The 143,041-nt window shown below is 50.0% G+C and overlaps 1 protein-coding gene and 1 non-coding gene across 2 annotated transcripts; one reads left to right on the top strand and one right to left on the bottom strand.

Moving 5' to 3' along the window:
• Positions 1-65,741: 65,741 nt before the first annotated feature.
• Positions 65,742-68,044, bottom strand: LOC101054080 (uncharacterized protein TMEM132E-DT; the record flags this gene model as incomplete). Its single annotated transcript, XR_005581437.2, has 2 exons — positions 65,742-66,425; positions 67,664-68,044. It is a non-coding gene; the product is annotated as an uncharacterized protein TMEM132E-DT (transcript).
• Positions 68,045-68,263: 219 nt separating this feature from the next.
• Positions 68,264-134,011, top strand: TMEM132E (transmembrane protein 132E). Its single transcript, XM_010343630.3, has 9 exons — positions 68,264-69,915; positions 121,019-121,949; positions 123,419-123,565; positions 123,851-124,043; positions 124,839-124,982; positions 127,421-127,626; positions 129,515-129,803; positions 130,716-130,907; positions 131,856-134,011. Exons 1-9 carry the CDS (start codon positions 69,354-69,356, stop codon positions 132,909-132,911), a joined length of 3,720 nt encoding a protein of 1,239 aa, XP_010341932.1. The 5' UTR covers positions 68,264-69,353; the 3' UTR covers positions 132,912-134,011.
• The last annotated feature ends 9,030 nt before the right edge of the window (positions 134,012-143,041 follow it).

The raw sequence follows: 143,041 nt of genomic DNA, 5'->3' as shown, positions 1-143,041 counted from the left end.
CCTGGCTATTTTTTTTTAGTTTTAGTAGAAACAGGGTTTCACCATGTTGGCCGGGATGGTCTCGATCTCTTGACCCTGTGATCTGCTCGTCTTGGCCCCCCAAAGTGCTAGGATTACAGCTGTAAGTCACTGCACCTGGCTCCTGTCTCCTCACTTTCTTGCTATGTAATCTTGAGCAAATTGCTGGTTAAGGTAAGTTGTAGCTTTGCTTGGCTTTCTTCCTTGTAAAACTGGAAAAATAATCATACCGATTGAGATTATTATGTGAGTTAACAGCCATTCATTCATTCAACACATATTTATTGATTATCTATTATGCACCTGTCATTATCTTATGTGCTTTATATGCAGATAAACATTCCTATTTTCACAGAGTCAACATTGTAGGAAGCAAAGACAGATAATAACAAAGAAACAAGTATATAATATGGAAGGTGGAAGAAATATTATGAAGAAAAGAAACAAGAAATTAACAAGCTTGGGTTGGGGGGGGGGCGGTTCAAGTTTATCCGGAAAGATCAGGGACAGCTCACCAAGGAGATGAGATCTGAGCAGACTTGAAGGAAGTGAGAGAATGGGGTGAGGAGGGGAGCAGTCCACACAGAGGGGAGAGCCTAGGCAGACTCTGAGGCAGGATCATGCTTGATGGAGCTGACAAATAGCCAAGAGGCCAGTGTGGCTAAAGAGGGAGCTACTCTTCTTTATAGGATGGAAATGAGACCAGAGAAAGAGTGAGAGATCCGATGATGAGAGGCTTGGAGATGTCTGTTGTCTGTGCATTATCTATTATTCAGAGTAAGATAAGAAATCATTGAAAGCCTTTGAGGAGTGGCGTGATCTGACTTGTGTTCTAAAAGAATCTCTTTGGGCAGTTTGTGAAGAATAGACAGTACGGCAACAAGGGCAAAGTCAGGGAGCCCAGTTAGGAAGTTATTGTGTGATCCAGAGGAGAGATGACGGTGGCTTGAACAAACAGAAACACATACATAACACTTAGAACAGGGCCTGGCACATACAGAGAGCTCAGTCAGTGTTATCTATAATTATTATTGCTAGCATCATCAAATTCATCATCGTCTAGGGTAGGAGGTCAGGAAAAGCCTTCACCAGACTATGTTCCCAGCAGGAACAAATCCCAGGCCCTGCTGAACCCCACATTGGTCTGCGTGAACCTGGGGACCCATTTCGGAAACTCACAGGCTCTGAGTTAAGGTTTCACACTGCTTCCTCTCTCCCACCTCAGTTCCCTGAGAGAAGTGGCAGGGATTTTTGACACACACAGTACTTTAGTTTGGGGGAAGAAGCAGATGGAAAAAGCCTGGGTATAGTAGAGTTCCTAAGCAAGAATGAGAAACGCAAAGAAAATACCCTGGGCGGGTGTGGAGGCTCATGCCTATAATCTCAGCACTTTGGGAAGCCGAAGAGAGTGGATTGCCTGAGCTCAGGCATTTGAGACCAGCGTGGGCAACATGGTGAGACCCTGTCGCTATTAAAAAAACATTAGCCAGGCAAGGTGGCCTGCACCTGTAGTCGCAGCTACTCAAGAGGCAGAGGTGGAAGGATTGTTTGAGTCCAGGAGGTTGAGGCTGCAGTGAGCTGTGATGGCACTACTACACTCCCACCTGGGTGACAGAGTGAGACTGTGTCAAGAAAAAAATAGAAAGGAAGAAAGGAAAGGAAAGCAAAGGAAGGAAGGAAGGAAGGGAAAGAAGAAAGAAAGAAGGAAGGAAAGAAAGAAAGAAAGAAAGAAAGAAGAAAGAAAAAGAAAGAAAGAAAAGAGAAAATAGCCCAAGTTGAGCGTAAGTTGTTGCTGTCTCCTGTGCTCATCTCATTTCGTCCTCAGAATACATTCTGAAGTAGTTATCTCCATTCCTCATAAAAAAAAGAGAGCCTGAGAAAAGTGAACTGCCCAGGCATTAGTAGGAGACCCAGGATTCTGACTTGGCAGTGGTGGAACTCCCAAGCACCTCTGTTCCCCAGCAGGCAGCTCAGCCTCCCCAGGTCGATGAACTTAGCGCTAAGGGCCACAAACAGGACTGAGACCGAAAGCCACATTTCTGAGTGCCTCCCCATGTCTGGACCTCCAGCACATAGAATCAAGCAGTTCTGGAATCATGCTTTCCTTTGCTCCTTTGTTTACACATGTAAAATGTCTTCTTCATTATAGAAAACATTGGTTCTTCACAAACTACTATCTCTACTGGCCATTGCTTTTTTACAAACACAAGAATGATATGCTCTCACCTGATAGAATTTTCCAAATTAATTTCAGAGAAAACCACCTATCTGTGCCAAGCAACTTGACCTCCAAGATTCCTGGAAAATATTTGGCCTTTCCTTTATAAGAAAAAAGCCTATCAAGGCTTTTTCTATCATAGTTAACCTATGAAACATCATGTATAACTATGTCAAAAGAAACCAAATATCCTTGGGAGAAAGGCTAATTCTAAAACCATGAGAGGAAAAAGTACAAAATAAATTAGAAACAAGGAAACTACCAAACATTATCAAAGATTATTGTGTTTCTGTCAAAATGTTAAGGGAGCCGAAATAATTAGGCTCCCATTGGTCAAAGATGGTATAATTTAAGCATTGATAAGAACAATAACTATGCTGTATTAAAATACAGCAAAATGTTTAAATTAATTAGTTTATTATGATATTCATTATTTTGAAAAGTGGCAAATAAAGGGAAAAAAATCAAACATTTATCTTGCCTTTCCTATACAAATGATACCACTGGAAGCCAGATACTTTATAAGAAGAAATTTATATAGAAGTATCACAATACTAATAAATGATAAATAAATGATAAATGAAGAATGAATAACTGCTGTATCATTTTGTAACAACTAATGGATTAGTAGATCTCGGAAATACAACTAGACATTGATTCCTCTCAATAGAAGAACACAGGACCAGCTGTGTAGAGACCTTGGTGAAAATAAATCAAGCCTTAATCTGACCAAGCTTCCAGATATATGTAGCTCCCCACCTACAGGAAATTTAGCGATAGAAGAATTCACCATAGTATTCAGTAAAGTCGGATTATGGGAAAATCTACAGGACAAAGGACCCAGAGAAAAAGAGAAAAATATTGGAATTGGAAGTGAACACTGTAGATTAAAGGAAACTTAAAAGATATGTCAATCAATCAAAATAAATATGTCTTATTGGATTCTAATTATAGCAAGTACTTAAGAAAAAAGTCTATGAGACAGTGAAGGTAATGTCAACACTGATTAGGCATTTGATGAAATTAAGGAATTACTGTTGATTTTTTTGGTGTATGCATCAACTAGCTGTTGCTGAATAACAAACCATCCCAAAATGCAGCAGCTTAAATATGCAACTATTTTGTCTACACATGATTCTGCCAGTTGACAATATGGTGTTACCTAGGATGGCTCATATCTATCCATATGATGTGGTTGGGATCACTCATACATATGGAGCCTCAACAGAAATGGCTGTTCTCTCTCTCTCTCTCTCTCTCTCTCTCTCTCTCTCTCTCTCTAGCTCTCACTCTTGCTCTCTCTCACCCTCTTCCTCTTTGTGGTCTTGTGGTCTCTCATTCTCAAGGAGGCTAGCCTGGGCTTCTTTATATCTTCATACAGTGGCAGAAGCATTCAGAGTAAGCGGCGAAAGAGGAAAGTCCCCAGTGGGCAGGTGCTTTCTGAGCCTCTGTCTTGCACTATATTTGTTCTTGTCTCATTGACAAAAGAGAGACACATGGTCCAGCTCAGAGTCATTGCAGTGGGGGACTTCACAAACACTGACAGTCATGGCTCATCAAAGGTCATTACTATCGTGACCTACCACACAGTGATAGTGGTACAATCATTATGGTTTTAAAAAGAGCTTTTATCCCCTAGAAATAAATTAAAATATTTCCATGTAAAACAATAAGCTTGAAAGTAATTGGAAGTGGGAAGGGGAGAGTAGGTGGCTATAAGGATGAAATAAGATTGGTCATGAATTTACTGAGGCTAATTGATGACTACACAGTGGATCATTATATTATTGTCTGTATTTTATATGTGTTCACAACTTTTATGGTTAAAAAATTCTTTTCAATGGCTAGTCAGTGTCCAATGCTAGGAGAACCCAAGGGGGACTAGAGCCTTCTCCCATTGTTGCTGCTTCAAGATATTATGTCCTACTTCCCGAGGTAATGAGGAGTGACGCAATAACAGGGGGCCTTTTCCAGGCACTCAGCTCCCTTCCCTCTCTGGAGAGTCATGTGGAACCCAGCAGTTTCTATAAGCAACACAGTGGGCTGAAATCCATTCCCTTTGCATGCTCAACACCTATGATTTTATTTATTAGTATTCACTTTTTTTCTCAGGTATTTGTGAGACTTAGGACATGGACCTATTCTAGATGATAAATTACACTTCATTGCAATTATTAACTGGAAGAAGGATGAAAGAATGAGAATTCAGGAGCCATAAAGGGGGTGGTATGAGAGGTGGTGGCCTCCTTAACAGGGAGTTAATAGAGAGGAAGAAAAAGAGAAGAAATAAATCGCAGCCATCTGGGATCAATCAACACTCATTGCATGAGTAATGTATACTGAACATTTATTTATAGAGAAAAAGGAAAAAAAATTAAAGTGCGTTAGACATTGTTCATCTCTTGCAGCGCTTACAGTTATTCCTTCAAAATATTTATTGAATACCTACTGTATGTCAGACCCTGTTAGATGCTAGATGAGAATAAAAAGAGGATTTAAGACACTTTTCCGATGTGTATTAATGAAGTCTATTCTAGTTGTAATAATAAATTACAACTTAAATCAGTTTAAGCAGGAAAGATAACTTACTGGCTTGTGTAGCTGGAAAGTCTGGGGGTAGCTTCAGGCACATCTGGATCTAGGTGCTCCAACAATGTTGTCAAGAATCTGTCTCTTTTTCATCTCTTAATCAGCTTCCTTCTGTGCGGGCATCATTCCCAGACAGACTCTCCTACAAGCAACAACAGGCTGACATCCCACTGCACTGGCAGCAAGTGTGCCAGACTGAGTGTCCCTGGAACAGCTTGGCCCAGTGCCCATTCCCAGCCAGGGAGAAGGAGTATTCTGATGGGCCAGGCCTAGGTTGTGGGCTTGGCTCTGTGACTGTGAAGAGGTCAGACCCATTCAGCAGCATAGACTGAGAGATGAAAAGGGCGGTTCCCCCAAAGAATAATCACAGTGTTGCCACTAGAAGGAGGAAGGACGGATATGGACCTGGCAGAGTCACGGAAGTCCTCTCGGTACTCACAGCCATTCATTCATTCACTCAATGCATGTCACGTACCAGGCTGCATTGTAGGTGCTGGGGATACAGTAGTGAACAAGACAGACAAATTTACTGGACCTTGTATTCTAGAGGTAGAGACAGAAAACAAATGTGTCAACAATCCATTTTTATGTAAATTACAGATCATGATTTTCCTTGAAGCAAATAAATGGGGTATTGTAAGAGAGAATAACAGAGAGAATCTTGCTGAAATGGGTGGGCAGGGAGGACTCACTGAGGCAAGGACATTAAAGCGGAGATGCAGAGGGTGAGAAGGAGCCTTGAGCATCCCGAGTATGGATTGGGAACTGAGGGTGCGGAGATGAATACGGCATCCTCCCTGCCCTTGAGGAGCTCATGGCTGAGTGGGAGAGAAGATGAGTAGATAGAAACCCTGCCATACAGTACAGCAAGTGCTATCTATAATATAGACAGGATCCTTCCCTGGGGACATCAAAAAGGAAGTAACTAAATCAGATGATAGGACTTGGTAGTGGCAGGGGGAGTTAGAAGGCTTTACAGAGACATTCGAGCTGAACCTTAAAGGATAAGCAGATACGAATTAGAGCTCAAACGAGAGAAAAGAAATTGCAGACAAGTGTGATGGTCATGAGGCAAAGATCAGGCATGGGTGGGGAGCAGTGATGCTCAGTCTGCTGGGTATTCTGAGGCCACAGCAGGGGGGAAGTCTGGGCTCATCCGTGAAGGTGGTTAATAAGGTCTTGGCTGCTCCAACCACACAGGACAAGCTTGAGGGAAACAGGTCATATCAAGGCTTGAGTTCACTATGTAGCCAAACAGAAAAGAAGGACTCAGCTCCCTTGGAAGCACCCTAAACGGCTTCAGGTAGGAGGGGCTTTGAGCTGTGCTTTCAATAAATTCACCTCTTCTTTATCCCCCAATAATTAGCATGGCTTTATTAAGCCAGATGGAGGGCTAGGAGAAGTACGAAGCATGAGACATGATTTCCGACCTCAGTTTGTTCTTGCGGAGTCAACTCACAGACCACAAGTTAGACTGGCACTGGAAAGAGCCTTAAATACAGTCTAGCAGGTTCTGAGATTCAGAGAGGGCAAGTGACTTGCACGAAGTCACACAGAAACCCTAAGATTAGAATCTTAATTCTTCCCCCTGCTTTTGAGCAAACGAGGCCTTTGCACCCTGGTACCTTCCACCCATCAGTCTTATTTCTGTCCCCTGAGGCCTCTGGAGCAAGTCCAAGTTCTTTCTAATATGTCAAAAAAGTCCAGAAAATCCCCAGCCTTTTCTTCCCCAAATCAAGTTCCTCCAGCTTTGCTCCAAATGGCTCCAAGTTCAGACTCTGCAGCACCCACTTCCAATTTGTTGAAGTCCGTCTCCAAGTGTGGCACCTAGGAATGGATACCAGTGTCCCACAGAGTGGGTTATCACTTCTTTGCTCTGAGCACCATACCATCTTTGGGTTCATCAATCCCAAGGCGTCGTTCAGAGCAGCAGGAGCTGAACTGAGCTCCCCCAGAGTCACTGCATGAGCTCCCACCTGCAGCCTCCAAACCTGTGCACTCTCAGTTTGAAATTAATTTAGCAGCAGCCAAAGGTTCCACCAGGGTACACCCTAGAGAGTGTGTTTCTCAACTACGCAGGGATTATGGCAGGGAGCAGACATGAGTGGGAAGAGGGAGGAAAGATGTGAGGGCAAAAATGTGAGCCTGGGTCTGTCCCAAGTGGAGCTTCCTTCCCACTCCTCAGCCTTGACCACTGGACCCATCCCTGCCCTTTCCCAGCTGAAATGCAGCAACTAAGCTGGCTGCTGGAAAAAGTGCATGGGATGAGAAGAGCACTGTACAAGGAGTCAGGAGGCCTCAGCCCAGGCCTGCTTTGCCAGGAGAACACTGAGGGACCTTAGGCCAGTCAGTCTGCCTCTCTGAGCCTCACTTCCACCATCTCTAAGTAGAATGCCTCTGTGTTTTACACGCATAACTTTCTTAGTGATGGCAACAATCACTGATTGCTGGGGGTTACCCCGAAGCTTCCTAAAGGCTATTGGTTATCATGGGTCTCCACCAGGAGGTGAGGGCCACTGTTCTTGTGTATAAATGGTTGGGGACAGCCCCCCTGTTTAGGACTGTGCCCTCTCAGACAGGGAGACACCCTAGGACCCTTCCAGAGGCAGGAGGAAGGAGCGGTCAAGACTAGACTTGCCAGATAAAGTGCAGAACACCCAGTCAATCTGAATTTTGGATAAACAACTAATTTTAGTGTGAGTATATCCCAAGTCTTGCATGGGATATACTTACATGAAAATGTATTTGTTGTTTATCAGTTTAAATGTCTGTCCTGTATTCGTATTTGCTTAATCTAAGCCAGACCCAGGTGAGGTTGGAGGTGCTTGCGGGAAAGACACCGAGTTCCAAACACCTAGCTGCACCCCTGCATCCCCCCGCTACTTGCCTCCTGCCTCTGTATGGTCCTCACTGCCATGAAGCTGAGCATACAGAAGGAGAAGCAGGAAGCCCCAAAGCAATGGCAGGGGTGGGAATGTGTGAGAAAATGAAGGAGACAGAGAGAGAGAGAGAGAGAGAGAGAGAGAGAGAGAGAGGGAGAGAGAGAGAGAGACAGTGCCTTTCTGGAGGTCACCTGTCCCTGCAGAAGTGGGACAGTCAGGGTGGGCAGAGGTGCCACAGAGCACCAAGTTAAAGTGGCGGGCACCTGTTCAGAACCGTAGCATCATAAAGCCTCTTAGAGGGAAATCATCTCCCTGCAAGGCAGCCTGGACCCCAGCAGAGAGAGCGTCAAGCAGGAGCCGATTACTGCTGACAAGCTGCGTTTTTTTTTTGTTTGTTTGTTTAAGCCTCTCTCATTCCTACTCTCTTAAGATCCATTCCTGCCACCAGTTGGTGTGGTCTCCAAGGGGATGCTCAGAATTCCCAAACACCCATAATAATCACCTTGTTTTTATTTCATCTGGGGATAAGCACTGTGGCTGAGAGGAAAGCAGATTCTGATTTGAGCCCTGGACCTAGAGAGACGGAGCAGAGAAGAAAAGCCTCCTCGTTTCCCCAGACCCAGAGATCTCATTCCTCATCCCCTTTCAGGATCCCAGCATCACCCTCCACACACACCCTCCCTGGCCTCTCTCCTACATCTGCATTAACCAAGTCCTCAGTGACCCAGGCCTCCAACAAGCAGCTGTGCCAAGCCTGGAGAGTGTTTTAATTCTGCACCACTCTGGTGCCGTCCCTAAAAACAAGCCCTGTTGGCTTCCCAGGGGACTTCCCTGCACAGAATTTTGCATGACTATTATTCACAATTGGTAGGGACATGAATTGTCAGCATGCACCCCAGGCGGGGTCCCCTAGTGCATGGCCCAGCCTGCAGGGAGCAATCAGCTCCTGGGAAGTGTGACAAGGGTGTGGGCCCATCCAACTCCTGCAGCCAGGAAAGGGCATCACTGGAAAACAGAGAGGAATGAGAAGAACAGGGAGCCAAGGGGACAATAGTCTCAGTGTGCCTGGAGTGGGAGACAATGGGGGTCAAGGATTTTCACAGCAGAAATTTACCAGTCCTTCCCCTGTTGCAATAAAATTTTCCATTGGTACCTTCCACCCATCAGTTCTGTTTCTGTCCCCTGCAGCCTCTGGAGGAAGTCTAAGTTCTTTCTATTATGTCAAAACAGTGCAGAAACTCCCCAGCCTTTTGTTCTCCATGTCCTGTTCCTTCAACTTTGTCCTAGATGGCTCAAAGTTCAGACTTTTCATCGCCCACCTCCAGCGTGTCAGAGTCCATGTCAAAGCGCAGTGCCTAGGACTGAACCCTGGTGTCCTGCACAGAGTGGGTTATCACCTCCCTTGTTCTGAGCACCATACCTCTCTAAATGCTGCCAAAGATGTTTCTAATTTCTATCCAAAGGCTAGACTGACCCCAGTCACTGACCCAGTAACAGTAGAAAGAAAACTCCCAAGAAGTCAGATACTCAAGAAACTCTAAAGCACAAAAAACACCCCAAAGCTCTGAAGTTGGCTTTGGCAAATACAGCCAAATTCTGCTTTCTGTGACCCAGACCACCCAGGCTCACCCCCACCTTTTCCAGCCTTCCTTTTTCTTTCAGCTTCTCTTTTTCCACTTCTCCTCATCCACATCAAATAACTGCGTGACCTTGGGAGAGTCACTTTGCCTCTCCGAAGCTCTCGTTCTTCATCCGAAATGACAGTAATAATCCCTGGGCTGCTTATGTCACAGGCCTGCATGAGATTCAACTGAAATAATTAATGGATGAGAAAGCACTGTGAAAACTGTTCAACACTGCACAAATGAAAGGCATTCTTTATTTCTGCATTTATTTATTAATCTTGCACATGACCCTGCACTGTGAATTCCACAAAAAGAGAGAACTAAGCAGAGCTCATGACTGCCCAGAGCTTAAATTCTGGAATGTCAGAGGCAGAGGGACCTTAGAGAGCAGCAGGCATAACCTCTTTATTGTACAAGTGGGAAAACTGAGGCCCAAAGAATAGTAATAGTCAGTGTATGTTAAGCTATTTCTAAGTACTTTGGGGTATTAACTTCTTTAATCTTCTACAGTCTTAAGCAGGTACTGTTATTCCCCCGTTTAAAAGATGAGGAAACTGAGGCTCAGAGAAGTGAAGTAACCAGGTGATGCTGCTGGTGCTGACACACTGGAGGAATGTGCGTTTCAAATGCCTCATCAGATGCTTTGCAAACAGCGCTAGCTCCCTGGGGTTGCAGGAATGGAAAGGTGCGGCAGCCAGGTGGATACAGGGCTCAGGATATCCCTGAGGGCTCTGAGGCTGCTGAGGCTCCCTTCCACCCAGCCTAGCAGTTTTGAAGTGTGCTAGTACCTTACTAGGGGATCTAATCCCACAACCCCAGCCTTTTAATACAGATAAAGTTACTGAGAACCTCAAAGGGACCTCCCTCCCAATAAATGTGAGCTTCAAGAACAAAGGTGGCAGGACAGGGGTTCCCAAAAGAACAACCTGAATAAAGGTGGAGTGGGATAGAAGGGTGGGCTCCCTGACTCTGCCTTGGCACTAGGGAAGGTGAGTTGGGGACATTATAGACCTGACAGTCAGCTCTGAGAACTGGCCCTTGGGCCTCTGCTTACTCTTAGAGATGAGGCAACCCTAAACTTGGGCTGAGCCTGCTCCCCATTTGCAGATCCTGCCAGCAGCCATGGGCACTCTGGATCTCAGATGGATCCCGGAATCAATCCTGCCTCTGAGAGTCAGCCACCAATCCCCAGCATGACCTGGGCCCAGGCACCGCCCCTCTGGGGTCCCAGGCTCCTCGCTGTAGCATTTGAGGTGGATTCCGTGGTTTCTGAGCTTCTTCCCTGGGGCTATAATCCTTCAGTGGAGGCTGGAGGGAAGGAGGAGGGCATGCAGGGATAAAGCGAGAGCGTGGGGCGTGGAGAACCAAAACACCCAAAATGAAAAATTCTACTTGTAAACTATTAAATATAGAATTACTCTGTCGGGAAACAGGGCACACAGCACCATAAAAATTAAAGTAATTTACTATGAAACACCATCCTGTTTTATTTTGTGTTATTCCCAAGCCAAAACACCCGAGCTGACCTAAGTCAAGAATATCAACAGCACAGGCAGAAGCAGGGGAGGAAAGGAGAGCGCGTTCTCCCCCAGCACCAACTTGGGGCGACTCAACCCCATCTGTCTCCATGGAAACCAAGCAGAACCTGGTGGGCCAGGCCTTGGCCAGAGAACCAGGACCCTAGCGCCCTCTGTTGGGTGAAGCTGGACACAGCTTAGCCCGGGAGACAGCCCAGAGATGGGGGTCCCCAACCAGACCAGGGCAGGGTGCGGTTCCGCCTCTCCAAAGGTTCTAAGCTGAGTCCGCTGCCCATCCCACGCCCTGCACGCACAGCCAGGCTGGTCTCAGGTGCCACTGGTGGAGTCGAAAAGGACTAAAGAGACCCAGGGTGGCAAACCTGCCCTCCCTCTCACCAACTGGGAAAAAGGGCAACTGGGAAAGTCGATGCAACTTTCTGGACCTTGGTTTTTTTAATTTCATGTGTGAAATAGGGATAGTTCCACTCAACTTACGGAGTTGTTGGGAGGAATAAATAAGAGCATCTACGTCAGGTGTCTGACCCTCCTGGGAGTTTAGCACCCATAAGAAGTCCAGGCCTCCAAAACGGAGCCAGACGCTCTGGGAGGTGGCTGCCTGCCTCATGCACACTCTCCCCCACCTCCCCGCACACTCACGCCGCACCTCCTCGTCTGCTTTGCCTGGAACATGAAGCCCCAACGACAGTGATGAGAACGGTAAACGTTACCCAATTCTTCCGAGGTACACCTCTCACTTAGGTCGCACAACTGTCCTGATCCACGTGCACCGGTGAGGAAAGAGAGAGGCTGACACCCTGCAGGTCACACAGCAGCAAGCCAGGGGCTGGGCCTGCATGTGAGCCTGGGTCTGTCTGCTCCTAAAGCTTGTGTATTTAACTACTACCCCAGACTTCCTCTGCTGTCATGGAAAGAGTCCTGCCCACAAAACCAGGGCTCCAAATCCTAATCTCAGCTCTGCCACCGGGAAACCACGTGACTTGGGCAAATAACCCACCCCTGGCCTCGGTTTCCCCATCCATTTCCAGAGGGGTGAATGAGGTGATCACTAGATGCTCTTCTGTCTCTGATGTTCTGATTGCAGTGAGCCGATGGGGTAATGAGGAGTAAAGGGGAGGTTTGGTTCTCCCCCCAAAAAGTGATGACTAGGGCAGAGCAGAGACAGCCAAGCCACAGAAGACCCCCCCCCCCACCCAGTGGCCTCATGACTTCTCCTAATGACAGGCTTACACGTTGCCGCTGCTGTCTGCATCTTTGTCGGTCACTGCTGCCTGACAGGGACCTGTCCCCGCATAACCGTGGGGAACGCGAATCTCTGATCCGGCTTTGGATCTAAAACTCTCACGCGCATGTTCTCGCTCTCTTACTTCCCCGCTTGCTCCAGCTCCCCTGGGTTCCTGTGATCAAAGCGCCTTTCCGTAAGTCTCCCAGGGCGCTGGCACAGTCTGCTAGGAGGGAAGTAGACGGTGTGACAGACTCCAACTGAGCAGAGAGAAATCACAGGGAGGCCGCTGAGACATTCCTGCCGGCTGAGGCCAGAAGACAACACCTCCTCATCCCCGCTGGCCTGAGGAAGGCCGGAGGTACAGAGTCTTGGCAGGAGGAAGCACCAGCAGGAGGCAACAAGGATAGGTGGGGAAAGGGGTGCAGAGCTCCTGGTCTCGAAAAATGAAGGTTGCCACCCCCTCCTGCCAGCAGATGTTGAACAGTGTGGTCCTGAAGAAGCATCCCAGCTGGCCTGGTTGTGAGATGCAGAAAGAGGATGGTTCTCCCCTGCACCGCTGTTACCAAACCCCTCTGAGCCCTCATTTTTCATTAATCAAATGAGAATACAAGTATCTACCTACCTTCTAGACTCGCTGTGACAATAAGACACACATAAAGAATGTAACAGGGCCAAGCACGGTGGCTCACGCCTGTAATCCCAGCACTTTGGGAGGCTGAGGCAGGTGGATCACGAGGTCAAGAGATCAAGACCATCCTGGTCAACATGGTGAAACCCCATCTCTACTAAAAATACAAAAAATCAGCTGGGCATGGTGGCGCATGCCTGTAATCCCAGCTACTCAGGAGGCTGAGGCAGGAGAATTGCCTGAACCCAGGAAGCGGAGGTTGCGGTGAGTGCGCCATTGCACTCCAGCCTGGGTAACAAGAGCAAAACTCCGTCTCAAAAAAAAAAAGAATGTAACAGTGTCTGGCATGAAAGTCTCTACAAATAGCTGCTCCCATCCTTTCTGTCCACACATGGAGGCTCAAGCTCCTAATCTCTAAGAGGCAGTAACAACGTCTACCTCTCAGGGTTGACAGAAAAATTAACTAGCGACCCATGCTCATAGCACTCAAGCAAAGCCCCCTCCTTCCCCTCTCGAGCCTCAGTTTCTGGGTCTATAAACGAGAGCTGACAGTGCTCACTTCTCAAGGGTGCTGCGGGCACTGAGAGAGGTCGGCAGGCAGCATGTGGCAAGTGCCTGGCACTTGGAAGGGGCCATCAATACATGTGAGTCCTCCCCGCTCCCAGCCCCGCTTGCTTGCTCAGGGCAGGACCTTGTCTGTTCATTGCCAGATACCACACTCAGAACAAGACCTAACACGTATCTATTTGTTGAATAAATAAATGCATGGAGACCCATTGCACAGATGGGGAGATCAAGGGGTTCTGGAGTTCCACATGTGGTCTATCATCGGATTTGCCGTTGAGAGTGGACAGCACCACAGGGGTAACGGATGCTTGGTAACGTGCAGCCACTCACACCACTGATCAGTGACCAGCTGTCCTCCCAGGAACTCGGTGGGAGAGAGCTGGGTAGTGCCATCCTTCAGATGCCAAGCGTTATTATTGCACAGGGACCAAGAGGGTCGGGGTCTTTCTCTCCAGGCTAAGTGGTTGTGGGCTGGATGGGCAGGAGGGTAGAGGGCCAGGAGAGAGGGCTGTAGATCTCCCACCTCCTGCGTGGTGGCTGCTACAGTCACCGCACAGATTCATTGGGAGGCCCCCTCCTGGCAGATAAGCAGGCCTGTATATCTCCGTCAGAGACTCCCGCTCAAGGGCAGCACCATAAATCTCAGGGTGGGAGCGAGCAAGCCAGCAGGCCAACCCCTCCTTGACGAGCATCTTTCCTCCTGGGGCCTGGCCGCTGTGCACGAGGTGGGCACGGAAGCCTGTGCATAATCTGCAGTTCTGTGTCTGATCCATCAATGACACCAGAAAAAGAGCCTTCCTCTTGCTCTAAGCAGGCGGAGACAACTGCCTGTTTCTCACCACCCCCTGAAGCCAGGAGTTTAATGCTCCCCCAGGACCAGGGTCTCTCTCACCTCCTGCAAGGTGAGAGAGAAGCTCCAGAAGCTCCTGCTTCTGCAGCCGCTTGCCTGCGTTCCCCAGCTCAGCCCACCCTTCCCAGCCCAGGCTGCTGGGGAGAGGAAGGAGTACTCTGGCATCACACAGGAGAGAGGGGTGGGTGGAAGACGAAGGAGGGAAGCCCCAGCAGGGAAGAGGTGGGTGGGGCTGAAGGCCTAGAATCACAGACTCCTCAGCCAGCAGGCTACTTGTGCCTAGATGTCCCCATCTGTACAATGGGTCTCCATGCATGCATTCACTCATTCCACAGATATTCATGGGTCAGGATCTTGTTCTGAATGCTGTATCTAACAGTAGATAGCAAGATCCTTCCCTGAGCAAGCTTGCATTCCAGTAAAGAAGACCAGCAGTGTCAAGGTAAACATGTAGAGAAACTAGATTATTTCTGATAATAACAGCTATGAAGAAAATTGGAGGAGTGTTGGAAGAGATGGTGGCTGGGGTGAAGACACCACATAAGCTAGGAGTTCAGGGAAAGTCTGAATAAGTGGCATTTGAGCTGTGATCTCAGTGATAAAGAAGAGCCAAGCAAGGAGATGAAGGAAGTGTGTCCCTGGCAGAGGGAACAGCAACGCTGAGTCCTGAAGCAGAAAGGAGCTTAGCATGCTCAGGCAGAATGGAAGCCAGTGTCACTGGAATGTGGGAGGTGAGTGTCCAGGAAATGAGGTGAGCGAGGAATGCAGAGGACACATAATGCAGGCCCTCGTAAACCACAGGCTGCGAAAGGGCTGTGGATCTCACTTACAATGGAAACGCACTGGAGGGTTTTGAGGCAGGGACGTACTCTGATTTAAATCTGATGCGGCTTCCTGGAGCTGCGTTGTAGAGGGTGATTTGAAGAGGGCAGGAGGGGAAGCCCTAGGTAAGGAAGGAGTCCCCGTAATAGTTACAAATATTTGACCTAAACGAGCTTAGAAAGGAGGCAGTTAAAATGCAGCATTAAAAGGGCAGATTCGATAAAGATAAGCCAAAGAGCCAATGCCATACCAACCCTGATAGGCTAACCTTCTCATGTTTAGTTGACAACTCAGCAAACATTTATCTAGCACCTTCTGTATGCCAAGCAGTGGGGACTCAGACATAAGGAAGATGTCCTCAAGGAGGTCTCAGACTAGTGGGGAAGACAGGCAAGGAGACAAATGAATTCAGGCAGAGGCTGCAAGTGGCCACCTTAACCAGGGAGATCAGGGAGGGCTTCCTGGAGGAGGTGACTTCTAGCAGTTTTCAGGAAGAGAGGTTAGAACAAATCTGACATATAGTAGGGTAATCTCAGACACAGATTCCAGGACGGGCTGGTGGGCCAAGGCCTGGACTGCAGCCCATGTGGAGAGGAACTGAGGCCCCTGTGGGAAGCCAGCATCAACATCCAGACAGATTCCAGCCCCCTGGTCCTTGAGTGGTTCATCTGAGACCCCAAATATCATAGAGTAGAGGAAAGTCCTCCCCACTGGGCCCTGACCCAAATCCTGACCCATAGACTCTGGGAGCATAATGAATGGTTGTTTTACACCACTCCGTTTTGGGGTGATCTGTGACACAGGCAAAGTAACTAGCACAGCTCCCGATTGCCTGCCTTATTAAGTCCAAGCTCATCAAACTTGCTGGGCGCTCCAGGACCCCGCCCTGTCTGCCGCCCGGGCTCCTCTCTCCTCTCCTCCCTCCCACAGCCTTTGCTTCTGCAGATGAAATGCCTTGAATTCTGGATCACAGCAGCCTCCACATTTGAGATGAGCTCTCCCTGTTGCCCAGAACACGCCTTCCTCTTCAATGGCCCTGGCTAACTGCACCCCAAGTCTCAGCAGAGATCCCACCTTCCTCGGGCAACAAGTGCCCTTCTCATGTGCGCTGGGGATACCCTCTGACTCCAAACACAGCAGTTATCACCCACACCGGGGCCACTGCCTGTCCTCACATCCATCTGCCTCCCTTGACCAGGGCCTCTGTAAGGGCAACCACGTTGTTATCCCTTTCACTGTTTAGTCCCCAACACGACGTCTGGTACAAATGTGTTGAACAAATGCACGATTGACTATAAGAGTGAATTATTCCTCACCTGGAGCAACTAAGGGCACACCAGGTATTTCTTGGACCCCTTCTATGTGCGGAGCACTGCTGGGTGCACAGTAAGGCTGGCAAGCGCTGTCAACGAGGGAAGAAACAGCTCTAGGGCAATCAGAAGGACAGCTCTCATCCAGGAAGACTTCCCAGAGGAGGTGGCATTGGGGCTGGGCCTGGGACAGCTGGGCCTGTCCAAGGATGGACAAGATTTTGACAGGCAGGCAAGGAGGGGAAAAGCACAGTCAAGGGAAACAAAATGAACTGCCTGGATGAAGTCTAAAGCAGCACAGCCCAACAGGCCAATCCACAGACCACACTTTGAGTAGCGCTGGTCTCTGTTGAGAGACCAGGACCCAGAGATGGCTCAGTGCTAGGGCATCTTGACAGAGGAGAAGTTGACTCCATAAGGGAGAAGGCAACCTGGGTGCCAGCATCCAGTCCCTGAGGGAATGCAGAAGGAAGGTGTTTGGAGCTGGGGATGGGAGCATATTAGGGCAGGGCCAGAGTCTCCAAGAAATGGTAGCCAGACAGAGATGCCCTACTCAGAGGCAACAGGCCCCAGACAAGATACAGTTGCCCTCCGTGTGCACCATGTACAAGCACCAGTTCCTCGGAGACTCCCATCATTCACAGGCTGGCACAGTGGCTCCTAAGCATTCTGTGACAACAGGCCACTTAGAAACTCTGTTAGCACTTGGACCTTCCCTTTGAAATATTTCCACATATCCATGCACTGACATGCTGACCCACAATTTCAAAAGTTCATGGACTTTCATCATCCCACAACCTGCAGTTAAGAACCCTGGTCTAATGTACCAGGAAGCTTCTTGGACGATGTGTGGGAGCCCCTGATTCCAGGATCACTAGAGTCAAGTGGGATAGATGGCAAGGCACCTAAAGAAAGCTCTGAAGGCATGTGTAGCTGGAAAAACGGGAAGGGGAGCTGATTGAAACTCTGCCTAAAGGCAGGGCAGAGGCTGGGAGAAGCAGCCAGATGGGAAGTGAGATGGGAGCGAGGAATTAGGCATCTGTGGGCTGGGGGATTAACGCGGTGGACAGGGGATGCAGCTGGTGGGGCCGAGCCAACCCCAGAGCAGGCTGGCTGATATTTGGTCACCGGGCAAGGGGAGGTCTAGGGAGAGCGATCTGGGCACCAGGTGTCTCAGTCAGTTTCCCCATTTGTAAAATGGGAAAATACTCCTCTTGCCTCCTTCCTCCCCAGTGGATTCCAGTGAGGAGGGCTTCAGTAAAGCCCATTGGGCACCCTGGGTCCCTCGGAGAGGACCCCTGGATTACTGTGAGGATTATGCTTATTACGAGGAGTCTGCCGCACTGCACGGGAAGCAGGATTCACGCGAAGCATCCAGCCTTCCAGGGAGAGAGATAACGGCCAGAGCGATAATGCCGGCAGAGCAGGATGGAGAGCATCCGGAGGGTTTCTAAGGAGAGAGGAGGGGAGAAGGCAGTCGACTATGCAGAGGGGCAGGAAGCCGAGGAGATAGTTGGAGTATTCCGCCTCTCACACTGGCTCCTGCCCCTCTGAGGATCTTGGAAGTTGGGGAGGCAGCCCCCCAGCCCACACTCCGACTCTGCCTCTTGCTTACCCCATGGCCCCCAGCCAGCCCCTTAGCCTCCAAGAGTCTCAAAGAAAAGGTGGTACTTGGTGGCACTAAGGACAGGTGGGCACTCACCTATGCCAAGGGCATGTGGCTCCCTGCCTCTTGCCGGCAGGGACCACAGACCTAGTACCTTTTGTCACTCTATCCGGTCTACAGATGAAGAAACAGAGGCACAGAGACATCAAAGGGAGTGTCTGTTTTGAGAACTCGCTCTCACTGTGTTATTCTGAGGTCTGGGGTAGGTGGCTGAGGCTGGAAGAGAGAAACTGGAACATTCTGCCCTAAGGGGAGGGCCCTTCTCATGGGGAGAGGGGGCTTGGTGCTCATGGAGTGGGCAGCCCTCTGAAGGAGGAGTGGGGCTGGAGGTGGGAGCAGCCAGTGTGGGGGTCGGGGCATTGAAAGCAGCAGGCGGCCATGCCTGAACTAGGCTGAGTAGACAAGAGGTTATTCATAATTTCTAACAACTGTAATATATTGAGGACCTACTATGTTCCAGACAATTGACTTATAGATGGTGTCCCACTGAATCTACACAACAGCTGTATGAAAAGGACTCATTAGCTCTTTTTGACAGGCACTCAGAGAGGTTAAGTGACTTGCCTCTGGTCACCCAGCCAGGAAGTAGAAGCCAGGATTTGAACGAAGGTGTCTCTACTGCTTTTCTCACCGTCTACACTGCCTCTCAGAGCATCTATTTACCTTCCCACCCACATCTAGGGTGAATGGGATTTAGGTACTCAGCAATCGGCGACCACAGGAGGGTCCAATTCCCACCGTGGGGAAGAGAGCAGGTGTAGGTGCCTCTGAGGTCCACGGCCCATGCGCCTCAGGAAGGCCCCCCCAAGCAGGAGCTGGAGAGCAGGGCATCCCCCTGCCTCGGCCCTGGAAAACCACCTGCTTTGTCCCTCAGTCAGTCATCAAACACCACCGCGTCTCTGGCCTCTCCATGCCCCCAAATGCCCGGCAGCTCTGGCTTTGCTTCACATGTTAATTTTTTGATCTGATAAAAGATGTTTGTTTCCCAGCCGATTCTCTTCTTCTGTACTGAAAAGAGGCATATCCTGAATTCTGACCCTCAGGGAGACAAATGCTGTTAAAAAAAATCATCAGCCTTCAAACAAGGCTCAGCGACACAGGGTCGGAGCCTGTCGCCCAGCTCTGAGCTGCATGTCAGGTTCCCGAGTACAGCCCCCAGCTCCACGTGGGTGGCTGACATTTCTCGGGTCCCTCTTCACTCTCCCTGCTGCCTGGCCGAGTGGTCCCCGAGCTCTGCCTGTTCTCACCCTGGTCCACTGCCCCTTCTAGGGAACTTGGCATCTCTTGGCTGCACACTGGCCACCCTGCCCCTATGACTGGCCCCACCACAACAGCTTCCTGCGTTCATGCATTGGTTGCTTGGTTCATTCAACTTCTACTACGTGCCAGGACCTACTATGTGCTGACATCACTGCTAATCCTTGCCTACTGGAGTGAAAAACAGAGTTCCTGCTTTCCAGGAGCTCACAGGGTAGCAGAGGGGTAGAATGGTGGGCTTCGGAGAGGCGTAGACGGGGACCATGAGATTCCATGAACTTGGGAATGGACCCTTTCAGAAAGGGGTGGTGATGCTTACGGTGAGGTAGGCCCGATGCTGTAGGAGAAAAAGGGCGGGGCAGCTGCTGCAACAGAAGGGGTCCCAGCACAGGGGAGGCACGAGTTCAGTCTTAAGGGACGAATAGGAGTCAGCCACCTGGGCTTTTCCCCTCCCTGTTTTCCATCTGTTAAAATTCTAACTAAAAGGCCCAGCTTAAAAACCCTTTCCCCACCACACATGCTTCCACTCTCAGGAGAACTCAGTAAATGATGCAGACAAAGTCCTTCCCTAGGGCCATGCTGACTGCGCAGGGTCTGCTCAGGGTCTCCTGAACCAGGCTGGTAAGAACAGTGCCCCCTGAAGTTCTGCAGTGCACGACCTAAACAGCTGTACAGGATGACCCGAAGACCATCAGTGATTTTCTTCCTCAGCATCAGCCCTGCCTGCGTTCACACAGCAGAATGTCGAATTATTCCTCACCTTTCTCCACTCTGCTGCCCACCCACCCCTCTGTCCATCTCCACCTGCCTCCTAGGCCCCTCTCCTTCCTTGCAACCTTACTTCTGCTTTCAATGGTTTCTGCTGACATGGCAAACCACATTTAAAGTGATCACTGCCATAGTCCCGCCCCATCTGTGTTCTCAGAATCCTCCTCTGAGCATGATTTTAAGAAATGTATCGATTCACGGAATTAGGGAGTGTCAGCACGTGTGCATGGACTACAAATGGGAAAGGGGAAGTCACGTCATCGATCACCTGCCTGCCAGCCACCATGCTAGCTGCTTCACTTATCTAGACAGAGACTATTTTAAGTGAAAAGAAGAAAATTATCTCAGCCTCTCAGGATCGAATGGAAGGGAGCCAAGACTGGAGGCGTTTGCTGAATGCATACATTGAATACATGTATGACAAAACGGTTCATTCTCCATTTTCTCCCTTCCTGAAACTCCTTCTGCACATATAATGCCCTTTGGTTTGTCACGATAGCATAGAGGAGTGTGAACTAAGACAGACAAATGAGGACTTGAGCCTGTCTTCCTAAGATTGAGACTTGAGCCCATCATTTCAGCTCTCTAGGCCTCAACGTCTTCATCGTGCTGTAAGGGTCACACTAGAAGCACCTTGTGGGCTCACCAGGATCTACCGGGCAACCCCACACCTAGTGTTTCATGTGCTGCGTGTCACGTATTAAGCAGTACATAGGAGCTACTCTTACTGTTGCCGTCATTGTTTAGATGCCCGCTTCATTCCTTGTTGGAGCTTCCATGCCTGCTCAGTGTACATTCAAGTGACGAGGATGAGGAGGGCAGGAGCTGCACTGGCCCTATGCCCATGCCCGTCTCCGTGGGCCCAAGCAACCTGACAAGTGGGAGTCAGGGGCAGCCCTGTGAGAGATATCATTGAAGACACTAGCTGGGACACCGTTTCTGCCAAGTCCACTTTCCTGGGAGCCACGGTCACCACACCAGGGTAGGAGAAATAAACCAGCGAGTGTGCATACAGCTCCCCCAGGGTGCCAAGAAGCTAAGATTGATGTTTTCCAAGTGGTTTGAGATCATCAAGTAAAATCCCCAATGTAAATACGATTCCCTAATGGATTCATGGCAGCAAGGGAGATGTCGTTCAACTGACTACTTAACAAAGCTGTTTAAAGAGGGAGACAGTGGAGATCATGTTTTATGTATTAGATGTGAAAAAAGTCTCCTTAACGTTTGTCTCAGTCATCTGGAGTCCGATAAAGGCCCAAGCTTTATGATATGTATTTTACAAGGATGCACACTTTCTCTGGCCTTCTCTGCCATTATCCCACCCTCCACTTCCTTCCCTGATCAGATCCTCAAGAGATACATTTAATCTTCCCCATTCTCAAAATGTTCTAAGGCAAATATGCAATATCATTTTTCATGTGTGCATTAATAATGCAAGCTTCACACTAAGTTTTTAAACTGGATTGGCATCCTGGGCTGATGCAGAAACGTCTGGGTCAAATAGACTTTAAAGAAAATTTTCTTTAATTAGTTTCTTTTGAATGCTACACAAAGGCCTTGCTTGATAGCGAGGCAATTTATTGTCATCTTGACATTGCCTCCATGTTTATCAGTTAAATGATTCTATTGCATTGGAAATAGGACATCTCAGTTCCGAAGGACCTTGCAGGCTTGTGTACTTGCGATTCCTCCCCTTCTCTGCTTTCGAGAAGGCTCTGGGTGTTGTTCTCTCTGGTTTGAAGGTGAAAGGGTGGTCAGCCTGGCCTGGAAATCAAAGTTGTTTGGCCAAGGTCATAGAACAAGGAAGCCAGAATTAGATGCAGAACTCACATCTCCCTGTATGATCCTGGCAAGTTGCTCTATCACTACAGGCTGAGTTTTCTCATCTCTCAAATGGGTATAATGATGATATCTCCTTGATAAGGTTGTTGTGAGGATTAAATGAGATAATGAATGTTGAGTGCCTATCACATAGTAAATGCTCAATAAACTTTAGCAATTATGATGATAATAATCAGTATTAGTCTCCTTTCAAGATGTTTCCTCTCTCCGTTCCTGAGGTCCTGGTATTAAAACCCTCTCCAATGCCTTCCTTATAATGTGCAGGAAACCTGACTATCCTCTTAGAGGAATAGGCAAGGTTCCAACAGCGTGTCATGTAGCCCAGCACTCCTCAACCATTAATGTGCACATAAATCTGAAAATCTTGATACATGAGAATTCTGATTCAGTAAGTATGAGTAGGGCCGGGGACTCTGCATTTCCAGTAGACTCCCAGGAGATGCTAATCCTACTAGGCCATGGCCCACACTCTGAGTGGCTAGGGACTGGCCCACGGGGTAAACATTTGTTCCTGGGAAATGTACAGAGCTGGTGGGAGGAAAGGTTGTAGGGGAAAAGGGGGAGATATTGTTTTTTTCTCTTCCTCTTTCCCTCCTTTCTTCCTTCCTCCCTTCCTTCCTTCCTTCCTCCTTCTTCCCTCTTTCCCTTCTTCCTCCCTCCCTCATCCTTCCCTCCCTCCTTCCTCCCTTCCTTCCTTCCTTCCTTCCTTCCTTCCAGGCTCCTTTGCTTTCACAGGCTGGCCCTCCACTGTCCAAAGCATGGAGTGCTAAGGAATGACCCAAGCCAGGACAATTCAGTCATTCAATCAAGCCCTGCTTCTTTCTTCTTTCAACAAGCAGGAAATGCATTGCTATTATGTGCCAGACACTGCACACAGAAAGAAGGCCAAAGAAACAAAATTCCTTCCCATAACGAAAAGCCAGTGAGAGAGCCCTTGATGGCTACAGGACTCTGGGTCAGATCTCTACACTGACATCTTTTAGAAACTTGAGACCAATAAGGAGAGCAAAGCCACTACAGAGGTCAGAGCAGATATTGTTTCTATAGCCACTGATCAAGAGGTCAAGGGATTGCAGGCTGTTTCCAGGAATCATGAGGGGCCAGGGGAGGGGAGGAGTCATAACAACATTGAGCCAGACAGCACTGTCTGGAAGGAAAAGGGCACATCCCAGACAGGCAGGCCACGGGCCCAATCCCAGCTCCCCACGTCCTCACTGGGAGACTGGAGCTCCCTAACCTGCTGAGTAAGAGCACCTCCATCCTGGAGATGCGGGAGGATGAGTGTGATCCTGTGTGTGCAGTGCAGTGCCAAGCACATCCTTCTCTCCGTGTCTGGGAGCTCCCTTCTCCATCCATCGGAGGGAGCTGGGGATTTAGTCTCCAAGTGACAGATTGAGCAGCACTGAATCATAAGGCGTTGGTTCTTTTGTTTGTTTATTTCCCATTGCAAGCCTGTCTACTCAATAATTCAATTCAGCAAGCCCTACTTAAGCCCTACCTCATTCTAAGGGCTGTACAGGGCACTGGAGGGGAAAGAAAAATAAAGATAAATAAGACTCCATTCCTGCTCTCAAGGAACTTCCTGTCCTGGCAATGAGGAAGACAGACACCCATAGAGAGCCCTACTCCCCAGAGGGGAACCGGGGTAGCGGTCATCAACAGCAAACAACTGTCACAAGTGCATGGAATCAGCCGTGGGTATCGTAAGACTGAAATTTGATTCTATTTGCTCTGCAACAGGGTTAAAATTTCTCAAAATTGTATTAAAGAAGAAAACAAAAATACAGATTCTGGGTAGTGTCTGATGAAAAGGTCAAGGCATCAAAGATACCTGAGCATGCCCTCTGAAATACACCTACTATCATTCTTTTATTCCTCACTCCATCCATACACATGCATACATCTGATGTCAGGTAAATTGAGATCAATGCTGTAATTCAGGTGCCCAAATAGCCCGGACTTTTGGTGGCCATCGCAATTTCCCATATTCCATTCTGTTGCCTCCCTAGGTACATGAGTGCTTGCGGGTCAGATGTCCTGATGTGGGGCTGGGAAAATGTGGTCACTGTAAGGCTAATGGACAGTTAACCACAAAGGCCGCCTTATTTTGGAACACCTGGCAGAGTGCAGCATAATCAACTGCTTTGCTGTCTCTCCAGCACTAGGCCGGGTTCTCCAGAAAGGCAGGGACTGTGTCTTTTATCACTGGAAATTCTGTGTGTCCAGGGACTGGTATGTAGATTGCTTCTAAAACAGCTAAATAACAGAAGGCCTCCCATTGCATCTTGCACTGGCAAATGGCTGAATTAAAGGAGAAAGGTAAAAAAAGGAAGGAAAGGAAGGAGGAAGGAAGAAAAGAGAATGGAAGAGGAATAGATCCCTTCCACCTGGGAGCAATTGCTCCTTTGAGGAGGTGGGAGTTGCATCCATTTATTATGATGCTAATGAAGTCTGACTTACTCTGGCAGGTTCCCAAACCTCTGCCTTTCTCCTCTGCCCCCAGTGCTCCCTCCAGTTAAAGATTAACGTGATCCTGATAGTGATGCTGTTTTGTGAGTCCAGGGCAGTCCGCACTGCTGAAAAGAAGAGACCATTTAGAGACACCTAGGGCTCTCAAATCACACTCAAAGCCTAGGGTGGTTAGAGATTCATGGCAAGGGAGACTAGCCCCAGAGCTAGGGCCCCCATTGCAAACCCAGCACTGCACCTTCCAAGACTCTAAGCAAGTCACAGCTCACTTCTCCTTTCTGAGTCTTAGTTTTCCCATTTGTAAAATGAGCATTTGAGATGTGATCAGCGTAGTTCAACCCCTGTTCCCTGCAGTTGTAAGGAATCTACCCAAGTGGATGAAAAGGCCGAAGGGGAAGATGGGAGAGGCCCATCCCCGCCTACCACTGTCAGAAGAGCTCAGGTTTTATCTATATATAGACTGGGCCTCTGCATAAAGTTTTCCTTTGAAGAAAGGGTTTTGAGGTTAAACATAACAATTACTGGATTGTATGTCCTCTGAGGTTTCTTTCAGCTTTGACATTCTACTTCCCGTCCTTGAATCTCTATATCTTGAGCGCCTACTACAAGGCAGGCACCTCATTGGCCGATAGAGAAGGATTGGCGATCAAACCCTTATCTTACCCACGGGTCCTCACGGTCTCAAGGTGGAGACAATGCAGCCATTCAGAGTGCCACCCTTAAAAGCAGCAGCTGGTAAGTACTTAGTGGCAGGAGTCAGCTCCTGAGGGACCACCCTCAACCCCAGGCAAGATGGTACCAAAACCATTTCTAGGAAATGATTCACAGGAGCTCCTTCTTCAAAGTGAGTTTAGACACATAAAGAGGACAAGCTTAGGGATTCAAATGTGGAAATGCCCTTATCGGTGTCTCTTATCCCCAGGATCTCACACAGGCATAAGGACATAAAGACATTGGATGCTCGCCCCCACACCTGTGTATTAAATCTTCATGCTCTTGCAATCTCAGCATTCTTATACCCCTTGTACAGATGAGAAAATAGAGGTCCAAATGGCAAAGCAACTTGCTCTCCACCCCTCCTTTCTACCCCGAGAGGCAAGACTCACCACACCCTTTACTAAAGATTATCATCTGGTCTCTTCTTGGCCCTGCTATGGGGTATAAAGAGAAGAACCATTTGTCCATGGTGGGGCCGGAGTGCCAACGAGGGGCCAGCATCCCCCTGAGGCCAGTAGCAGAAAATGGAATGGGAATCTTTGAGAAGAGGTGGAGCTGAGATCCTTGTCTACGGCTCTTCTGCCAGCCCCTCCTTTCTACACTAACTTGGAAGCATGGATTCTTGCATCTAGACCTGTGGCATTTCTCACAGTGTGTGGGTAGGTGAGGGGGTGCATGGATGGGTGAGGGGGTGCCTGCCACTCCACAGATCACTAGGGCTAATTGAACTGGCTTGGCTGGCTAGATGAGGTCAACTTCATTTGTTCATGGCCCATGCATAATCCCCCAAAGAGGATGATTTTCCAGAGGATCCTTCTTATGCCAGCCCCTAGAAATGGTTAAACATTAGGAATCAAAATGACCTAAGTTCCAATTCTGGCTCCTCTGCTTATTAGCAGCTTGACCTTGAGTAAATTATTTAGCTCTCTCTGAATCTTGGCTTCTTCCTCTATAAAACAGAAACAGTAATACATTGCAGGGCTGTCCCTCTTTTTATTTTTTTTCTTTTTTTTCAAAATTACTGTGTGATTTCTAATTTGATTTTTGTTTTCTTCTATGTTATACATGCTCATTGTTTAAAGGTTGAATCACTATTCCATGTTTTTGAAAAACAGCTGCCAGCTCTCATTCTCTAAGACACTCTCGATTTTAGTAGTTTTATTGAGATATAATCCACAAACCATACAATTCACCCACTTAATATGTATGAATCAATGGCTTTTAACATATTCACAGAGTTTGCATTTATCGCCACCACCAATTTTAAATATTTTCATTATCCCCCTAAAAAGTTGTACCTCCCTTTATCATCAATTTCCAGTTTCCCCATCCCCTCCCTAACCCCAGCCCCTGTCAACTACTAAGCTACTTCCTGTCTCTATAGATTTGCCTTCTCTGGACTTTCCTATAAAGGGTATCATATAATATGTGGTCTTTTATATATACATATATATACTTTAATTTCGGGGATACACTTGCAGAACATGCAGGTTTGTTTCATAGGTATACACATGCCATGGTGGTTTGCTGCACCCATCAACCTATCATCTGCATTAGATATTTGTCCTCATGCTATCCCTCCCCTAGCCCCCTACTCCTGACAGGCCCCTGTGTGTAATGCCCTCCTCCCTGTGTCCATGTGTTCTCATTGTTCAGCTCTCACTTATGAGTGAGAACATGTGGTGTTTGGTTTGGTACCATGTTTTATTCATCCACTCATCAGTCAATGAACATTTGAGTTGCTTCCACCTTTTGCCTATCATGAATAATGCTGCATGAACATTTGTACATGAACTCATCCTTTTTTATGACTGCATAGTATTCCATGGTGTATATGTGCCACATTTTCTTTAATCTCTCACTGATGGGAATTTGGGTTGGTTCTAAGTCTTTGCTATTGACAGCAGTGCCACAATAAACATACATGTGCATGTGTCTTTATAGAAGAATGATTTATAATACTTTGGGTATATCCCCAGTAATGGGATCGCTGGATCAAGTGGTATTTCTGGTTCTAGATCCCTGAGGAATCATCACACTGTCTTCCACAATGGTTGAACTAATTTACACTCCCACCAACAGTGTAAAAGTGTTCCTATTTCTCCGCCTCCAAACAGATATATAGACCAATGGAACAGAACAGAGGCCTCAGAAATAACATCACACATCTACAACCAACTGATCTTTGACAAACCTGACAAAAACAAGCAATGAGGAAAGGATTTCCTATTTAATAAGTGGTGTTGGGAAAACTGACTAGCCATATGCATAAAACTGAAACTGGACCTCTTCCTTACCCCTTATACAAAAATTAACAAGATGGATTAAAGACTTAAATATAACACCTAAAACCATAAAAACCCCAGAAGAAAACCTAGGCAATACCATTCAGGACATAAGCATGGGCAAAGACTTCATGACTAAAACAACAAAAGCCAAAATTGACAAATGGGATCTAATTAAAGAGTTTCTGCACAGTAAAAGAAACTGTCATCAGAGTAAATAGGAAACCTACAGAATGGGAGAAAAGTTTTGCAATCTATCCATCTAAGAAAGGGCTAATATCCAGAATCTACCAGGAACTTGAACACATTTACAAGAAAAAAAACAACTCCATCAAAAAGTGGGCAAAGGATATGAACAGATATTTCTCAAAAGAAGACATTTATACAGCCAACAAAAATATGTGCTCTTTTTTGTAACTGGGTTCTTTCACTTAGAGTAAGGTTTTCAGAGTTCAGTCATGTTGCAGCATAGAGAGGTACTTCATTTGTATTTTTGTCGGGGGTGTGTTGCCATTTTATAGATAGATAGTACCACGTTTTATTCATGTGCTCATCAGTCTATGGGCATTTGGGTTGCATCCACCTTTCGGCTATTATGAATAATGCTGCATGAACATTTGTACACAAGTCTCTGTGTGGACATGCATCTTCATTTCTCTTGGTCATGAACCTGGGAGTGGAATTGCTAGGTCATATGTTTAACCAGCTAAGAAACTGCCAGGCTGTTTTCAGAAGCATCTTAGCCATTTTACATTCCCATCAGCAGTGTATGAGGCACAGGGTTGTTCTTAGGAGGTTTCACTGAGATTATGCTTATAAAGTACCTAGCATGGCATCTGACATGTAGTCAGAGAAATAATAGTTCCCTCTTTCCCTTGCTTTATGATTATAATATATCAGCGTTCTAAACACTGTTAACTCTTCTCAACACATAACCTAAAACTAACTGCTCACCTAATTCTAAATCCAGGGCAGTGTTCCTTTTCCCGATTTATACCACAGTTGCATAAAGAAGGTTTCTTTAATGGAATTAGCCCCATGCACAAAATGGGGCATGCTAGGAGCCCCTAACAGGACGTCACTTGCTCATCCCCCAAACATAATTGGGAGGGCCAACTCTTGGCTTAGCCACACTTCATCACTATTGCTCATTCTGCTGGCATCTTGCACAACTGCACTATCCCAGAGGCACTTGGGAACTCACATCTGAATCAAGAATATGCGTCTTCTTGGTATTAGGGTTACAACTCAGATCATGTACATCCTGCTCAGCACCCAGTGTCTATAGATAAGGCCCACTGAGCAAAGCTAGAACAAAATTCTAGGTCTAGAATTCCAGCCCTGACTATCTAAGGCTCCCTCGAGCACAACGGGAGGCTGTAAAGTACGCTAAGATAAAAGGACATGAAAGATGCAAGAAATCAATACAAGCAAGAGAACCATGGCAGGGGAAATTCACTCTAAGACAGCCTTTCCTGACTTTCGACTCCAACACCTTTAGCAGGATGCCCTCTATAGTTAACCCCAAGTCTCTTAGAATACCTCCTTTGTAGTAGCTGGGTTTGTTAGGGTTGAAAGTTATTCAAAAATCAACTTGAGAGAGCTGAAGCTAAAATAGGACTCACTTGGCTCATTTAATAAAGAAGTCTGGGTCGGGGGAGGGGGAAGCATCTGAAATGAGATCACCACTTAAGTGCCCTCTTCCTTGTGTAAATGTCTGTGACTCTTTCCTGCTGGAGACAGGCTTCTCTACGGGGTTGTATAGGTCAGACAGAAGGGCAGGGGTAGGTGTTATGCCCTAGATATTTCTAGGCTTAAATAAATCCAGTTTAGTAATCTCAAGCAACAAGGAAAAGGTTTTATGCCCAAGTGTCTGATATAAAATTCCAGGTTGTGCTTGGGCCATATGCCCACCCTGGGTTTGAAGTGGGGCCATAATGCTGAGATTGGAAGTTCCACCAATACTGCATGGAATGGGAGAGAAAAGTTCCCCAAAGATAAGGAGCTGTTTTCCCCAAGACAGGGGATCTTGAAAAGACAAACACAACGATGCTCCTATGTGTGGATTTTCCATCTTCTCACAAGCACCACAGAGACTCCTGGCATCTGGCTCTATAACCACACCTTTTACCTACTGAATGCCCAGGATCTGCCAGGCACCACCCATGGGATTTCCCTAATCCTCCCAACAGGGTTCCAAGTTAGGTGTTAGCACCCCATTCTACAGATAAAGAACCTGAGGCTCAAGGACGTCAAGTAAGTTGCCCAAAGTCACAAAGCTAGAAAGTGGCTGAGCTGAAATTCAGACTCTGAATCCAAATCCCGTGTTCTTTTCTCTCATTCCCTCTCCTTAGTGACAACCCCACAGCCAGCTGGCATCTGCACACTAGCCAGCAGCACAGGTGTGTTCTCTTAAACTTTCTGACAATGACTGAAGGGTTTTGAAGGAGGTTCCTCTGCCTTTCTCCATTCCCCATCATCCTTGGGCAGGCTGGCTCCCACCAGAGGAGGCTGGGATATTCATTACAAGGCTAACAAGCTTGTGCATCTGTCATTCAGTCACAGCACCTGAATAAGCTTTGAAGACTCGCACAGAAGGGCTGTCTCTCGCCAAGCAGGGATGGCAGGAGATGTTCCAACAGGGGTGAGCATTGCCTGGGTGCAGCAGCAGCCACACTCTAGGGGAGGGGTCTATCCTGGGTGTTCTGGCAGCCAGTGACCATGTCCTTTGGCTCCTTGCTGACAAAATGACAGCCTAGCAGGCAGCCAACTTTATTTCCAAGGCTTAATGGGCAACATAGCATGCGGGGTCTGGAGCCAGACTATCTGGGTCTGAATCCTAACTCTCTCACTAGCTCTATAACTCTCTCTGTGCCTCAGTTTCCTCATCTGTAATATTACCATCAAGGTATTGTCATGAGGGAATAGAATAATACTCATAAAATGTTTTAAACCATGCCTGCCCCATAAATGCCATCCATTCCTATTCCGTTGACTCTGTACTCTTGACCAAAGGGAAGAGCAGGGAAGGGAGGATATCAGCTCCTTATGCTCCAGGGTAGAATGGCTAGATCTACCTCCTCCCAGGGGCAGCTATGACATCTTAGCTATCACCCAGATCTGGCTCCCAAGTTGTCCTATGGCCCTGGATGCTTCACTTAACCCTGAAGAGCTTTAGTTATCTTATCTGCAAAACAATGTTGATAACACCTGCCCTTTCATGCAGTGACAGCAACATGATGATTCACATTCACTAAGATGTCCTGGTAGGGGGGAGGATGTAGGGGAGGGGCATCGGGAGGCAGGGAGGTTGCGGAGGGATAACATGGGGAGAAATGCTAGATATAGGTGACGGTGGGGATGGAGGGAGCAAACCACTTTGCCATGTATGTACCTATGCAGCCATCCTGCATGATCTGCACATGTACCCAGAACCTAAAGTACACACATACCCAGAACCTAAAGTAATTTTTTTAAAAAAATTACTACAGTAATTGCAAACCTACAGGTAGAAGCCTTAACAATAGATTAGACCAAAGAGAAGAAAGAATTTAAGAGCTCAAAAGCTGGTACTTTGTATTAACTGAGTCAGATAAAAATAAAGAAAAAATTATTTTTTCAAATAAACAAGGTCTTTAAAACATATGAAACTATGTAAAGTGACCAAACCTACAACTTTTTGACATTCCTGATAGAGAAGGAAAAAAAAAAAAAGATGTCCTGGTAGGATTACTGGGAAAGTGGATGCAAAATGAAGGTAAGCAGGACCTTTGGGGGCCCTAAGGAGATGCAAAAGTTATGACCAGGCTCTGGGTATAGAAATGTTTTGGGGTTAAAATTATCGTCATTCTCATCACCATCTCCGTCTCCATCATCATCATCATCATCATCAGAATACCAAATGTCATTACTAAATGCTTGATTGCATTTGGTAATTGATGGGACTATTTGAAAATAATTACCTGGTCTCTACCCTTGCCTGCGATAAGTCATTCTCTACATCTATGGTTCTCAACTGGAGTTAATTTTGCCCCCCAAGGGACATTTGGCAATGTGTAGAGACACTTTTTGGTTGTCACAACCTGGGAGGTTGTTGCAACCAGCGAGTAGAGGCCAAGGATGCTGTCAAACACTCTAAAATCACAGGAGAACCCCATAGCAAAGAATTACCCAGCTCAAAACATCAGTAGTGCTGAGATTGAGAAGCCTGCTTTACACTCTTGATATTTAAAGTGTGACTGAGGTTCAGCCTCACTTGGGAGCTTGTTTCTCAGGCCTATTGAATCAGAATCTGTATACATATTACGGTTGAAAAAGCATGGTTAAACATAGTGAGACCCCATCTCTACAAAAACTAAAATAAAAAAATGAACCAGGTATGGTGGTACACAACTGTAGTTCCAGCTACTTGGGAGCTGAGGCTGGAGGATTGCTTGAGCCCAGGGGTTCAAGACTAGCCTGGGCAATATAGCAAGGCCTCATCTTTACAAAAACAAAAATTTTTTAATTAGCCATGTGCAATGGCACATGCCTGTGGTCCTAGCTACTCAGGAGGCTGAGACAGGAGAATCACTTGAGCTCAAGACTTCAAGGCTACAGTGACCTATCATCATGCCACTGCACAATCTGTCATTCTAGCCTAGGTAACAGAACAACGACAACAAAAAATTCTCAAACTTTTTTTATTCTGTTACCTTGTCTCAAAAAAAATTAATAAAAAATAAGGCCAGGCGCCGTGGCTCATGCCTATAATCCCAGCACTTTGGGAGGCCAAGGCAGGCAGATCATCTGAGGTCAGAAGTTCAAGAACAGCCTGGTCAACATGGTGAAACCGCCTCTCTACTAAAAATACAAAAATTAGCTGGGCATGGTGGCCCACGCCTGTAGTCCCAGCTACTGGGGAAACGGAGGCAGGGGAATCATTTGAACCTGGGAGGCGGAGGTTGTAGTAAGCTGAAAATACACCACTGCACTCCAGCCTGGGTGACAGAGCAAGACCCTGTCTCAAAATAAATAAATAAATAAAAATTTTAAAAAATAAAGAGCATTGCCCAAAAAATCCCAGATGCATAGAGAATACACAGACAGCAAAATTATTGAACTATTAAGCATGTAGGCCATCTGAAGGGCATTTGGGCACAGGGAAAACAGCAGACAGACTAACAGTGGATGATGGGGGATAGATGGATTGGTAGAATTAAGATTTGTTGAACACCTAACATATGCTAAGCATCATGTGAGGTACTTTACATAGGTTATCTCGTTTATCTCTGGCATAACCCTAGGCAGGAGGTATTACTTCCCATGTTACTAATGCTTACATGCCTGAAGTCTAGAAAGACTGTGTCAACCATGACTCCCCATCTAGACATATGTAAAATTTTCCAGAACCTGCCTACTGCCATCTAAACCAGATTATGTGGAGAACAGAGTTTCATAATATGCTTGCATGTAAAACCTTATTTACAGTTGACATTTGATATTAACTCCTAGTTTCTTACTCAAGTAGAGGCATTTTTTTTTACATGCACAAAGAATACAATTTTCTTCTTTGTTTTCTCTTAAAAGATCAATAGACATCTTGTTTGTCTTAAAAATGCTGTGTGAATTCTCTATAATAAGCACTTATTTCCTTTTATTAAGAGGATATTTCTACAGTTGACAATAAGGTTTAGTAACATGGGGTCTTTATGATCCAAAAACTCAATAACTGCATAACAGGGATATAATAACAATAATATGTACTGTTTATTAAACCCATCCTGCTTATGATCTGCTTTATATCAGCCCCTCTAACCCACCACATGAGCACTGTTTATTATTCCTTATTCCCATTTTTCAGAAGAGAAACTAAGGCATAGCTCACTGCCTGCGCTCACACTGCCTTTTACTCAGAGTGATCCTTGGCACTCCCTGGAATGTCAGCAAGATCCAGTGCTCAAGGTTCCCATTCTACCAGACTGCTCTCATTCCATGTCAGAGACCTGTTTCTCCAGCTCTCCTGCCCCCTTCCATCAGCGGGGCCCACCTTCCCTCCAGCCCCAACTTATCCCTGGGCTTGGAAGATGTGGTACAAGAACTTCAATGCTAAAGATAGATGGTTGTTGACCTGGCTCAGGGTCAGTAGACTTCTTCTGTAAAGCGTAAGATAGCAATTATGTTAGGCTTTGTAAGATATACAGTCTGCATCACACTTACTCAAATCTGCGATTATAGCACAAAGGCAGTCAGAGACAAATGTGTTTAAAAAATGGATGTAACTGGGTTGGGCATGGTGACTCACACCTGCAATCCCAGCACTTTGGGAGGCTGAGGTCGGGAGTTCGAGACCAGCCTGACCAACATGAAGAAACCTGGTCTCTGCTAAAAATACAAAATTAGCTGGGCATGGTAACAGGCCCCTGTAATCTCAGCTACTCAGGAGGCTTAGGCAGGAGAATTGCTTGAACCTAAGAGACAGAGGTTGTGGGGAGCTGAGATTACACCATTGTGCTCCAGCCTGGGCAACAACAGCAAAACTCCATCTCAAAAAAAGAGGGGGTGGGGGATTTGGCTGTGTTCCAATAAAACTTTATTGACAAAAACAGGTGGCAAGCCAGATTTGAACCCCAGGCTTTATTTTGCCAACCCATCACCCATATGATCTCCAGCGTTTCTTAACACTCTGGTGTTCTATGGCTTATGTGTGAGAGAAAGGCCTAGACTAGAGATTGAAAAATGGTGATCTAAGCCCACATCCAGCCTGCTAACAGGTTTCATCCAATCCAGAGTGTTTATTTTTGTGATAATTTTTAAAAACATATTCAAAAGCAGAGACAAGTATAATTAACCTGCATATGCTCAGCATCCAGCTTCCCTATCACCATTTTGTCAGTCTCATCTCATCTATCCCTGACACATCTTTTCGTTTCTGCAATATTTTAAAGCAAATCCAGACATCGTACTTCCTCACCCATAAATACTTCAGTATGTCTCTCTAGCAGATAAAGACTTTTTCAAACCATAACCACCAAACAATTATCACTCTAACAAAATGAAGAACAATTTCTTATTAGTGTCTAGTCATTGTGTGTATTTAAATTTTCCTAATTGTCTCAGAAATGTATTTTTACAGGTGGTTTGTTTGAATCAGGATCCAAACAAGGTCTATTTATTGTATTCACACAGAGCTTTTAAATTTTTGAATTAGTTGTCAACATGCGAAAATCTGGATTTCACATAAACATCGAGTTTTCGGCTTGTCTTGAAAAAAACCTGGAAGACCTGGCAACTTTGCCTTCTTCCCTGGTGGCAGGAGAGCACTGGCACACAATTCAGACAATGGCCTGCCTTCTCCTGCCCCCACCATGGCCCCCACATTGTCACCCCGTCAATGGGATCCCTGACGGTGTCAGAATTTGCCATTTCTATTTTTGCTGACCCACTTGCTCCCTCCCACCTCCCATACAAAGTCACTCGGGCTGTTCCCTGGCCCACTTTGCCCTTCGCTCACCCAAAGCTGCCCCTTTATCATTCTTTTTCCTCCTTCAAAGCAAACTTTCAGAGTCTACCTGATTCCAGGAGGGTAGGCAGAGAAGAAGGATTTGCCCAGCATGACCAGCCAGCCCTCTATCCCCTTGGGGTGGTCACCTTCAGGGCATTCAAGAAAGCTCCCTAGACCCCCCACACCCCCTACACAGGCTCAGTTTGTGCCTATAGCTCATAGAGCACAGAGCCCTTGCTCTCAGGTGAAAAAAAACCAAGCCTGCCATGAATTTGCTGTGTGACCTTGAAGAAATCACTCTACCTTTCTGGGCCTCAGTTGTTCCTTTTATATAATAAACGAGTTCATAAGGGGAAAGGTTGGGGAAGAGGATGGCCCAAATCGAGTTGCCAGGTAAGACATGAGAATTCTGGAGCTGACAGTCTTGTGATCCTGGGATTCTACTGGCCGTACGTGGCCTCTTCATCACATCACTAGGATGGCCAGGGGTGAGGGAGGAGGGAGGGGGGAGGGAATATGAAATGGATCAAGAGCAAAGCCAGGAGAGATGCCACCTTCAGGTCTGAGCAGGAGCAGAAAATAACACGCACCCCTACTTTCTGCTCCACCTTCTCAGGTCATCATCTTCTGCCTGTGGGTGCACATTGGTTCACGGTTCTCTTTCCCTTTGGGTATTGACTGGTCCCGTCTGGCCATGCCTCAAAACATGGTACATATAGAATATCCACCAGGATGGGAAAGACACTAAGACTGGCTGTGTGTGAGCCTGTGTGCCCATGCAGGGTATGTCCATGCAGGGAAGGACTGGGATGGCTGTAATAGGTTCAGGGTCTGAAACATGTGATTCAGATAATGGCCCTTCCTAGGTGTTCAGCCATGTCAAGGAGTCCAGCTTCAGGAAACCAGGTGGCAGTCTCATCCCAGCGAGGGAGTTAAACACATAAATATGCAAGTACAACAAAATGTGGTAAATGCTAGAGTAAAAGCATGCATTGGGCACCTTGGGAACACAGAGGAAACGATCTGTTTATCCAGTTATATGTACCCCACCATGTTCCAAAAATCATTTCAAGAGGCCAGCAAAGCTCCATACAGAAAACAAAGTGAAAATTAAGTAAACAAGGAAAGGGAAATGATGCAGGAAAAACGAGATGAAATCACGGGTAAAGTTAATATCCAAAGCATCTGCCAAGAGTTTCTACATTTTGCTAGAATTAAGCCACAAACTTGATGCTGAGCTTCCTAGCAGTTGATGCAAAGAGAGAAAGGCTTGGAGTTGGCAGATGTACAGTGTTCCTAAAAATAAAGCATGAAAATAGTTCTGGAGATTCACAAGCAATCATGAGGCTGAGACCAGACAGAGAATTTCCTCTCCAGATTGTTCTAAGGAAGAGACCCTAAAACCAGGGGAGCAGTATGCAGAAACTCTCTGTACCATATTTGCAACTTTTCTGTAAATCTCAAATTATTCAAAAATTAGATTTTTTTTTTTTTAATCCACAGGTAGAGCCCAATTGCAGCTCCAAATGCCCCTCCACATTGCCAGAACCAAACATAAATTGGTGCTATTCCCATTTGTAACTCCAGGGGGCTCCATTCACACAAGCACAGTGTCTGACACATAGTAGGTTACACTGTAAATATCAACTGTATATATAGCAAATATACTGTAAATATAACACTTGAGTGATCAAAATGGACTTGGGGGGGCGCTCCTTGAAAGGACTGTCTATCATATATGAAGGATATGGACCCTGAACTGAAGGAGTACTTACTAGATAATCCCAGGTGTTTAGGGGCATTTTAAGCTACCTCGATAGGCATCAATAATTTGACATTTTTGTCTATGTCTTTTGGTTTCTGTAAATGTCATGTCCTTGGGCAGTAACAAAGTCACAGAATAGAATTTAGACTAGGATTTGCAGAACCATGACAAGATTTGGAGAGCCATTTTGAATAAGCAATTGGACTTTAACTGGCTCTTTTTTTCCCCCTTTTTCAAAACTATTAACTTTAAAGTGACATGATAATTTTCTTTCAGTAAAAATATAGCTGTTCCTCACCAGAACATTATCTGGGATATCTGTCCTTAAGGCTGCAAGGAAAACAAGATGATGGGAAGGAAATGAAAGGCATGAGAAAGATGTTATACTGAATTCAGAATGTTGCCACATATGGCCTGCCTTATTTGGTCACATTTCAAATCCCTAGTTGATCTCTAGACCAATACAGCAAACCACAGCCTAAATCTGTGACTGGGCCTCACAAGAAATGATGGAATTCTTAACCAGAACATGATTCTTAGTATGAAAATATACTCCTTTAGTAAACATGCTGTGGTGTAGTTTTTAGTTATTGCAGTATGGATAAATCTACCTGAGATTCCCATTTTCAGCCACCCCTTCTTCCACACACACACACAAAAGACCCAGGATAATGGGATGAATGAGCAATGATCTCTAATGGTGCAGTTGGTACAACAGTAAGCTTCCTAGGGCAGGAACATCAGGGAAGCCTTCCCAGAGGTGGCGACTTTGGGCTAAGTCCTCAAGGATAACTGGGAGAATGCCAGTTCAATGATGGAGAAACAGGGGAATGAAAGGACCTCTTAGCATATGGGAAAGCAGAGATTCCTTCCATTTGCCCGTTGGAAGGGGCGCCCTACCCTGGGACACCCAGTTTCCAAAGGGGGTGCTGAAGATGTGGGTACCTCCCTGCTGCAGCCAGCATCGACTTCCTGCCTGAACTTTGAGAGGGGGAATTGGGGCGGGGGGGCATCCAGAGATGGAAATAACGGTGCGCTTTAATTAGGAGAGACGGACGGGGGGTTCCAGGGCACAAGCACTCCCTGCTTTCTGTGTGGAAGATGATGCCAGAAGCCTTTTCAAGGTGAGTTACAAACAAAGAGCCCCAACCAGCCTGCTCACCAACCCTCCTAATTATGCCAGCCTTGAGCCAAAAATTCTATCCTAACCCACCAAGAGGGTGGAGGTCAGAGGGATACAGCTGTCTGCCCAAGTTCCAATCACAGGTGTGAATAGACCATTTCTTATATCAGGCATTTCCCCCAGAAAGGGCTGGAATGATTTTCCAACACAGGAGAGGTCAGAATAGGACGAGTCACAAAGACAGAGCCCGTGGTCTCAGAGAAGCTACCAGGAGCCCCCCGGGTTCCGCTCCTCTGGCCGCACATCCTCCCAAACTTTCCAGATACTGTCAGGAATGGTGGGCCATGGAAAGATTCACAGACCAGGACAGTGGTGCTCAGACTTTGGTAAACAACAGAATTCAGGGAGCATGTTGACAATAAAAACATCAGGATGGTTTAGGGCCTCTGTGTGGTTAGCAAACTCCCTGTGTGGTTCTGAGGCATGCCAGTTTGAGCTTACTGCACAAGGAAAATCCTCAGATGGAAGAAGGGACAGACATCTCTACTTGGTAAGCATTTATTATTGTCACTACTACTATGAATACTGTTAGAAGATTGGCCTGTAATCCCAGCACTTTGGGAGGCTGGTTCCCTGCTGGGGGCCTCCTTTCCTCTCCACTTGGGCTGGAGTCCAGGCCTTGACCCATCAGCCTGGCCTGGAATCTGTGTCTGAGACTTCCCTACTACATGTCATGTTTGTCCTAACCTCTTTTCCTGAAATGCTAGAAGTGCCAGGGTTAAAAATATAAAGATAAAGGTGAATATAAAACTGGGCTCCGTGTTTCCTGCACTATGATCCTGCAGATACGTCATGAAGCACATGCAGAATCTCACCTTAGATCTGAAGACTTGGAGGGCAGAAACCCAGATGCCCGATTTAGGGACCACTCTTCAGATTCTGATATAAAACATATTGTTTTTAAGGCCATTACCCAGCATCTCTCAGTTTATGGGTCTCTTTTATATTTACAAGTCCTATGAATGTGAAATTGAAATAGACCAAAAAATGTGTCTCTAGAATCTTACGTGCTTAGAAATCAAAGCAGGACACACTGGTGAAGGGAGAAGTTGTTCCAAAAGCTGAAGTCTAAATTATGGGAATCAAGCTGAAATCTCAGTTCTCAGAATAAAGTTCAAAATACCCAAAGAACCAGGCAGGATAACAGGTATCACTGCCAAGAGAAGGGAATGGAATTTCAGCAGGAAAAACAAACCCAAGAGCTAGTTCTCAGATGCTAAAGACCCAGGGTGTCCACGCCACCTCCCCGCTGGGGGCAATCACATGGCACCCCCTGGCTCCACAATGTGCCATTCCCATGTGCTGTTTGATGAGACCAATGGTGTCTCCTTAAGTTGTGCAGTATGCCCGCCCTCTCTGTCTCCACATTAGGAGGATTCTAAGGAGATCAAACACGGTGGGAAGTCAAAGAGGATGGTAAAATAAGATGTGGGAAATGTCCTTTCTTAGAACTTGGAGACTAAATTTTAAAAGGTAAAAGCAACATATCCAACATGTGTGCAGCACCCAGCCTGTGTCTCCTCCCTAGGTCTCCACTGATTGTCTCATTTTATTCTCGGCATCTCCCATTTTAATAGTAAGAAGCTCAGAGAGGTTCAGTAACTTGGCCACAGTCACGCAGCTAGTTTTGGTAGAACCCCAGTTGGAATCCAGATCACTGACTGCACACCAGTCCCTCTCCATCCAGTCACCAGCTGAGAGGACTGCAAACCAGTCTGGACATGGATTTAACCAGGCCAAACTGGGCTGGAAGAGTCATTGAGGGCTCATGGAAGAAGGACATTAAGCCACAGAATGGTCACCTGAAGTGCTTGGGGCATAAACAGAGGGAGGAGACCCCGTTCCTCTAAACTCTAAGGACCAGGGGGATGAGAATTGAGGGTTAGTGTGGGTTAGCATCCATGAAAACCAGCACCAGGAGTGGGGAGCGCCACTTGTCTCCCATCTTCCCCAAGTCTCTGTCGTTCCAGGTTTTACTGAGGGATGACCAGTCTGTCCCTGGGTTCTGGACATCCTGGAGATGGCTCTATTGGGGCACTGGAGGGTAGGGGGCACTGAAATACAAAGCTCTGACTTTGGGTCAGGAAGCATATTTCAGGCACTTGGCTGCAGAGGTGGGCTGTGAATTCGGCACTGAATGGGAGAAAGAGGCACTAAGGTCTTGGCCTTTCTTGGCTCTTTTGTGCTTGACTTTGGGTGTGTCACCCCCCCTCCATGTTACCAGTTCCTTACTTCAATATACTACAAGGAGGTTAGATTTAGATGATATTTCTAAGTGTTTTTCCATACCTAACATCCTTCATTTCTGGAATTTGCCTCTGCTCCAATAGGAAAGGCTAGGGTGAAGCCTTCTCCAGGGTGGTGGCCTTGTTTCGCAAGCTCATTTGGTCTGGGTGGCTCAGATGTGTCTCACCCTTCTCTTACCCACATGCTCCAGGGCTCAGGCTTCATGAGGAGAAGGGCGGGAGGGGAGCAGCAGCATCGCCTCCCTGGTTCCCAGCACCTCCCTACCTTGCTGAATTTTTAAAAGTGCCTTTACTCAGAATTCATCAAAGATTCATCAGGCTTGGGGCTGGCCCAAGTGTTTGCCTGAGGAGCCAAGTCGAGGTGGAACAAGCAGGGAGCCAGGAGGCCAGCAGGCGGTGCAGACCTCTGGGACTGCACTAAGGGCATGGTGCGGGCCTGTCTGCCGAACCCTGTACCACCCAGTGGAGAGAGGCCAGAGACCGGGGCAGCGGCCTGCCTGGGGAAGCTTGATCCCACCTCTGGAGACCTGCCTTCATCAGCCTGGGCCTTACCTTCTGCAAAGTGGAAGTCAGAGCCTGCCCGTCATTTTCAAGGAGGTCGGGAGGATGAATGAGGCAATGGGCAGGCCTCACTTTCTCTAAAGTGAAGGCTTTAAAATATGGAAAGGGAATGTCAGTACAACTGACTTTAAAGGAAAGTATTTGAGGGCTCCTGGGAGAGCCCCTTGTTTCCAGCCTGGGCAGATGTAAGGGGCAGAAGGGAGATTGCTGGCCCGAGCGCTCTGCTCTGGGTTTCCAGCAGCTCCTTCCCTCATCTGCCTTGTCTCTTTAGCTGCTATAGAAGATTCTGTTTTGGGGGGAATAAGATGCTGTTACCTTTTTAAAGTTTGCAAATCATTGAACAGTCCACACCTTCTTTTAGAGAAAAGGAAACGGAGACTGTGCATCGAGAAGTGACTTGCCCAAGGCCATTCAGCCAGTCAGTAGCAGAGCTGGGGCTGGAGCCCAAGGGTTCTAGCTCCCAGGCCAGGAGCCTGCCTGCTTCTGCATCAATTTCACTTTGCCATTGCCTTTGTCTGGATGTGTCCAGGGCCACCCAAACTAGAGGTCAGCTTACCTGACCACAGAAAGACATTCTCCAAGTCAGCATAACCAGGTTGAGGAGGTGAGTGGATCTTCAGTGGACAGCCACGATGGGATGTTCTGATTTGGGTCTGCCTTGTAGGTGCCCCTGGCTGGAGTCTTTCTGTAGAGCAAAGTAAAGACCCTCCAGTCTCCAACAGATACTTGGGTTTCTGTCCTCAGAGCACTGGGTTATCTGGTCCAACTGTCTGTTTTTCAGATGTAGAAATCGAAGCTCAAAGAAATTGCAAGTCAAGGGCAGGCATGGTGGCTCACACCTATAATCTCAGCACTTTGGAAGGGAGAGGCAAAAGGATTGCTTCAGGACAGGGGTTTGAGACCATCCTGAGCAACAGAGTCAGACCCCATCTTTATAAAAAATAATAATAATTAGCCAGGCATGGTGGCAGGCACCTGTAGTCCCAACTACTCTGGAGGCTGAGGTGGGAAGATTGCCTGAGCCCAGGAGGATGAGGCTGCAGTGAGTCATGATCACATCACTGCACTCCAGCCTGGGCAAAAGAGCAATACCCTGACTCTAAAACGAAGAAGGAGGAGAAGAGTTGTGAGTCTAATTGACTCTAGGCCTCCCAGGTGCCCAGTTAGTGCTCCTGCCACAACACCACGCCTCCACTGGTTCTCTTTCCTCCTAGAAGTCCCCTTGGCCCCTCCTCCCCCAGGGAGGTGTCACAAGGCTGGGGAGGTACAGGAATCCACTCTGGGGGTCTTCACTCCTTGCACTGTGTCAGAGAGGCTTGGCCAGCTCTCAGAACCAGAAAACCCACTGAGGACCAAGCAGGACAATAAATCATAATAATCCTGTTTTTAATAATCGCCTAGAGTTTGTTTAACATACAATCACAACCAGCAATAAATCCAAATTAAAAGCCCAACTGGGAGGCTTAAGTTAAGGTGCTTGCTTAGAAATAGAACAGCTGAGGGAGAGGAAGGGAGAGGAGGAAGAGGAAGGGTAAAACCAGGAGAAGGGGAGCAGTCTTCTTAGGAGGTGACACCCTCAGGAGGGCCAGGGAGGTGGCTCCAAGCAGGTTAGCAGGGTCCTGCCTGGCTCCAGCACCAGCCCCAACCCTAGCACAGGTCTTGCTATCTTCACCCAAAAGGATTTCTCAATGGTTCTGGCAGAGAAAATACCTAAGTTTATATAAGTTCCAAAACCTCAGAGCTGCAAAAGAGAAAGATATTCATTCCTCTGCCTGTGGGCACGCAAGCTCCATAAGAGCAAAGACCTTGTCATGTTCAGTTCTGTGCTGCCCCCAGCTCCTGGCATCTACTAGGTAATCAGCAAACATCTGTTGAATAAACACATGAATGAATGAATGAGTAAATATGAATGAATGCTTTCCCACCCATTTATTCATTGATTTGTGATTTTTTTCCCTTTCAAATATGTATTGAGCAACTATAGTACCTGCAGATATTGAAACGAACAAGATTCCTGCCATCTAGAAGCTCAGTGCCAAGGGACAAATAACAAAGGTGACTCCAGCCCCTGAGATATGTGCTACCCAAGGGGGCCTGGCCAGACCAGTAGGGAAGGGTGGGAAGAGCAAAGGGTTCCAGGAGGAGTTTGCTTAAAGCTCAGTTCTGAAGGGCAATTAAGTGTTAAGCAGACTGGCAGAAGCCGAGATCTGGGTGTGGAGAGTGATACTCATCAGAGAATAGTGTTCTAGACCAAGAAGCAGCTTGTTCAGAGCAAAAGAGCAAGAGAGGATGTGGCATTGCCCGAGAACTGCAGAGAGTCCAGTGGTGCCGGAAACTGAGAGCTGGAAGTGGAGGAGGAAGGAGGGAGGGCGGTGGACGGTCAGCAGGGACCAGCCGTGGACAGCTGTGTGAGCCATGCTAAAGAGTTTGGACTTTATCCTGAAGGCAAAAGGGAACTTATGCAAGTGTTTTAAGCAGGAGGAAGACATGACCAGAATGGCAGTTTGGAAACATCGCTCTGGCTGCAGTGTGGAGAACGGATTAGAGGTGAGGGCGCCTGGGGCCGGGCAGAGCTGTTAGGAGGTAGCTGCAGCAATCCACTGAGAAAAGCCAGGGCTAGGACCAGTGAGGGACGTGGACACAGCCACCAAGGAGGGTCCACCCGAGGGGATGGAGAGGGAGCAAAGGGCCACAGTGGCTGAGTGTTGGAGTGAGGCAGAGGGTGTCTGGTGCCTCCCAGTATCTCGGGTGAGTGGGCAATGGCAGTGCCGCTGAGCAGAGAAGTGGAGCACACTGGCAGAAATACTGGGTCCCCTGAAAAAGCCTCTTTGGGAAGATGTGGCCACTTGCCACCTGCCAGGGAGGACAGACACACTTCCCTAGGTCTGCCTTCAGTCTAGCCTACTGCAGGCTTGCCCGGGTGCCTCCCTTGCATGGCACGCTTTCAAATCCTACAGCGTCCACGCTGGAATGGACCTTAGAGAAACATCTAGATCAACCCCCTCATTTGACAATTTTGGAAACCGAGGCCCAGAGAGGGTAGAGACTCACCCAAGGTCACTTGGCAAGTTGGTGGCAGAGCTGGGAACAGAGCCTAGGTCACCTGACTGGGAGCAGAAGCACGATAGTGATGGCATTGTCCAGATTTCCCAGGGCAACTCCAAGTCCAGACATACCATCTGCCTGTTCTCTTTACCTCACTTGAGCTTGTCAAGCCTGTGTTCCCACTGTGGTGTCAGAAGACACCATCTCTGTCACTGCGCTAAAGTGCAGAGCTTAAAGGCTATGCCATCCTTTATAGTCTAACCACGGAGGAGAAAGAAAAGAAAACAAGTCATCGGGACATCTGGTGTGAGCCCTGCCTTTTCTGCTTGCTCATGCTGGGCAACTTCCTGACCCTCTCTGAGCCTCAGTCTCCTCGTCTGTAAACAGGGAATCAAATGGACTCAAGGTATGGATTGCATGAGGACACACACATGAAAGATGAACTGTAAAGCATCACAGACAGAATGACGGTTTCTTTTCATATCAACTCCTTTAACAAATATTTGGCCCTAATGCCTGCTCCATTCTAGACATGCCTGGAAGCACCACGGAGAATGCGGAGATGACTAAGACAGAGGCTGCCAGTGGGAACCGTCCACTGGTCCACTAGCTCTGGAATCTGAGTGAATCTATACAGAAGTTGGGGGCTGGCTCACATCAGCAGGTGATCCTTCCTGCCAGGGCCTCCCACCCCTTGCACTGCCCCAGGTCTCACTCACACTCTCCTCAACCTTGAATTCCCACCTGGGACTACCATCCCAGGCCATCCAATATTCGCTCAACACACTGTTATTGTATGCCAGGCACGGTGATAAGTGCTGGGGTCCCTTCCCTCTGTGAACTTACAATCTGACAGACCTGCAGGCATGTGGGTCCAATCTGCAAACAGCTCGTGGCACACTTGCTGCTCAAAACCCTCCATTGCACTTAGGATCAAAATCACACACCTGCCCTTGTCTCAGGGCCGTGTCCAACACACTGACCTTGTATCACAGCACTGCCCCTCACTTGTGCCACTCCAGAGACAAGTTCTTCAAACACACCAAGAACAGACCCACTGCAAGGGCTGTGCACAGGCCATACCCTCTGCCTGGAATATTCCTCCCCAAATACCTATGTGACTGCTCCTTCACTTCATTAAAGCTTGCACAAATGTCCCCTCCTCCAAGAGGCTTCCCTGATCACCCTTGCTAAAAGAACGACCCCAATCTCATTCCACCCTCCAACCTCATGTATTTCTTCAAAGCACTTACTATGATCTTTCTTTTAGATTATTTAGATTCAATTGTATTTTTCTTTGTTTATTTGTTTGCTATCTGTTTCTCCCAATGCAATATGAGCTGCATGAGGTTAGAGATTTGATTTCATTAACTGCTCCCCCTCAGTGACTGCAACAGAGGTCAATAAAGATTGATTGAATGATTGATTGATTGATTGATTGGCTGAGTGAATGCCTGAGTCAATACTTGTGGCCTCTGTGCCATGAGGGAAGCACTGACTGCTTCTCTCTGACTCCAAAATGCACTTTTCAAAAACACTTGCTCATTTCTGAGACATAGGTACATACATTTAGAGCAGGGTTTCTTTTCCCCCAAAAAGCTATTATTAAATCGATGGCGCATCTCACAATCGATGGTATCTCACAATTGAGGGAATGCACAAGAACCCAGAGAGGGCAGGGAGGCCTTCTCCCCAAGGAGACTTGGTAGAAACTTCTCCAGACCGATAATATTTCATGGAGCTTTAGGGAATGAGTGAGCATTTTCTGCAATGAGGTGGTAGAAAAAGCATTTCAGGCAGAGGAAACAGCACATATAAAGGCACAGAGGTCTGGAATAGCAACTGTTTTTGTTGCAAGAAGAGACCCACAGTCCGGAGCAGCTGGAGTGGAAGACGTTGGGGGTAGTGACTAGAGATGAGATGACAGGCCATTTAGAAAGGGCCTTGACTGCCCCTCCATGGAACATGGGCTTTGTTCTGGTGGCAGACGGTAGCCATGGAGGGGTGTGAGTTCCTCATTCTCCTCTCTCACATTGATCCCATATCAGACCACACAGAAAAAAAGCACCCTTCTGGATTTAGTAGGAGAAGTTAAGTTCTACATCCAAACATCAAGACCCAAAATGGACTTTTTTTCTCTTTTCTCTCCATTATGCAGGTGATTTGCTGCTAGACCCTGTTTCCACTTGGCCTTCAAAATCTGAGCGTGTGGGGCATGGCACTCCCTTTGGCATCCCCTAGGAGGCCTGAGGAAGGGCAGTAGCCTGGTCCTCTGCCTGCCCAGGATGGCCTTCCTCCCTCAGGGAGATTGATTTCCCTCCTGTTTTGGAAAGGACAGAAAGGAGAAAGCAGAGGCCCAAGCTCCCTCCTGACACTACCAGGTACCAGGCATTGTGCTGAGCACACCATGTCTTCTCTCCTTGAGAGGTGGGTAACATTATCATTCCCATTTCGCAGATGAGGAAACTGAGGCTGCCATTCCAGCACCTGCCATTGTCTGGCCCATAGTGGACACTTTATAAACATTTCATTTTCCCATAACATTAATTGGGCATCCACTCTATGCAAGGCCTTCCACCAGGACATATTCCTAAATGCTCATGCTAGTCTTTCTGCATGGAGTCCCCTGTGCCCCTTCACCACCTGGAAAACTCCACGGATGCTTCAAATTGCTGCTCAGATGCCATCTCTTCTGTAAGGCTTTGCCTGATCTTTCCCAGCAGGACCCAGTACACTGTTCTCTGCTTCCCTCCCACAGCACAGCTGAGACTCCCCTTCTTCTAGGGCAGAGACTGAGCCTAGCACACAATCGGGCCCACAGTGAGTCTTCAAAACATACACATTAAATGTGTGAATGAATGAATGAATGAACAACCAAGCAATCCACAAAAAGATGTTCCCTAGTGGAGAACAGAGTCAAAAGCGGGGATGGATATACACCAAGCTGAAGTAGGAGTCAGGGAAGGCTGGCTTCCCTTCAACCAAGCTTAGGATGTCGGAGCCAGGAGGAAGGTGTTCTGGGATTCTTCCAACCAGGGGTGAAGGAAGGATGAGGGAGGTTTTCACAGAGGAGGTAGCTTTGAACAGGCCTTGAAAGGGGGCACAACGGACTTCCATGGGAAGAGAAAGAAGAGTAGGAAAAGCTGGGCCAGCTTGTTCTGGCAGCAGCCACCCCTGGGGAAGCAAAGGGTGGGGGTGGGGCCCATTTAGCAAATGGAGCTCAGCATTCAACAGCCCTTCACCAAGCCCAGTAGAACAGAAGTAATCCTTGGGTTTGCAGTTAATTTGTTCTTTTAATGGACCTGTATTGTTGTCAGCGATTAAAATGGGCTTCCCCCATTAGCTGCTGGAGTCCAGGCAGGCAGCTGGTTTCCCAGTCTCTCTGCCTTATTAAGAAGTGAATGGGCGGGTACATATGTGTTCAGGGCTGGGGGTGGGGGCCGGGCAAACACACACCAGCTCAGGGGAGGAGCATGTGTACCCCTGTGGATGCGCACAGTGAAACCTAAACACAGGATATTTTGAACATGAAGACTCAAGTCCAGTACATTTAAATGTGAATCATACCAATGTCTGCACATGTAGATGGAAAAGATTCAGTGGTTCCTGTATTCATGAAAAGGCTGAGTTGAAAGAAATCCCCAGAGAACATTGAATCCAAGTCCTTTTTTTTTTTTTTTTTTTTTTTTTACAAATAAAAGGGAAATCCCAGAAAAGATAATCAACTTTCCGGAGGCTACACAGCACCTTGATGCCAGAGGCAGGTCTGGAACCTAGACCTCCTCCCCTGGTCCATCTCAGGGACCCCCTAAAATATGAACATCAACAGCAAGGCCAGGCGCTGCAGAGCCTGAGTTTCCAACTGTCCCCCAGGGTCTGCCTTCTTGTTCATTTTCTGTTCCACCAACCTGTCTCCTAAACATAAACCCAGTTATGGCATCACAGTTCGGCTCACAATAGTTCTACTTCCCGACATGTGTGTAGCACTTTACAGTTTACAAACTGCTGTACCTCATTAACTCTCAGTCTCAAAGGTAGGCAGAGATGGTATTATTTTAATCCCCACTTTTCAGATAAGGAAGTCAAGGTTCAGAGACAATAAGAGATTTGCCCAAGCTCACAGCTTGAAAAGATAAGGCCAAAATTCAAAGCCAGGCCTCCAAAATCCAAATCCCAGTTCCCCCCAAAAGCTGCTCTGTGGTTGCTAGGTGCAGAGAGCAAGATTCGTTCTTCTAAAATTGCATTCAGAAACACAACCATCCAGAAGCACATACACACACACCTTTCACCCCAACACATGTGCCCAAACAAATGAACAAGGCTGGGATTTGTCCATCAGCCTCCCCCTGTTCATGCACTCCCTTCCCAACCTAGCCAAGGTTGGTCCAAATCTGCCGACACTCCAGGCACTTAATAAACAAAAACATCAAGCCACTCAATCAATAAGCTCAGCTGTCAACAACAAGCGAGGGCTGAGCACTCCTAAGAGCTAATAATGCTTTGAGCTATAAACATGGCCATTAGCTGGGCTCCCGCCCTGCCAGGCAGTGTCTGCCAACTGTGGGCAGGGGCACCTGCAGAGGCCACAGCATTTCATGGTTGGTTGAACCCACCAGCTTGCCTGGGCTAGGTTCTTGCTGCCACCTCCCTCCCCTGACATCTTTGGGTACCCCTGTCCAGGACACAAGGAGGAGCTGCCAGGCTAACAAGGCCCCAGCTGGATCCTCCCAGAAAATGTGGAAACCCCAAGGGTCACCACCAGGGATTCTAACTTGGAATCCTGTGCTGCTTCCACAACTACACAGTGCCACCCTTGAGAGCTGCCAGTAGTTGATGCTCCACACCCAGCCCTGGAGGAGTCCCATTCAGAGAGGATGCCAGGGTATCTGCATTTGAATCTGGCTCGGCAACTTAGTAGCTCTGGGGCCCTGGGCAAGTTACTTAACTTGTCTGTTCCTCAGCTGCCTTATCTGTAAAGTGTAAATAACAACCACCTCCCAAGGTGACTGTGAAGCTCATGAGGTAGCTGTTGTGACTTCTGTGCCTAGCAGAATGCCCAGCAGATAAATGATGCCTGAGAAATGACACAAGAGGAAAGTAATCCATGGAGCTACCTATGTGGATGGGAGAAGCCAGCAGGGCTGAAAGCGGTAAGAAACCTGAGCTAAGAGGACAATGTCCCCACCCTCCTGTCTCACATACCTTAATGTCAAGCATGCTCAGGCAGAAAGCAGAGTCTGCCTTTTCCAGCTGTTTCACCCAGAGTATCTCTGACCTTAAAAATTTTGTTCAGCCTGGGCAGGTGGGGAGGTGAGAGATTAGCAGCCCTGGATAGTACTGGAAGACAAAAGGCAGTGGTTTGCCAGGATGCCAGCCCTGGATTAGGGTGGGCACTGGGGCCCCATCCTGGATCCTAAATCCAGGCACGGGATTACACTACTAGACTCTTCTTTTAGGTGAGTCTCAACCCTGGCAGGGAATTCCACCAACTGAGTTGTTGTTCCAGCATATAGAATCAAGGGTGTTATACTCCTCCAACTTCCCACAGGAAAACAAGATGCCTTCTTTGTGGTAGGATTATTTGAAAATGGCATCAAAACAACCGTAGTTTTTTTCTCTCTTAAGTCTCTCAGCACTTCTGACGTTCAGTGGCTTCTCCTATCTGTCTCCCTGCCTGCCTGTCACTCTGTCTCTGTCTCTCTCTATCTCTCTTTATGGCTCTGTGTCATTCTGTCTCTCTCTGTTCCTTTTTGTCTCTCTTTATCTTTTTGCCTCTATTTTATCTCTCAGAGACAGTCTGAGCAGACACATACATGCATGCAATCTTGTTTCACCTACAACTGACTCTTCACCCAGTTCAGAATTCCTGGAAACTTGGATAAGAGTTACCACCAACATCTGGAGGTTAAGGGGGAAAGTGTCTGCCAGGTATGACGGTTCAGAACCATGGACAGAGTTACATGGCTGGGACCTCCTGGCCCTTAAGGAAGCACCCCAGATTGGGTGGAGGTGTAGGGGAAGAAGCTTCTGGAACTGGCAAGGGAAGAAAAGGAGGACCCTGGAGAGGTGTGAAGGGCTGGACCTGTGAAAGGAGGTGGGAGTGAGTGTCAAGTGGTGAGGCTGAGCTCCAGTTTACCTGCATGTAAAACTGAAGTAAGTGAAACGTAAATGCCACAACTGTGTAAGGGAGTTGAGTGGGTGTGAAGGCAGGCATGAAGGCCATGCTAAGGAATGCAACCCAGGGTTAGAGCTGTGTTGACTTTAGCCTTCCTAGGGTTTCCCTCCTCGCTGACTCCTGGGAGACCAGAGTGAGTCCCAGGGGCAGCGGAGGCCTGCCAAGCCAAGCCTCGGAGCAGCAAGAGAGCTGAGTGCCTGTGGAGGGAGGGCAGGGAAGAGAAGCGGGCCATTCCACCAGGCTGACGGGTAAATATTTAAAGGGCTGTTTCCATGTGTATAAAAACTCAGTGCATCTGCTCGGCAGTGTTTGCAGAGGCTGGGAGGGGAGAGCTGGACCCAGGCCAGCCAAGAAGCCTGTTTAAACCCTTTGACTCACAGCTCCCTCAGCCCACTCTATACCAGACTTCTGGTTCTCAGAGATACAGGGCACTCTGCTTACTGACACACATGCTTGCATACAACAATACTCTGTGTACAGAGACATACATACATGCACGCACACATGCACAGCTCACTGGTTCCTACAGAGATGCACAAGTGAACACATACTCACAGCACCAAGATACACACCACATACAGATTCACAGCCAGACTTGCATGCCAGCTCTCTCTCTCTCTCTTTCTCTCTCTCTCTCTCTCTCTCTCTCTCACACACACACACACACACCAGCCACACTGTATCGCATACCCAACCAGACCACATAGCTCACACATCATTACAGATACATCCACAGTGGCCCATAGATCTCACATGGTAACTTACACACTTGGTTCACATGACATCACACCCACAAATGTGCATGTGACTTACACTGAAACACACAGAGACCAGTAATCACAGATTAAACAATATTACAGGTGAGCCAGTACAGACATAGAAAGCCTGCCAGATCTCAAACAGGAATCAAATACAGTCATCCTCCGCATAGTGATGTTTCAATCAACCATAGCCTGCATATTTGAGGGTGGTCCCATAAGATTATAGTGGAGCTGAAAACTTCCTGTCGCCTAGAGATGTAATGTTGTAGCACAGCGCATTACTCACATGTTTATAGTGATGCTTGTGTAAACAAACTTACTGCACTACCAATTGTATAAAAGTCCAGCACATACGATTATGTAGAGCACATAATATTTGATAATGATGATAAAGGACTGTGTTGATGGCCTACCTATTTACTATACCACACTTTTTATTGTTAGAGTCTACTCCTTCTACTTATTAAAAACAAGGTTTCCTGTAAAATAGTACGTTGAACCACTCCAGCAGCTACCTCATATATCTCGTGCTTACTGCACTTCTTGATTGCATTGTTTTCTCTTGTGCTTGATTCAACCTCACAATGTTTTGTTTATCATAGCCCCAAAGTGTACAAAATCCACTGTTAATGTTGCCAGTAAGAGGCCACATCAAGCGATTGTCCTGGAGAACAAAAATTAAAAGTGATTAAGGACTATGAAGGTGGAAAATCAGTGATGGTTATTGCTCGCCAGTCAGGCATGTCCCATTCCACCATAGCTATGATCTTGAAGAACAAGAGCAAAGTGACCGAAGCTGTTAGAGGATCTGCTTCATTGAAGGCAATGAGACTGACAAAAGTTCTAAAAGGGCCCATATCTGATAGGTGGAAATTTCTAATGACTTGATTTGAAGATTAAACACAGAAGCCTATCCCACCCAGCACCATGGTGATCATGGCCAAAGCAAAAATTTTGTGACGTTGAAAGAAAATGCTGGACCCAACTATGATGTTGAATTTACTGCTAGCCCTGGGTGGATTAAATGATTCAAGAATCATTATTTAGTACATTCTGTGAAAGTGAGTGATGAGTTTGCAAGTGTTGATGTGATGGCAGCTGAAGAATTTTTGAAAACTCTAGCAAGCTGATAGTGGAGGAAAATTACTTACCAGAGCAAATCTTCAATATGGATGAAATCTCCCTATTCTGGAAATGGATGCCTGAAAGGACTTTCATCCATAAGAAGGTCAAGTCAATGCCAGATTTCAAGACTTTTAAGGACAGGATGACAGGCTTGCTTGGAGACAATGTTGCAGGCCACAAATGGAAACCCTTAGTGATCTGGGACAGTGAGGACCCCAGGGCCTCGAGCATATCAACAAGCACACTCGGCCAGTGTACTGCAGGAACAATACAAAGTCATGGATGACCCAGCTCCTCTTCCAAGATGCTCCCTTGAGTTGCTATGCCAGCAAAATGGAGAAGTGCTGTTTGGAAATAACACACCTTTCGAGAGTTTGCTTATTGTTGATAATGCTCCCACACAGTCCTCCTTTATTGGTGATCTTCATTTCAATATCAATGTGGTCTTCCTGTCTCCAAACACCACCTCTTTGATTCAACCAATGGAGAAAGGAGTTACAGCAGTTTGTAAGACTTACTGCTCAGGGAAGATCTTTGTTCAGGCTATTGCTACAGCTAGGGAGGGCATTGAGAAGACACCGGTGCAATTCTGGAAAAACTACATCTCTGACTGCACCATGAACCTTGCTTGTACGTAAGTGATGTCATTAATGAGTGTATGAACGGTATCTGGAAGAAGACACTCAAGAGGTTTATCCAAGCTTCAAAGGTTTTTCCAAGGATGAGGAGATCGAAAAAATCAACAAGGCTGTAGTTGAGATGGCAGATAATTTAAACCCAGGTGTGGATGAAGATGACATCGAGGAGCCCTTGGAGGGGGTTCATAAGAAATTGACTAAGGAGGAGTTGTTGGAACTGGAACAGGATCATATAGCTGAAGAAGAGGCAAAGAAAGGGAAACCGCAGGAGAAGAAAAAGAAGAACCCTGAAGAAAATTCACAGTGAGTTTAGCAGAAGCTTTTGCACACCGCAACAAACTCTGAAATGTTTGAAAATGTAGACCTCAACACCAAAGGGTTTGCATTAATAGAGAGGAATGTTCATGGTGCATTATCTGCTTACAATCAAATCTGTGATGAAAAAAGAAAACAACCAAGCAAAGCACCATGGACATGTTTCTGAAAAGAGTGACACTACCTCGGGAAGAGCCTCAGGCAGGTCCTTCAGGAGGAATTCCAGAAGAAAGCGTCATTATCACAGGAGGTGACAGCTCTATGCGTGTTCTTTCCTCTGAAGACTTTCCAGCGCAACAAGCTGTGGAGGTGGAAGACAGTGATATTGATGATCCTGACCCTGTGTAGGCCCAGAGTAATGTGTGTGTTTGTGTCTTCGTTTTTAACAAAAAAAACTTTACAAAGTAAAAAAGAAATAAAAAATTTAAAATAGAAAAACTCTTATAGGATAGCAATATAAAGAAGGAAGATATTTTGTACAGCTGTACAACATTTGTGTTTTACGCTGTTATTACAAGAGTCTGAAAGTTAAAAAAAACTGGAAAGAGTTCACAAACTAAATAAGTTACAGTAAGCTGAGGTTAGTTTATTGTTGAAGGAGGAAAAATACTTTAAAGAATTTAACATAGCTTAAATGTACCGTGTTGATACAGCCTGCAGCAGCGTGCAGTCCCATCCCAGGTCTTCCCTCCATTCACCACTCACTGATTGACTTGCCCAGATCGGCCTCCAGTCCTGCACACTCCATCCATGGTAAGTGTTCCATACAGGTGTGCCCTTCTCTATCTTCTATACTGTATGCTTACTGTACCTTTTTTCTACGTTTGACTATGTTTAGATACACAAATACCATTACGTTAAAATTCCCTACAGTATGCAGCACAATAATATGCTGTGAAGGTTTGTAGCCTAGGAGTAAGAGGTCATTCCGTGTAGCCTAGGTGTGAAGTAGGCTATACCATCTGGGTTTCTATAAGCACACTCCATGATGTGTGCACACAACAATAAAATTACTTAACGATGCATGTTTCAGAATGTATCTTCATCACTAAGCAACACATGACTGCATATACTTTAAATAGTATGTCACATTCACACCTAAGTGCGCACACACAGACATTTAACATTCATGAACTAACATAGCTCACACATTAGTTTACTTTTTCAGAGGCCCCAGAAACATCTTGCAGCATCACATGCTACCTTGCAGATACCACTTATCACCACCGAGGAGGCTTGACACTACTGTAAGTATAAAGTTTATATGGCAGTAGTTAAGAAATTTACTCTGGAGTCAGATGGCCTGGGTTAGGATCCCAGTTCTGCTATTTATAATCTGATTTTGAAGGCATTCATGAGAATTAAATGAGATAATGAATAATGAACTTAAAATGGTATCAAGCATGTGATATGCACTCAATAAACTCTATAATTATTACACAGTTTACAAATATTTACTGTTCCCATTTCACAGGTGAGGAAATTGAGGCCAAGAGATTGCAAGCAATATGTCTAGAATTATCATCATCATCATAAAGATGGCGGTGGTGGGGATAATGGTGGTGATGATGATAATGATGGTGGTGATGGTGATAATGATGATATTGATGGTGATGATGATGATGGTAGTAATGGTGGTGATGGTGATGGTGGTGGTGATGGTGGTAGCCATAGTGATGACCACGATGATGATGATGGTGATATTGATAGTGACGATGGCAGTGATTATGTTGATGATGATGATGGTGATGGCGATGATATATAACAGCAGATACTTATTTAGCACTTACAAGAGTCTAGCATTGTTTTCAATGCTTTCATGTACACTATCACGTTTAATATATGTAACACTCATATGAGATAGACATTACAATTATCTCCACTTTACAGTTGAGAAAACTGAGAAACATAAATGCTAAGTCACTTGCCCCAAGTTGCATAGGGAGTGATCCAAAGAACCACATAGCTCTAGCCAAGGAGCCTTAACTCCTCTAACTTTCCTTCTGCTTGTCTGTGAAATGGGAACAACTGTGTCTCCCCCAGAGGGGTTGTTTCTAGAACTGGGCATCTTTGTAAGCATAAATGGTCTTTGTAAACTATGAAACTACCTGCAGATATTGACAGCAGTACCCTGGATCTAGGAACCACAGAGATCCAGAAGCATCTGGATCTCTGTCTGGCTTTCTTGGGAACATTCACAAACGCCAGAGTTCTTTGAAGAAAGTGCTCAGAGAGAGATGGTCCTGGGGCCAGCAAGGGTGGAGCCTTGGGAGCAAACTGACCTACACTACTTTTTCCAGCAGTGAGAAAAGTTACATCGCAGTTCAGGATAGGCTATGTTACACTGCAGTAACAACCCCCAAATCATCTTGTTATCATTAAATCTCCCTCACCATTTAGCAGGAGGCTTTGCTCAGGGTCGTCACTGGGCCCCAGACTGATGGAGTGGCTAACATCTTGCATGTTGCCAGTCACTCTACCAGAAGGAGAAGTTTACTCTGGAGGGTCTCACTTTGACAATTAAGTGCTTGGCCTGGAAGTGACACATGCCAATTTTGCTCACAAAGTGAGGAGTCAGAACTAACACAGAACCCCACTCAAGGGGGCCAGGCAGAGCAATCCTACCATGTAGATGGGGACAGGTGGGGACAGCTGAAAATAGCTGTATAGCAGCACTAATAATGGCCACAAGGAGGGAAAAAGCAGCACCTATGGCCCAACGCAAGGGGAGAGCTGTGCTCTGCAGCCAGAACTGCTGGGGTGGATCTGTGTGCTGTGGCAGGCACACCTGGTTAGAAAAACCTCCCAGAAAAGGCAACTTGAAAGGTGAACATCCTGGAAACAGGTGGGAGGTGCATTCCAGGTGAAGGGAACAGCAAGCGCAGAGCAGCTGACACAGCACAGCACGTCAGGAGAGCACAGCCATCTGTGGCTAAAGCACCAGGTGCAGAACTGGAGGAAAGGAGTGAGGGGGGGTAACTAAGTGCAAACGTCAGCAGGAGACAAGTATTTTGGTGTCACTTCACTATGTTCTGAGAATAGATCATAGATTCCCTCTACTAATGGGGGGAGTACTGACAGGACAAGTGTGTGTCTCACCAGGGAGTCAGGGATCTCTAGGATCACTGGGGACTCCCTTAGCAGAGTCCAGGTTCAACAAAACCTGCCAAAAATGGGAGGTCCTTTCCTTTAGCCCTGTAGCTCCTGCTCTTAGCTTGTGCTGGCCGTGGCATCTTAAGGCCCTGACGGTCTCTTTATTTTCCCGGACCCTTCCATGAACTCTAGTTGGAGCTTTGGGCTGCCTGCTCTTAATTTAAGCCAGCTGAAACCCAGGGAGGCCCGTGGCTCCCTTCACTAGGGAATTTGCACAGATGAGATTGATAGGGGAAAGGGAGGAGTTTGAGTAGCCCGGCCATCTCCAGGTCTAGCACTACCGCAGGTCCACGGGGCCTTCGAGGAAGCACTGGGACTTTATTCTGAGGGCCATAGGAATACATAGATGGGTTGCAAAGAGGAAAGTGATAAAGCTAGATTTGTGAATTGAACAGATGATGGGAAGAGGCTCCAAGTGCTTGGCAGTGTGGGCCAGAACATTCACAGGGGAGGTAACCCTGACCCTTCTGCCCGTAAATCAGAGGCTCTGGAGTACAAAGTGCACTAAAGGGAGCTAGTCACTAAAGAAAGTTTATTTCCCAGACTCATGGAAGGCAGAGCTCACCCATTCTCACTTGTTCATGTAGATAAGGAGCAAGAGTCTTGCTCAAGGTCATTGCATGAGTGTCCAAGCTGAGCTTGAGCCCAATTTCTAATCCACTGTTGCACAGCTTCTGTGCCCCAGAGCCTCCTCACCTTACAGAAGGGAAGAAGCCATTTCTAACTCCCTATAAACAGTTAGGAGCCCCCACCACAGCTCCTTTATGAATGCAGCCTAAACCTGTCACGCCACTTCCTCCACATCCTATTTTTCTGGACTAACGTGTCAAGGCCACAGGCAGCCAAATCAGCAAGCCTGCTGCTGTGAGAGCTGGGTGATATGGAGGTAGAAATACATGATAGGAAGCCCCAACATCATTTCTGGTACCTGAAAAAAAAAAAAAAAGCATTCTGAAGTCCACAATTTAAACACGCAGACAAGCACACACAGAAGTTCAGCCAGAACCTTTCATATATACCTCCAGGCGGCACTGGAGATATATCTGAAAGGTTTTAGCCAGTTCTCCCTCAAAAACTCTGGGTGGGGATCCTGAGCAGAGACCACCACACCAATCAGTTGTCCCTTGGTCCTGCTCAAAGACTTACTTTTCTTCCCTGGGCTTTTTGCCTCTTAAATCTCCTCTCTGACGTCCACTCTGTCTCTTGGCTGCTTTTCGTCTCTATTGCTCTCTGGATCTTCCTGAATCTTAATGAGTCTTCCGTCTAGGTCTTCCTAGGTTTCTCTGGGTCTCTGCCTTGGTCTGTGTGCATCTGTGTCTCTGTCGCACTGTCTATTTTTTTCTGTTTATATGACTCATTTTCTGTTGGACCATTATAGACTAGCAGAGTAGAGACACCTTTGGACGTCATCAGGCCCAAGCCTGTGCTTGTGCCAATGAAGAAATTGGAGCCCAACATGAGGAAGGGACTTACCCATGAGCACACATCCAGTTTTGTACTATTATGACTAAAGCCTCCTAGTTTTATCAAAACTAGAGTTTTTCATGCCAGTTTGTACTAGTGTCAAGTACAAAGAGGAGAAACAGGATTAGGAAGGCAATGGAGATTCTACAGCAGCTACATGCAATAGGAAGAGCCTTGAACCAGGAGATAAGAATTCAGGTCTAATAAGAGTAAGTGAACCTGCTGCTTAACCTCAGGCATGTCACATACCATCCTCAGTTTCCTCTTCTATGAAATGGCAATAACTAGACCAATCCTGCCTGTTTCAAAGGTCTCTGATTAATTTCTTATTAAAGTATGTGGAAGCATTTTGGAATACGTTGTACAGCATCAAGCAGGAATGGAGGGCAGGACAAGGACAATGACTGATGACTGACAATGATGGCAGTGATGGCAATGATAGTGGTGATGACGATGATGATGGTAATGAGAATGATGATACTGGCGACGATAGTTGTGATGATGGTGGTGACGGTTATGATAATGTTGATGATAAGGTTGATGATGGTGGTGATGGTGGTGATGACAGTAATGAGGATGAGGAGAGGTATTATGAGAGGATAATGATAATGTTATTGATGATGGTAGTGATAATGGCGATGCTGGTAATAAAAGTTACAGTGATGGTGACAGTGATGATGTTCATGATGATGGTGGTGAGAGCTGTAAGGATGGGGGTGATGATGGTAATAAGAGACATGATGATGTTAACTTTGGTGATGACAGTGGTGATCATGGTGTTGTTTGTGACGGTGGTGCTGATGATGGTAATGAGGGTTATGATGACGGTAATGTTAGTGATGACGGTGGTGATCATGGTGATGTTTGTGATGATGGTGGAGATAACAGTAATAAGAGTTATGATGATGGTAATGTTGGTGATGATGGTGATGATCATGGTGATGTTTGTGATGGTGGTGCTGATGATGGTAATGTTGGTGATGATCATGGTGATGTTTGTGATGATGATAATGATGGTAATGAGAGTTATGATGATGGTAATGTTGGTAATAACGGTGGTGAACATGGTGATGTTTGTGATGGTGATAATGATGGTAATGAGAGTTATGATGATGGTGATGTTTGCGATGGTGGGGGCGATGATGGTAATGAGAGTTATAATGATGGTAATGTTGGTAATAACGGTGGTGATCATGGTGATGTTTGTGATGGTGGTGATGATGATGATGATGATGATGATGCTGGTAATAATGATTACAATGGTGATGGTGGTGATGAGAGTTGAGATGAGGAAGACAATAGTGATGATGGCGATCGTATTCACAATAACAAAATGTAATGCCCTGTAATGCCCTGGATCCAGCCTTCTGAGACTGACATATAAAACAGTTAGCATGCTTTGGAGACATCAGTACTCCTTCCACCTCATACCCAAGAACTTCTCCCCATCCCATACCAACCCAGGCCTCCAATCATACCTTCTCTTCCATGTCACGCCAAACCCCTGATCCAGGCTCCAGAGTCCTCAGCCTTCCCATCTCCTCCAGCCCCTTCCCTGCAGGTGCCACTCTACGCTGAGCCCATGTGTGTTACCTCTGTCTCTGAAGCCTCAGCTGCTTTCCCCTGGCCATGTCCACAGCCTGTTCTTTCCCTGGACTCACTCCTACACCCAGGAAAGGAGAGCACACACAGTCCCCATAGCTATTTATACCTGGAAAACTTCATGTATGCCTGCCTCGGCCTCCTTCCATTCAGCACCGCCCTGCAGCCAGCTTTCTAATACAGGACAGCCAGAGCTCTTCCTGCTGCCCACACTCAGCTCTTCCTCGACTTCTTCAGCAAGACCACTGTGGGATGTACGAGGGTTGCTCACAAGGTGGCACTAAGCTCAATCCCCAGCCTCAGTTTCCCCAACATGGGAGTGACCCCTTAGTCTCTGGAGACTATGAGAAGAATTTCCTGCCATGCATAGATGGAGGGTCAGTGGCTTTCAACCTCTGATGTCACCCTTCCAGTCCACGGAAGGCTGGAGCTAAAGGAGGGCAGCTGTAGGATGGGTGGTGTTCTCTGTGTCACGGGGCAACCACTGCTTCTTCCCATAGCCCTCTCTTTAGCACAGAGAAAGGATCAGGGCCAGTCACGGGATTCAAAGGGATTAAGAGCAGGAGGAAAACAGCTGTCAGACAGAACTGAAGGCTGCAGTTCAGAGCTCCAGTGTCCTCATCTTTGTAATGCCTCCCATCTGTTGTGCCTCGGTCTCCCTTTTATAGAAGGCATAGCCTCTGACAGATGCAGAAGCCTACTGGGTGACTTCCGTGCAGAGGGAGACAGGGGCTGGCAGCCTCCGACTGCCTTGGTCTCCCCTGCGCCGCCTCCCCACACCATGGCTGCATCTTTGACAAGCACCGCTTGGGAATCAATCACTCAACAGAGCCAGGCCCCGGCCCCTGACATTCCAATTAAATGCTTCACGCTGACCTTGGTTGCATCATCTCAGCTTGGAATAACGTCATCTATCTTCCCTAGATGGACAGAGTCTATAGGCCAGGCAGGAGAAACTAGCAGCCACCAGTCCCCAGAGCTGCCTCATCACCACAGGGACACAGTTCAATCAAAAGGAACTGCAGCGGCAGCATCTCAGGTAGAAAAGCCATCAGCTTTCCCAGGGACATGCATTCATCTCTGCTGGAGGAAAGAAACAGCCTTGGTCCCCACTAAGGGGAGCCCCATGTTTATCCTGCTGCCCTTCCCATTAGTCGGCTGTCAGCATCCAGCCAGGAACTCTGGAGTCCCAGGTGGTGATCCGTGGGAAAAGGGCAACCAAGGACAGGGCTGATGGAACCTGGTTAGAGCTGGGAGGCAGCCCCCCACAGGGAGTGCCCTTGCCTCATGGGGGACATCCAGCCCTTCCTTGAGGCAGAGGGAAGGTGATGCCTCTACCAGACTGATGGGAAGAAGTCCCAGGCTGAGCAGGGAGTCCTGCCCTTGGGACCCTCCTTTCTGATGCGGTGACACAGCCCTTCCTGGGGAGAGCCCAGTCTGAGAGACTCATAGAAGACATGGCCCCTCCCTGGCTGCAGAGACACAGCACTTGCCTTATGATACTCCATCTGAAGGGGAAACATGGCCTGTGACACATCGTGGGTATCCCCCCGTACTCCTCCATGGAGGGCCTGGAGAAGCCGAAACCCTCAGTGAAGGGCTTCCTAGAGGAACGTTTGTCATCTTTGACATCAGACAGGCCTGACCTGGGTTCCAATTCTAACTGTATGCTTTCCTCCCTGTGTGTCCTTGAACCAGTGACTCAACCTCTCTGAGCCTGCCCTCTTTACCAGGAAAATGGGAACCACCTTGAGAAGGAAGCGAGCTCATGCATATGAAACAGAACGTCTGACACACTGACAGCCTCAGTGGAAGACAGTGGACTCTGGGTGAGACCAACTCACAGGACAGGAAAAGGGGGCAACCCAGGTCTCACATGGTAAGAACCGAGTCAGCATCAGGGACCAGGAGTGGGGACCCAACTGCCACACTCCTTTTTGTACCACCAGAAGGTGGCACAGAGGCCAGATGCCCAGGAAGCATACTGAAGACAACCTGAAGACCTAAATTGTAGGGGCAGGAGCCAGGACTCATCCCCAAGGCAACTCCAGATTTAAAAATTAGAATCTATTATCCCAGAAGCAACAGAAGAGTTTCCTTGAACGCCCCCACCTCCAAAGAACTGCTTCAGAGCTGGCACTGTTTCCTATGGGGTTATTTTTAGTTTGTTTTCCCAGTAATGATTCTTTTGGGTGGATTTCAGGGTTGTAGCTGGGTGCTCTCTAAGAGATGGGAGCGGTATCCATACAAAAAAAAAAAAAAAAAAAAAAAGAGGGTTGTTATTCATAGTAATTCAACTGGATTTGTAAAGTTATTATTAAGCATTTGTCACCACAAAAGTCACTTTGATTTGGCTTTCCTTGGAGCTGTTCTTTCTGCCCAATTTGGCTTCCTTGTCTTACAAGGGAGGCCTAGAGTATTTCAGAGGCCTACCCAGAACACACAGAAAGAAACAGAGATGACTCTTCGCAGGAAGAGAAAACAAACCCTTTGAGGCTTGCATCTCAGAGGAAGAACATGATGTGGATAACAACGATGGCAAACGTGCACAGAGCACTTACCATGAGGCTGTCACTGCTCCAAAGTGCTTTGCAACATTACGAGGTGAGTGCTATTAATATCTCAATTTTACAGCTGAGGAATAGGCACAGAGAGGTTAAGTAAGTTGTCCAAGGTCACATAGTTAGTAGATAGCCAAGCTAGGATTTGAACTCAGGCAACCTGGCTGTAGGACTTGGGTTCAGAACCACCCAATGACAGCCCCGGGTGACCACCTGAGAGTATCGGAGAGACAGATGGTGAGATGGAAAGGAGGACAGGGTTCCCGTGAGACCAGCGTTGATTTTTGTGTTCTGTTCTGCAAGCCTAGAACATTACTTCACTTGGCCTGGGGGAAGGAAGGAGGATTTCCAAGTGAGGAAAGCACTCTGCAGGTACCTCCAGAATCCCCTTGAGGATCCCCTGCTGATGGATGTTGATGTGGACACGAGAAGTCCCAGGAAGATCAGCCTCAGAGGGCATCTATAATCAGATGTGCTGTGAGCCAGTGAATTGAACACAGGCTTTAAAAACAAAAAAAAAACTTGTGATCAAATCCCAGCTCTGCCAGTTTCTAGCTACATAACCTTGAACAAGTGACTTTCCCTGTCGGAGCCTCGGCTTCCTCCTCTCTAAATGTAGATAATATTTACATACCACTCAAGATGATAGTGAAGCTTCAAAGAGGTGTTGGATAGAAAGTACCTGAGAGCGCAGGACCGTGGTGTCTGAACTACTGCCTCTTTTGCCATACATTCATTTGCTCAGCAAATGGCGAGGAACATTTACTACATGGGTACAACTGTGTTCATGTTCCATGTTATGGAAGGTTTAAAGATGAACAAAATGTAATCTGTGTCCCCACATTAACCAATTGTTGCATTGCTACAAAGAAGTACCTGAGGCTGGGTAATTTATAAAGAAAAGAGGTTTAATTGGCTTCTGGTTTTGCAGGCTACACAGGAAGCCTGGCATTGGCATCTGCTTCTGGTGAGGGCCTCAGAAAGCTTCTAATCATGGAGGAAGGCAACAAGGGGACAGGCATGGTGAAAGTAGGAATGAGAGGGACCACATTGTTTTACACAATCAGACCGCGTGTAACTCAGATCTCACAAGAACTCAGTCATGATCTCAGACAGCAGCAAGCTATTCATGACAGATCTGCCCCTGTGACCTCCCCCCACACCAGGCCCCACCTCCAACACTGGGGATTACATTTCAACATGAGATTTGAAGGGACAAACGTCCAAACCACATTAGTCTCTAAAGATTTTATATGTGAATGAGACGAGGGCTAAACGAAGATCAGGTGGATTCAAACTACGAGGCAGACAGTGATTGATTCCACGTGGTGCGGATGTAAAAGACTTTACAGAAAGGCTCCAGGAAGAGATGGGAAAGGAGGAACAGGCATTCCAGCAGAGCAAAAGGGCACCACAGTAGAGAAAGGCACAGCTTATTAGGGAAGAAGGGCTAAAAGTGGGGAGGTATGTGTCAAATCCTAAATGCAAATTTGGAGAAATTGGGATTAATCCTGTGGACAGTGTGGAGCAATATATGGGTTTTTGGCAAGAGGAAGCGGTAAGGAAGCTGAGAATCAGATTTCGGGGGTGGGGTAGAACTTGAAGCAAGATTCTCATCTTAAAGGATCTGGAAAGGGAACCTGGATTTTGATCCCGACTCTGAAATCAGGCAAAATACCCACTGCTCTTGGCCTCATATTTCCCCTGCAGTACTCACGGGTTACCAGGATGGCCTCTGACGGTCATCCGAGTCTAGGATGTGAAGGTTTCCCCTCTTCAGATCAGACCCGCTTCCTCTGCAGTCCTCAGCGTGACTGGCTCCTTCTCTCACCCTCCCAGCAGGCCCAATTGGCCCTCCTGCCCAGTTCAGGAATCTTGGGCACTGCCAACTCCAGGAGCTAGGCAGAGCTGGCTCAACAACTCTGTGAGGTTATGGGCAGCTGATCAGGGTGTCATGGGGAGAAGCTGGGCCCCTGGTTCTTCCTCTCCCACTTGCACCTGGCAGCCAAGTTGGCCAAAAAACAAGCAGCTGAGGAGTTGTGGCCACATCAGAGTTTGCTGCCATTTAGCTGCTGGGCTGTGGCAAAAAAAAAAAAAAAAAAAAAAAAAGTCTTCTTGCTCTCTTCATCTATATGTTTCTGTCTCTGGTTCTCTGGCTTACATCAGGCCAGTGCTTTGCCCTGGAATTAAATGAAGCTGTATGGGGGTGGGGAGGAAAAGAGGGGAAAGGGACAACAGAGCCCAGCCTGCATGGCTCAAGTCCAAATCCTCCCTTGGCTGGGTGCCCAGGGTGGTCCTAGCTTACTGTCCACGTGAGCCAGAGCGAGGATGGGAAAGGGCACACACAGCTAGAGTCAGGGCTGGCCACGGAGTGGGGGTTGGAGGAAGTGTGCTGCCTGAAGAGGAACTCAAGGTGGAGATTCTAGGGAAATGCTCCCATAAAAAGATCTGTAAGCAGACAGTACAGAGGGAAACCCATTTTGCAGACAGTTGAGTTGCCCATCTAATGTTGGGTATTAGTGTGGGGTTGGGGTTAGGGCCTGTGCACAAACACACCAAAAGCATGCTTTATAAGCATCCCAGTTTCTTTGGCCGCATATGTGTGCATCCGATTTGGAAGCTGTATATACAAATATATACATATCTATTTGTATGACTATCGTAACCATGTGCTTGCACATCACCACAGGCAGGTATCTTTGGGCACAAGGGAAATGGACCTACTGGCCTCTCCAGCCCCTTTCCCAGCTTCACCACAGCTCTCAAATGACCCAGCCATGCAGAAACAGTCTCCTCATCATACCATGTCCTCCCTGGATCAGGCTCTAAAATGTTTTCTGTTCTCGAATCAGTCTCCTCTCCTCCCTTTTCTTCTCCCCACTTCCCCAGACCAGTTTGTCCTTCCCTCAGTGCAGCTCAAAAGTCGCCTTCTTCAAGAAGCTCTCCCATATCCTGCAGCACCCATGTCCCAGGCTGAACTGGATGCCCCTTGTTCCAGCCCCAGGGCTCCTGTGCTTCCCTCTGCTTGGGAAAGCCACGTGCTGACCACTGTGCCATGCTGCCCTTCACTGCTGACGTTCTTTGCCCCACAAATCACTATTGGTCCTGGAATCTGAGCTGGGAGCTCAACTTGCAGTGGAAGGCAAAGCAGCAAGCTGCAGGGTGCAGGCTGGACAATTGCCACAATAGCCATGTGTATGCATAACTGTGTACTAAATGCGGTGAATGTCTAACAGCATGCAGGTGTGAATCGGGGAGCTAGAGGCTGAGCTGCTCAGGACAGTGCTGCAGAAAGAGCACCACCTTCTCATCAGAGATGCCTATGTTCCCAGAGCCCCTGTGCTGGTCTCCTTCACACACTGCCCTCCCCATGTTGAATGGCATGTTTATGCCTGGTACCCCACTGCCCATAAACACGTCCACCAGAAATGATAGCTTTGCCACATATGAAATCCTGGGCCCTTGCATATCACAGTGAAAGTGGCTAAATGGGTTACATACCTACGCTTTGGAATCACATACATGGGGTTTTGAGTTGTGACTCTTCTACTTCCTAGCTGTATAACCCTAGGCAAGAAACTTACCTTCACTGAGCCTCAGTTTTCTTATCTGGAAAATGGTAATAACAGTATTTACTTAACAGGGTTGTAGTGAGGACTCAGATAATGCATGCAAAATGCCCAGCACAGTGACTGGCACATAGAAAGCACGCATTCATTAACATTAGCCGTTAGTATTACTAGGTTCTCTGTATGGGTTTGCAGAAGCTCTTGAACTTCTGCCATCTGGGCCTTATCTGTCTTGTTCAACCTATGCATTCCAGTACATAGCATAATGCTTCACACATAATTAGAGCTTAATAAAATTTCAAAGGATTCCATAAAATGACTGAATTAACAGGCCTCCATTTTTGCAGCTGTAAAATGAGAGGGCTAGCTTAGGATATCTCTGAACCCCCCTGAGCCAAGACAGTAGGATTCCAGGATGATCTCAGGAACGTATCTTTGTGATGCTCCACATTAGCCAGTCTTATTGTTTGCTGTGGTCGGTATCCGAAAAACAGGGCATGCTGAAGGACAGATGCCACCTGGCCCACCATGAGGGCAGGTCAGGCAGAGGAGGAAGTGGGTGCCAGTTTATATATGGGTCCTTGATAAGCATCCATGCAGGGCACTAGGGCTTGGGACAGAACCCTACTTGCTGTCTGGCTGTTCCAGGCATCAGCTCGGAACTGGTGACTGAGATAACCTCCAACTATTGCCAATCCTTGGTCCAGAAAGACGCAAACAGAATGGGAACAGCAGAGACACTACCACCTTAAGTTGATAAGGTGCTCATCTGGGACGAAAACATACACACATGCCAGGTCCTCTCTCCAGCCTGATCTCCAGTTGGGGTCCTTTCTCTGACTTTCCCTTTTCTAGGCTCTGGCGGCATTGCTGTTTGGGAATCCATAACTAGGACTCACAGGTGAGGCCGAGGGCAGTCTGCTGGGGTGGCGGGAAAGGCAGAGAGAAAATGTATGAACCCTTTTCCAGACAAATTACATGCAGGGTTGGAATCGCTGAAGCAACTGGCTGTCTACTTTGTGCCAACTGCTTTCTCTCTGAACCGTAGGATTTACACTGCTGAGAATGGTCTATGGAGCACCAGAGGTTGGAATCATATTTTGTTCCCCAGATGGGCTATCGGCTGCCCTTCACTTTCCTCAGGCAAGGAGGAGGAAAATCTGGCATTTGGAGAGTCAGAGGGTGATTAGGCATGTGGACTTGCCAGGAGGCTCCAGTCCATGAAGGGTAGATCCATATTGGAGGTATAGGAAGAACCTGGGGCTGAAATTGTATTCCCTAAAGATAGCAGGATGAGCCCTCCCCCTTATCAACCACAGGCCTCAGTCTTCTCCGTAAGATGAGCAAAGTGAAGGATGCCAAATCACACCACAACTGCAAGCGATTAGAAGCTTAGTGTCTGCCTTCCCTTCTAGAACGTAAGTTCCATGAGGACAAGGGCTAGTTTTCTCTCGCTCTCTGTTGTACCTACAATGCCTGTGATGCTGGAGATAGAAATTTACTGTACTGTTGTGAAAGGGAGGAAGGGGGAGAAACTGAATTGGCAAAGGGAGGTCTATTTTCCCATCACATAAGAGCTATGAGATGGGTGAGATGGGGGTGCAGAGAAAAGAACCCGGTATCTGAGTCTGTGCTCACCCTCACCAGAACACTGCTAATTCCACAGACGGCTGGGAGAGGGATGATATTGCTGCCCCTCCGACCCCAGCGTCAATTGGGAACATTTGTGGAGAAAGGAAACTTGATTCGTGTCATAGGGGAAGGCGTGTCTTGGGCTCAGAAAAGCACCTCATCTCTTCCCTCTGGCCATGCTCAGGGTCCATGTCCCTTCCGATGGGGTGCTGGGCCGGGATGGAGGACCCTCCCTGCTTCCTTCCTCCTCTTCCTGAAGCCCTCCCCTGCCTCAGGTGGTGGTCCTTTCCCCCATTTTCCGACACGCGCCACGCAGAACCTGATTGCTAGCTTGCTTCTCAGTGGGTTGGTGAATAAGCCCTTAGGTGACGTTAATTGCCATCAGGCATTAGGGGCCTAATGAGAATCATCTTCTTTGATGACTCCAGCACCTTCTATCCCCAGGGCCTCCAAGAGCTGGCCAGCTCTTCCCTGGCTGCACCTCCCAGCTCCAGACAGATGTGGGGGTGGGGGAAGGGACAGAGCAACCCTCTGCAGGCCCCAGTACCAAGAAAGGCAGCAAGAGCCAGCAGTCAGGGAGGGGGAAGGCTTCCAGGAAAAATGCAAGCACATTTTCCAAAAGCAAAATGTCACTGTCCTGGATGAAAGGAAACTCTCAGGGTCAAGAGGGCTAGAATGGAGTCAGGCAGATGGAAGGCAGGGTTTGGGCACCCCCGCTGGCCTTGCTCTGACCTGGCCCCACACTCTCACTCTAGTTGAGTGCAGAGGTATGGAGGGGTGACCCTCAAGATCCATATCCCCCCTAGTAGGGACATGTCTATGGGGTTGAAGACCCTGTCCCTACAGGGTAAGGTGGGATTAAAATTCACCCTCTGGGGATTGGAGCTGATACTCACTGAAGCTATAAAATCATTGCCCTGGAGCCAATGCCTGGGTGACAGATGACGGGTGAAGGTCTGATCCAGGCTGCACTCTAATGGAAAGGGCCTCATAGTGGGAATGAATATCACTCCAGCCACCCCTCCCCCTTGTCAGCAGGTGCCTGGGTGAGTGTGGAAGAGGGGCAGTTTCCCACCCCCATCTCATGCCTCTTTAAAGGCTTGCTAAACAACCTGTAGGAAAGCACGTTCCCTCCTCTTCTCCGTCTTCCTTCCCCAGCAGCAGAATAAATAGATCTCCCACAGCTGCGCCCCGGACCCATCCCGCACGAAGCTGAGCCCGAGAGACGCCGCGGCCCGAGAAGAACTGGGCCCGGCAGCGAGGCTGATTCCCAGCCAGTGCCCAGCGGAATCTGGGGATGGGGGTAGGCTGCCCCCTACCCGCGCCTCTGGCAGAGCGGCTGCAAAACACCTCCGGCGCCCGGTGGGGAGCGTGCATCCTTTGAAAAGGGGCATCAGTGACTGCGGTGGCGTCTACCCGGGAGAAACGCAGGCGATGCAGCTAGCCGGCCCTACTCGGGCCCCAGCGCCAGCCGGCGATGGGAAGGAAAAAAATCAAACCTAAAACAGCGGCGAGCGGAATCGCGAGGTAGGCCCTTGCCCGTGTCTCATTAAGGAGCCGCGCGCGCCCCCAGGCTGATAATGCGGAATGGACACGTGGACAGAGGAGGGGGAGCTAGGAGTGGGGGGAGTCTCCGTGGCGCGCGAGCCGTTGGCCGCGCGCTCCGGAGCCACGTGACCACGAGGAATCTGGGAGGGGAGGGGAGCGAGCGCGCCAAGCTCCGCGCCCGCTTCTGTCCGGGTGGGCGCTGAATCCCGGACGGAGGAGGAGGGCGGGCGAGCGCGAGTGTGTGTCTCTCTCGAGTCATTTACGGCGGAGCAGCCGGCGCGAGCGCCGAGGAGGCGGCGACAGCGGCGGCGGCTGCTTCGTGCAACTGTGGCTCCCCCCACCTCCTCTTCCTTTTTGCTCCTCGATTCTTCTCCCCCTACACACGTCCATGGGGAGCCGGCTCCCCTGCCGGCACCTCCTCTCCTGTTGGCCCCGTAGGCACCAGCTGCAGCTTTTCTGGCCGCAGGCTGCGCGGGTGCCGGCTCCCCTGGCCCCTGGCGCCGCGCCCGCGTCTCACCTCCCTCAGCCCGGACTGGCGCGGCGATCCGCTTGCCCAAACTGACTCGGAGAGAGCGGGAGCCGATGCCCGGCCGCACCGAGACAGCGGGCGAGCTGGCGTCCGGGGGCAGGGCGGGGGCGGCGGGGAGAAGGAGGCGTCGGAGACTCTGAACCCCAGAAAAGTTCAAGGTTTGTGCAGGTCCCCCCAGGGAAGACGAGGAGCGAGGTGGGGTAGCGCGCCCCTCTGCTGAGACAGCGAGACCGGAGCGGAGAGAAGGGTGGCCCGGAGCTGCCGCGAGCTTGCAGAACCCCTCTGCATCCTACGGCGTTTGTGGTCATCCAGCTGGAGTCGACGCCCTGGGCAGGAAGGGCTTGAGTCGGGGCACATTAGCCAGCTTTCTCTCTCCCTCGCTTTTCCAAGCCCCGTTTCCATGGGGCAGCCCGTTCCGGCCGCGCCACCCTTGCCCCAGCCGCCGAGCTGCTGCCCCGGCAGGCAGCGCTGAGCCGGCCTGTGTGGAGCCCGGGCCCTGACTGGAGAAAGCGCGCTGGAGCCGAGGAGCGAGCCCTGCGAGGGGACAAACATCTGGCCGCCCGTCTCGGGCATCTGGTCTGGGCGTCGCCTACGGTGGTGGCGACCTGCGTCGCTGGTCTCAGCACCGCACGGAAACTTTTCCTTCTCCAGATGGATTAAAGTTGCCTGGATTTTCTCTTTCTTTGAGAAAGACAGCATTCATTTGCACCTGACCTGGGATTTTTATGCTGGGCTGCTGCAGGGGCTTGGAGGAAGAAAGCGGCGCTATCCATGTGGGGTTACTACCGGAGCCGAGGAAACCCGGGCTTGCTTTGGAAGTCTGCACCCTCGAACGCGTTCGGACTCGAGCTGGGCCGTGGGGCCCGGGGATTCAGCACTGGGCTCTAGGCAGCCCCCGGGACACACGCAGCCGCCGGGCTCGGGACCGCACGTGCGGCTCCCCCCGCGCCTCGCAGATCCTGCAGGGGGCACCAGCCGGGGGAGGTGGAGGCTCCTCCCGCCCGGAGCTGCGCCCCCACCGGCTCCGAGGGTGTAGCCGCCAGCGCCTGGGACGCCCCCTCCGCGCAAAGTGTCCCCGAATTGCACTCTCTGGCCCCGGAGCTGCATCTGAGACAGCCGGGCACAACGGCCGCCCCGAGTTGGATGTGACCAAGCCCAGCCTGGGGCCAAGTCGTCGTCGACTGTTGCCCTCTCGGACCCCTCCCGCCCCCGCCTCGGCTATGGCCCCGGGGATGTCGGGCCGCGGCGGCGCCGCCCTGCTCTGCCTCTCAGCGCTGCTAGCCCACGGTAAGTGTCGCGGCGCTGACTCGGGGTGAGGATGCGGCAGGCGCCGCTGGAGGGGCACGGGGAAGACGGGGGAGAGGAGCACCCACACCCCCTGGACTCGCGGCCGCCACTCAGGGCTTGGCGTCTCGGGCTGCAGCTCGAGTTCCCGCCAGCCCCCGAGCCCTCCGGCGAGCCCTGCCGAGGGGACCGAGCCCGGCGCCAGAAAAGGGTGGGGGGAGGGCGTCGCTCCAGTCCTCTCCGGGTTATAAAGAAAGGTTCCAACCCGAGGGTCTGGGGGCGTGTCCGCCCACGGAAATCTAGAGGGATCCGAGGGATCCTCAGGATCGCGTCCCGGCCCCGTCTCTCCCTGCGGCCGGCCGGGCTGGGGGCTGTTGGGATCCGCCGGGATCGCGTCTTTCCCCGCCCGGGGCGCGCAGGCCGGTGCGGGGCCGCGCCGCCCGCCGCCTTGCTTCCTGCGGCGGTCCTTGGGAAAGGAAGTGGAGTGACTTGGGGCCCGCGAGCCGCCGCGGCTCGCCCGCCCGCGGTCCTGTGAGCTGCATCTAAATGGCCGGCTTAGGCGAGCCCGGAGGGCGGGGGTCTGGGCACCGGCACAGGCCGGGGCCGCTGGCGGCGCGCGGAGGTAGCGGGCTCCGCGCTCTCGCGTTCTGCAATCTGTTGCGTCTGCTCCCCAGGCTCGCCCCGGGCTCCGCGGTAAAGGGGGTGGGAGAGGGAGAGACAGGGGTTGGCGCGCTTTGGCTGTGGGACAGCGGGCATACGGGTGGGGGGCAGCGGGTCTTTGAACAGCCCCCCAGAATGGGAACTCAAACCAGACGGAAAGAGGCTGCAGCGGGCCTTCCGCAAGCTGGAGACGCTCCAGGAGGCGAGGGGCGCAGATCGAGGTGGGAGGGAGAGAGCTCCGAGAGGAGGATGGAGAAGCGGGGCCCTCTGTCCCCTCCCAGCGTGAAACCAACAGACCTGGGATACATTTTCCCAACCAGCAAAGCGTGGCGGGGTTGGTTGGTGGTGTTTCGATGCCCCACGCTGAGGGATGAGTCTCGGGCAGGATGGAGGGCGCTTAGATGGAGAGGGCAGTGGACTCCCTGCATTGGTGGAGCGCCCTCGATCGCAGGGCTCAGCTCTTGCTTAGATCTGCCCAGTCCCTAAGAGCCTGCCCAAGCTCACCACGAGTTTGGTTAGGCCCAGGGTCTCTAACCAGCGGCCTGTCTCACCCTGACCAAAGCTCATTCTCAAGGTTGAAGGAATAAGAAAAGGAATGGGCTCTCGGAATCGTAGGGTCCTGGGACTAGGAGCGGGGAGGGGAGCAGGTCGACCTCGGTCTACGGGTGGATTGGTTATTCCCGGCTGCGGGTGACTTCAGTGGCGTTGTTTTGCGTTCAGTTCTCCAGAGACGGCTAACCTCAATTCTTTATGGGAGGAATGGGCAGACCAGCGTGCCAGCAGCGGGGCGAGGGTGAGGTGGGGGAAGGTGGAAGTGCAGCGGGGGAACCAGAAATCTCTAGGCTCTGTGTGCCACCCTAAGAATTGGGGTGACAGACGGAGGTGGGCACGGAGGTGGGCTGCCTGTCTGCTCACTGGAACTGCATGGGCTTCACTTGTGACCTAGCACTGGCCGGTGGGGACTTTCCCTGCCCAGTAAGAGGAAGCCCAGAAACCAAGGCCTGGGTCTAGGTGGGTTCTTCCCCTCTACTTATAGCTTGCTCTCTCTCAGACTTCCCTTCCCCAAACCCAGCCATGGCCTCACCTCAAACGCTAGTGATAAGCAGCTTAAACTCTCATTAAGTTAAACTCATTAGGGCCCCTCTGCCCACCTTCCTGATCCTGAGCCTGGAATTAAGGATCCCTTTCCCTTCCCCACCTGCCAGAATCCTGCCTGTTCCTAAGATGCACTTCAGCTGGGCCTTTTCATCCTGGCTGCCTTCCCCTGGTCTTGGCCTTGGCCTGCTTTTTCCCTTAGGCACCAGTGCCCTCTCTGTGCTCCATTAGTCCTGGATTGGTGGAGGCAGAGCCTTGGGCTATTTCCTGTCTCTCCACACAGCCAGGGCCTAACAGTGACAGCACACCTAAGGACAGAGGGCTTGGCTGCCTGAGCAGAAAGAAGGCATTTAAGGACCCTATGGTCCCCCTACTGAGCAGACATTTCCCCTCCTGACTCTCTGGCTCCCTTTCCAAGCTCCTTCCCTGAGTCCTGAACTCCCTTCTCCATCCCATGTCTCAGGCTCCTCTATTTCAGAGATGGGTGCCAGCACATACTTAAAGGATCCCCCAGATAAGTAAGGCCAGCATGATAGAAATCCACCCACAATAAAACCCCATCTGCCTTGGGCCTTCCTCCTCCAGGGCTGCCTGATGCCCACCTAGCCACCCCTTCCCTCTGTTAAGAACAGGGTACAGGGACTTAATCTCCCTTCAAGCTCACTCTTGATTGGGGTTTCTGGGCTTTTCTAAAATGCTGGGAGATAGAGGGACAGTTGCAGTTTTCTGTACCTGGCAGGCAACTGAGGCCACAGGGTTCTGACCACACAGCCAGACTGGGAGCCAAATAGCTTGGGTTTGTTTCTGTCTGATTCTGGCGCCACCAGGCAGGGTGACCTTGGACCGCCTCCCTCACATTCCCTGTCTTCTACAGCCAGTGTGGTCTCTGGCCTGTCTCTCCCCTTCCCAGTTTGCTGCAGGACTCCTGGACAGAGGCCGTGTGTGAATGAAGCCCCATCACCTTTACAGGGCCCAGTTCAGTCCATGAGGTAGGCAGAGTGGTGTGTCTGGGCACTTCCGCGCTGTTCCCAGTCTCCAGCTGTCTTCCAGGCAACATCTGTGAAGGCCACTTTCTTGTATGTCATCTTTGGGGAGACTTCCGGCCCCATTGTTAGTTCGAATAGGAGTTTGGGGGACAGGGTGGTGGATAAATCTGTTAAGAGAGCTGATTGTCAGCTCCCTACTCAGGAACCCTTACTGGCTCCTCACTACCTTATAGGATCAAGGGTATGATCATTGCCCTGGCATCCAAAGCCCTTTATGATCTTGGCCCAGTCCACATCTTCACTTCCATGACACTATGCCCCTTAAGGTATTGCTTTTCTCATCTTCCTGCCTTTCTGCTTTTGCATCCACCAGCCCCTCCATCTAGAATACTCTACCTCTAGAAATCCTTAACCTTCAAAGCTGAGTTCAAATGTCACCTCCTCCAGGAAACCTCCCTAGTTTACCCCCTAGCTTTTCACCGGCAGCCCCCATACCCCAGTAGAAATAAATGAACTTTTTCCAGGACTTCTTTGGCACTTCATGCTACTTTTCTAGCACTCCTTCCTCATCGGCTGCTGTGTGAAGCCTATACATGGGCATGCTTACTTGTGTAAGCCTCCTGATCCCCACACTCTTGCATTTAGGGCAGGAGCCATGTCTTCTCTGTGTTTGCATGACTCTCCAGTGTTTGGCATATAACAGGTGCTCAAAAGAAATGGATGGAGTGGGAGGACAGCTCTGTATCAAGGGACCCTCTCAGCATTAGTTGAAAAGGGAGCTCTGCGGTAGAGGGCAGAAGAGGGGCAGAGGAGGAGACAGGCAGAGATACCACGTAAGTGAGCAAGAGGATGGAGCAGGCCCACGCCATGCCCCTTACAAGATCCACATGTCTCAGGTGACATGTTATGACATGGTCTCACAGGATACAAGTGTAGTGTCCAGGGTGATTCTGAATACATGATTTCAAAACATGTCCTCACCTCTGTGATCCCCAGCCCAGCAACCTCAAGTTTCTTCTATGGGTTGTGTCCACACACGCCACCCCCAGCCCCCGATCACCCAAGCCCTCAGCCCTTTTGGAGATGCAGGAGGAATACAGCAGGACGGGGTAGCACCAGCCTTCGGGAAGCCCCCTTACTGCTAGGCGTGAGGGACGATGCTTGCCTCTCCTCTCCCACACCCATCTTCCTTCTGGCCACACGCAGTCATATTCCACAACACAGCCTTGTTAATGTTTAAGACCAGTAGGTGGGGATGTGTTATAAACTTGGTGGCAGAAAATGAGCTTTATTGGAATCCATTCTAAAGACGGCTGGTGCTTCGCAGTGGGAGATAAGGCCACTGTGGAATACCAGGGCTGGACTTGGGTGTCTCTTAGGCCCTTGCCTGGGGCCTGTCTGGAGCTGGTAGACCCTGGACCTCAGATTAGTAGTGGGTGCCGGCGATGCTGCAGAAACTGAAACCCTGAGAGGCACCAGCTCCCACCACTGGGGTCTGGCCCACCTACCTGGGGCAGGAGAGTGTGCATTGGGGGCAGGGTCTCACCTTGTTGCCCTGCACATAGTGAGGTCCACACACTGAAAGAGGAACCACCAAATCTAACCTCATGTGGATGAGGAAATGGACACACAGGCAAGGGACGGGCCAAGGTCACTCTGCAAGTTTGTTCTGGAATCAGAACAAGCACCAGAGCCCAAATGGGGCTCCTGGCTTCGCTGTCTACCCTAGATGACTCAACAGATTCCACCACCTCTACTGTCCCCTCTCTCTGCAGCTTCTTACAATGATGGGCTTCTAGCCTCAAGCCAGCCTCTGGTTGTCAGCAGTCATGATCATCAGTCACCAGTAGCATTCCTTAATAAACCTTACCAAGTGCTATGAAAGAAATGTGAGGGGTTCCAGACCTGATCCCCAGCTCTCTTTCAATAGCTCAAAGTCCAATTGCCAGGGATGAGACAAAGGTCCAAAGTCTTGAAATTCAAAGCAGTTTGAAATCACACAGCCCTCAGGATACAGGATATCTGGGTTCAAATCCTCACTTTGTTATCAGGTTGCTCTGTGGCCACAGGAATTTCACCTTCTCTGAGTCTTGTTTTCCTGCTCTCCCAAATGAGAGGGGTTGGTGCTCTCCAAGCCCCACTCCCACTCTTTTGTTCTATGATGGAGAAGCCCCTTCCTACCTCCTTCATCTTCCTCTGCCCAAGCCCACGCCTCCCTCCCCTGATGCCTGCAGCAGATGCTAACAGGTAGATGTGATTCTTCCTCCCCACTTCCTCCCCAGGGTCTTCCTTCCTTCTTCCTTGCCCATGCTTAACACAGAATTTTAATAAGAGATTAACGAACCAGTTGTGTGTGTGTGTGTGTGTGTGTGTAGGAACATACATTTTTAAAAAAATGTTCCTTCTGTCTTTTTAGATGAAAAAGAAAAGTAGGCCTTCCTGTCACCAATTCAGCTGGCTCTGCCGTACTCCAGCAGGACACACGTCCCAAGCATGGGACAGTGTATCACAGAGCTCCAGCACTCAGCTAGCTACTGCACGGGTCTCTGGGGGACACATGGACTGTCCAGAGAAAGGGCGGACCTAGACAAGTGAGGTCAATGTCGTGACAAGTGGGGACAAGCAAGCCATTAGAGTGGTCTCAGGACCCACGGTCCGAGTCCAGGCATCATTATTTCCTTTACACACCTCCACCCCAGCCCTGCTGGCTAGCAGACAACCCAGCAAGATGAAGTGGACAGTGGAAGCAGTTACCTAGATAATGCTTGTTGCATGAACGAGTGAGTGCAAGGATGAATAATTCAATGCCCAAAAAAGAAAAAGGAAGTAGAAAAGATAATTGAAGAAAATCTTTTTTGCCGAAATTATCTAGGTTATTGCCTGCCCTTGAAAAGTTCTGCTTTTTATCAAATTTTAATCCTTCCTGCTGCATTCTCACCCACACCTTTTTGGCCTGTAAGAATGAGCAAATGGTTATTCTCTTCTCTTATGTGACTTTTTCTGTTTGGTTCAAACCGATGGCAGTAGGCAGGATATGTGTTTGCTGGCAGAATTTCTCAGATTTTCTGTTTCCCTAGCCCTGTCTTTTGTGACCACTGGAGCTGAGAGAATAATGTACCCAGTGTTACCAGGATGGAGAGGATGATTCTTAAAATGATCCAGGTTCTCAGCAGTATCTATCCCAGAATCCCAGAACTGAACTTCAGACCCCACAGGGCCTGTTCCTGAGAGAACAGGCAGCTAGGATACCCCACCCTTACCCCCAAACCCCTCCCCAGGCACACAGACCTGGAGCTGGCCAACCCTCTTTTCTGAAGAAAAGGGGTGGGAAATGGTTCTTGGACTTGGGGAGCACCCAATGTAACAAGGGAGGCACAGTCCCATCTCCAGAGAGGCCCCAATATGATGGAGGCACAGCTCCAGACCTCAGGGGTAGCCTTTCTTCCTTGCATGATGAGGGTCTGTTAGTGAGTGATGACCACTTTGCCCAGAGATTGTGGGACCCCACAGCCTTCTCAGCCCTTCCTGGTCTCCCCTTCTCCCACTTCAGTTTCCAGGGTTCTGGGGGAGCCTGGCTCTGGTCCAGAAACCAGTGTATTTTTAGTGGCTTGGTACAAGGGTTGAAGTGGCCTTGTCATGGTGAAAGGGTGGTGTCGGTGGGAGGTAGGAGTACAGGGGCACACTCATGTGCATACCCACTCAGTCACGGTCACACACTGCTACACTTGAGCATTCTAACACTTCTCCAGTTCAGATCCGTGACGGCATCCGATTGTCACAGTGGCTGCTATCTGAAGGCAGCACTGTGATTCCCTTTTTATGAAGGGCAAAGCTGAGGCTCAACAGAGTCCTGGTCACGCTGGCTCTTGAAGTCAGGTGTTCTGACCCTGCCTTCGGAGGTCTTGTCATACCTTTCTGTCTCCTGCAAACAGAATCAGCACAGGTGCAGGTGGGCAGCCATGTGGTTCCATATACCTGAGTGAGTCCTACCCCGTGCTGTCAGGGTCAACTGACCCCTCCAGTTTCCTCCTGAGACTTTGTCTCCCCTTCCCCGCCATGCTTCTTTCAGTCCCTTGAATAAGCCATGCTCTTGTTGCATGTCACAGTCTTTGTACATGCTGTTCCCTCTGACCAGAACACACTTCCTCTCCATGGCCTACTCAGCTTTCAGGCCAGAGCCTATCCACCACTTCTTCCTGGAAGCCCATCCCCAGATTTGCCATGGTTTTAATTCTTCATTGCCCAGCTTCCTGCTGCCCGAAAGCTCAGATGGACCTGGACCATGTGTGGTCTCTTCCCTGTCTCTGTATTCCCAGTCTGTCTGGGAGGGGATGTCTGGAATAAACTAGGCAGTCAATGACTTATCAAATGAATCAATGAACGAACCATTGTACACATATATGTACATAGAGACGCTGTCAGTCAGCAAGTATTCAGTTAGTGCTTACTAGGGGCCAGGCACTGTTCTAGGCACTTGGTTGTAGTCAGTGCACACAGCAAAAATCCCTGCACCAATGGTGGGTGTGTGTCAGGGAGGGATGTGCAATATACATTCTTAAATATGCTGGAGGTGGGGAAGGCAGCCAGTAAGTAAATAATAAAGACATTGAATAAGTGAGTTATATATGTTGAAAGGCAACAAGTGGTTTTTGTTGTTGTTCTTCTGAGATGGAGTCTTGTTCCGTCCCCCATGCTGGAGTTCAGTGGTGCCATCTCGGCTCACTGCACCACTGCCACCTGGGTTCAAGTGATTCTCCTGCCTCAGCCTCCTAAGTAGCTGAGACTGCAGGTGCACACCACCACGCCTGGCTAATTTTTGTATTTTTAGTAGAGACAAGGTTTCACTATGTTCGCCAGGCTGGTCTCGAACGCTTGACCTCAGGTGATCCGCTCACCTTGGCCTCCCAAAGTTCTGTGATTGCAGGCAAGTGCCATATATGTATATATTTTTTAAGGCAGGGAAGCAGAGTAAGGGAAATTGGGAATTCTGAGGTGAGTGTGTGAGTAGGGGAGGGGTGCGCAGCATTAATACCAAGGACCATTTGATAGAATGTCCTTCAGCAACGATGTTAAGGAGGTAAATACCCGAGAGCCTTCGCGGCAGAGAGACCAGCCAGGATAAGAGCCCTCGGGGAGTGTGTTTGACCATTCAAAGAACAGTAAGGAGGCCAGTGGGGCAGAGCACCCAATGGACTGGGAAGGAGGAGGAGATGGGGCGGTAGGCACCCTGGTAGGACAGTGACTGGCAGGCTGAGGGAAACAGGGAGCTGTCATGATGGAGGCCACAAGCTGGCTGCTCTCATCTCCCCAGGGCATTGGGGATGCTAAGCAACCTTCAATTTCTTTCACAGATTTGGATTTTCTTACTAATTACCTATGATTACAAAAAAAAAAAAAAAAAAAACCAACAACAAAAAAACAGTTCAGGGGCAGTGATTACATGCACTTGTTTGGCCTGTCTGATCTTTCACCACTCTGATTTGGGAAGTGTGACAGTGGCAGGTCTGGGGGCCCTTGTGTTCAGGGACTGCAAAGTCAACCTCTGAGTCCCTGAGCAGCCCGCAATGGCCCTGGGTTACCTGTTGCTCTGACCTCACTGCCTGTCACTGTTCTATGTCTGCCAGTGCCTTAGTTAGTGGTCCCTCCACCCACCACCGGAGCCCTGCCACCTCATGACTGCTGCAGCCCACGCCTCCTCGCCAAGGAGGTGACCCGTCCCAGGATGACCCACATTGTCCCCTGCTCTGTCCCTCCTGGGGAGAATCTGCCCTATGGGGTCTTTGTCCAAAAAGAAGGAACTGTTGGATTGGAAACAGGAAAAATGGCCATTTTCTCAGCTGCCAACAACACAGCAGAGAAATGATCTCAATTTTCTATGACTGTACTCGGCAGGAGAAAAGCTGCCATCAGCCAGCCCCGTCCGTGCAGGAGAGAGGTCTGAAATGCTGTGGGAGGGGGTGGGGTGAAAGACAAGGGGATTGGCATAGTGCAGAAGGCTGGGCTCCCTTCGGGGGCATAGCCAGCCCTCCTGCCTGGGGAGTTCACCCCACCTCCAGCCACCAATGTCCACACACTGTGTCTGAGCAGTTACTGAACTGGGTAGTTATCTCAGTAGTCACTTATAAACTGAGCACCTGCTATAAGCCACACCCTGTGCTGGACACCAGGAATCATCCCCCCGGGGCTGGCTGTGGACTCTGTTCTGGCGGCTTGGTCCCGAAACTCATAGCTTTCCTCCTCTACTCTCACCCTTTCCCTACACTCAACTCTAAAACCAAACTGTCTTCCTCACTTCCACATCTGCACAGATGGTAATGAAATGCAGAGTCATAGGCATGTTGCAAAGGATACCGAGCATTGTGGAGGAAGAGGGAGAAATCTCAGGACTATTAGAGGCATCCAGGGAGGCTTCATGAAAGAAGTGCCGCTTTAGGAGCCCTTGACTAAGTTCAAGAATTCTGCTTCTGAAGACTAATCAGTCGGCATCCAGTTTGTCTGATACCCTGGGTAAGATAAAAACACAGGGCAAAAATAGTCACTGGCCAACTAACACTCAGAGTCTTGGTGGGAGAGAGCCAGGCTGCCTGTGAAGAAATAGCAAGATACGATACTAAATTCAGGGTATGTATTTGGTAACTCTACCTGGCTGATCTTTAAAGACCTCTCGGAACTATGGCCCAATGTTCCATGGAGTGCTGGGGAGCTGTAGAGAGTTATGGAATAAGGGAGTGACATGATCAAAGCAGGGTTCTCAACAGTGACTTGGTCAGGGAACAGTCGGCAGATGGGAGCAATGCTGAAGGAAGTGTTGCAGCATCTGATCTGGGAGTAGGGGTCTTAGGACGTGAAATGAGCACTAGATGTCATCCAAGGCACCACCACATGGCAAAGAGCTCACCTTTAGAACCAGAGTGACGCATCTGAGTGTGAGTGCTGGTTCTGCTGCTTACCAGGAGCCTGACTTAGGTTTCCACTCCTCGGTTTCCAGCTCTGTAAGACTGGATGGCAAATTGAAGGTACAGAGCACACAGCAGGAAGGCTCAGTACTTCGAAGTGTCTTTATTATTTTAGCAGCCAAGGCCCGGAGAGCAGAAGGGACATGCCTGTGACTTCATGGCCAGTTCTGGCCCCTTGAGGTACAGGAGCATCTTTATGGTCCAGTCAGGAGTTCTGAAGAACATGGCCAAGTAGGAGAACCTAGAGAGAGATGGGACCTCTCATGCTTTTTTTTTTTTTTTTTTTTTTGAGAGACAAGGTCCTGTTCTCTGTTCTGTCACCCAGGCTGGGGTATAGTAGTGTGATCACGGCTGGCTGCAGACTCAACTTCCTGGGTTCAAGCAAACTTCCCACCTCCACATTCCCAAGGAGCTGGGACTACAGGCATGTGCCATCACACCTGGCTAATTTTTAATTTTTTTCTCTCCCTGGTGTCTGCTCGTTGCCCAGTCTGGCCTCGAACTCCTAGCCTCAAGTGATACTCTGGCTTTGGCTTCCCAAAGTGTTGGGATTATAGGCATGAGCCACTATATCCAGGCTCCCTTATTATTTTTAATGGAGAGCCAGACTCCCTCCTCATTCCTCACCCAACAGCCAGCCAGCGGCTGAAGGAGCAGATCCACATAGATGTTACTGCCAGCATTTGAGTCCCAGGAAGGCCTTAGGAACCAGTCATGCCAGAGAATGGTGGTGGGTCTTCAAGTCACACAGATGTAGGTTCAAATGGTGTGGGTTGCCTGCCCTGCTGCAGTATAGCTGGGTGACCCAGGAGCACTTGCCTGGCATCTCCCTGAGCCGCCCCTTCCCCATCTGTGAAATGGGAATAATATCCTCTCTCAGGCTGGGCTGCCATGTGAATGAGATTCCATAGCATGTTTGGAAATATCCAGAACAAATGCTACGTGTTTGCTGCAGGGGCTCAGTAAACTGGGATCTTTCCATCCTTTCTTGCCTAGAGCCAGGCCTTACTGCTGGGAAGCATGATTAAGACAGTGCCAAAGTCTTCCCGGAGAGCTGTTTTTTGGTGGTTGCGTTCCTTTGTTTTGTTTTGCTTGGGGTCTTTTTTTTTTTTTTCTTTTACCCTTGATGCTTCCTAGCAACATGCTGCTTGTTTTAAAAACAGCAGTGGCCAGCTGCTGGCTCCCTCCCTTCCCCCTTTCCTTCCCAGGAAAGCAGTCAGAGGCATTGCCCCGTGTTCCCAGTGCCTCTGCAGCCCACCAGGGGTGGAGGAGGCATTCCTCAGTCCGGCAGCTGGCCCCCACCACAATGCCAAAGTTGTACCCAGCTGACAAGGCCACTCCTTCCTGAAATTTGTGGCCACCCAATGGTGACCCCTAAAGTGGGTATAAAGTCTGTCTACACACTACCAGGGCAGTGTTGCCATTCCAGATAGCAGGTCTAGGGTTACAGGGAGTATCTGACAAGGAATACAGGCATCCCTAATCTGCAGCTTAAAGGTGTATGGGGACAGATGCAGGCTCGAACCCTGAAGATCCTGGAGCAGGAGGCTCTTCGTCCACTCCTAGCAGGATGGCTGGGTGACCATAGGCATAGTACTCTTCAGTTTCAGTTTCTTTATGTTCAAACAATAAGAAAAACCTGCCCATCTTGCAGGACTGTTGAGGATGGGGCCACTGCAGTTACACACTCCGCCTGACATTGTCAGTGCTGGCTCAATAAATGGTTGCCATAATCATTATTTCATAAGGATATCGTTGGCATCAAGGAACCCTTAGGAGTCACCTCAGCCAAGCCTGATCCACCCAGAGGGCCCCCCACCTCCCCACATTCCCACCTCTGGTGTTGCTCTTTCCACCGCTGTTCTCTCAGCCAACTGCATGCCCTGTGACAAACCTTCCTCTCAGTGGAATTTCGTTTTCTTGTCTTTGAAATAGAGAGGGCTGACCAACATCGGCACTGTCCAATAGAAACACAACACAAGCCACGTGTTTCACTTAATCATGTCTAGTTATCACATAAGAAAAAGCGAAAAGAAACAGGTGGAATTAATTTTAATAGTATGTTTTAACCAATATGCCCAAACACTTGTCACTCCAACATGTAATCAGGGCCAGGCGTGGTAGCTCATATCTGTAAGTTTAGCACTTTGGGAAGCTGAGGCCAGAGGATCCCTTGAGGCCAGGAGTTTGAGACCACCCAGAGCAACAAAATAAAACCCCATCTCTCCATTAAAAAAAAATATATATATATATATATATATATATATATATATATGCATATACATATATATACATATATATATAAAATAAAACGTAATCAGTATAAAAGATTATGAATGAGATATTTTGTTCTTTTGTATTAAATATTTGAAATCCCTTGTGCATTCTGCCCTTATTAGCAGGACATCTCCATGCCAACTAGCCACATTTCAGTTGCTCCACAGCCACATGTGGTGAGCAGCTACCCAACAGGACAGTATAGGGCTGGACGCTGCCCACGGGCTTATCTATACCCAGTTCTGCCATTGGAGGCATTTTCAGGTACCCGGAATCGGTGCTCTGGTGCTGATGAGCTGAGCTCACTCTCCCTCCTGCCATCTATCTTGGAAATCCCCTGCCCAGCTGAGTGCCGGCTCAGCCCTTCCTCGGCTCCGGCATGATTTGTGCCGGCCATGATGACTCCCATCCATTCAGAGGCAGCAGCTCCCAGGGCAGGGGTAGGTGGCTCCCAGCTGCCTCCCAAGGCCACTTTCCCTTCCCCTCTGCCAGGAGATCCTGAGAACCATAAGTCAAATCGTCACCCTTCTGCTCAGAACCACCTCAGTGACAGTGAAAGTCAAAGTCCTCACAGCAGCTCACACCGCCAGCATGATCTGTCCCTTTTCCCGACACTACCTCTCTGATCTAATCTTCCCCTTCACCTGCTTGGCTCCAGTTATGCTGGCTTCTTTTCTGTCCCAACATGCCAGGCACAGAGCCTAAGGGACTCTGCTGGCCCTTGCTGCCCCTCAAATAAGCATGACTCCTTGCCTCTTACCTTCTATGTCTTTCAGGTCCCTCCCTGGTCACCCTCTATCTAAAGCAGCCCTGCCCACCCTCACTATGTCCCCTCATCCTGCTCTGTTTCCCTTCACCTGAATATGACATGGTTATATGTCCCATTGGAATGGAAGCCCCTGAGAGCAGAGGCCATCTCTGTTTTGTTCACTGCTGTATCCCCAACCCCTGGGGCCTGGCGCAAAGGAGATGCTCAGTAATTATCTGTGGGATGAATGAAGGAACCTGGGAGCCTGCTGCTTCCCATTTGCTCACCCAAGGAGCCACTGTGAAGACAGATTGGGTGGCATGATTGGCAGTAACCAGAGAGAGAAAATGTATTCCTTCATTCACTCATTAACACATTCATCTGCCATATCCCAGCTGTGTGGTCTTGGAAAAATTGCTTGAATTCTCTGTGGCTCCGTTTCCACATTTATAAAATGGGATGGTAAGAATGCCTTTCTCATAGAATTGTTATAATGAATAAATGAGTTAATGCGTGTAAAGTGCTTGGAGCAGCGCCTGGCTTGTAGGAGGTGCTCAAATAGACACTATTGTTTCATTCAGCACATGTTTTTTTGTTTGTTTTGTATTTTAGAGACAGGGTCTTATTCTGGCATGATCATAGCTCACTGCAGCCTCCGACTCTTGGGTTCAAGCGATTCTCCTGCTTAGCCTACCGAGGAGTAGCTGGGACTACAGGTGCACGCCACCATGCCCAGTTAATTGGTTTTTTGGGGGTTTTATTTTTGGAGACAGAATTTTAGCGATGTTTTCCAGGCTGGTCTCAAGCTTCTGGCTTCAAGTGGTCTGCTCACCTCAGTTTGCCAAAGTGCTGGGGTTACAGGTGTGAGCATGTTTTTGAACAACTACCACATACCAAGCACTGTGGCAATCTCCAGGCATGCAGAGGTGAGGACACAGTTGCCGGCTGACATGAGACAAGGATGCAGATGATTTCAGCGCAGTGTGATTGATGCCAGGGTGCTGGAAGAGCAGCGACTGGCCTCCCTGAACTTTGGACAGGGCCAGGTGTGGCTTCCTGTCATTCTGTAGCAATCACTGCCAAGATCTATGAGAACTAGTGAGTTGAGGTCCAGCAGCACCATGGAGTAACATTTTGTCCAGAGATTTGCCCACTCAGCCACTGTAGCATGCTGAACAGAGTACAGCCTAGGAGTTAGGGCACCTCAGCTCTGACAGCAACTTGCTGGGAGTCACTTTTGTTCCCTAAACGTCAGTCTTCTTGTAAGGTGGGCTATACCGAACAGTGCCCACCTCTTAGATCATGAGAATTCAGTGAGCTGTTGGATGTAAAGTACCAGCATGGGCCTGCATGCTCAATAAACGAGATACTCCAATTATCCTCATTATTGATGCCAGCCAATGGGAAGACCTCCTTACAGGGTGCCTTGCATACAGCTGGCGCTAGATCAGTGTGTGTGGGCCTGCACTGAGAGCCTATTTGTACTCCGAACTCCTCTCTGGACTGTGGTACAGGGAGCTGCCCAATAAGGTGTGATCTTTAAAGTCAAAGAAACATGGGACGGGACCTAGCAGGGAGCTTCAGGCCGCTCTCATCTGGAACCATTTCTGTTTTAAAGATGGGAAGACCAAAGTCCAGAGAGGGGAGGAGTTACAAAGCTAGGGTTAAGACGCATGTTCCTGACTCCCAGGCCAGTGGGTTCCTCCTTGTGTCTTCTTTAGTTTCACGTAAGGGTATTGATGGGGGCAGCAAGGCCAATAACTGCTGAAGGAAGCTCGTTGGTCGCAGCTGTGGGTACCCTCACCTCTGGCTTCCCGAGGGGCTGTATGTGGGGAGGCGCCTCAGCAGACCTGGTGTTTACATCGAGTAACCAGATTCCGTCTCCAATAATCACATCATAAACTGCATGAAATGTGAACAATGGGGAAGGCTTTGCTAAATGTGTGACGGGTTTTCTTATTTTTCCCTCCCTAGGACCCCACCCCTCCCCCTCTCCCATTTCTCTGTCTCTGACACACACATGCACGCACACACACACGCACACACACACGACCTGTATTTCCCAGGCAACCAGTGCAGGTCTCTGATCCCAGCACAGCGAAGGCCATCCTTAGAAGAGAGATTTCCCCTGTCTGGGGTGTTGGTGAGAGGAGTGGGTATTTGAAGATCAGGTTCTTGCCCCTTGAAGTTCACCACTGTTCCCCACCATGACCAAGGGGTCTGGAGCCCTTGGCAGTTTAAAAATGGCTAAACATCATATGCCATATAAGCCTCATCCATGAAATTGGCAATTGTGACTCCCATTATATGGATGAGGAAACTGAGGCTTAGACAGGAAGGGACTGCTAGGTCACAGAGACAGAATTAGCAGAGCAGGACTCTAGCTCAAAAGATAGTGTCCTCTACTCCTGTGCCCTAACACTCTGACTCCGGGGTTCTAGGTCTCAAGGCCACTCCTTCAGCCCCTAGTGACATAGAGGATGTGTCACACCCATTCAGCTTGGTCCCAGTGGCGTCAAATTCACCCATGCAGGTGCCCCAGTCACAAAAAGGGAAACCGAGGCATGGGATGGCTGACTCATTCCTGGCAGTTGCTTTTCTTCTCACGTGTCTCAGCCCTTGGTCCAACATTCACTTCCTTTTTCTTGGTCCCTGGCTATTCCCAAGGGGTCTCCCAGCCCTGGCGTGTAGGACAGAGCTCTGCAGCTGCTTCTCAGAATCCAGATTCTCCTCTACATCCCTGCAAAGCTGATCTGCATAAAACCATCCCTGGGCTTTGCCTTTAAAAGTCTTCATCTTTTCTCTTCTCCCTAAACGGCCCCTAAATGATTTCTGTAAATTGCTCTAAGTAGCTCAAAAAAAAAAAAAAGAAAGAAATAATAATAACTCAGCGACTGACTGCCTGACCGGAATGTCGATGGCTCTCCTCTTTCCTGGCTGCACCTCCCGGCTCCTTCCCATGGAGCATCCAGACATGCCGCCCCTCTTCTCCAAAGCTGGGAAGGGGAAGCTATGCCTCAGCCTCAGCCCTGCCTCCTCCCTCAGGCAGGAGGCTGCCCAAGCCAGGGCTGCAGTCATCGTATCAGACAGGGAGCTCCCCAGAGCAGCAGTATCCTCCCCTTCCCTTCCCCTACCACCACCAGACTGGGGACTCTTCCCCAGGGAGATCTGCACCTCCCACATCAGCCTGGGACTCCTCCAGAGAAGACTGCCTCCTCCTCAAATGAGGGGCTTCTCCAGGAGAGGCTGGCCTGCCCCATTAGACAGGTAATTCCCTCTGGCAGGGCTCCAAGAGCACTCAGAAGCCCCTCTGAGTCTAACTTGCCTTGTTCTGCATCCAGTTCCTTTATAGAGCCTCATTTCTTTTACCCCCGATTAGAAATCTAGGTCCTGATTCCTAGGAAGAAGATCCTAGGATCTTTTTCATTGATTCAGTCAGCTATTCATTCATTCATTGCATTCTGCAAAGGTTTCCTGAATACCTACTGTGTGCCAGATACTGACTGGATATGTGTCCTTCTGCAGCTGTGGTCCCTTTGAGGAGATCCTTTGGCCAGAGACTCCAGCCATGATTCTTCTTGGGGCAGGGCATCCAGCCAGAGGGCTGGCACTGTGGCAGCATCCCGCATGGAGGTGAATCCAGCCTCAGCTCCTGGCTACCATCATGACCTTCATGACCGCAGCCTTTTTTCCAGTGTGAGCCAGGGAACAGAGGCCAGAGGTAGAAGGGCCCCACCAGCTCTAGGGAGGTGCCTTTCATGAGCCTCTGGCCTGGTTGTACTTTGTATCCATAATCTCCACTCATACTCTCCTCCCCACTTCCTGCCCACGGAGCTCTGCCATGTCCTGGCCACTGGGGACTGAGATCCTGCCCAGAGACCTCAGTCCTGGCAGCTCAGCCCCTAAAGTAGTGGTGTGGCCTTGAGCAAGTCCCTTCCCTCCCTGTGGGCCTCTGTTTCCCTGTCTGAGATGCAACAGAATTGGACTAAATCAGCGATTTTCTAAAAATGTTTTTAGCCAGTAAAGTACATTGTAATGCTAATGCATTACAATATATAGTGTACATTCCATGTAAGACATGCATTATATATAATGCACATAATAGAGGCTACTAGTAAAAGCAGAACTGCTGGTTGAAGGGAGAGTGTAGGTACCTCCCTAATGTCTCATCTGTCCCACCTTCCCCTGTCACCCATGGAAGACCTTGAGACACCCCCAGAGAGCCCAGCTGGCAAGTCGTCAGTGCGCTTGATCCCTTCCTAAGGCCTCTTCCACTGTGCCATGGGGAGAGGGGTCTGGGTGGTGCTATTGAGCCCATCAGGTGATGGGGCAGTTAGAGAGACATGGCATGGTGGGGGAGACAGTCCCATCAGACATCTCATCACCTGTCTGCCCCCTGATTCCCTGGGCTCCTCTCTGCTTTCTAGCAGGGGTGAAGCACAGGAGAAGGATTGGCTGTTGCTGGGTACCCAGTACCCTCTAGTACTGGAATGAGTCCAGCCCCTGATTAGAAATGCAGGCCCCGGTGTGTGTGTGGTTGAGGAGGGGACCGGCGGGGAAGCTCAGCAAGTGGAGGCGGGGCCTAACTGGGAAGGCCCTGCCCACCCCTGAAAGAAGGCAAGATTGTTCCAGCTGAGATAAAGGCCCTTTGTCGTCCTCCCTGCACTCCCTTAGATGTGCAGAAGGTGGGAGGAGGAGAACAAACACAGACACAGCCCTCTGCTTCTCTCTGATGTAATTGGAACCCAATTAAGTGAATAATTGTTACAAATGTTGAAATTACCTTCCACCAATTTGAGGATGTGAGCCTACTCTCATCAGGAGCCTTTGAGACCCAGGATGGGACTTGGCCCTGGCCTAGCAGTTTTGGGTTTCCCTGGGGTGGGGAGGTGTTGACTGACAGAATTCTTGATTGTCCGGCCGGAAGAGATGCTGGTTGATCCAGTCCAGCCCCTAGCTGCTGCAGACCCTGGCTCCCAGCCTCTGATACTCACATTTGGCTACCCTTTACTGACACTTCCAGAGCTCACAGACACTTACTCATAGGAGCCGACCTGAGTCCAGGCAGATGAAAATAAGTAGCTTGGTCGAGGTAAAGACAGTCGTCCCAAGAAGAAACAGAGAGGGACAGCCCCAACTGGAGCATTGCAAGCCTCAGGCAAAACCTTGCAAGATGGGTGAGAGTTAGTTTCCTGGTTCTGTCCAGAGTGGGTCTCTTCAGAAGAAACTGAGGTGAGGGTTTCTGCACAGCAAGAAGCTATATGGAGAATCAGAGCATAGAAGATGAATGACTCACATTAGGGCACATTCTAGAAATCTGAATAAGGAACACCCCACCACGGGGCGCCCGCTAATGCTGCTCAGCCCTACTGTCTAGCTGTCAGCGCAGTTACGCCATCATGGGGTGTGTCCGGTCCTCACCTTCAGAGCTGCTTTATCTGGTGGTGGCCTTCGCATTGGGGCTTTTAGGGTATACCAACCTCGTTGATGACACTGTTTCTCCAAGCAGTGGGTGGAGGGGAGAGTAGGGAGAACAGAGCAGCTATGAATTTGGTAATCTGTGGATTTGGTTGCAGGGAGAGGAAACACTTTTGTGAAAACTAGAACTCAGGCAGTGCTTCTCAATCTCGGCTACTGCACATTCAAGACTTTTGTCATTTTTTTTTTACAGCATTTTAGGTTTTGGGGTACATGTGAAGAACATGCAAGATTGTTGTATAGGTACACACATGGCAGCATGATTTGCTGCCTTCCTGCCCATCACCTATATCTAGCATTTCTCCCCATGCTATCTCTCCCCAACTTCCCACCCCCCACTGTCCTTCCCCTATTTCCCCCCAACAGACCCCAGTGTGTAGTGCTCCCTTCCCTGTGGCCATGTGTTCTCATTGTTCAACACCTGCCTATGAGCGAGAACATACGGTGTTTGATTTTCTGTTCTTGTGTCAATTTGCTGAGAATGATGGCTTCCAGGTTCATCTGTGTACCTACAAAGGACATGAACGCATCGATTTTTATGGCTGCATAGTATTCCATGGTGTATATGTGCCACATTTTCCCTGTCCAATCTATCATTGATGGGCATTTGGGTTAGTTCCAAGTCTTTGCTATTGTAAACAGTGCAGCAATGAACATTCGTGTGCATGTGTCCTTATAGTAGAACGATTTATAATCCTTTGGATATATACCCAGTAATGGGATTGCTGTGTCAAATGGTATTTCTATTTCTAGATCCTTGAGGAATCGCCACACTGTCTTCCACAATGGTTGAGCTAATTTACACTCCCACCAACAGTGTAAAAGTGTTCCTATTTCTCCACATCCTCTCCAGCATCTGTTGTCTCCAGATTTTTTAATGATCACCATTCTAACTGGCATGAGATGGTATCTCAATGTGGTTTTGATTTGCATTTCTCTAATGACCAATCATGATGAGCATTTTTTCATATGTTTGTTGGCCTCATATATATCTTCTTTTGTAAAGTGTCTGTTCATATCCTTTGCCCACTTTTGAATGGGCTTGTCTTTTTCTTGTAAATCTGTTTTAGTTCTTTGTAGATTCTGGATATTAGCCCTTTGTCAGATTAGTAGTTTGCAAAAATTTTTTCCCATTCTGTTGGTTGCCAGTTCACTCTAATGACTGTTTCTTTTGCTGTGCAGAAGCTGTGGAGTTTGCTTAGGTCCCATTTGTCTATTTTGGCTTTTGTGCCAATGCTTTTGGTGTTTTGGTCATGAAGTCCTTGCCTATGCCTATGTCCTGAATGGCTTTGCCTAGATTTTCTTCTAGGGCTTTTATGGTGTTAGGTCTTATGTTTAAGTCTTTAATCCATCTGGAGTTAATTTTAGTGTAAGGTGTCAGGAAGGGGTCCAGTTTCTGCTTTCTGTACATGGCTAGCCAGTTTTCCCAACACCATTTACTAAACAGGGAATTCTTTCCCCATTGCTTATTTTTGTCCAGTTTGTCAAAGATCAGATGGTTTTAGATGTGTGGTGTGGCCTCCAAGGCCTCTGTTCTGTTCCACTCGTCTATATCTCTGTTTTGGTACCAGTACCATGCTGTTTTGATTACTGTAGCCTTGTAGTATAGTTTGAAGTCTGGTAGTGTGATGCCTCCAGCTTTGTTCTTTTTGCTTAGAATTGACTTGGCTATGCCGGCTTTCTTTTGGTTCCATATGAAGTTTAAGGTAGTTTTTTCCAGTTCTTTGAAGAAGGTCATTGGTAGCTTGATGGGGATAGCATTGAATCTGTAAATTACTTTGTACAGTATGGACATTTTCATGATATTTATTCTTCCTAACCGTGAGCATGTAATGTTTCTCCATCTGTTTGTGTCTTCTCTTATTTCGTTGAGCAGTGGTTTGTAGTTCTCCTTGAAGAGGTCTTTTACGTTCCTTGTTAGTTGTATTCCTAGGTATTTTATTCTCTTTGAAGCAATTGTGAATGGCAGTTCATTCTTGATTTGGCTCTCTTTAAGTCTGTTCTTGTTGTATAGAAATGCTTGTGATTTTTGCACATTGATTTTGTATCCTGAGACTTTGCTGAAGTTGCTTATCAGTTTCAGGAGATTTGGGGCTGAGACAATGGGGTCTTCTAAATATACAATCATGTTGTCTGCAAATAGAGACAATTTGACTTCCTCCTTTCCTAATTGAATGTCCTTTATTTCTTTTTCTTGCCTGATTGCTCTGGCTAGAACTTCCAATACTATATTGAATAGGAGTGGTGAGAGAGGGCATCCTTGTCTAGTGCCTGATTTCAAAGGGAATGCTTCCAGTTTTTGCCCATTCAGTATGATACTGGCTGTTGATTTGTTGTAAGTAGCTTTTATTATTTTGAGATACATTCCATCAATACCTAGTTTATTGAGGGTTTTTTGCATAAAGGGCTGTGGAATTTTGTCAAAGGCCTTCTCTGCATCTATTGAGATAATCATGTGGTTTTTGTCTTTGGTTCTGTTTATGTGGTGAATTACGTTTATAGACTTGTGTATGTTGAACCAGCTTTGCATCCCCAAGATGAAGCCTTCTTGATCATGGTGAATAAGCTTTTTGATGTCCTGTTGCAGTCAGTTTGCCAGTATTTTACTGAAAATTTTTGCATCTATGTTCGTCATGGATATTGGCCTGAAGTTTTCTTTTCTTGTTGAGTCTCTGCTGAGTTTTGGTATCAGGATGATGTTGGTCTCATGAAATGATTTGGGAAGGATTCCCTCTTTTTGGATTGTTTGGAATAGTTTCAGAAGGAATGGTACCAGCTCCTCTTTGTATGTCTGGTAGAATTCAGCTGTGAAGCCATCTGGACCTGGGCTTTTTTTGGATGGTAGGCTATTAATTGCTGCCTCAACTTCTGCCCTTGTTATTGGTCTATTCAGGGTTTCGACTTCTTCCTGGTTTAGACTTGGGAGGATGCAAGTATCGAGGAATTTATCAATTTCTTCCAGGTGTACTAGTTTATGTGCATAAAGTTGTTTGTAGTAATCTCTGATGATGGTTTGTATTTCTGTGGAATCTGTGGTGATATCCCCTTTATCGTTTTTTATTGCATCTATTTAATTATTCTCTCTTTTCTTATTAATCTGGCTAGTGATCTGTCTATTTTGTTGATCTTTTTGAAAAACCAGCTCCTGGATTTATTGATTTTTTTGAAGGGTTTTTTGTATCTCTATCTCCTTCAATTCTGCTCTGATCTTAGTTATTTCTTGTTTTCTGCTAGGTTGTGAGTTTTTTCGATCTTGCTCCTGTAGCTCTTTCAATTTTGACGATAGGGTGTCGATTTTAGATCTTTCCTTGCTTCTCATGTGGGCATTTATTGCTATATATTTTCCTCTAGAGACAGCTTTAAATGTGTCCCAGAGATTCTGGTATGTTGTGTCTTTGTTCTCATTGGTTCCAAAGAACATCTTTATTTCTGCTTTCATTTCATTGTTTATCCAGTCAACATTCAAGGGCCAGTTGTTCAGTTTCCATGAAGCTGTATGGTTCTGAGCTAGTTTCTGAATTCTGAGTTCTGACTTGATTGCACTGTGGTCTGAGAGACTGTTCGTTATGATTTCTGTTCTTTTGCATTTGCTGAGGAGTGATTTACTTCCAATTATGTGGTCAACTTTAGAGTAGGTATGATGTGGTGCTGAGAAGAAAGTATATTCTGTGGATTTGGGGTGGAGAGTTCTGTAAATGTCTATTAGGTTTGCTTGGTCCAGGTCTGAGTTCAAGTCCTGGATATCCTTGTTAATTTTCTGTCTCATTGATCTAATATTGACAGTAGGGTGTTAAAGTCTCCCACTATTACTGTGTGGAAGTCTAAGTCTCTTTGTAAGTCATTAAGAACTTGCTTTATGTATCTGGGTGCTCATGTATTGGGTGCGTATATATTTAGGATCGTTAGCTCTTCTTGTTGCATTGATCCGTTTACCATTATGTAATGTCCTTCTTTGTCTCTTTTGATCTTTGTTGGTTTAAAGTCGATTTTATCAGAGACTGGAATTGCAACTCCTGCTTTTTTTTACTCTCCATTTGCTTGATAAATCTTCCTTCATCCCTTTATTTTGATCCTTTGTGTATCCTTGCATGTGAGATGGGTTTCCTAGATACAGCACACCGATGGGTTTTGGCTTTTTATCCAATTTGCCAGTCTGTGTCTTTTGATTGGGGCATTTAGCCTATTTACATTTAGGGTTAATATTGTTATGTGTGAATTTGATCCTGCCATTTTGATGCTAGCTGGCTGTTTTGCCCATTAGTTGATGCAGTTTCTTCATTGTGTCAGTGCTGTTTACCATTTGGTATGTTTTTGTAGTAGCTAGTATTGGTTGTTCTTTTCTATGTTTAGTGCTTCTTTCAGGAGCTCTTATAAAGAAGGCCTCGTGATGATGACGTCTCTGAGTAATTGCTTGTTCATAAAGGATTTTATTTCTCCTTCGCTTATGAAGCTTAGTTTGGCTGGATATGAAATTCTGTGTTGAAAGTTCTTTTCTTTAAGGATGTTGAATATTGGCCCCCACTATCCTCTGGCTTGTAGGGTTTCTGCTGCGAGATTTGCTGTGAGTCTGATGGGCTTCCCTTTGTGGGTAACCCGACCTTTCTCTCTGGCTGTCCTTAGCATTTTCTCCTTCATTTCAACCCTGGTGAATCTGATGATTATGTGCCTTGGGGTTGCTCTTCTTGAGGAATAACTTTGTGGTGTTCTCTGTATTTCCTGGACTTGAATATTGGCCTGCCTTGCTAGGTTGGGGAAGTTTTCCTGGATAATATCCTGAAGAGTATTTTACAGCTTGGATTCATTCTCTCCATCACGTTCAGGTACACCTATCAAACATAGATTAGGCCTTTTCACATAGTCCCATATTTCTTGGAGACTTTGTTCATTTCTTTTTACCCTTTTTTTCTCTAATCTTGCCTTCTCATTTTATTTCATTGAGTTGATCTTCGACCTCTGATATCCTTTCTTCTGCTTGGTCAGTTTGGCTGTTGAAACTTGTGTATGCTTTGCCAAGTTCTCGTGTTGTGTTTTTCAGCTCCATTAATTCACTTATATTCCTCTCTAAGCTGTTTATTCTCATTAGCATTTCATCAAACCTTTTGTCAAGGTTCTTAGTTTCTTTGCATTGGGTTAGAACATGTTCTTTTAGCTCAGAGAAGTTTCTTATTACCCACCTTCTGAAGCCTGTTTCTGTCAATTCATCAGACTCATTCTCCATCCAGCCTCATTCCCTTGCTGGTGAGGAGTTGTGATCCCTTGGAGGAGGAGAGGCGTTCTGGTTTTGGGTGTTTTCATCCTTTTTGCACTGGTTTTTTCCCATCTTTGTGGATTTATCCACCTGTCGTCTTTGTAGTTGTTGACTTTCAGACTGGGTCTCTGAGTGGACGTCCAGTTTGTTGATGATGAAGTTATTTCTTTCTGTTTCTTAGTTTTCCTTCTAACAGTCAGGCCCCTCTGCTGTAGGACTGCTGAAGTCTACTCTAGGCCCTGCTTGCCTGGGGATCACATACAGCGGCTGCAGAACAGTAAGGGTTGCTGCCAGTTTCTTCTGCTGCTATCTTTGTCCCAGAAGGATACCCACCCAATGTCTCCTTTATGAGGTGACTCTTTGGATATAAGGGGGTCAGGGAGCTGCTTGAGGAGACAGTCTGTCCTTTATAGGAGCTCAAGTGCTGAGTTGTGAGCTCTTTTGTTCATTCAGAGCTGCTGGGCAGGTACATTTAAGTCTGCTGCAGCAGAATTTACAAATGCCTTTTTTTTTTTCCCCCAGGTGCTCTGTCCCGGGGAGTTAGGGCTTTATTTATTAGTTTATGTTGTGCTGCTGCCTTTTTTCAGGGCTGCCCTGCTTAGCGAGAAGGCAGCCTAGTCACTGTCTGCCTGCAGAGGCTTTGCTGAGCTGCTGTGTGAACTTCCCTGCAGTCCTGTTTACACAGATGTAGTTAGAACTGCCTTGGCAATGGCAGCCCACTTCTGTAATGGTAGACTCTCTCTGTAATGGTGGGCTGCCTCAGCAGTGGTGGGCTGCCTCGGCAGTGGTGGACTACCTCGATAGTGGTGAACTGCCTCAGTAATGGCAGATGCCCCTCCCCCACAGAGCTGGACCAGCCGGGGTTCAGCTGTGCTTGCTGAAACTCAATCCGGAGCATTTTAGATTGCTGCTTTTTGTGGGGGTGGGACTGGCTGAGCCTGATCTCCTGGTTTCCTGCCTCAGACCCCTTTTTTTTTTTTTTGCAGTTGAATGGGCAACTCTGTCTCCCAGGTGTTCCAGTCACCTGTTGAAAAGACACCAGGATCTGTGTGATTTCCTGTACAGTGACCCACTGCACTGGGAGAAAGAGTCTCAGGGAGATTTGTGGCACTTTTTTGCCCAGGAATCTCCTGGCCTGGCTCCCTGTTTCAGTCCCCCTTTTATCAGTTGAATGGGTGACTCTGTCTCCCAGGAGCTCAAATCGCCAGCTAAAATGGCACCCAGACCCATGTACTTTGTGCAGAGACCCACCGCACCAACCAAAACAGCTGCACTGGCGACCCATGGGGCTCCTCTCCCTGAGAATCTCCTGGTCTGTGGGCAATAAAAATCCATCTGGAAATGTGGCGTCCACTCACCCTCCTTGCTTTTGCTGGGAGCTGCAATCCTGAGCTGCTCTTAATTGGCCATCTTGGTTCCGCCAACCTTCTTTTTATTTATTTTTTTAATGGCAGTGCCTGGATCCTAGCCCAAGAGATTTCTGAATTCACTAATCTGGGCATAGCCAGGGGTCCTAGGTGCTTCTAGTGGGAAATCAAGACTGAGACTCAGCTTCCCGAGGGTGGTGGGGGAGTGGAGAGGGGGCCAGAATCACCTTCTCAGCATCCACACCAGACCCTCTGGATTAGGATGGCTGGAGGGGCCTGGGCCCCTGCATTTTGTATGCCCCCCCACCCCCAGCATTGGGACAGGCCTGGACTGGATGCCCCGATGCTGGGGGCCCTGGTGGGAAGGCCCTGGGACCAGAGGACAGGGCCCCAGGAAGGAAGAAGAACGTAGAAAAGGTGTGGAAGATGGGCGTGTCCTATTTTTAAATAATTTGAAAGGGAACCTTTATTCATTTCCTATCTTGTTTTCTTCCTCCTGTTCACTTAGTTTTCTGTTCTGGACCCAGAATCCAAGATAATGCTCTTAGAACCACTCTTTAGTCTCATTAGACACATAGATACTCAATAAATATCGACTGAAGGAAGTACGGGTAAACTCTGGTGGACTATCCTGGAAACATAACTACTGATAACTGCTACTACTACTGAACTATGTGGGAGAGTGATGAAACGTGTTTCCAAGCTCTAATAGCCAATTTCCAATGAACTTTTGATAAGCAGCCCATTTGTTAAGTTTGAGTGTATATGAGTATGTGTGTGTGTATGTGAGAGAGGGAGAGGGCAGGGTGGTAGGAGAGAGAGTTCTGCTCTGGATGAACCCAGCAGGGGATTTGCCCTTGGCGATCTGCCCTGAGATTTGCCATGGGGCATCCAGATTGATATTCCCAGTGGGGCATTTATGGAGATGGCAAAGCAGAACAAGGTCGGGATAGGAGGGCCCGAGTGGCTGCTAAGGAAAGAAGCAGCTGGGAGAAGCCAAAGAAGGCTGACGGGTCTAAGGCAACAGGGCCAGGAGTTGGAGTGTGGCTCTAGGGGAGCTGGGGGTCCAAGATGGAGCAGCGATGTACCCAAAGCATCAGGGCGCCTTGCACATGACCTTGCTGAGGTGTGCAAGGGCAACCCCAGCAGGTCAAAGATTCCAAGCAGGAAAGTGATGGATGCAGCTGGAGGGGTGGAGCTGTGGGACAGAGGCCATGAGGTCATGGGGACCAGGAGGTCACTGGCAGCCTGGACCCCCTAGGCCTCAGCCAGCTCATGGCAGACACTCTCTTTCCATGTTTGCTGTGGGAGAGAAGGGCTGGTCTCCACTGGGAGGAGACGGAATCCAGGAGGGCATTGGGCTGGACAAATGGCCTTCCTCCCTTCTCACAGTGTGAAATTTGGGCAGCAACAGCCAACAAGAATCCCAGGGGGTGCAGTTTTCAAGAGGATTTCAGGAAATCTCAATTTGATTCTTGCCACAACCCTAAAGCCATCCCCCATCCCCACCCCTACCCCCACGCCAGCATTAGTGAGGAAATAGGTAAAAAGCTGAAAGAGAGAGAAGCAGGGTGGGTCTGGAAACCTGGACAGAGCCTTCCCTTCTGTGAGCCTCTGAAAAGCCCAAGAGGCAGACAGCATCTCATGGGGGTACTACAGTCAGCCTGCTCCAGTGAGTCCCTCCCTCTCCCTGGGGAAGCCACTGAACTCAGTGTGAGGGTCTTGGAGGAGACTCTCCAGTCCCTGACTGCTCTGTCCTAGGCTGGGCTGTCTGTACTGAAGCCAGGCTGTCAGCTCTGCAGGCCTCTGGCTGGAGGCTCTTTGTCCCCAAAGTCTCAGCCCTACTTCTTACCGATGGAGTTCTCCAGAGAGGGGGCCATTCACAAGGGAGATGACACTGATGGCCTTGGGGGAGGGGGCTGTCCCTGACCACACAGGGTGACAGTGATTAAATGCACCAGCAGCTGGGCCATCAGGGTCCTCCCTGCTGCTAATTTGGGTCAATTAAGCCAATTTGTCTTTGTTGACTTGAAGTCTCTTCTCTGTAATGGCTCAGGCCCCTCTGGGGCTTCAGAGGGAAGAGAAGAGGGAGGAGGCAGTCCTCTGGCTACATGGCTACCTCTCCCTTCCCCACCCCAAAGGTCCAGGCTCAGGAACCTTCCTCAACCTTGTGACCCTCTCATTGTCCTGCTGGAGGGCCTCCACAGCTGTCATCCCTGCGGATGCTTCAGGGTTAATCTCACGCCACAGATGAGCAATTAGGGATCCTCCAGAGAAGGTGCTTCTACAAGTTAGTGGGAGAGGGGGGATCCAAACCCATCATTTGGAATCACAGTCTGGTGTTCCTCTCCCTGTACCATTTGACATCTCCAATCTCCACAAGGCACTGGGTCCATGGTCTGGCCCCTTGGGAGTCCTGCTGCCATGGCCCCCTGCAGGGTTCCAGGGAACACCATTTAAAAACCAATTCCTCAGCCTATTAGGCTCCATCTGGCACCCAAAAAAAGGGGGAGGGGAGGCAGGGACCAAAAAATGGTATCTTCAGAGAGAGAGAAACAGCTGCCTCTGTGTGGCCTCCCAGTCTAGGAGAGGACAGAGTCTGAAGCGAACAATCGTGCTGCCTCTAAGCTGGCTCTCGTGTTCCGCTGCCCCCAGACCTGGCCCAGCCCGCAAAGGAGATTGAGACAGCAGCCTATTGGGCACAGGTCAGAGATGAGGCTGACACAAAGCTCTGTCCATCAAGGCCCCCTCACTTCTCTGGGCCTCAGTTTACCCATCTCTGGCACCACAGGGGCTGAAGAGAAAGGTTGCACCAGGCCTCTGCACTGTTACATCTGGAGACTTGGCCTGAAGAGGACCAGGGTGGAGGAGGAGGCTTTTGTCCCTTCTAGCCTAGGAGATGTGCTCCCTCTCTGTCTCCATTCTTGACAGGTGAGAGCAGGTGGGACATGTTGTCACACTGGAAACTGGCAGGGACAGGAAGACCCGGAGCTTCAGCATCCTCTGCAGGAGGCTCCAGCTCAGATTTCATCCCCACAGAGCCAATCTGGCAGAGGAGGGGCTTTGCCCAGGGCAATGAAGTCAAGAGGAAGGAGCTGTGGTTTCTGGGGAAGAGAACCCAGGAGCACACAGGATTAGTGTTCACCAAGGACAGAATTAGCTGAGCTTCCCTTTCAAACTCCACGAGTTTGAAACTCCTTCTGTGACTGGGATCATTGGCACCAAGGGCAGTAGTTGGAAAAGCAGGTCCAAGTGGGATGGAAATAAGTGGACTGTCATTGCAAAGAGAGATGCCAGTCACCTCTTCGACATCTTCTTGGAGGTTCTGGTGTCAAATACCAGAGCCAGCTGCATGGGGCTGGGAGGTGGCATTGCCTCCCAGGGCAGAAGCTGTGTCCTCTGACACAGGAAGGGGGTCATCTCCTGGTGTTAAGTCACTTGCAGTCAGTCATCTTCGTGGCTGCATCTAGTCTGACAGAAAGTGGGATGGGCAGCGTCAGGCTGTGAGATAGTGATGCCTGGAGGAGACCCTGACCTCCCAGCCATCCTCCTGGGGTATAAGCCAGTGTCTGTATCATATGTGTGTAACCTCACATTCCTCCACTGCAATGTCAGGGTCTCTAGGGCAGGAGCCTGGAGGTTAACAGACTCACAGACCGCTTGGACCCCTAGAAGGAACCTGAAGGAGAGGCTGGCCCAACCCCTTTGTATTATTACTGGTGGGGAAACCGAGGCCAGATGGCTCCCCCCCCATCCCCAGTTAGCACACTGTGCAGATGTGCTCCACAAAGGCTAGAGTATGACTCCTAGGCTCAACTGAGCACTGCTTTCCCAGCCATACTTCAGAACCTCCGTGCCCTGCCAGCGACTACAGGAAGAGGGGCTCTGTGCCATAGCTTCTCCTGCATGGGGATCCAGCAGACAGAGGACATAGTGGTGTCAGGCAGCGACGCTGTGTGGACTTGGGTCTGAACCCTAGAGGGCACCTTCAGAGGCTATTCCTTCCCTGTGTGGGCGGTGGCAGGGTCCTCCTCTGGCCAGCTCTTTCCCCTGGGAGTTCCTGTCCTCCCCTCCCTGAGCCCTCCCTTCTCAGCCTTATGGTAGCCCCTCTGCAGTACCCGCCACCCTCAGTGATGTGCCCTTGTGGGCCCCCATCCCTGGCCACCTCAGCCACACTGAGCTGTAACTGGCCACTTGTCCATCATCTCCTGTGGGCATCAGCCCCCCACCCTACAGGCCTGCTCCCTTCTTTCATCCCCTTCCCTCCCTCAGTGGAGCCGACCTCCCTCCACCCAGAGGCCAAAGCAGGACAACTGCACCCTGCTCTTCTCCCTCCTGCCCTGGAGGCCCCTTGGACCGTGCTGCTTTACAGTAACAGCAACAGTAAGCCTCTTCCTGAGTGCGGGCATTCTAAGGGCTTTGTTCAATCCTCACAACAACTGTCCTTATACTGTCTTCACTTCACAAGCTCAGAGAAGGCCGTAACATCACACAGCACTGGTAGCAGTTGGGCTGGGGCCAAGTGCAGGCAGGGTCTGAGCTCTTCAGGATGACTTCTAAGGAAGGGTTCCCTCCTCCTTTGCTGCTCCTGCCTGTTGGGACCTCCGCATCTCTCTCCTGGACCACGACAGCTGTGTCCTGAGTGCACCCCCTCGTCTTCGTCCTTCCCCTGCACACCATCCACCAAGAGAGCCCATTCCAAAATGAAAATCAGACCATGTCACCAGCATCCATCCACCTTTGATAGCTTCCATCTCCCATTGCCTGTGTGGAGGATGAGATCCTCCCAGCTCTTCTTGGCAGCATCCAAGGCCCCTGCAATCTGACCTTGCCTGTTCTCCTGTGTCATCCCCTTCATCTCATCCTCTCCAAACACCTGCGCACCCTCTGACCTCCCCCACTCTGATGACCAGCAGCACCTGAGCTCACGGAGCCCCTCATCCCTGCTGGCCCCTTGTTCTGCCTGGCTGACTCCTGCCACTCTTCCAGCTGAGGACCTGCAGGCTTCCTACTCTGTACCTGGAGCTTCTCCACTAGTGGCCTGTGGGTCTGTCCCCCTCAGAGACCAACTTTGACCTCTCCGTGCCCCTCCCCCCCCCACAGTAAGCTCTTGAGGGACTGATGTAAGGGAAAGAATGCATTTTGAGGAAGATGAAGTCCACAGTCTAACGAGAATGATTTATTATTAATAGCAACAGCTAACGTTTATTACTGAGCCCTTCTGTGCCAGGCGCCTGCACTTCCTCCTCACAGCAGCCCCATGAGCTGGATGTTACTGTTGTCAGCACTTTAAAGGACAGGTGGCTGAGGCTCATTAAGGTTAAGCAACTTTCTTAAGGTCACACAACTGGAAAGAAGCAGGACTGGGATTCAAAGCCTCAAAGCCAGGTTTATCTGAGTCCAAAACTTAAGCTGGAGACCTCTTTCTGTAACCCACCTGCCAAAGCCATCCGGAATAACCGGGTAATCCTGGATGGGGCCTGCCTGCACTGACGGGGAGGTGTCTTTCCTCCACTTCCTGAAGAGCTGCTTGTATTTTCTTATGTAATCGGCCATGAAGTCCTAACTGAGTGGATTCAGGTCCCTTGTCACCAACTGTCACATGGGCTGTTGGGGCCCTCAGAGCATGAACTGTGTAATGAGTAAGCCTCAGCCCAGCTCCAGAACCATGTGGTGCTTCAAAGCTGGGCCCAGGAAAGGCATTTTCTTTTGGAATAAGAGGGTCAGGTATGCTCAGCACCTGCCTCAGGGTGGGGTCAGCCAGGAGGGGTGGCCCCTTCTAAGCTAGCTGCTATGGAAGGTCTTCCCTCCCCATGCAGAACAGGCCCCACTGAGCCAGCCTCCCCCAAGTACCCCCAACATCACAGCATCCTGACCCCACCCTGCTGTCCTGCTTGGGCTAAAGACAGACAGGGAACTGTCCTGTGGCTCTCCTAAGCCATAGCCTTGCCTACAGGCAGAGGAAGGGCTGGTTTTATCCTTCAAAGCCCCCCACCACCATCAGCACCAGGATTCCGAGCATCTAGGAAAAAATATTTATTAGCTATTGCTATGATAATACCACAAAACAAACCATCCCCAAATTCCATGGCCTGAAACAGTGAGCATTTATTTCTCGTGAGTCAACCAGATGTCTGGGGTTTGGCTGCTCTAGGCTGGGTTCAGCCGGCTGGACTCCCAGCTGCTGAGTTGGTCTTGGTCTGTTCATGCTTCTTTCCTCTTCTTTAGAGCCATCGCTACTTGAGATGTATTCTTCTTATGGCGAAAAGGCTCAATTGTGCGAGCACATTTCCAACCTCTTCATTCATCCCATTCACTAAAATCTCATCGCCTAAAGCAAGTCCCATGACTGAGCCTCACATCAGGAGGTGGAGAAGTAGATTCCGCCCAACATAGGGCCACGGCAGGAGCGTGGCTATGTTATACTATTCCAGAACAGTGGGAAGAATTGAGACCGGGCCGGGTGCAGTGGCTCACGCCTGTAATTCTAACACTTTGAGAGGCTGAGGCAGGTGGATCACGAGGTCAGGAGTTCGAGACCAGCCTGGCCAACATGGTGAAACCCTATCTCTACTAAAAATACAAAAAATTAGCTGGGCATGGTGGCGGGCACCTGTAATCCCAGCTACTTGGGAGGCTAAGGAAGGAGAATCACTTAAACCTGGGAGGCAGAGGTGGCAGTGAGCCATGATCGTGCCACTGCACTCCAGCCTGGGCAACAGGAGCAAAACTCCATCTCAATAAATAAATAAATTAAAAGAATTGAGATGTATAGTTCTACCACACAGGAAGAGAGTAGTCCAGAAATCAGAACTGGAAAGGGGCTGAGAGGTCACAAGCATAGAAACTGAGGCCCAGAGAGGAGAAGAGACTTGTCCAGTCATACAGCAAGAGCTGGGCAGAACTAGGAGAACCACCCTTGCTCAGAGTTCTAGATTCGTTCTGCCCCACACGTCTATCTCTCCTTCACCCTCAGGGACTTCTGGAAGGCCCAGTCCCTGGACGACGGTGCTTGGCGAGGCATAAGCCCAGTCTCATACTCAGACCATGCTTCTTATGTAGGTCCCTGGCAAGTTGGAGGAGCTGGGCCACCCACGGTTGGGGTGGTGGTGCACCATTCCTGAACCCAGAATCTCCACAAATGAGCAGAGACAGGGCTGCTTCAGTTTTCCCAGCTCTAACCCCGTGTGCCGTGCCTGACTGCGCTTCCTCTGCCCATAACATAGTACAGGGGCCCTCCTCTCCCCACACACCCGCTCCCTCTCTCCTCCTTTCCTGGCCTGCTTTTTCCCTCCTCCGCCTTTCATGCAGCAGGCAGCAGCTCCATAGAATGGCAGCCTCCCAGAATCTCACAGCTGGAAAATCATCCAGGCCAACTAGCTGCCAGTGCTGAAGGCCCTGCACGGCGTCCCTGATGGGAACTAGCCAGCTTCAGGTGGCTGGGATCCTTCCTGGGACAGGGAGCTCAGTACGCTACAAAGCAGCTCCTTCCGTTACTGGGCAGCACTGACCCTGAGAATTACTAACCCACTTTTAGTTCCAAGCAAGGCAGCCTTCCCAAAATTTCCATTCACTGACCTTAGCTCCACCAATATTTAGGGAAAACTTACTGTGCAAAAGCTGTGGACCAAGATTACAGAGTTAGGGTCACTGTGCACCTCCTCGAGTCCCCACAGGCCACAGGAGGAGACAGACACAGCAACATGGTGCAGGGTGATGTGGGCTTGGGCAGAGAAGGACAGGGAACCAGGGTTGTCTTGGGGAGGACCCCTATTCTTCCTGCAGCAACAAACAAGTCTCTTCCCAAAGGAAAACCCTGCTGCTCTTTTCACAACATTTGAGACACCAATGTGCAGGATTTTATTCTTCACACCAAGCAATTCTCCAGCTCTCTCTGGCCGCAAAATGGGTGTCCACAATTCAGTTTAATTCAGATATTAACTGCCTGGAGTTAGTACAGACTCCACAGGTTGAAGTCTCAGTCCCACAAGACTTGCTGCCCATTTCAGATGCCAATTGCAAGGACTGAGGTACCAATCCAGATACCACACTTCTGTCTGACTCAGCTACAGTGGGCATTCCCAGGACCCTTCCTCAAGTTCAATAACTTACTATGGCTGAAAGAACTCAGGGAAACCCTTTTTTTTTTTTTTTTTAAACTATTACCAGTTTACTATAAAGGATATTATAAAGGATACAAATGAACAGCCAGATGAAAAGGTACATAGGGTGAGGTCTGAAAGGGCCCCGAGTGCAGGAGCTTCGGCCCCCCCGAATTGGGGTGTGCCACCTTCCCAGCACACGGATGTACTGTTCACCAGCCTGGGAGCCCTCCAAACCCCATAGTTTAGGTAGGATTTTAATAAAGGTTCCATTATGTAGGCTTGATCGATTCAATCATTGGCCCTTGTGGATTGGCTCAGTCTCCAGCCCTTGTCCCCTCCTTGGAGGTCAGGGAGTGGGGCTGAAGGTTTCAACCTTCTAATCACAAGCTGGTTCCCCTGGCAACCAACTACAACCTCCTGGAGTCACTCCATTAGCATAAACTCAGGTTTGGTTGAAAGAGGCTTATGAATAACAAAAGATGCTGCTCTCACCCCTGTAACTCAGAAATTCCAAGGGTTTTAGGAGCTCTGTGTCAGGAACAGGGATGAAAACCAAATCGATATTTCTTATTATGTCACAATATCACATTTGCTCAGGATGCTCTACAGAGGTCTTGGTGCTACTTTGACTTGGGTTTGAGTTCTAGATCTGTCATCTACTAGCAATGATCTTGGACATGGCTAGGCTGCAGTGTCCTTCTGTATGTAGTTGGGATGATGGACGCATATTCTCATGGGGGAATGGAAGATAGAATACATACAGCACTCGGCACATGCAAGAACTCAGTGATGGTGCTGTGGCCATTATTATTGTTCATTATGCAACCCTGGAGGGAATCAGTACTTAGCACGTCTGTACTCGTGAAGTTAAAACCTTGCTTTTCCGAGTGGGACTGTCCAGCTACCCCACATTGGAGTCTGCACAGAACTGTTGGGAATATGACTCTGTTATCTGCCTTCTTGTCTTTTCCTCTCAGAAATGAGGATGGAGGCACTTGGCAGCAAGACCCAGCCGTGGACCGTTGAGCGCTAATAAGACATGTTTTTAGCAGAGACAGGGGAGCAGGTGGCCTTAGCATTGAAGAAGATATCATCTGCTCTTGTGCGACCTCACAGGGAACCTCAAAAATGTCCGGTCAAGTACCCTATCTGATGATCGTCATCAGACGGGTAAGGACAGTAAAGCTGTGACATGGAGGCCCCTGTTTCCCACCTGGCACTTCCAGCAGGCAGCCTTAATCAGTCATGGCTCTCTTCGTCCTCTGAGTTTGGACTCAGATCCCAAATCATTCTCATCTTAGACTCCTTGGCATGAGAGAGAAAAACCTTTTAGCCAGCCTGGCTGTACAGCAGTGGGGACAGTCTTCCTGGAGGAGGTGGGATTTCAGTCTTGTAAAATGGGGGTGAATCTCATTAAGCAGATGTGAGGAAAGTGTGTCTTGAGTATGAAGTTTGGGGGGGTGGTGTCTGAAGAAGGTCCTGTGCTCGGTTCCGCACACGGCCTGGAGGAGAAGCCTCCGGCGCCCAGCTTTTCCTGAACCTTCATCACAGAGCTTAGGTAAGGCCCCAGGAAGGGTGAGGAATGTGAGAAAGAGGATGAGATGGATGGACACAAAGCAAGCGAGATGGGGAGGGGTGGGGAGGAAGGGGAACACAACTGTGAGCAGATGAGGCCATTAGGTGAGGGGAGCGGGACCTGCCCCTTTACCTGGGGATGCCTGAGCAGAGCCAGGGCAGGGAGCTCCTCCCTCCCCAGGCCTGACCTATTGCTGAGATAACTTAAGCTGAGAGAACTTAATTATAGCACTTGCCTCTTGCCCTATGCACCAGCCCCACGGAACGGCAGCTCTGTCTGCCTCCCCTGCCTTGGCCCTGCCGTCCGAGTATATGTGGTGTGTGGGTGTGGAGGAGGTAAGAGGCGGGCACCACCTCGTGGTCTCATTCCCCCGCTCAAGAACCCTAAAGGCTCCCCATTGCCCATGGCATGATGCGCAAACTTTGAAAGGTGTAGGATCTACTATTTTTGCAACAGTCTATGTGAAAAATCATGACAACAAAAGCTGACCCTGGAAACTGGGACTCCTCTGCAGGGCCCCCGGGGTCTAAGGAGTACATGAGGTAAAACCCACAGACTCCTGATCCTAGTATTCAAAACCCTTTGTTCTCTTGGTGCCAACCTGCTCGTCCAGTCCCATCCCTCTGCTTTCCCTCTTCCACTCAATCCAAACCTGCCTTTCATCCCTGGCCCCCACCTGACACTCTGTTCTCTCCATCCCTGACCCCACCCAGGTCTCACCACACCCAATCAGTCCTCGAATTTCTACCCATACTTCAAGATCTTATGATTCAAATGACTCCTCTTCCTGAAAGCATTTCTTGGTAGGCATCTGGCTCGTAGAATGCTCAGGGAGCTCTGCACTTCTCTGAGGCCTAGTCACACTTCCTACCTTTTAGCATGGTTATTTATGTACTTGTCTGGTCTCCCTGTTAGCCAGCAAATTTCTTAAGGGCAGAAACTATCTTCTTTGTCTCTGTCTCCCTGGCAGTGCCCAGCAGGATCTGGTGCAGAGAAGGGCTGAATAAATATTTATTGGTTGTATATCTTTACTAAGTGTCAGTTACAAACCCTGGTATCGCAGGGTCTGGTGCAGAGAAGGGGCTGAATAAATATTTATTGGTTGCATATCTTTACTAAGTGTCAGTTACAAACCCTGGTATCATAGTAGGCAGTCAGGCTGCGTGCTGAAAGGCCTGGTCTCTGCCCACAGCAGGGCCTCCCTCTAAGAGAAAGTAAAACGTGCGAAGTGACAGAGTACAGAGAACAAAATGCAGGATGATGCATGTGAGCAGCTCAGAAGCCAGCCTTGTGGAGTGGTCAAGGAAGGCTTCAAAGAGAAGGTGATGCTAGGAGAAGTTAAAGGACACATGGCACTGATACTGGCGGGCTGAGGGAGGTCCCCAAATACTGGTGGAAACCAGCTGGTGTCCAGGCTCTTGACACTGTTGCAAGAATGAATTCAAGGATGAGTCAAATAATAGTGAAATCACAGAGATTTATTGCAAAGGGAAAAATACGCACTCAAGGGAGCGGGGGCATACTCGAGAGTCATGCAAGGGGGTCAGGGCTGCTACCCTTATGAGCTTCTTTAAAGAGTGGAAAATTCATGGAAACCCCTGAAAAAGTGGAGATTTCTTGGAACTGTGGTGCTACTCATTTTTACGCCAAATGTGGATGTTCTCGGAACTGTCATGGCACTGGTGGGTGTGTGCTTTAGTGTGTTAATAAGTGGATAGTGGAGTCCTAGGTGAAACCTACATCAAATCCAGTGCCATATTGGGTCTAGTTGGTCTAAGCCAACTTGGTCCACGCCCTGTTTTTCAGGGTCTTATCGGCCCATAGCCTCCAGTCCTGTGAAATTGCTGCCTGGAATTTTTTATTCTTGTCTAAACACCCAGGTGGAATGTGGGAGGGAAACACAGCAGACAGAGGGAACAGCATGTGCAAAGGCACAGAGGCAGAAAGAAGATGGCTGGAGATACCCAGATCCAGGGGTGTGGGTTGGGGGGTGGGAGAAGAGAACTCAAGAACAGGCAGGGGCAGATGATGCCGAGCACTGTGGGACAAAAGAAACGCTTGTGGAAAAGTTGGATCGGGAAGTAGGAAGATAAGCATCCCTCAGAGATGAGAAATGAGCTACCATGAGACAGAGTGGCAGACAGGAGAGGAGGGAGCTGTGAGACCTTGGCCAGGGTTCTTCTCCTCTCTGGACCCGAGTCTTTTCTGGAAAACGAGTGGTTTGAACCAGAGTCTTGAAGGCCCCTTTCCAGCTCTGAGTTAGAAGTGCTGATGACGCAGCAGCCAGACAACTGTCAGTCAATCAACATGGTGCCAAGAGAAGCCAAGTATAATAAGGCGTAGGCTTGGAGGGTGGTTAGAACAGAGAAGAGCCCGCCAGTGGGGGCTCTGCGGGGGATACTAGGCAGCGGAGAGTGGGGAGGTGACGTGTGAGCCAGGGTCCATGAAAAGCAACGCTGCCTGGATTCCCATATTCACTCTTCGCAACAATTGTGTATAGGTAGATTTCATTACCCCCATTTTGTAGATGGGGAAGCTGAGGTTCAAAAACTAAGTGTCTTGAATTCAAGGTGATGATTCCCACCCTCTGATTCTCTCCCCACTGTGAAGAGAGGGCCTGGCCTCCTGGGGTTTTACACTCCACCCCCAACATAGGAAACTAGCCCAGTCCCAGTCACCACTGCACACATTGCAGGTCTCTTTTCTGGGCCTTGTCACCACTTTATGGGGCAGAGAAGGGAGGTTAGCCTTGTTCGGAGGGTGACTTAACTGTCCCCATTGACCTGGGACTGAGGGTCTACTGTTAAACCTGTAATAGTTTCTGGCAAACCACGACAAGCTGTTCAGCCTACCCATTCTACAGGTGGCAAACTGAGGCCCAAGTCGCCCCTAGCAGGTGGCAGTGCCCTAGGCCCTGGAAGTGTGCCCACTCTCAACACACATACACCTGCAGCCTGGGGACCAGCTCATGAAGGGGCCCTCCTTTCCAGCCTCCTAATTCTCAAGGCTTCATGTGACCTGGCCCTGAGTCAGAGGCCACTGAAGACATAGGAAAGTTGAGGGCATGTGACTGAGCCAGGGAAACCAAGCCAAGACTAAGTGCAGAAAGGACGGGGTCAATTCAGGGCTCAGGGAAGCAGGCTCCTCCTCCAGGGGCAGGTGCCCAGAGGGGCTTGGAATATGCTCTGCTGTTGCTTCACTCTCCTCCCTGCCTGGAAATCACCTGGCTTTTCCAGGAGGGGTCTTGGCTTATGTGACCCAGCTGTGGAGCCCTGGCATAGGCCCACCGAGGGGGTGTGAGTTCCAGAGCCCACTCTCTGCCGCTAAACCTCTGGGATCTTGAACAAATATCTTCCCTTTTCTAGGCCTCAGTTAAAACAGGGATCAGAAGATGGTCCAAGTCTCAGGAATGTTGTCAAAACCTAAGAGATCTTTCACACGCGAGCACACGGCAGAGCAGCGAGAAAGTCCCACCTCCGTGACCAAGCCCACCTCCAGCTCAGGTCTGGGAACGTAGCTCAGGGAGTCTCCATGCCTGGTCCCTGACTTCCCAGGCTCTCTGCTCCCGCCAGAGAAATCAGGAGGGCCGGTGGGGCCTAACCCCCGCAGTGTGTTTTGGGCAAACCTCAGCCTCTCTCAGCTTTGGCTCCATTACTGGAAAGAAAAAAAAAAAAAAAAAAAAAAGGATGCTGTTTCCCTGGATTATTTATTGTAAGGTTAGGGTGACACTCAGCCAGTACCTAGCACTCCAGAGGCAGCCTCTAAATGTTAGAGGGACCCCACATCCCTCACCGTATGCCTCTAAGGCTGCTATTTGTTGCAGCTCTTACATTGCCCAGGGCTGGAGGGGTGATATGGTTCCCCAGCTCCCCCGAGAGCCCCCCTCCAAGGCCCAGCTGCAAACGCTCCTCCACCCACTGCAGACCTGTGGTGGCGCTCACACACTCTCTCACTCTGTCTCTCTCTCCACACACACATACACACACATTCTTAGATTCTTTTTTCGTTGTTTGCGGCTAATTGTTTATTAGGAGATGCAGGCGGCTGCGCCAGTGGGAAGGCTCAGCTTGCTCCGCTATAATTAGGATAATGCACATTAGTCATTTAGTGTAACTCCGAGAGCAGCCCCCTCCCCCGCACTCCCCTCCCCCGCTGCTCCTGCTCAGCTGGCTCGGCTCCCAGGCCAGGGCTCTGCAGGTTCGCTCAGATTCCTCCTGGGTCTCCTCGGTTGGCCCTGGCTCTCCCTCAGCTGCCCCCAAAGCCCCTCACCACCTCCCCCCACACCAGGATAGGGTTTTCGCTATTTTCTGTCTCCAGCTTTACCTCCTATTTTCTTTCTCTCTGTCCCCTCTATGTCTGCCTCCCTCTATCTCTTTTCTTTGAACCCTAGCTTTCTCTCCCCCACCCCTGTTCTTAGCCCCTCCCTCCAGCTTCTGCACCCTTGCCTTATTTCGGGGTTCTCTCTCAATCCCCCAGCCCTTCGTGGGCAGGTAGCCCAGCAGAGCAGGTCAAGCCTGCGCTCCAGGCCCTGGGAGGGGGGGCAGAGTTGGTGGCAGTTCTTGTTTCTGGCTTGACTATGGGGGGTGGTCTGGACCCTCTCTGGGGCCTCCTCCCCTGGAGGTGTCCTCCTTGCTGCTGCCTTCCCTGACACCCACCACCCCCACCCACAACCCACTTTTTTTGGCTGAGGACTAGGCTGGCAAAGGCAGGCCACTGTCTCCAAAAGGTCCTTCCCACAAGGACATCAGTGTGGCCTCCTTGCCTTCTTCCCTCATTCCTTCATGGTCATCCTGAGATCCAAGAAATTGGGCCCCACAAGAGGCTGGGGTGCTTGGTGGTGAAGGTGAGGGCTCTCATCATGCTGCCTGGAGCATGTAACCCTCTGTTTCGTGTGGCCTGGATTGGGTACGGGGCAGCGGGGTGGTGGGAGTATCTTTTCCACTAGGAACGAGAGGTTCTTCAACAGTGTCCTTTTATATCCAGCTACACAGCCACCGGCCGACTCCAGACCTGATGACAAATAAACCTCCTGACCCCTATTCCTCCATCCCTGAGACCCCCACTCAGCCCTTTCCATCACAAAAGGGACCTCACATCAGAGCCCATTATAGCTGGGCAGACTGCAGCCTAGGGCCAAGGGTTTGCCCTGCAAGTCACTGCTGGGTTAAGGGTGAGGATGGGGTCCCTCCAGTGTTTCAGAAATAAAGGAGCTGTTCCCAGGGGTAAGCAATGCTTGACTGGAAGTACAAAACCTTTCTTGTCTTCATAAGCCTGTTGATTTCTCTGGTCCTAATCCTGAAATCACATATGCAGACAGACTAACAGACACAGGCTCACACCTTGCAGGGTAGGCTCACAGAGCAGGAACCACAGAGGGCCCAGAGCTTCTGTCCCTGCATCTGATACCTCTCTCTCCTCTGCCTGAACCCTCCGTGCAACAACTGGGCCTCCAAACCCCAAGCTCCTCCTGCCTTGGGACTCTTCCAGCCTACGGACACCAGCCTAAGTTGTACACATTGTAGTCCCTGCCCCAGAGGCCCACATCACTCTGTCCTGCGCTACTCCCTCTCACCCTCCTTCTCTATCATGTGCCCCGATGCCCTGCCCCTCTGTGCCATGTGCAGCTTACAGGATCCCATGGGAGCAGAGGCAGGAGGGAAAGGGAGGAACTCTGGTCCAGCTGAGCTCCCAGGACCAGAGAACCTTTCCTGGGCCTCCTCTTGGGATTGCTTCCCCATAGGTGGCAAGGCTCCAGGGCCCAGAGGAAGGGAACCCCTGAGACAAGCAGGGAACTGGGAAACAAGAGCCCTAGTTTTCAGCAAGTCTTTCTTACCACCTTGCCATATGCTTGGAGCAAGTCTTCCGTCCTGGGGACTCGGTTTCCCCAAGAGCAGGACTAGGAGGCCAGTAGGGGCTCTCCTGGTGGCAGCTTCTTGGGGTCTCGTGGCCACCTCTCCTTCTGGTACCCTGGTCCTCCTTCGGGCTCTCAGAAGCAGACCTAGCCCCCAGGTTAGCTGAGCTTGCTTCATTCTTTCATTCACCAGTCTGCAGTTTAGTACCCTCTCCCCCACTCCTCTGCTGAGGTCTCCGATTTCCTTCCTTCCTTCCTCTCAAAGAGGAGGAAGCCGCACTGAGCAGCAGCCTGGGTCCTGTTTTGGGCTTAGGGAGCAAAAGAAGTAGCCAGTTTAGGATAAATGTCCAGGATGGGGTACAGCAGGGGTGCCCACAAGGGGAAGACACACAGACGTGTGCTTGCACGTGTGTGTGTGTGTGTGTGTGTGTGTGTGTGTGAGAGAGAGAGAGAGAGAGAGAGAGAAAAGGCACAACCACAACCATCTCCCAGGGCCATCCCAGTCGTTCTTTCACTCGCTCATTCACTCAGGAGTCTTCTGTTCAGCACAGACCATGTGCAAGGCTCTGTGCTAGGTGCCGGGGATTTAAAAAGAAAGAAAGAAAAAGAAAAGCAGCAGGGTCTCCACCCTTAGCGGCAGGCAAGTCGAGCCCCAATCAGAGCACAAGAGGATTTGCGTCAGGTTCACACATAGGAGAGAGGGGAGTTGATCGCTGGGTCTTGGAGGATCTCTTCGTCCTGACTCAGGAGGCCCCGTGTGGAGATCCATTTAAAGACGGCAATAATAACACTCAGAGAATAGCTAACATTTAAAGAGGGCTGCCTGTGTGCCAGGCACCACTGAAACATTTCGCAGGTTGTCTTATAACATGGGAAATTTGTTAGCAAAGCAAGTCAGTGAAAAAGGGGTTATTCTCACCCCATTGTACAGTTTAGGAAACCAGGGAGGTAGGGGCACGTGAAGCCACTTGCCCAGGATCACACAGCTAATAAATGACAGAGCCAGCCTCACCCAAACCTCTCTGACCCTTTTTCCTCATCTGTAAAGGCGTAGGGGAGGGACCCTGACATCTCTTCAGCTGAGAGATGGGGAGTTCCCAGGCAGATGGCAGGAAACCAGAGCTGCTGGGAGTCAGCAGGCAGGAGGTCTCCTGGGAGGAGATTTAGGGCAAAGTGGAGGAGGGGCACCCCTCCTGCTGGCCCCTCCCCACAGCTGACTTTTATTCCAACATTGGGTTCCAGCCAGGCATGGGGGTGGGGTGGATGACAGTACTGGGAAGCTGCCTCTCCAGGATTTACAGCCTGCCAGAGAGTGGGCCAGAGCCATCTGGGGGCTGCTGGCTGCTGGTGGCTTCAGTGGCTCTTCCTCCCACCCACCCACTCGGCGAACAACCACAGCATGGAGTTAGTGATTACGTATTCTGGGGCTGCATGTCCTTGCTCTGGGGTTCCAGCTGCTCCCAGCCCAGGCTGCAGTCACCCAGAGGCAAGTGGAGCCTCCAGGTTGATGAAGGAGCCAGTAGCCTGTGTCTGAGGAGCAGCCAGGCTGGTCCTAGAGATGGGGTCTGCAGCTTCGTGATGGGGATGGAGTTTGAGCTGCTTTGGAGGAGGGAGGTGCTGTGGGGCTGGGGATGGGGTGGGCATCTCCCTCAGACCCCAGATCTCAGGGAGGCACCCATTCCTCTGTCTCTGGGCTGGGCTTCTCTTCCCTCCGGCCCAGTGTGGTTTACTGCAGCTCCAGCCTGGGGTAGGGGAATACCTGTGTGGACCAGCTTAGATGGTATCTTTTTGCAACTTAGAAAGATACAGAAGAAGCCCCTCACTAGGCACCGGGCTTGGTGAGCAGAGCCGGGTTGGGTTTTAACCTCTGCTTGCTTCTTGGGCTGGACATCTTTGTCCTTTTTTCTCATCTGTAAGGCATAGGGGAGGCATCAACTCTCCTTTATCCAGCTGACTGCTACCTGGTCCAGGACTCCCTGCACACACAGCCCCTCCCCACTTCTAGGTCACCCATGTGGCAGGCAGAGCAGGGACTATCCTCTTCTCCCAAAGAATGAAGCTGAGGCTGGGAGAGAGGGAAGGAACTGCCCAAAGTTACACAGCAGATCAGTGACGGAGCTTTCTGGGCCGGATTCTAGGGCCTCTCAACAGCTGGCATTCCTTCCAGCCTTGGTGCCTTTTGGAGGCTCTTGGGACACTGCTCCATGTGCCTGTCATCTCTGTACTTGTCTTTCTTAACTGACCTTGACAGAGGACCGGCCATGAGCCAGACAATGCACCAAGTGCTGGAGAAAAACAGGTCAGCACTTCCCTCCTCTCAGAACTAAATAACGAATGAATGAATGCATGCATGAACAAATGAACATTGAGCACCAACTCTGTACCAGAAACTACACCAAGCAATTTGCTTATTTAATCACAACTCTATGAAATAGGTTCTAAGATCTTCATTTCATAGGTATGGAAATCGAGGCTCTGAGAGGTTAAGTAACTTGCCCAAGGACAAACAGCTATGTCAGAGCTGGGATTTGAATGAGAATTGATGTGGCTTTAAAGCCAAACACGTTCTTCCTCTTTTTTTTTTTTTTTGGTTTTAGTTTTGTTTTGTTGTGTTTTAGAATTTCCTCTTTTAAAAAAAATTCTTGGAATAACTTCAAACACTTGTTTATTTTTAATGGAATTTATTGTTTTCTTTCTAATTTTATAAGCAATGTTCATTGCAGACAACTGGAAAATACATAAAAACATAAAGTAAAAAATAACAGTGATGCATAATCCCCACCCCCAGAGATAACCAACATTAGCATTCTGATGCATTTCTTTGCAGTATTTACATATTTTTATATAAAATTGGTGTTACGCCGTATAGCCAGTTTGATACCCTACTTTGTTAATTCGCACTATTTTGTGAACATTTTCTCATTCAAGTAAATATTTTTTGAAAACTTCATCTACAACAGCTGCATATATCCATTCTTACGCATTTGCATTTATTTAATCTAACTCTGCTTTTGACATTTATTTAGGTCGTTTCCAATTTTTTGCTAGTAAACATAGCATTCAGTGAACATCTATGTAATTTTGTTGTTGTTTAGAGGCAGGGTCTCATTCTGTTGCCCAGGCTGGAATGCAGTGATGTGATCATGGCTCCCTGCAGCCTCGAACTTCTGGGCTCAAGTGATTCTTCTGCCTTAGCCTCCCAAATAGTTGGGACCACAGGTGCGCACACCATACCTGGTGATTTTTTTTTTTTTTTTTTTTGAGACAGGATCTTGCTTTGTTGTCCAAGCTGGTCTCAAACTGTTGGTCTTAAGCAATCCTCCCTCCTGAGCCTCCCAAAGCGCTGGAATTATAGGCCTGAGCCACCATCCTGGCCAACAGTTGTAAATCTTTGGACACATTTCTGTTTATTAGATTCCAAAAGGGGAATTTCTTGGGTTAAAGAGCATGAACAGTTTTATCTTCAAAACATATTTTATAATTGCTTTCTAGAAAGCTTACATAGTTTACCTTTCACCAGAAGGGCAGAGGAATGCACGAGTCCTTTAGCCCCGTGGTAACACTGGGTATCACTGATTTTTTAAACAATAAAACATCTTTCTCAAGACCTTTTTTTCCCACTGCAACACTCTGCTCCACAGGAACTGCCTGGTATCATGGGTTAATAATTCCCCATTTGGCTATGGGGAAATATGGCCCTGGAGAGCAGAAATGACCCGGTAGGTCAGACTTGCCAGTCAGCCAAGGAAGAGCAGGCCTGGAAGCCTGGAACCCTGGCATCCTTCCTCCCAGTTCAGAGCCCTCTTCTTTGTACCCTTGGCCTCAGCTGCCTCCACAACTCTCCTGGGTTGAGAGTTTTTCCCAGGACCAGTTCCTCCCACCCCCTCAGGTCATACCACCTCTTGGTCCTCTAGGTCTGGGTTGGGGTGGGGTCACTGGGCGGAGCCCATTTCTGGCCTCTTCATCATGGACCACATGGCGCCTGGGATTCTCACCACGGGCACTAATCATGGCTTATGCCCCCTCTCATTCATTCACTCATTCATAGATTTGATTTAAAAAGATATGTTTGGCATCTGTATGGGCCAGGCACTGTTCTAGGCTCTGGGTACTTGTCATCATTAACTGTCAGCAATGCCGATGTTATGCTGTGCAAGTCACAGCCTCTTCACCAGCCGTTCCTACTTAGTGCTTTGTGCCAAACATCTACCGTGATAGCAACACCTGAGTGCTTCATAAACACACAGGTGCCAGGCCTCTCCCCTGGAAACTCTGACTGTATAAGCCTGGCCCCTTCCTTGGGCGTTCTTTGCTGTTGCTTTGTTTGCTCTGGCTGATTCCTATATTCAGGCAAATCCAGGAGCAAGTGCTAAAGGATCCCTAAACACTAGCATCTGGCGTGGATGCATGCATGTGTGTGTGCACACACACAGGTGAGCAGGCCAAGCCCCTTCCCAGCACCCCCAAGCCCTGCTGGCCCACCTGCTATGCCCCGAAACACAAACTCACCAAAGCTAATGACAATGTTTTTTCTGATTTGCAAGAGATTAGTTTTAATTTGAAGACAATTAGAGGTAGAAGCAGGAGGCATCTGATCTTGATTAGAAGCAGTGAGATGGCCAGGGGAGCCCCCACCCTCGGCCTGCCTAACCCTAGCTTCCACAGAGATTCACTTACACGCCCAGTAAGGTGAGGTCTTGCCTCTGCACCTGGGAAGAAGTTTGTCTGGGAAAGGCAGAGAGCTCCTGCTGTGCTCTCAGACACCTAGGGCAAGCCTGAGAGGGTATTCCCAACCTCAGAGAGATATGGAATTGACATTTGTTAAGCACCCACTGTGTACCACACCTTATGCTATGCAAAGCTGGGCCAGCCCCAACATCTACCAATACCCCAGTCCAGCTGGATAGGCAGAGGTATGAAGAAACAACTATGTGCCTTCTAGTGGTAGGGATGGCTTGAGAGACCTCTATGCAGGCACAGGGACACGGGAGCCAGTGTCTCACGGCCCCAGGGGAGCAATACAGAAGTGAGTAATGAGAGAGTTCCTGGATCACATGCATTTCCCTCACTTCCGGGCCGGCTCCTCCTGATCTGTCAGAGCCAGAGCTGGCCAGCACAGAGCAGTAGCAGAGAGGAGGAGGGGCTGTCTGCCTAGGATGGTGGCTGTGGAAGGTATCAAAGAAGGCTTCAGGGAGGAGGTGATGCCTGAGCTGAGCATGAAAGGATGAGGGGACCACCGCATCTTCCCACGTGCAAGTCTTCTCTTGGGTCCTGTTGGGTTGGATACCCTCCTGCAGGACTGATCAAGCCTCTATTCATGTATTTGTGTCTTTGGGTTGTGAGAAGAACAGAGCTGGTCCAGCTTATATGGAAAGGATCTTTTGCTAGGCACAGTCTGGCAGGGGTTGGGGATGCTAGGGAGAGCTGGGAACACTTCAGTCATCATCCTTATCCCCATGTGCAAAAGCTGCATGACCCCAGCCTGTCTTCCTTCCCCTGTATGGTGTCTCTACATTCTACTGGGGAAACTGAGGCCAGGAGAGGCAGAAATAGCCAATCCCCATGCATCAGTTTGCTAGGACTGCCATGAAAAAGTTCTACAGGCTGGGTGGCTTAACAGAAATGTATTTGCTCGCAGTTCTGGAGGCTGGCAGCCTGAGGTCAAAGCATCAGCAGGATTGGTTTCCGGTGAGGGCTGTCTTCCTGACTCATAGACGGCTGCATTCTCTCTGCGTCTTCACGACATTTCTCTGTTTGCGTCTGCGTCCTGATGTCTTCTTCTTATAAGGACACAGGTCATACTGGATTAGGGCCCACCCTCATTTTAACTTAGCTTCATTTTAACTTAGCAGCCTCTTTAAGGACCCTGTCTCCAAACACAGTCCTACTCCGAGATGCTAAGGGTTAGGATTTCAAGGGCAGGGCACCGTTCAGCACATAACATCCCATCGTAAGTCAGAGAAGACATGGAGAAGACCCTTCCCTCAGGAGACGGCAGCAAGGGAGAGGGTCTCAGGGCCAGGTCCAAATGCCTGAGGCCCAAGTCAGAGCCCAGGCCATCAACAGGAAGGCAGCACCCAGAATGGTCTACAGGGCAAAGTGGGGTCAAAACAGGGCTGCAGCCTGAGAGCACAGTGGGGCCAGGGTTCAGAACCAGGCCCACGGAACTGTTGTGGGCAGCCTGTTCTGGAGGCGAGGGACAGGCAGGTGCCAGCCTGTGTGGTGTGTGTGTGTGTGTGTGTGTGTGTGTGTGTGTGTGTGTGTATGTATGTGTGTGTGTGTGTGCCTGTGGTATGTGTGTGTATGTATGTGTGTGCCTGTGTATGTGTCCTCCCAGTTCAGTCTGGAGTGCATGGGCACCCCTTAGTGTTGTGCATCCAAGGTGGGTCCAAGCAGTGCGTTCCACCCCAGTCTCTCCTCTCTTCCAACTCCGGTCCTGGCCTGACCTGTCTCTGTATTGATCAGCCTCCCTTCTCCCTATCCCACATCTATCTCCCTTCAAGGAAACTTCCAGTAGCTTTTCCTCCCATGCCATGCTCCATGATGTCTGGTGGTTAGAGCTCTGTGCCAAGATGGGGGCCAGCATGCATGTGAGCAAACACGTGTATGTCCACTCAAGCACATACTTAGTGTCTCTGAAAACTTGGCAGATCAAGTGATCTGCTCATTCCACCAGTCTTACCTCCTCCCTCTCCAGCCACGCCAGAAGGCTTCCAGGGCCATATCTACCTCCCAGGGGAAACTGAGATCCAGAGAGATCAAGCAGGTTCCTTTAAGCTCCAGAATAAGTGAGTGGGAGAGCGGAGATTAGTGCTAGGGTCTCAGGGACCCTCCCTGCTCCACCGCTGAGGAAATTGCAGGGCCCCAGCAGGATGGAGTGATTCATGGTGGTGATGAGAGATGCTGCTGTTTGCCACAGTGACATAAATTTAAAAATTGCAATGCCCTAATGTCAGCTTTCTGCCTCCCTCTTCTGAATGCCAGCTATTTTCTTGATATAGGTTACTCCTTCCAGAAACTCAGCTTGCTTATCTGCAGGGTTGCTGAGAGGGTCCAGAGCCCCTAGGCCTGATGCCAGGAGCCCTCCCCTCAGGGGCCACCCAGTCTCCTCTTGGATGCCCCATTAACAAGGAACTCATTACCCCCACAGCGTACCAGTCAGTATTGGGCTACTCATTCCGAGAATTTCATTCTTTCAACAGAAATGTATTGAGGGCCTGCTATGTGCCAGGCTGTGTTGTAAGCACTAAAATAGAGCAGGGAGCAAAGCCATGTCTGTGCCTCTATGGAACTTAATTTCTAGTTGGCAGAAACAGACACATGCATATAATCTAGAGTTAGGGGGTGGTAAGTGGTATGAAGAAAATGAAACAGGAAAAGGGATAGAGAGAGATTAGTGGCAGAATGGGGGAGAGGCGACGCTACTTTAGATAAATGATCAGACAGATGTCCCTAAACAAAGCTTGATGAGAGAGAGGAGAGAGAGGGGGAGAGAAACATGTGACTATCAAGGGGAGAAAATTCCAGGCAGTGCAAAGGCCCTGGGGTAGAAACATTGTCTTAGTATATTCCAAGAACAGCAGATGGTTTGGATGATCCAGGATCTTGGTTTTGCCAGACCAGCTCCTCCCTGAGGGGCGTGGGGGGATTCAGGCGGGGCATGCAGTCACACTTCCCCCAGTCCCTTCCTTCATACCCCTCTGAGTCCGGTGCCCATCTGGTGGTCCCTGCCCCTGCTGTGATTCCAAGGAATCCAGATGGTCAGCTGTGAAGTTGGAACAGTGAGAGAAGGCAAAGGGACTAAGTGCCACTTAGAGCAGCTCTGAGGTCTCCAGGGGATGGATCGCCCCTCCCACCCTGTCCCTCTCCAGCCTGGATGGTGAGTACTGACAGCTCACTGACCACAGCTGCTCTTCTCCCAGCCCGGAGGGATGAGCACGGGGCTCCGCGTCGGCCCCAGCACTCAAAGGCCCTGGACATCCCCATACATGAGCAGTGCCCCTGCCTTGGGCTGCTCTGCAGGTCCCAGAGGATGTCCTGTCCCTAGCCTTTCAGCTACTCTCAACCTCCCTGTGAGGGGGGAGGGACTGATATCACCACCGCAATTTTAGAGGTGGAAACTGAGGCTCAAAATGGGAAGCAACTTGCACAGTGAGCCTGTGGCAGGGAGAGGCCTTGCACTTGAGTCCTGAAGCCTGTTCTCTTGCTTGCTGCTGCTTCCAAAGCAGGGTCCAAATGTGGACCCTGCATTTCCACACGTCAGCCTCGGGGCCAGCATTCTCCAGGCTGCAGGGACACATTCCGAGACCTCAGGCACCAGCCAGAAAGGCTCTCTCCATCTCTGCAAACAATTTCCTGTCCTCATTTGGACTCTGCTGCACACTGCCAACCCACCATCAGCTCCCAGCGTTTCTTGTCAATGATTTCCCCGGTTGGTCCTAAGGGCTGCTCGGGTCCTCCCGAGCAGAGCATGCCATAGGAGTGGTAAGAGCACATGCCATGCCTCTTAAAACAACTGACCCCAAAGGCCTTTGTCATGCCCCAAGCCTGTTGCCTTATTTTAAAGGATATTGACACCAGTGCCTCAAGAGCAGGGAATTTTTAGTTCACTGCTTTTGCGAGGAACTGGATGTGGATGTTTGTGAAACTGCCAAAGTTTAATTGACAGTGGTAAAATGATAAATATTCATTAACTGCAAGTAATGTCTAGAACTGACTAGGAGTCTTCTCTTTGGGACGTAGGTCTCTGCAGATAACTCAGTGTAATCAGCTGTGATTTGTTGAAGGCTTGCTTGGTGCAAGGCCTGGTAGGTAACTAACTCCTGCAGAAGGCAGGATGGGAGGTCTTCTCAGAGAAGGGCAACGCTCTGAGGAAACTCCCAGGAGTTGAGGGAACATCTGGGAGGGCTTCACGGAGGAGGTAGCATTGGAGCGGAACCCTGGAGGAAGATTCAGATTTGGATGTGCACAGATAGGAGAGAATCTAATGCAGAGGGTGCAGCATGAGCAAAGGAGGAGAGATAAGGCAGCATCCGTGAGTGTGAAGGACAGTGAGTTGTCCAGTTAGGCTATCAGCAGGGGACTGGGAGGAGGAGTCCTAGGAGAAAAAGGATTTTGACACCATGTGTAGGGGCCCTGAATGTCACACTCAGGTACAAAGAGAGTTTGGATTTTATTTTGCGAGCAGATGGGAAAGCTTCTTTGATAATACACACATTTGTGTTGTTGCACAATTTATAAAGTGCTTTCTTATTTGATTCCCAAAAACCCAGCAGCCTGCGAGACCAGCATTATTATTACCAGTGTCCTGATTTTAGAGTTGAGGAATGTGACTGGGGAGGTTCTTGGGGAAATCCAAAATAAGATCTCGAACCTCAAACCTCCATTTGGGTCCTTCCTGTTCCTTGGCAGTGTCCAGCAAGTTTTGAGCTTGCAATGAGGCAGGCAACAAGGTCTGATTTGTGTCTAGGAGAAAACCCACTCTGGCTGATGTGTGAGGGAGGAGAATGCCAGAGGAGAGGGGGAGACCCTGTTGGCCAGTGGTATGTCGCCATAGTGACGGGAGTAAGGCCGGAATAAGGGCAGGAATGGAGGACAAGGGGGCAGCCTAAGGTGGAATTGCCAGAACTTGGCATCTTCCTTGGTGGGTGGGGAGAGGAAGTTAAGAGGAGGGAGGAGGCCCATGTTTAGGTGTTGGAGACTGAGGATAAAATTCCCTGTTTATGTCGTGTGTGGCCAATGGGAGAAGGGAGATCTGGATCCCTGGGGACCCTACACCAGCTAAGACAGCAGGTACAATACTAAGGAGCTTGGGTTTGAGAGTCAGGGAACCCCAGGTTTGAGACCCATTGCTGGCGCCTTTGCCCATGTGACTTAGCCACGTTACTTACGTGCCCTGCACCTTAGTTCATTTATCTGTAAGATGTTAGGATTGGCACTCAAAAAGGAAGTTACTGATAGAAAACTGGTTGCGTGGATGGAGATCATAATACCCACCTCATCGGGAGTTGGAGACCAGCCTGACCAACATGGAGAAACCCCATCCCTGCTAAAAATACAAGATTAGCAGGTCATGGTGGCACCTGCCTGTGGTCCCAGCTACTTGGGAGGCTGAGGCAACAGAATCGCTTCAACCCGGGAGGTGGAGGTTGTGGTGAGCCAAGATGACACCACTGTACTCCAGCCTGGGCAGCAAGAGCGAAACTCTGTCTCAAAAACTAAATAAAATAAAAAAATCATACCTACCCCAAAGCTTTGATCTGAGGATGGAATATGCTAACGCCTGTCCTGCACTGAGCACAGTAAAGCATAAACAGGGATCACAGGGACTCTTCAGCACCAGAGTCCACTCAACCCTTTATGCACATGACTTTGAAAGTCCTCACAATGGCACTTTGAGGCAGAAACAATTTGTATACTTGTTTTATAAGTGAGGATGCTGGGGACAGAATCTCATGAAGGTTCACCACCTTGTGAAGGCGATAGTAGTAGCTTTACTCCTTTGTCGCAGGTAAATAAATGGAGCAGTGGTGAGAGGGTAATTCACATGCCACCAAAGGGAGTGCCAGGCTTGGAGCTCGGGAAGCCTGGCCTGAGCCAGGCTCGGGGCCCACTGCAGGATGGACAGCCAGGCTGAATCTGCCCAGCTGGGAGAGTGGGCAGCCCTCTGTGGGGTGGGAAGGAGGAGACTGGGGCGCTCTGGGGTCCCAGCGTGGCCTCTCCTGACCACCCTGGGCCTCTTTCCTCTGTCTGTCCCCAGCCTCCGGCCGCTCCCACCCGGCCAGCCCCAGCCCGCCGGGGCCACAAGCCAGCCCGGTGCTGCCGGTCAGCTACCGCCTGTCGCACACGCGGCTGGCTTTCTTCCTGCGGGAGGCGCAGCCCCCGTCACCCGCAGTCGCCAATGGCTCCCTGCAGCGCTCCGAGCCCTTCGTGGTGTTCCAGACCAAGGAGCTGCCGGTCCTCAACGTCTCGCTGGGGCCCTTCAGCACCAGCCAGGTGGTGGCGCGGGAGCTCCTGCAGCCGTCCAGCACCCTGGACATCCCCGAGCGTCTGACGGTCAACTGGAAGGTGCGCGCCTTCATCGTCCGCACGCGCGTGCCCGCCTCGCAGCCCGTGGCCCAGGTGCTGTTCTACGTGGCCGGCCGGGACTGGGACGACTTCGGCGTCACCGAGCGGCTGCCCTGTGTCCGGCTGCACGCCTTCAGGGATGCCCGGGAAGTCAAGAGCTCCTGCCGCCTCAGTGGGGGCCTGGCCACTTGCCTCGTGCGGGCAGAGCTGCCCCTGGCCTGGTTCGGACCTCCTGCCCCGGCCGCGCCGCCCACGGCCCGCCGCAAGTCCCCGGACGGGCTGGAGCCCGAGGTGGCGGGGGAGAGCCAGCAGGCCGAGCTCTACTACACTCTCCACGCTCCCAATGCGTCGGGAGGCTGCGGGGGATCCCGCCGGGGGGCCGGGCCCGGGGTGGGGGCCCGGGCGGAGAGCCCTACCCAGCACCCTCTGCTGCGTATAGGGAGCATCAGCCTGTTCCGCCCGCCCCCCAGGAGGACCCTGCAGGAGCACAGGCTGGACAGCAACCTGATGATCCGCCTGCCGGACCGACCCCTCAAGCCCGGGGAAGTGCTCAGCATCCTCCTCTATCTGGCCCCCAACTCCTCCTCGCCCTCCAGCCCCAGCGTGGAGCACTTCACGCTCAGGTAGTAGGGGAGATGGGTGAGGGTCTGGCTTCCCTTCGTAGATCAAATGCATCCCTGACTCCCTGTGGTTGGAGGTGGGGGGACCTCCCAGCTGGATCCCTGTCCAGCATCCTAATCCCAGGTCTGTCACTCAGCACTTGAGCAACCTCAGGAAGATACCTCACTGATTGGAGCCTCCATGCTCTTATCTAATGGCAGCAAACATTCCGGCCCCCGTTTCTAGATCTCATAGAAGTGGCATAATGGTAAAGAGGAAATATCAGTTTCACAAGCATAGATATCCAGAATAGTAAAACTGGAGAACTGGGATTAGAAGGGCCCTTAGACATTGTACAGACAAGGAGACTGAGGCCAAGGAAGCGCAATGGGGACCAAGAGGAGCCTTTTGGGTGGGAGCCAACAGGAGCGTGTGTGTGAGTGTGTGTGTGTGTGTGTTGGGACATTTGCCCCAGTCTTAGAATTGGGTGAAAAATTTTCAGAATCCCCAGCTTTCTGTCCTTCTACGCCTTGAAAAAGACACAGTTTGCAAATTCAAAAATGCCTTAAATTGTATCACATCCCCCCAAAACATAATATTTCACCGTAGGAATCTATGGTTTGAGTTAATGTTGGGTGACTCTGACACCCACCAAAATGCTTCCCCACCCCCAGGCACTCTGCGTGACCCGAAACATCACCATTAGCCTGCAACTTGTTTAAATATTTCCTTCTCTCCTCAGTGTCCTACCTTCAAGTTTAAATACTCTTGGAAAGGGTCATGCCTAATTCGGTGACACCAGACTGTGAACATAAGTGAAATCAGTCATCAGCGATATTGGGTTGCATTAATAGGAGCAGAGCATGTGGAATTAGAGAGGTGGCAATCACCGTTAGCCAATGTTCGTTAGAGTGCAGCTGAAGTACTGTATTTAGTATGGGACACTTTGTCCAGTATCCAGAGGAGAGCAACTGACTGTGAGGTGATTTAGAACTATGGCAACAAACAATTGGAGGAAGTGAAGGAAAGAAGATTCAGAGAACGCCTACTCACCTCGCCAGCTTTTTGAAGAACTACTACAGTTAAGATGCAGGGGAACTGTTCTCTGTTGCCCAGCAGACCCTGTGGCTATTTTAGTTCAACTATATCCTGGGAAGATCTTTCTAGTTTTCACTGGCTTCCTGAAAAAGGAATGGGATGTGTGCAGAAGTAGTGAGTCCCCTGTCACTAAGGCATGCTAGTCGAGATTAGGGAAAGACTTGGCAGGGATATGGTAGAAGATTGCAGCTTTCGGTGAGGGTCAGAGTTTGCAGCTATGTGATACCAGGTTCCCCAAATTCATCTGAAGTATTCTTCTGAAACATCCAGGACTCAGAGTAACTTAGCTCATCTGTTCTCCTTCCCCGCAATGCAGCCTAGCGGTGGTGGCCAGGTGGGCGGCTTTGCGTCATAGCCTGACCCTCTCCCTCTTCTTCCTCCCACTTTGTCCCAGGGTGAAGGCCAAGAAGGGTGTGACCCTTCTAGGTACCAAGTCACGGAGTGGCCAGTGGCATGTGACCTCGGAGCTGCTGACTGGGGCAAAGCACTCAACAGCCACTGTGGATGTGGCCTGGGCTCAGGGCACACCCCTCCCCCCCTGGTGAGCCCGAGGTGGCACATCTACCCACCTCTTTGCAGAACAGCCATCTGAGATGGGTGGGGAAGCTTTGGAGGAGGCAGCTGGGCTTGCGGGGCTGGAAGAGCTGGGGCTTGGTCAATGGGGTCGCTGAGGTCCGGGCCCCTCAGATGGGCTGGAGAAGGCTCAGAGGGTCCCATCTGGCAGCTGCCGGGGAGGGTTGGGGTCTACACTAAGGGTTTCTGAGCTCCTGGGCTACACCCAGCCCTTCATCTTCTGCTCTTCTTCCCCCTCCCCCAACCCTGGCAGGGAGGGCCAGGGCCCCTTGGAGATCCTGCAGCTGGACTTTGAGATGGAGAACTTCACCAGCCAGTCGGTCAAGCGGAGGATCATGTGGCATATCGACTACCGTGGTCATGGCGCCCTGCCTGACCTGGAGCGGGCGGTCACCGAGCTGACGGTCATTCAACGCGATGTGCAAGCCATCCTGCCCCTGGCCATGGTGAGCGGGCAGGTGACTGGCTCAGCAGATGCCTGGGTCAATGCATGCATGCACATTTGTGTGACAAGAACGTGAACCACTGAGTATATGTACAAACCGATGTGGGTATATGTGACACTTCCTGCCACACCCAGGTATGCCTGTGTAAGAAGGTGTATGCATCTGTGCTATATTTGTGGAGCCATGAGGACAGCAGATAATCGGGGGGACAGAGGTGGGAGATGTCACCGTGGAGGGGCCACTCATGGGAAGCTTGCAGGAGGAGGCAGCAGTGCAGTTGAGTCTCGGAGGTCACCTGGGAGGAAGGGCTCTCAGACATGCAGGGTGTGTCCTAGGCAGCGCATTACTTGGGCAAAGGCACAATTTGAATTGCACCTTTTTGAGCAGTTTGTTCAAAAGAACAGTAGATTTTCAAAGAGGGTCCTGGAGTGGTAGGGCTGGAGTGATTGCCTGGGGCCAGCCCAGGGCAGCTTGAATGGCCAGGCAAGTGTGTTAGACATTACTGTGTGAGTCCTGAGAAGCTGTTTAAGAGGAGATGGCACAGGCCTGGGGGAGGGTTGTTTCCTGGCTGCACAGTGAGGTGGACCCTGAGGTTCCTGCAAAAGCCCAAGTGAGCAGACCATCTGAGAAGGAGTGAGAGGCAGGATGGAGGCCTGTCCCCACACACGTGCAAGTATCCCCCTGGAAGGTTGTGCATCTGAGGAGTAGGGGGTCCAGGAGCCGGGGCCATGGCTGGTATGTCCTAGGACAGAAGGGGACCACAAGCACAGCCCCCTTCCCTTCTCCTCCCCGCAGGACACAGAGATCATCAACACGGCTATTCTGACGGGCCGGACAGTAGCCATCCCTGTCAAGGTCATTGCCATCGAGGTGACTGGCCTCATCCTAGACGTCTCTGCCCTGGTAGAATGCGAGTCTGACAATGAAGACATCATCAAGGTAGGCATCCTGGGAGGTGGGGACCCTGGGGAAGAAGCCCTAGGCCTTCAGGAGAGTGGAACCTCAAAACCAGAGTCCAGGTGGCTGAGTTATTCATCCTCTGAGACTGAACTCATGTCTCCCTGTGCTGGGACCCCTTCTGTTGCGGCAGCTGCTCCATCCTTTTCCTCCCACAGCACTGGCCTTACTGCATCCCAAGCTTCACCACGCCTCTGTGAAAAGGTTCATTCCCAAGTCTGTTGACTCCCATGGTATACCCTCTTCCTGCCCCTGGATATTGCTTTGACCATTCTGGGAGGGCTTCCTGTAGGAATATGAAACAGGCCAGAGGGGAGAAGGCAGTGTCAACAGCTTGAACTCAATCTAGCAAGACATTATTGAACCCTAGTGTGTGGCAGACACTTGGCAAGGTAACAGGAGGCAGGTGAGGGAGAGGATCCCTCAAAGACCTGCCCTGAACCCAGAGTGCGAGTGATCAGATGAAGGCAATGGAGCTCAGGGAGAAGACTCAAGACGCACGTGAGTTAGGCCAGGCAGGAAGGTTGTGTACTGAAGGCCCCATTCCCGGCACACACGCCTAGCTCCTCCAGCTCCTAAAGGCTCCTCTCAGCCATGAGCTCCCACCCCCACAACCCCCGCCCCCCGAGTTCCTCCCCAGGGACCTGCTCTGGTCCCAGGTCCTCCCCAGCCCAGCCCACATGACAACCATCTGACTCAATGACCCAGTTAGGCCACCTCCCCAAGAGGGCTCCAGATTCACTCCTTGAACAGAAATGAGAAGCGAGTGGGAAGAGGAGGCAGTGGAGTGGGCAGTGGTGTGAGCGGATGTCCAGCCCTGGTACCTGTGGGATGGGCCAGCTGTTCCCTGTGCCACCCTCCAGCAGGCACCAAAATCAGATGATTAGACAACTAAATCTGTTCTTGTTCCTGTAAATAATTCAGCTTGGAGGAGAGCAGGAGAGTTGGGATGCAGGTGTCCTCCTCCTGCTCGTTCTCTCTATGCTTTGCCTCTGGGTCCCTCTGAATCTGGGGAGCATGGGGCTCACCTTGTCTCTTCATGATCCAGGAAGGATGCCTTCCAAGGGAGCCAGGGTAGGTGGTCTAGTACCGCCCCCACCCACCCCCCCACCCTCGCCTCCACTGTATCACCCTCTTCAGAGAAGCCTCAGCGGAACTGTGGGGCTGTCCACTGCTGGCAGACCTGCTCCCAGGGGCCCTCACCTGGCACCTTCTCTGCTACTCAGACTCCCCCACCCCAGCCCCAGAGCAGACCAGAACCAAGTCATGCTGGCTTTGATACCAAAGGGAATTGGAGAAGATTCTAAATGAAACTGGTTACAAACCTCGATGAAATATACTCAGGTCCGTATGGAGTTTGCCATATTCGAATTGGAATTTGCAGGTCTGCAGATGGAATTGTTTGCCTTCCAAAGTGGGAAATGAGCATTTCTGTCAGGGTTGCTGTCCCATCCCTCCACCCACTCCTGTGAGACAATGATGGGAGCCGGCAGGGTTTGGGATGCCCCAGGGGCTCATCTCCATGGATGAGCCATAGTCCCAGTGCCCCTGGGTCCTTCCAGGGCCTTCAGGGCACCTCAGCCCACCAGCTGAATGATAGACCTCCCACCAAACTCAAGGCTGTGCACCCACGGACGTGCACCAGCATGAGCACCTAGGTGCATGTACACACAGGATCCAGGGTGCCAGGTGTGTGCGTGGGCGTATTTAAAACACAGAGCCATCTGCATTTGCCCTAAAGTACTGGCAGTGACACCTCTGTGAGTGGGCACAGGTATCCACCAAGATGTACTCAGCAGGCATGTGGTTTCCATCCAGGGAACCTCTAGGAATGCAAGTCGGTATCCAGGTGGGCAGGCAATTACAACAGCCACATCCGTTGGTGGCAGCCATCCACCTGTCTGTGCTTGGGGTTCTCTGGTCCCGAGTTTTCCTCTCCCATTCCCTCACCTCCACACCTGGCCTAGCAGCCCCCCCTGGTTGGAAATTAACTACCCACCCATTCTCCTGGGGCAGCCATGCCAGAGAGGCCATGGAAGACATGGGCCTGCCCCTCGTCCCCATCTCCTCCGCCTCAACTTCCACTCTGCCCAGTCAAATGCCCATGTCCTTTTCTGCATCGTAGAGGACTCTACCTGCCAGACCCCTGGCTCCAGAGCTCCCTCAGTCCTGCTGGGGGAGGGGAGCCAGCCCTGAGAGGCCCCTCACCCTGGAGCCTCCTCCAAAGTGTGGCTCTGACAGGTCAGGAACAGCCCCTGTAGAAGCGTTTGCATGTTGGCTCCTCATTAAGGAACAAAAGCCTCCCACAGAGGGCACAGAGGCAGGGATGGAAGCCAAGACTCCCAGAGGAATCAGTGCCTCCTCCCCTGCACTGCCTCACAGGAGGGCAAGATGTGCCAACTGTTCCTCCTTTCCCCCAGGTATCCAGCAGCTGCGACTATGTGTTTGTGAGCGGAAAAGAGTCTCGAGGGTCCATGAACGCCAGGGTCACCTTCCGCTACGACGTGCTCAATGCCCCCTTGGAAATGACAGTCTGGGTCCCCAAGCTGCCCTTGCACATTGAGCTCTCAGATGCCCGCCTCAGCCAAGTGAAGGGCTGGAGGGTACCTATCCTCCCCGACCGAAGGTAAAGCCCCCCCTCTTATGGCAGATATTTGGGATACTCATGGGTGGATACAGCCTCAGCCCACAGTCTGATCTGCAGTTGGGCATAAGGCCCTTGGTATACACAGCCTGTAGGTCCGATGTGCAGTCAACAAACTTTCATTGAGCAGCTACTGTGTGCTAGGCACTGGCAAGTGTTTGAGAGATGGAGTGAGTGTGGCCGTTGCCTAACCCTGCCATTCTCTCAGTCCAGCAGGGGAGAAAAGCATATGAATGCCACAGAGCGTGGTGGTAGGTGGGAAGCCCTGTGTGCAGGGAATCAAGTGGCACAAGGAGAGAACCCCCTCTTCTTCCAGGACAAGTCAAGGCAGGCTTCCTGGAAGAGGCAACTCTTGAGCTTAGTCTTAAAGGATGAACTGAAGGGAGTTGGCTGGGGAGACAGAGTAAGAGAGCAGTCAGGCAGACACAATGGAGCAGACACACCTGTACACATGTACCCCAGCCTGGGCACACACCAAGGCCACAGTAGCAAGTGCGTGAGTACAGGTACATTCCGACTCATACCCAGGCTCCCTTTCGGGTTTGGAGGCTCACGCACCTGGGTGCCCATATGTGGGGCATATATGAGTGTACTCACTGCATTCCAATCACCCCCTCAGAGCTGCTGGAGAGAAAAGCCCAGCAGGAAAGAGAAGACAGGAAAGTAACAGGCAGCTAAGAGCAGGAGGCGGGTGGGGCCGGCGAGAGAAGCAGGTGGTGAGAGAAACAGGCAGCCAAGAGAGAACTGGGCTGACTTCAACTCAGAGAGATTTGGAAGAGCAAAGGGGTGTAGACCAGTACCTCTCCAACTTTAAAGTGTACACGAATTACCTGGGGATCTGAGTAAAATGCAGATTCTGACTGGGCAGGTCTGTGGTAAATCCTGTGATTCTGCATTTATGACCAGCTCCCGGGTGATGACGATACTGCTTTGAGTAGCAAGGATGCGATGGACTCTGAAGCCAGACAGCCTGGTTTAAATTCTGCCTCTGCTTTTTGCTAGTTGTGTACATTTGGACTACTTAGATAACCTCTCTGTGCCTCCATCTCTGTATCTGTGAAATGGACACAAGAACAGCTGCCGCGTAGGATTTTTGGGAGGATTAAATTAATTAACCCAGGTGAAAACCCTCTGAATGAATATTCTGGTCACTTGATCCTCCAGTACACCAACAGAGCACTAGCTACGGAGAAAAAAACCTGGCTTTCTTGCCAAAGCACACCTTCCTGGCAGTAAACCTCTCAATTTTGGCATCTTTTGCAATGTGCATAGACTGAGAATTTCCCACATCATCCAGTCCAGGTTCTGTTTTACTTCACAGGGTATCAATGTGTCTCTCTCATCTCACATTTGACCAAAACCAGCAAGACGAAACCAGGCTGCAATTTCCACACCTTGCTTGGAAATACTCCTGAGTTAATTGTCCAAGTTCATCACCTACAGGTTCTGCTTTCCACACAACTGCAGGACACAATTCAGCTAAGGTTTCTGGTATCTTACAAAGAGGATCACTTTTGCTCCAGGTTAGAGCTTAGAACAGTGCCAGGCGCAAGCTTAGTGCTGAAGAAAAGGCAAAGGCAGCAGTTGCTGTTAGGATCTGACACCAGCTATTCCTAGGCATGGGTTAAACCAAGAAGAGGCAGAGAGGGACACGAGGTAGGGTCAAGAAGGTGCCTTTCTAGGAGAGGAAAGGCTGGGCCTCCTGGCTCCCAACATAGATAGAAGGCATGAGCCACAGAGATGGCTTGCTTTTGCAGAGCTTCCCACCACAGGGAGCTGGGAGGAACCAGCAGGGCAAGGGTGAGGGGTGTGAACTGTCCAGGTCAGAGGCAAGGTGAGAAGCCTTCAGCATGGCATGTCCCCACCCCAGGTCAGTCCGGGAGAGCGAGGATGAGGACGAGGAGGAGGAAGAGCGGCGGCAGAGTGCAAGCCGTGGCTGCACCCTGCAGTACCAGCATGCCACCCTGCAGGTCTTCACCCAGTTCCACACTACATCGTCTGAGGGCACCGACCAGGTGGTCACCATGCTAGGCCCAGACTGGCTGGTGGAGGTCACCGACCTAGTCAGTGACTTCATGCGGGTGGGCGACCCCCGAGTGGCACACATGGTGGACAGCAGCACGCTGGCAGGGCTGGAGCCAGGCACCACCCCCTTTAAGGTAGGTATGGGCTCTGTCCCAGCACAAAAGGGCAGTGCCGGGAGCCTTATTTACCTGTGGGTACAGAACCCAGATGTTCCCAACCCCAACCGGCCCCCGGAACACTCTTCCCTGCCTGCCTCTTGTCTGAAATTCCACATCAAAGCTCAAGCTCTGTTAGCTTCATCTTGGTAAAAGGTCTCACTCCAAGCTGTGTCAACCTTTATCAGTCCTCAGCGTGGTGACTCAAGCAGACCCCTCCCTGAGAGCAGAGAGGGGGCATGTATGAGTCAGCCAGTCTAGAGTCCAGGAAGGTGCATCTGGTGATCTAGGAACTCAACCTGGACCCTTCCTGACTTGTTTCTACCTGACAGTGGGGTGCCTGGGTAGAAATCATCTACCTAAGAAATCGTTAAGTTATGATCCATGGGCTAGAATCTGCCTGCAGACATATTTTCTTTGTTCAATTGATCCAAGGTGTTTTATATTGGGAGATTTCTCATTTAAAAAATACGTATAGATTTCTGGTTTCACAAAAAATGAATCTGGCAACAATCAGCTGAAGCCAGTATTGGTGCCTCCTTTACAGGCGAATGAGTTCCCTCCTTTTCCACAGTGCTCACCACTCCCTTTGCCTCCCTGACATTGAGGTTGCACATCAGTTGCTACTTATCACTGTGCAGGATTTGTTTTCCTTCAAATTGGCCCACCTCTCTCATTTGTGTCCTGCCTGGCTCCTGTGAACCTCTGACCCTCTGATGAGCTCTGGACACTGGTTCCTGGTTGCAGAGCTGAGGAGTCCTGCCTCCCAGCCTGTCTCACCCTTCGGGCCCCTCTTCCAGCAGTGCTAGGATTTCTCGCTAGTTGGGGATCTTGGGCAGGCCGGGGTGCTGCTTTCCTGGCTCTCTCCCACCCAGTCCCACTCTGTCTCAGGTGGTGTCTCCGCTGACGGAGGCTGTGCTCGGGGAGACGCTGCTGACAGTGACGGAAGAGAAGGTCAGCATCACACAGCTTCAGGCCCAGGTGGTAGCCAGCCTCGCCCTCTCCCTGCGGCCCAGCCCTGGGAGCAGCCACACCATCCTGGCCACCACAGCCGCCCAGCAGACCCTGAGCTTCCTCAAGCAGGTAAGCTGCTCTGGCTGCTCGGCCCACCGGCCAGGGGTTGGTGGTATGGAGGGAAGACCTGGGGGCTCTGCTTTGCCCTAGCACCAAGAGTCCCCAGTTTAGAGCTCTAGGAAATGGAGGACCTCTGCCTTCCATGCCCTGCGCACCTGCCAGCCCCACGGCTGCATCGACACGGGAGGTCTGAGCAACGTCTTGCTTGCTGCTCTTGCCACCCGAGATGTTCCCTCCGAGGGTCTCCCTCCTGGATTCACAGACAGCTGTCACCTCCGCATCACCCCCAGGAAGTGCCCTCGCCCATCTCTGGAGCCCCAAGTACACACCGTAGGCATAGCCACAGGACAAAAGTAGAAAGGTGCTAGGTGTGAGTCCTGGGGAGTGAGGAGGTGAGCACCAAATACTGAGCTGGGAGTCAGGACATAGGGATCCTCTGTCTCTAACTCGCTCCATCACCCCAAGCCAATCACTTCTGTCCAAGCCCTGCTTCCTCATCTGGAGGGAGGGCAATTCTCAGAAGGTTTTAGCCAACAGTCAGAAGTGGGAAGTGGGTGTGTATTCTCAATGGCCAGTTGTCTGATGGGTGTAAGCCCAAGGTCAGGCCTGGAGACACGAGCTCTTCCAGCAGCAGAAGGGACTTGAGATAAACCTAAGGCGAAACTTACCTTCCGCTCCTCAAGGGGAGAGGGGTGAAATGGACAAGGGCATTCTCAGAGCAGTATGAGGCCTGGATGCCATGGCCTGGGGTTTACCCTCCCCACAACCTGTGAGGAGGATGCTTGCTTGAGCAATAGTTCCTGAGTGCCCGTCACAGGCCAGACACAGTGCCAGAGCTGACAATACAGCAGAGAGCCAGAGACCCTTGGTGCCTGCGTGCATAGAGCCCAGGATCTAGCAGGAAGCCAGCTGAACAAGCTCTTTGACTCCTGTCCCCTCCTTCTCCTCCTCCTCCAGGAAGCCCTCCTGAGCCTCTGGCTCTCCTACAGTGATGGCACCACAGCCCCACTCTCCCTCTACAGCCCCCGAGACTATGGACTGCTGGTGAGCAGCCTGGATGAGCGTGTGGCCACTGTGACCCAGGACCGGGCCTTCCCTCTGGTGGTGGCTGAGGCCGAGGGGGCAGGTGAGCTACTCCGCGCAGAGCTAACCATCTCCGAGAGCTGCCAGAAAACCAAGCGCAAGAGTGTGCTGGCCACGACCCCTGTGGGCCTGCGGGTGCACTTTGGGAGGGACGAGGAGGACCCCACTTACGACTACCCAGGCCCCAGCCAGCCAGGGCCTGGCGGGGGCGAGGACGAGGCCCGGGGAGCTGGCCTGCCAGGCTCTGCGCTACCCGCACCGGAGGCCCCAGGCCCGGGCACCGCCAGCCCCGTCGTGCCACCCACAGAAGACTTCCTGCCGCTGCCCACAGGCTTCCTGCAGATGCCGCGGGGTCTGACCGACCTGGAGATTGGCATGTACGCGCTTCTGGGCGTCTTCTGCCTTGCCATCCTCGTCTTCCTCATCAACTGCATCGTTTTCGTGCTGCGCTACCGGCACAAGCGCATCCCGCCCGAGGGCCAGACCAGCATGGACCACTCTCACCACTGGGTGTTCCTGGGCAACGGGCAGCCGCTGCGGGTTCAAGGGGAGCTCTCGCCGCCGGCAGGCAACCCGTTGGAAACCGTGCCCGCCTGCTGCCACGGTGACCACCACAGCAGCGGCAGCTCGCAGACCAGCGTCCAGAGCCAGGTGCACGGCCGGGGCGACGGCTCCTCGGGAGGCTCTGCCCGGGACCAAGCCGAGGACCCCGCCAGCTCGCCCACCTCCAAGCGTAAGCGGGTCAAGTTCACCACCTTCACCACGCTGCCGTCAGAGGAGCTGGCCTATGACTCGGTTCCCGCTGGAGAAGAGGACGAGGAGGAGGAAGAGGACCTGGGTTGGGGCTGCCCGGATGTGGCGGGCACCACGCGGCCCGCTGCACCCCCGGACCTGCACAATTACATGCGCAGAATCAAAGAGATTGCATAGAGGCACCAGCCGGAGTAGCAGGCACTCCCCCGACGGGGTCTGCGCAGGGCAGGACGCAGCCTGGACCCCGGTTCACACTGACTCTGGGCGGCTGAATTGATTTTGTACTCCCTGCCCCTGCAGCTTGGCTCGGTGCGGGGCAGGCCCCCACCCCCGTGACTGGGCCTGCCCTCGCCTCACACCGTTACCCTCATCTGCCCCCTGCAGGTGGAGCTCTTCCTCCAGTGACGCTCAAGGAGGAAAGCAACCCTAGCCTCTGTTCTACCCTTTCCAAACCTCCTCCCATCTTAAGCAACCCCCTGCCACAAGAGTGAGGCAAGGAGGTCCAGCTTGGGGCCAAGTGGGCCCACGCTGTGCCCCGGCCCTGCCTCCCGTCCCCCCGCCGTCCCCCCGTGCAGGGGGTCCTGTGGGGGTCTTGTGTCACAGGCTGCACAAAGACTTTCCTCAAACCAATATTCAGGGATTTCTGTCCTGCAGGGTGGGGAGGTGGTGGCTGCCTGCCCTGCCAAGGATCTTGCTGTAGATGAAATATGCCGGGGTTAGGGGGACAGTTGTAGCATCTGCCGGCATTCGGGTGCCTCCCAGGACAGGGGAGCTGACTCTACAGAGAGGTCTGGTGCCAAGCCAGGCACCTTCCTGAGTTCTCAGGACTCCCACCTCTGCCCCAGGGGCTTTGGGCAGGGACCTAAAGGGGGAGGAGTCCTGGATCCATCTCTAGCCAAATCACACCCCAGAGCCAGAGGCCTGGGGACCTCCTTGCCTCCCCTTCCCCCACAGCAAGGTCAACACTACTACGCCTTAGCCACCCCTCACCCTGCTGACCGCGCCTTCCCGCCACAGCACAGGGCAGGCAGCTACCTATTCCCCACAAAACGGAACCTGGGAGGGCAGTAGAGGGCACCAGGAAATGCTGTGAGGGACTTTAGGGTGGGCAAAAGCAGAAGGGAGCCAGTGTTGCCCCTACCCCATCCCACAGCCATTTTTCTCTCGGGTTCTACCCACCACTGTGTCAGATTTTTCTTAAATAAATGGAAGCAGTCAGACTGGAGGTGGGGGCAGCAGCTCCCGTGAACAGACAGTACGTGGTGGCTGGCTTTGTCTCTTCCTTGTGTGCATGGGTAACCACACACACACACACTGTGGGCACACTACGTGACATGAGACCAAAACTCGGCTAGACCAGGCTATGGTCCTGCTCTTCCTCCCCCAGCATGCAGGTCCCTTCAGACCTTCTGGAGCTTTGGGATGCCCAGGTCAAGGGATGAAGAATCCACTGATCCACAAATGTGCCCTTACAAAGAGGTGCCTCCTCTAAGGCTCTGTCCTGATTGGCTCAGGGGAAGAAAGGACCAGCCTCCGGATCTGCAGATAAAGGTGTTCTGGGGGCACAGAAAAATGAGCGAGGTGAAAGGGTTGGTGTGCCCACCTGAGTTACTCTAGCTTCCTTCGCTGCCTTCAGCCCACCTCTCAGAGGGAGACCCTCCCTGTCACCACCTCTCAGGAAATCGTCTCTCCCACGTGGGGTTGATAGAGAAAGCCTGGGGATCTACATGCTAGAAGCCAGACAGGAGAGAGCACAGGCATGTTGGGGTTCCCCTCCTCACCAGTGGGCCATGGGCTAGCTGCACCTCATGCCACACTTGACCTATGAGTGTGCATGTGGCCTCTCATGAGGCCCTAGGAGCCCACACCCCAGCACAGGCTGCAACCTAGGGGGCACAGGAGCTCAGCCAAGGCTACCTGGCTAGCCTCCAGTGCCCATAGACAGGTGGCTCTGGCAGCCACATTGGGAAAGAAAAGGAACAGTAACCAGCATGTGTCCCAGGAGCAGCCAGCAGCAGAACTGGGGCTGCACTGGCACCTGCCCAGACTTGCTGTTGCCCACTGTGGAAGGAAGCCTGGCCTCCCACAGTCATCTGCTCAGCGGATGGTGCAGCCCAGGGTGGTTGTGAGGATTAAATAGGATCATGTGCGGAAAGCATTCTGCATAGTTCCCGACAGCAGACAGATTCTTAGTACAGATAGCTGTGCATTGAGGGTATCGATGAATGGACTTTGCCACAACCAGGTCTTAATTTTCAGACAAGGCATAGATCTGAAAGGAAGACTAGAGACTGACCAGCTGTGCCCAAGGTGTGTTTGGCGACAAAGAATGGGTGCTGCTCAGCAGCAAGTCAGGAGCTACCAGAAAGCTGAGCCCAAAGCAGAACTATAGGGGGGTTTGGCAGGGGGGCTCTCCTTGAGTTCCCAGAACAACAGACATCTGCCATTCAAACACTGCCCTGACCACATGCTCCTGGAGGGGTATGGTGGTCTCCATCATTTTTTAATCCCCTTGTGCTTAATGTGGTCCCTGGAATTAGCAAATGCTCAATCAATGACTGCCTACCAAATTAAGTCCAAATACAAACTGTAAATGGCTTTCTCATTATCCGTGTTGGGGGATTTCGCACATTCTACCACCCTACTTGAGGTTTATCACCTCATCCCCTTCGGGTTCTTATAACAGAGCTGAGGAGGGCATAGATGTGGATCCAGGAAGAACACCCCAGGTTGGGAGCGTATGCTGGGTGGGGTGGGTTGCTGGTGTGAGCCATTTGTTTCTTCAACATATTAAGTTCCTGTTATGCCCTGGACCCTGAAGGGGAATCTGGGAAGCAAAACTGTGGCTCTGTCCTCAAAGAACCCCCAACCCCACAGGGAAGATGGACAGGTCAGCTGCCCACTGTCATTTGTGATGATGACCAGCCTTTACCCTGGGTTGAGAGGGCACAAAGGAGGAGAGGAGGAGACAACTGAAGCTGAGGACAAGGCCAGGGACAGTCCAGTAAGGACAGAGGCTCCAGGCTCCACACCCTGTGTTTTGCTGCCTGACTTCGCATTTGCTTTCCCTGTGCCTGGAACATGAGTCCCTGGCGAGAGGGGAAGCACGGAACACACATGCAGAGGTCTGGAGGCCAGAGAGGGTGACGGGTCCAGCAAGGATGGGAATCGGGCTCAGACTTGAAGTTCAGTGCTTGTGAAGGAAGGGAAGATGGAAGGGAACGGGGACCAGTTAAGACGATGCTGCAGCAGAGAGCATGAGGCCCTGAGCCAGGGCAGTAGGAACAGAGAGCTGGGAGCCAACTTGTATTCAGCTACAGAATCCGCCCACTCCGCACCCCACACGAGGACGAAGAGGAGGAGGCATGAACTGCCTGGCTGCAGAGATCTCTTTCCCAGATGAACTTCGGAGACCAGGCTGCCCCAGGCAGGAAAGTGGAATGTTGTTTGCAGGCACCCGGGTTTTCACAAACAGGGAAGTGAGGACCTAGAGAGGAGGAGCAGCTGGCCTAAGGCACATAACAAACTCGGAACAGAGCCAGAGCCATGCCTGCTGCCCTGTTCTGTAATTTGTGTCTCTCTCTCCTCATCCCTCACCCCCTGTCCAAATGTGAGAACTCAGAAGCAATTGCAAGAAACGTCAACTCCTGACCCTCATGGAGTTCGAGCGGGAGGTGGCTTGGTGGGAAGGCAGCAGGACATTAAGTTAACAGCCCCTCTGGAATGGCCCTGGTCCTGCTCTCCTCTTTAAAAATTTGTCTTCAACCCCAAAAACGAATCAAGGGACCTTGTAAAGAATAGTTATTGACAGAGAGCTGCTCAGGGAGCCCCAGGGAGCCAGGCCCATGAATCAGCTTGCTAGCAAAATGAGATTTCTCAGACAGCCAGGGCCAGAGGAGGCAGACCAGGAGATTCAGAGTAACCGCCTGGAGCTCCCCCTACCCCACCCCCAGCCCCACACTGCCTGCTGTCCTCTCCACACCAGCCCTGGACGCTCCTCCATGCTTGTCTTTGACAAACACTGACCTCGGCACAGTGTACTCCCCTTAAGAGAAGGCTTCAGGGGGTGGGGGATGGGGAGTGGGGTTGGAACGCAGTTGAGAAAATGGAAAAACACACAGTAAGTGGGCCAGGGAAGGAAACCCTCATTTGAGGGACAAAAATATTCTGAGACAGGTTGGCAGGGACTCCTGGTGTCTGACAATGCCTTTTCCATGTGACCTTCAGCCAATACATCACTATTTCTGAGTCCTGGTTTCCCCATATGTAAAAACATGGGAATCACCACTTCTAGGCAGTGTCCACTGGCCTCACTGAAGAGGCCCTGCTAGTTCAGCACTTTTTTTTTTTTCCTCTTTATTTTTCCTTTTTCTGATTTTTTTTTTTTTTGAGACAGAGTCTCACTCTGTCACCCAGGTTGGAGTGCAGTGGCGCAATCAGCTTGCTGCACCCTGGATCTCCTGGACGCAGGCAATCCTCTTGCCTTAGCCTCTTGAGTAGCAGGGACCACAGATGTGTGCCGCCACGCCCAGCTACGTTTTTATTTTTATTTTTTGTAGAGATGGGGTCTCATTGTGTTAACCACGTTGGTCTTGAGCTCCTATCCTCAAGCAATCCTCCTCCCTCAGCCTCCCAAAGTGCCGGGATTATAGGCGTGAGCCACCGTGCCTGACAACACTTGTATTTCTAACGAGAGTCTTGGAAGAATAGGAATTATGGCTGTTTCACAGATGAGGCGGCAAGCACGCAGACAGGGCAAGTAACTGGCTTCCAGCTTAGAAGTGACCTGGCAGGCAGCTCCAAATCTATGTGCTTTCCCCTACATCCTGAGGCATCCTGATGATGTTGGAAAGTGAAGAGAATGAGGTTGGGAAGATTTGCAAGTGGGAGAAGAGGGAAGGGCCTCTAAGGATTTGATGTGCTCAGTAGTGGGGTCAAGGCTGTGGGACCCCATTTAAGTCACAGAGCGTGGATAGTGTTGGGGCAGATGGAAGACTACGAATATACCATAGATGCTTGGCCTTTCTGCCATGGCTGGAGGGACCACACTCCCTCTGCCACTGGGAACTCCATCCCTAGCTGACTATCACAGCAGACAACCATCAACTCCTGAAAGCAGAGAACCAGAAAATCTTCCTGAGCAACATGCAGAGCTCAGCTTGTTTGGAGAGCTGGTGGCACAAGCCAAGATGCCTCACGTAGGGGGACGGGCATGAGCCAACACCTGCCCTTTTCCCTTGGGATATCGGCTGTTCCATCAACCTCTGGCGCTAAGTGAGAGAAACTGGGAAGTGAAGGCCATCCCCTATGGCCCTTACCCTTGCCTCATTGGCTCAGTGAATGTTTATTACACCCTCGCCATAGATCTGACAGAGTCCCAAGCACAGAGGAAGTAAGAGTATTAACCGCTAGCATTCACTGAGAGCTCATTACATACTAACCACCAGATAGCCATCATATTATTGACTCTTCACAATAACGAAGTAAGGTAGGTACTATTATACCCATTTTACAGATGACGAAATTGAGGCTCAGAGAAGTTACATGCCTTGTCTCATGCCACCCAGCAAATACATAGTAGAGGCAGGATTCAAACTCAGGTTATGTTGTCTCCAAATCCCATAGTCTCCCTGCTGCTCCACACTGCTCTCCTCAGCGGAGCCTGGCAGTCAAAGAATCATTCTGATGAAGTGGCAGGAGTGTTAGGCTGGATTACAGGGGCTTGGTGGGGGTTCTCACTCTGCCATCGACTGGTTATATGGCCATGAGCCTGGCACTGCCCACATCTGGAGCAAGCCGAGACCCTCAAAAGAGGCCAGGAGGCAGATGGTCCCTCCAGTGCCATCCCTTCAGTCTTGAGGTTCTTGGGCCTCATGGTATGAAGTCTGGGCACAGCCAGACCTGCCAGTTCACACCCTCACTTCATCTACCCTCTTGAACAGTTGCTGTGTGGTGGGAGGTGGCAAAGGTGGGCAGTAACAGGCGTCAGGGGTCCTCAGCTGTCCTCCAAGCTTTGCCAGCTCCACCCTCCTCTATTTGATGCTGCCATTGGCAGGTGCTCCTGTGGGTTTGGGATTTGCTGTGTCAGAGGGGGCTGAGCATTGTGAAGGAGAAAGGAAGGATGGGAATGGTAACTACCCCTTTGCTGTGTATGCCAGAGAGGCAGTGAGTCTCAGGATTAAGACAGAGCTGGGAAGTTCAAGGCATCTATCCTCTGCCCACAAGCAGTGCCTAATTGAAAGAAGAGAAAAAGGATCTATCCTACAGCAGCTCCCTGGCTGAGTGGGGAAACAAGACAGTGGCCCATGGGGAATACCCAGTCTGATGGGGGAGACTAACCACACCCTGAAGAACTGATGTCATGCAGAGAAATATACAAATAAGTGCACAGTAACCTATGCATGTACTTCGAGCAGAGGAAATGGAGCCAATGCAGAAGCCAGGCAGTTCATCAGAGAGGTAGCCCAGAGAAGCGTGGAAATGGTGTGAGGAGAAGTACTAGAATAGGCCCATCAGATAGCTGGGATGTCACAAACAAGCTGAGGGTTAGGAGAGGGATGGATCTAGCCTGGCTGGAGGGATGGAGCCTGGGGGGCCTGGCTGAGAGGAGGGGTGGGTGTGGGGAGGCCGGGAAGGTGACCCTCCCTCATATCTCAGAGCCTGGAACAGCCCTGGGCACCTCCAGTCACAGTGTGACCTTTCCCGGGTCTCCACCTTCCTGTGAGATAGGTCTGGACTAAATGTTCTCTGAGCGTCCTTCCCATTCAGGGCCCAACCATGACTTCTCTGCAAAGTGGGTTCAAGCATCCCCGTCACGGGTGTCTAACAGCCCTCCCTGGTCACTGAGCAGGGCTACAGCAGGGTGGACCTCAGCCCCTCCCATGTGAATCCCAGCTCTTGAGCATAAGGCAAGTAGCTGCAAAGTCCTCTGAGGATGAGGCCAGCAGAATTTGAGCCACAGCTCTGCCATTGCCTTCTTGTGTGACCTCAGATAGCCCTCCACCCCTTTTTGGGCCCCACTGTGGGGCTGGAAGGGCCCTTTGCCTCTTGACCTTCTGCAGTTCTACGATGGCTTTCTTTCTCCTTCATTACAAACATTCCCAAAAGCCCTCCTGTGCTTCTCGTGAGACAGGGGCACTAGGGCTGCTTCTGTAGCTTCTCCTGCAAGGTGTGGGGTGAGGGAGGCTGCCAGTGAGGAGTTGACAGGGAGCAAAGGTAAAGTGAGTCTGTCCTGGGAGCTAATCTCCATGCCCTTATCTGTAGCAGAGCTGTGTGACCCAATCCCTGCCCTGAGGGTTGACCCCATCTGACAGAGCCTTCCACCTCCAGAGAAGAGAAAGACAGAAGAGGGGAAGAGGAAAGAGGACAGCAGGGAGCTTAGAAAGCTGAAGATGGTGGAAGGTGGAAAGGGAAGGATCCCTCTTTCCTGCCTCTACCCTCCTTACTACCCACAACCTCCATCTCGACGCACTCTGCCACTCCAAGAGGCAGAGAGCCCAGCCCACCCCTCCCCTGGTGGGATGCAATTCATCAACATTGATGGGAGCCTGGAAGATGTGGGGGGTGGGCCCGCCTGTGCCCACCCCTGCTACACATAGACACACTTGCCTACCAAGTCCTCCTTCCAAAGTCCCTCCCTCTCTAGGCTCAGTTCCAGAACCATCCCTTGTGGGATGGCATTCTGCCAAGGAAGGGGCAGGCCCCGTGGGGGTGGAAGAGCTAGAATCTTGTTAGTCCATTAGGCAGGGACCACGTTCCCCAGGGATTGGAGAGGAAGGGGAGGAAAAAACACTCCAGCAACTGCAGCTCCTCAAGGAGATCTTTAGTGATGCCAGCCAGGGCCACAGGGCAACCTTCCACCCCAGAAAACACCACTCACAGCAAAGCACAAGTCATAGCTGGTGACAGAAGTGCAGCCATTGTCAGAAGACAGGAAATGGGCTCTGCGGGCACTGGGCATGCAGGGCACATGCCTGCACACACTCTCCCTGCACACTCGCAGGGCACACATTGTAAAGGCATACTCTGCGCACTCTGCTCACACACCTGCATGTCTACTCCATACTTAGAACAATAAACAGTCTCATGGCACTCAGAAGAATAGCCATTTGCATGCAAGCCAACACTGAGTTAATGACAAAGATTCTTATCTGTTCATTAAAGCAGACTAGCAGGCCCTCTATGTGAAAACATTTTACAGTTAAAGGGACTGTGTTATTAACTCTCATGAAATTATTTATTTGGGGCTGATGCCAGGCAAGGTGCAACCTGGGAACAGAGGCCCCCCTCAGTGGGTGCCCCTGGACTTCCAGGAGGAAAGGGGCAGAGATCTTGGAGAGATGATTAAGACCCCTCCTTTGGATGGAGAGAGGCCTGTCTGAGGCTGGTTAGGGTGAAAGGCCACCTCAGGTGACTCAGGTTACAACTGGCCTGGCTGTGGAAGGCAGCAGAATTGATTTCTCCCTGAGCTTCAGTTCCCTGTGCATGAAATGGGGATAAAATAGCACCTACCTCATAGGGTTCTTGTGAGGAATAAATGAGTTATTGCCTGTGAATAACAGAAAATGTCTGGCCCTCAGCTCACCTCAGTAAATGCAAGCTATTATTTTATCATTTTCCAAAGGAAGATGAATTTTCTAAAGGCATGTGACAGGGAGATCTGATCTGATCCTCCATCTGCTACTCTAATTTTTAAAAGATTTTTTATTTTTTGGTTTGGTGCTCAGAGGCAGGACTTCCTTCTTGAAATAAGCCATCTCTCATGGGTAGTTTTGAGGAGATGTTAGAAGTACCCCAAAGAAAGATACTGAGGTTTTGCTAATTTGGGGCAGGAGGAGTTCAAGCCATCAGTCTGACAATTCAAAAGACAGCTTACTCTAAAGTGGTGTCAAGGGTAGCTACATTTAAAGCATCCTTTGAGATGGGTTCTTTCCTGGAATTATTCTGAAATAAAGAGGTCTGAACTGAATCTTTGTATAGAAGGGAGGGGGCACAATAAATGGGTCTTCTTGGTTCAGGCAACACTAACTGGGGATAGGAGTGCTTAGATGAGGCAGGCCCTGGACACTCAGCTATAGAACCAGGCCCTTGGCTAAGGCAGGCCAGGGAGCTTACAGGCCCTGCACGGCCCCACTCCCACTCCTCAGTCAGACACAGAGCTCCAAGGACCATGGTGGGCCTCAGCTTCCAGCCCAGCAGAGATACCTATCTGCAGGGTGGAGATAAGGCCTGGGCCCTGCAGTGGGGAGCTTATCGCAGCTAGCCTTTCTCTGGGCTATGTTCACAGGCTGACTGGCTGCCACCTCTCCCCACTCCATCCTTCCATTCCTCTCCTCTTCCAAGACCTGCATCCTGGTTCCCCTGAAGGGGCTGTGCCCTGGGACAGAGACTACCAGACACACCAGCCTGAGCCCCTTCCAGAGGGGAGAGCTTCTGCCATTGGGGTAGCCAGAGCAAGAGAAGAGAGAGGAGCCCCTTCTCAGAGCTGAGTATCACTAGAAATTGCCACTGTCTCTGATGGCAGAGACTCTCTTTCCATGGCAAGACACCACCTGGGAGCAGCATGCCTCATTCACGTGCCTCATCCACAAATGCTCACTCCTTGGGACTGATACAGGGCAGTCGGGCTCAAAATTGGGGCTTAGCCCTAGAGGGTTCTTGGCTTTTCCCAGGAAAGAATTCAAGGGTGAACCTGTAGTGTTAGATGGTGACTTTTATTGAAGAAACAGTAGTACTGCTCCTTGCCAAGCAGAGTGACCTCACAGGCAGTGGGCCCAGAGTAGCAGTTATGAGGCAGGGCTGCAGTCATATTTATACCCACTCTTAATTATATGCATATTAAGGGCAGGATAATGCGGAAATTTCTAGAAAAAGAATGGTAACTTCCAGGTCATTGGGTCATTGCCACAAAAAGGGGCAGTAACTTCTGGGTGTTGCCATGGCAATGGTAAACTGGCAAGGCACACTGGTGGGCATGTCTTATGAAAAGGTGCCTCCCTTTCCACCATGCCAGTTTATCACCTCCTCCCCTCCCCATTCCTATTTTAGCGAGGCCTCAATTTGGTCCAGTGTCTGAGCCCTACCTCCAGAGTCAAGTCCCACCTCCTACTTCAGGATGATGAGCCTCCTGGGTGGGCTGCAGCCCCTGGTCTTAGGGGTGTTCACTGTATGTTAAAGGAGACACAGATTTTGGCTGAGGACAACAGATCCCAGGGTAGGACCCCAAAGCTGTCCTCTGTTTGTCTTCTCCCAGACCCATTGGCCCCTGAAGTCAGTTTTGTGGAAACTCACAGCCTGAAGATTTGATC

Source organism: Saimiri boliviensis, chromosome 17, assembly GCF_048565385.1.
Source record: "Saimiri boliviensis isolate mSaiBol1 chromosome 17, mSaiBol1.pri, whole genome shotgun sequence".
In the NCBI taxonomy this organism is placed as follows: Eukaryota; Metazoa; Chordata; class Mammalia; order Primates; family Cebidae; genus Saimiri; species Saimiri boliviensis.
This window is presented reverse-complemented; position numbering and strand designations above follow the sequence as displayed.

Excerpts from the sequence above, each read along its gene's own strand:
- TMEM132E (XM_010343630.3), top strand. The coding sequence starts at position 69,354 with ATGCTGGGCTGCTGCAGGGGCTTGGAGGAAGAAAGCGGCGCTATCCAT. Across the intron at positions 121,950-123,418 it reads GTGGAGCACTTCACGCTCAG|GGTGAAGGCCAAGAAGGGTG; the intron begins GTAGTAGGGGAG and ends ACTTTGTCCCAG. Across the intron at positions 129,804-130,715 it reads CAGGCACCACCCCCTTTAAG|GTGGTGTCTCCGCTGACGGA; the intron begins GTAGGTATGGGC and ends ACTCTGTCTCAG.